At 36.3% G+C, this 127,222-nt stretch overlaps 13 protein-coding genes and 2 long non-coding RNA genes across 24 annotated transcripts; 8 read left to right on the forward strand and 7 right to left on the reverse strand.

Annotated features, from left to right (window-relative positions):
* Positions 1-2,788: 2,788 nt before the first annotated feature.
* Positions 2,789-6,857, reverse strand: LOC113743363 (uncharacterized). Its single transcript, XM_027271350.2, has 10 exons — positions 6,626-6,857; positions 5,674-5,783; positions 5,335-5,466; positions 5,170-5,243; positions 4,980-5,085; positions 4,369-4,437; positions 3,904-3,968; positions 3,706-3,804; positions 3,388-3,487; positions 2,789-3,241 (listed from the first exon to the last, which is right to left on the reverse strand). Exons 1-10 carry the CDS (start codon positions 6,792-6,794, stop codon positions 3,179-3,181), a joined length of 987 nt encoding a protein of 328 aa, XP_027127151.1. The 5' UTR covers positions 6,795-6,857; the 3' UTR covers positions 2,789-3,178.
* A 393-nt stretch (positions 6,858-7,250) lies between these two features.
* LOC113743362 (proton pump-interactor 1) lies at positions 7,251-12,388 on the reverse strand. 2 transcript variants are annotated; one of them, XM_072049176.1, is made up of 8 exons: positions 12,143-12,388; positions 10,662-11,078; positions 10,362-10,544; positions 9,968-10,147; positions 9,678-9,872; positions 8,519-8,617; positions 7,935-8,437; positions 7,251-7,818 (listed from the first exon to the last, which is right to left on the reverse strand). In XM_072049176.1, the coding sequence occupies exons 2-8, from the start codon at positions 11,028-11,030 to the stop codon at positions 7,500-7,502; spliced, it is 1,848 nt and encodes a 615-aa protein (XP_071905277.1). In that variant the 5' UTR covers positions 11,031-11,078; positions 12,143-12,388; the 3' UTR covers positions 7,251-7,499. The 2 variants fall into 2 exon arrangements, with proteins under 2 accessions (XP_071905277.1, XP_071905279.1); XM_072049178.1 differs by having other exon boundaries at positions 10,662-10,975; positions 12,143-12,300.
* An 8,364-nt stretch (positions 12,389-20,752) lies between these two features.
* LOC113688460 (beta-glucuronosyltransferase GlcAT14A-like) lies at positions 20,753-24,667 on the forward strand. Its single transcript, XM_027206280.2, has 5 exons — positions 20,753-21,399; positions 22,205-22,959; positions 23,071-23,146; positions 23,240-23,355; positions 24,045-24,667. The coding sequence occupies exons 2-5, from the start codon at positions 22,386-22,388 to the stop codon at positions 24,542-24,544; spliced, it is 1,266 nt and encodes a 421-aa protein (XP_027062081.1). The 5' UTR covers positions 20,753-21,399; positions 22,205-22,385; the 3' UTR covers positions 24,545-24,667.
* Positions 24,668-26,646: 1,979 nt separating this feature from the next.
* On the reverse strand, positions 26,647-34,610 carry LOC113743188 (protein SPA1-RELATED 4-like). Of its 9 annotated transcripts, none has more exons than XM_072049183.1 (11): positions 34,325-34,608; positions 34,102-34,182; positions 32,979-33,172; positions 31,647-32,680; positions 31,352-31,509; positions 29,753-30,692; positions 29,511-29,657; positions 29,065-29,376; positions 27,756-27,815; positions 27,478-27,575; positions 26,647-27,295 (listed from the first exon to the last, which is right to left on the reverse strand). In XM_072049183.1, exons 4-11 carry the CDS (start codon positions 32,478-32,480, stop codon positions 27,151-27,153), a joined length of 2,694 nt encoding a protein of 897 aa, XP_071905284.1. In that variant the 5' UTR covers positions 32,481-32,680; positions 32,979-33,172; positions 34,102-34,182; positions 34,325-34,608; the 3' UTR covers positions 26,647-27,150. The 9 variants fall into 9 exon arrangements, 8 of the variants coding, with proteins under 8 accessions (XP_071905284.1, XP_071905283.1, XP_071905282.1 ...); XM_072049182.1 differs by having other exon boundaries at positions 32,979-33,601; XM_072049181.1 differs by having other exon boundaries at positions 34,102-34,241.
* A 1,315-nt stretch (positions 34,611-35,925) lies between these two features.
* On the reverse strand, positions 35,926-42,554 carry LOC113743517 (probable serine/threonine-protein kinase At1g54610). Its single transcript, XM_027271563.2, has 8 exons — positions 41,442-42,554; positions 39,426-39,710; positions 38,823-39,140; positions 38,241-38,468; positions 37,430-37,530; positions 37,141-37,255; positions 36,576-37,049; positions 35,926-36,418 (listed from the first exon to the last, which is right to left on the reverse strand). The coding sequence occupies exons 1-8, from the start codon at positions 41,853-41,855 to the stop codon at positions 36,212-36,214; spliced, it is 2,142 nt and encodes a 713-aa protein (XP_027127364.1). The 5' UTR covers positions 41,856-42,554; the 3' UTR covers positions 35,926-36,211.
* An 8,003-nt stretch (positions 42,555-50,557) lies between these two features.
* On the forward strand, positions 50,558-56,526 carry LOC113688523 (probable hexosyltransferase MUCI70). The gene is made up of 10 exons (XM_027206361.2): positions 50,558-50,806; positions 51,074-51,566; positions 52,057-52,329; positions 52,525-52,738; positions 52,876-52,985; positions 53,170-53,369; positions 54,006-54,109; positions 55,269-55,456; positions 55,545-55,744; positions 56,009-56,526. The coding sequence occupies exons 2-10, from the start codon at positions 51,314-51,316 to the stop codon at positions 56,228-56,230; spliced, it is 1,764 nt and encodes a 587-aa protein (XP_027062162.1). The 5' UTR covers positions 50,558-50,806; positions 51,074-51,313; the 3' UTR covers positions 56,231-56,526.
* A 1,680-nt stretch (positions 56,527-58,206) lies between these two features.
* LOC113688045 (uncharacterized) lies at positions 58,207-59,660 on the forward strand. The gene has a single exon (XM_027205644.2). The coding sequence runs from the start codon at positions 58,875-58,877 to the stop codon at positions 59,307-59,309; it is 435 nt and encodes a 144-aa protein (XP_027061445.1). The 5' UTR covers positions 58,207-58,874; the 3' UTR covers positions 59,310-59,660.
* A 5,497-nt stretch (positions 59,661-65,157) lies between these two features.
* On the reverse strand, positions 65,158-65,586 carry LOC140006730 (uncharacterized). The gene is made up of 2 exons (XR_011814522.1): positions 65,546-65,586; positions 65,158-65,202 (listed from the first exon to the last, which is right to left on the reverse strand). It is a non-coding gene; the product is annotated as an uncharacterized lncRNA (long non-coding RNA).
* A 2,516-nt stretch (positions 65,587-68,102) lies between these two features.
* Positions 68,103-77,392, reverse strand: LOC113688025 (vesicle-fusing ATPase-like). Its single transcript, XM_072049187.1, has 21 exons — positions 77,006-77,392; positions 76,426-76,520; positions 76,214-76,295; positions 75,969-76,019; positions 74,857-75,027; positions 74,596-74,750; positions 74,343-74,451; positions 73,548-73,647; positions 73,417-73,472; positions 73,028-73,093; positions 72,851-72,933; positions 72,542-72,675; positions 71,455-71,665; positions 71,041-71,172; positions 70,888-70,948; positions 70,708-70,767; positions 69,620-69,678; positions 69,446-69,533; positions 69,072-69,194; positions 68,660-68,725; positions 68,103-68,491 (listed from the first exon to the last, which is right to left on the reverse strand). The coding sequence occupies exons 1-21, from the start codon at positions 77,180-77,182 to the stop codon at positions 68,324-68,326; spliced, it is 2,247 nt and encodes a 748-aa protein (XP_071905288.1). The 5' UTR covers positions 77,183-77,392; the 3' UTR covers positions 68,103-68,323.
* A 5,069-nt stretch (positions 77,393-82,461) lies between these two features.
* Positions 82,462-87,768, forward strand: LOC113687646 (uncharacterized). Its single transcript, XM_027205207.2, has 8 exons — positions 82,462-82,749; positions 82,859-82,973; positions 83,983-84,078; positions 84,425-85,690; positions 85,776-85,839; positions 86,064-86,203; positions 86,313-86,624; positions 87,111-87,768. The coding sequence occupies exons 1-8, from the start codon at positions 82,694-82,696 to the stop codon at positions 87,414-87,416; spliced, it is 2,355 nt and encodes a 784-aa protein (XP_027061008.2). The 5' UTR covers positions 82,462-82,693; the 3' UTR covers positions 87,417-87,768.
* Positions 87,769-88,703: 935 nt separating this feature from the next.
* Positions 88,704-91,412, forward strand: LOC140007107 (uncharacterized). The gene has a single exon (XM_072049821.1). It carries the CDS (start codon positions 88,704-88,706, stop codon positions 91,410-91,412), a length of 2,709 nt encoding a protein of 902 aa, XP_071905922.1.
* A 5,263-nt stretch (positions 91,413-96,675) lies between these two features.
* Positions 96,676-102,454, forward strand: LOC113688456 (uncharacterized). The gene is made up of 13 exons (XM_027206273.2): positions 96,676-97,154; positions 97,588-97,700; positions 97,801-97,857; positions 98,389-98,484; positions 98,574-98,644; positions 98,978-99,020; positions 99,104-99,184; positions 99,309-99,368; positions 99,945-99,995; positions 100,264-100,361; positions 100,463-100,511; positions 101,149-101,193; positions 101,906-102,454. Exons 1-13 carry the CDS (start codon positions 96,770-96,772, stop codon positions 102,389-102,391), a joined length of 1,635 nt encoding a protein of 544 aa, XP_027062074.2. The 5' UTR covers positions 96,676-96,769; the 3' UTR covers positions 102,392-102,454.
* A 1,407-nt stretch (positions 102,455-103,861) lies between these two features.
* LOC113688477 (3-deoxy-manno-octulosonate cytidylyltransferase, mitochondrial-like) lies at positions 103,862-106,870 on the forward strand. The gene is made up of 8 exons (XM_027206295.2): positions 103,862-104,252; positions 104,548-104,593; positions 104,696-104,782; positions 104,868-104,992; positions 105,552-105,691; positions 105,783-105,834; positions 105,931-106,041; positions 106,481-106,870. Exons 1-8 carry the CDS (start codon positions 104,010-104,012, stop codon positions 106,571-106,573), a joined length of 897 nt encoding a protein of 298 aa, XP_027062096.1. The 5' UTR covers positions 103,862-104,009; the 3' UTR covers positions 106,574-106,870.
* Positions 106,871-111,878: 5,008 nt separating this feature from the next.
* On the reverse strand, positions 111,879-115,480 carry LOC113687755 (uncharacterized). The gene is made up of 3 exons (XR_011814523.1): positions 114,791-115,480; positions 112,385-114,688; positions 111,879-112,312 (listed from the first exon to the last, which is right to left on the reverse strand). It is a non-coding gene; the product is annotated as an uncharacterized lncRNA (long non-coding RNA).
* Positions 115,481-116,890: 1,410 nt separating this feature from the next.
* LOC113688280 (uncharacterized) lies at positions 116,891-119,581 on the forward strand. Its single transcript, XM_027206069.2, has 2 exons — positions 116,891-117,350; positions 119,116-119,581. The coding sequence occupies exons 1-2, from the start codon at positions 117,116-117,118 to the stop codon at positions 119,427-119,429; spliced, it is 549 nt and encodes a 182-aa protein (XP_027061870.1). The 5' UTR covers positions 116,891-117,115; the 3' UTR covers positions 119,430-119,581.
* The last annotated feature ends 7,641 nt before the right edge of the window (positions 119,582-127,222 follow it).

Below are 127,222 nucleotides of genomic sequence, written 5' to 3' on the forward strand. Positions count from 1 at the left end.
TATATATGTTTAAATGAATTCGATTCCAATCACCATCACGAATCATGACATGCTATTAAAATTACAAGTCGTTTATCGAAATATTTATAAAATTATTCATGAATACGAGTAGCCAAAATTATATGATTCCCTCTATAACATTTGCTTATAATCACTACATTGTAAGTCTGATTTTCTATGATTAAAGAAGAAAAAAAAATCTGTTGTGTATTTTCAACTTGTTACGAAGTTAGGATAGACCAATAATAATGTTCTTTTTTAAAATTGCTCTCTTACAAGAAATTTAACGGCAAAAAGGATTATGTAGATTCAAAAATTCAGAGACAATCAGTTCGTTTGGATTGGCCATTTTTTTAAAAACTAAGTTTTTCAAATACAATGTTACAGTAATACACAAATAAAAATAACTCAAAAAATATTTAATCCATACAATATATCTAATATTTCAAAAAAATATTTATAGTAAAAAATTTTCATATATACTAATACAATAAAATTTTTCAAGAATACCCCCAAAAACAGCCATGTTTCAAAAACAAAGCGTGCATATATTACTCAATAATGATATTGTTGGAGATGGAAACTTTTTCAGTTCCAAACTGAAAATGCATTTATTTTTCTTTCCCTGCATCATAGAATTTCATTAGTTTAATTGTAATCAGTTGGTATTCGTGGGTCACATAATTAATTGAATTCCAACTTCAAATATATTCAAACTCTCCTCTAAAGGTCAAAACCAATAAGCTCCTGATTTCTTACTACTAAAACGAGTAAACCAGGCGGGAATCTAGAGCTTCACAGAACCTCGTAGTAATTACTAGGAATTTTTCTTCTAATCACACATGCCATGTAATTAATTCTCTTATAAAGAAATGGATTTCTTTAATCGCAAATGACAAAAAATCCCCGATTTAAATTCCAATGTCTTCTTGCCTTAGTTTGCAAGCTTGTACATGAACATCCCTTGCTTGAGCTGCCAAGAAGATCAATGGCCACCAAGTTACTCAAGCTCCTCACCGTTCTCTCTCTATCCCTCGCCTTATTGCACTCTCAAACGTCGGTTTCTTCCTCCTCAGCCACCATTCTGGAAGATGACGATGATCAGGAAGAGTACATCCTAGACGCACCATTTGCACACACTCATTTGAGAAGCCGGTTCTTGGCCAGCGTCAAGAAAGGCTCAAGTTGCAACTCTCAAAAGAAGAACAAATGCAATGGTGTGTGGGCAAACGGAGGAACAAGTCTTCTCTACTGCTGCAAAAATCATTGCAGGAATGTGCTCGGAGACGCAAACAACTGCGGCCGATGTGGGAGCAAGTGCAAGTTAAACGAGAAGTGCTGTGGTGGAAGATGCATTAATGTCATGTACGACCGTTACAACTGCGGCAAGTGTGGTGGAAGGTGCAAAAAGGGCCTAAAATGTGGCCATGGATACTGTGGCTACGCTTAATCACGCATTCACACCCCAATAATGCATGTGCGTGCATGCACGAAATGATTTGGGGAAGAATTTGGAGTCTTTTCCCTTGGAAGGGGACTTGTTACCTTAAAGGGATCGACCATATTGGACTGGAGAGTAAGACATGGATCTCTTCAGCTTTTCTCTATTGCATTAAGATGGCATGAACGACCAGTTCATGAACGGTCATACAGTCGGTAGATTTTTGCAGATGCTGGAATTTTGATGATTTTTTGTATGTAATACTCTTATACTTGCATACATAGTGGTTGAATAATGGGGGTTTTAATTTTTCTTTTTCTACTTTTGTTTATTCCCGTTGCATTTGTTTGTTTCTTCTACCTCACTTCAGATTTGAGTACATGATGATAACTGAAGGAGAGGATGAAAAGAGCAACGATAATGAGGTTCCATGGTCGGGCATTTCATTTCACTTTTACGATCATTTTCCTCGAGAGACTTCTTTTCTGTTTTATGGATGTATGTTACGGTATTTTGATCATTTGGTTACTCAAAATGTTACTTCTCCAGCTGACTTAACCAGGAGTTATATCCAACTTGATTGCTCAAGCAAATTGGGCATTTCTTTCTTCGGTAACGATATTGGTGCAGCTCTAATGTTTCTTGGACCAAATCAATCCCAAGATCTTAACCACAGATCTTGGCTCAATGGCCACCAAGTGGGACTGAAGTCCCTCTTTAGGCTATAGGTGAGGGTTCAAATCCCACCTACAGCGAAAAAAATCTAATGGTGGTGCCAAAACATTCCTTTAGTCTAGTAAGATTTGTGTACCTCCCCTCCAGTGTAGGATAGAATAAGTTATACAACAGTTATCGTCTCGATAAAAAAAAAAATCCCAAGATCTTGATTTGGCACCCCTTCCTCTTCTTAGTTTATTGACCCACCCACCCCCACCACCTCGAATTATATTCCTTTTCCTTTTCCTCTCCAAGTAATTCATTTTGGCAGAAACATTTTATTCCACACAAGGTATATCAACAAGCTGTACAAGCCCTGAGTCGATATGGGGGGTTTAACAATCTTTTCATTCAACATTTATTGCCATTTGGCTACGCCATATGACTTTCCTCTTTTCCCCAAATCCACAGTATCCAGACATTTCAACTGCACGAATGTGCTCTTTTGGAAAAAAAAAATACTAATAATAAGACCATTTGCATGAAGGAGAGTTATCTAAGGTTTACAACTTGGCAACATGAACGGGTAGATCTAAAACTATAGCTTCTCGACATTTTCTCCACAGGCAAAAATGATTGAAGCACAAAGTGTTGCATTCACATTTTCTGCTAAGAAAAGCAAACAAATCATACAAGAACGGCCATATATGACCTTTTTTTTTTCTCTGTTGTTATGAAATTTGTACACTACACGATGTCCGTCTATGAGAAAAAATACCATAACGCTTGCGAGTCAAAAGTTCATGGAAAAGTACATTGTAAAGCTTTGTCATTTTTATAGCTGAATGAATTGGAGATATAAACTCACCCTCTTCCCCCAATTCTTTCCATTCTACTAACGAATTTTCTAGAATAATTCGCAAATCTAGATCTGCTAATTGTTCTCGGATAGCAACCGCACCAGTGTAATACGGCTTAGAGTTTTTTTATAGCTGGATCTGAAATAAGTTCGACGCTGAAGATAATAATAGAGCAGCATCTAGTGATCAATCCGAATCAAGATACTTTGACTTTTGCTGCTCACATATATCGAATCAGTTCAACCACGAACTTACCTTTTTTTGTTGAGTTTATTTCTCCTATCTGATGATAAAAAGAACATTTGATGGTTAACAGAAGGTGACAGGACAGTACTCAATTCACACTTCACAAATATTTGAGATGATTTTTTAGTATTCTAAGTTTATAAACGACGACCATTCAAAAATAGTTTTGACACACAATCTCACCTTCAATCTTCCTCTTCCGCTGACTGAGATGATGTCTCCGGTCTTAACATTAGTATTGCTTTTCAACACACCGGTCCAATTCACACGAACATCTCCATTACTGTAAATTAAGATTAAGTTTTTTAGTTCGTTGTGCTAGCTAATAGTACAACTGAGTTTTAAGAGACTGTTCTAAAAGTTGAGGCCAACAAAAGCCATAAAAGACATCTTCAATAACCAGATGCTCACCATCATATCTTTGTTGCTACATCTTACAGGGTAACAGAACATGAAAAAAAAAAAATGAAGAAGAACTGTAGTGTTTCTGTTATTCCATACCTGATTAAAGCAGCCATTTTTGTTCGTGAAATTTTGTACCCAGCACTAGAAATGGCATCAAGCCTGAGCGATGATTCTACAGTTTTAAAAGCCTTGGTTCTATAATAAGGAAAAATGGATTTTAGTCTACAGACGGAGCCAAACAAAAACTTTTCATTCAATAATTAAAACAAAAATCACATATGGAACAGCTTGAACCTGGGCAGTTCATATTCAATAGCCAGCAATGGTATCTTTTTACAGGTGACTGAAACATTTCCAACCTGCAAATGATAATAGAAATTATTAAAATGCTGATTATTTACTTCAGTTTCTTAACTCCTCTGGAATTTAGACACTAGATGTTTACCAATTATACCATGCAATGATTAGACAATCATCTTTTTACTCTCAAACATTCAAGACTGTAAAATATATATAGAACAATTTGTGCCTTTTAAACCTTTCAGGTTTTCTATATAAAACTATACCTGCAGCTCAACAAAATTTTTAGGATTTGATGCACTCTAGAATAATTGAAACTATTATATGCCAAGATGATCTAATTTATCAAACCATAAGCAAAGATAAAGTGCAGTGAGTTAATTGACTTTTTTTTTTTTTAATTGAAACACAATTGGCAGAGAATGTATAGCTAGGAAGCAATCTATAGGACAGGCCTACCTTGTCCAAGGATGATGTGAGGTAGTCAGCAAGCTCTGGAACCACAAGAATGTAAGCCCCCTTCTCTCCCTAAATTTCAGAAAGAAAAAAATTTAAAAAAATCAAAATGTAATAATTATGTGATCAAGCTAGGAAGTGATAAAATTATTCAAATCTGAAGTGAACAGTAACTGAATTTGACCATGTACAAATTCTATAGAAATTAGATAGAAAAAAAAAATGCCAAGTATACTGTCTACAAATCAAATTCAGTTAATACATCCTATAACTTGTGTGTTCATCGTCACAAATGACACTGTCAAATATTCAGACTGTTAGACGATATATCACATATTAAACAGATTTAGAAAATTTAAATAAACAGTGAAATTAGATCTAGAGGGATAGAAACATAAGGACTCATTACAGATATATACGAAGTTTACTGCTTCAACTGATGTAAGACTGTATCATAAAGAAATTTCTATTGAGGGGTTTGCTTATATGTAAAGGACAAGAAAGAGAAGAACCCTGCTGCAAAACAGAGATTTCAATGGTGGAAGGTTTTCAAATGAATTTTCCCTATAGTTCAAGAAGCATAATGTGTAACAGCAGTTAAATGAAGAACCTACCTGCAAAATAATATCACCCAGCTTATCTCTCGTAATCCCTGTACCAAGGATTGCACCAAGGAAGTCACCATGAGAGCAAGGCTGGAATCCAAAGTTACCTAAAACACTGGAAACAGGAGCCAGTTCACAATTTACTAACAATTCTAGATCTAACTCAGCCAACAAAATGGAGGACTGGTCACATGAATACCTTAAAGCTGCAACAATATCAGGATCACTTGTCAAAACTTCTGGATGTCCGACTGAGAGTCGGCAGCGTTCAGCCTAGCATAATTGACAGGAATAAAAACATAAAAATCATAAATAATTTGAGAGAAAATACTTGACATATGGCGACAAATCCTTTGTATCAAACCTCTGGATATCCTCCTTGAGCAACTGTTTTAATGTCAACCAAATCTTTCAAAGCTTGGATTGACTCCTTCAGTACAGGTGGTGTAAGAAAGCCAGTATGTAGAATTTCGCACCTAGTTGCTGCTCGTTTTGCCTAATACATCCATGAGGATGATGGATAAATACAAACTGATTCCATAAGTAGAACTCTTACAAAATTATCTAGTCAAATCTAGAAAAGTCTATGTGCTTTGCCAACTACTGGGGAACAAGGTGTTTGGAGATAAATAGAAAGAAACAAAAAAGACACAGCAAGGAAACTGGGTAAATCAACGTTTGCAAACTTTAAATGAGTATGTACCATTTCAAGCACACGCTTGACATCTTCATTTGTGTCCTTGTCTCCCACTCCTTTCAGTAAAAAATCTGTATCACTCTTTATAGCCTGTGATAGCTGGCATAGACCCAAAGCTGCGTTGCAAGAGCATGAAGAACTGTACAAGTCATCAGCCATGATAGTAGCATTTTTAGCATAAAAAATGAATCACCCCATTGAGACAGCAAGTAGAGAAATAGATGTCTCCAAGCAATGAACATTAGGAAGCCACTTAAAGAACTTGGGTCATTCATACAAGATGCATATAGCCCTTTCCATCAAAGGAACAATCTCTTTCCAGCGATCAGATTGCTCAAGACTAAAATTGGCAGAGTGCATTTACTAAAGGGACACACTCTACCAACTAAGAGTTGCTAGATTATGTAACATTTAGTATTTGAGTAACAACCGTGTATGAATTCCAAGTAGCCATACGCACTAGATTCTCAGAACAAGTTTAATCACCCTACTTTCCACAAAACAAGACTCCCAAAGCCAAAAAATTTCTTATTTCTTATTCCACCAGCTATTCTAAACACCCGAACAAATACCATGAAAAGAAAAAGTTCATTTCAAGAAAACATAATAGCAGTGTTTTATCTTAGAAACTCCCGCATATAGCAAGACCGACCCTGAGGATTCAACCTTTCCGGCTACAAAGTTGATAAAAAATAATAATAATAAGGCTCATTTGTTGCATTTACCATTAAAAGGCATAACACTGAAGTTAACCATCACTCCTCAGTCCTCCTTTTAAATAATACTATACAGAGAAGCTAATCAAGTGCTCCACAATTGAAGCTGTTTCGTACGATTCAGCCAATCGGGTCATGAAATTTGAAAAATCGGACAAGATAAACCGTAAAGCAAAAAAAAAAACAAATTTATGCCATCCACAAGGGAAAAGAAAGGTAGGAGAAAGATAAAATTGACGGACCTGACGATGAATGGAGAGGAGTTGCAAAAAGAAGAGGCCTGGAGTAGTAGAACTTGTCTTTGAAGCCAATGGCACGAGGAGGAAGGAATTCAAGTGAGTGAAGAGCTCTTCTCAGAGCAGCTGAAGCCACGCTGGTGGCAGCCATAGCCGGTATGCGTACTGCCCACATCAACGAAACCTCGACAACGGACCCTTTTATTCTCTCAGAAGTTATTTACGCATTGTTTGTTTCGAGAGAGTTGGACGGAAAGGAAACGAAGGATAAAATTTTTTATGTTTGTTTGGACTAATAACTGGGTTGGTTTGTGAGGCTGGAAGGGAAAGGAAAGGATAGGAGGGGTAACATCTAATTATAACTTAAGTGGCGAAAACTAAGAGAAATAATAATACCAAAATTAATAAAAATTTTAAAAGCCTATCATATAAAAATATAATTAACGTGTAATAGTTAGTTACCTTTGGTTCTACAATTCAAACAAGATTGATGGATTCCCATCTTCTCTACTCTCCTTTCTTTTCTTTTTTTTCCACTAGGATGCGGCCATCATCATCTCTAACTCGTTCACTGAGTAAAGAAAAGCTATAAGAGGATCTACCGTTTCTTTTTTGGTGTCAAAATCTGAAATTTAGCCGATAAAATTAAAAGCAACTGTTAAAACTCAAATAAACATTACAAAATGGATGGCTGGCTGGATCTAGCAGCACCATTATCAGTTTTGCGTCCATCAGGATGCCAAAAGGAACGAAAAAACATGAAGAACTAATAATAACAAAAAGGGATAATAATATATGTCTACTTAATACAGACAGACAGGCCTAATCACTCGCAATCAACCGAACAAAATCCTTCCTTCGCTGAAAGACTCGGATAAATTTAGAGAAGATAGTTATATCCAATTCCTATCAGCAGAAGCAGCGCTAGAGCAGCAGCCGGAGCAGCCCACAACCAGTAGTTCGTCGCCTTTTTGCGTCTGAGAAAAGCTTTTGGCAGTGAATCCGCCGCACCCCTGGGGCGAATTCTGTGTCTAACAGCGTTCTCCTTCCGGTCTTTACTTTTCGGCAGAGCCGGAGTTTCAACAGTTTCCTCCCCCTTCTCCACTTCAACTACCTCAGCAGGCGCTTCAGTTTGTTCCTCAGTCTCCTGAGTAGCAGCAACGTTAGCCCCGGCCTTTTTCTTTGCCCTCTTCTCACGCTCCTGCAATACATAAATGCCAATTTTGGATCAGTCCACATTTTATATATATATATATATACACACATCAAATTCAACTCATCATTTTCAACAGAATATCATGAATGAAGAATAATTTCCTTAATTTTCTTCTCAGCTTCCTTTTGTGCTTTGATTGCAGCTTTGGCAGCCGCTTTTTCTGACAACTTTTTCTTCCTTTCCATCGCCTGCTTAGCTTTTGCGATCTCCTCTTCTCTTTTCACTTCCTTCAATTTCAACTCATCAATTTCATTCACCTTTGGAGGAGGATCGTTTTGCTTCTTCTCAGGCATAAAAAATTCCTCTCCATCTCCCGCATCTTTCTGCTGCTTAGTACTCTTCTCCTTCTGAACTTTCTGGACAGGGGTCGCATCAAGTTTTGAAGTACTGGTATCTTCTTTTGGCTGTTTTACATTTGTCTTGGGTACTACATCGGTTACAACTGCAGGTGCTACCTCAACGACTACTAGAGGCTTCTCATCAGGGTTTCTCATCCGCCCATCCCTACTCAATTGACGACCGTCCAGAGACGGTAATATCCTCCTCTCATAATCTTCTCTGAAGCCCTTGCTTCCGCTCCACGAGGAAATAAATTTATCAACCTAACCAAGAAAAAGATGAAAGAATCAGGAAGGTTAAACCACAACAACTCTAGAACATATACAGCACAAGTTCCTACCAACCTCTGTTTCTGAAAGTTCCTTTAGGCCTTCAACATCCTTCTTTTCTGCAAGGCCTCTAGCTTTGTTCAACAGAGAACGATTTTGGTAAAAGGCGGAGTTCTGAAAATTTAAAACTTCAACATCATCACAAAATTCCAAAAGTATGAGAAAATGGAAAATTCAATGTGTATCAGGGATGAAAGGTTATTCACATTTACTAAATTCGTGAGACATTAACAACTAGGTTATGGTATAATCTATTTCTCTTTTGTTGACACATTGGTTCTTACTCCAAAAAAAAATTAAGCTGCAATTTCAGGAACGGGGAAGTAAACCTCCACCAACTTCAGTGGACATCCAACTGGACAAAAATTAGGAAAATTGAGGAAAAGCAATTAAAATTTCTCAAGAATGTTTTCTCTTTTGGTATGACATAAGACCTATCAGAAGACATCAGAAAAAGACTACCACTACCAGGTGTCACAGTGCATATTTTCCTCTGTGTAACCTATTCAACATGCCTTCTGGTGGCTATTTCTATGCCCTGCTTATTGGCAGATCTGATCCTCAGGCTGGATTGGATGTTAAGCCAGATGGCTGGTGCAATACCATTTAGATTCACGAGCTATGATCAGAACACGTGAAACTCATTTTCCATTAATGTGAAGATTAGAATCTAATAATAATTGAAATTTTCCCACATGCTTATGAGAAAGCTCAATTCTCAGCAAGATGCAAAAAGGGGAGCAGTGGTATCTTTGGGCATCATGAATTACAGAATACCTCTAAGTTCTTTCTTGTACAAGTAATCATAAAATTTTGTCATCACTGGAAACCTACAGTAACGATACACTTTCAATCATGTAAATCTATTTGGCATCTTGTCTACATCTTCACTTTAAGCCTGTTAGTACATAATACAAGCACTTTCTGAACAAGAATGCATGTACACCACTGTTTGTTTTAAGACTTTCAAAAACATAATAGGAATTTCAACAGACTATCAAGTAATGTGCAAAATACTTACACCATTGCAGACATTAGCACAAAATCAGAGCCTTGCAAAACCAAAATGTTGTAAAACACAGAGGCAATTAGATGCAAAAGTGTATCATATGCTCTCACTAGCAAATTGCATGATGTGGGAGAAATACAGTATCTAACTTGAAAATGTCAATACCCCTTCTTCACGTTGTTTCCTTAATTCCTGAATATTTTCAAAAGTTTTGTCTCTTTTCTGTGTCACAGCTGTCAATTCCTCCTCCAAGGACTTGATCTCCTTTTCAATAGCCTCCTTCTCTTCTTCAAGTTGTTTACGCTTAGCCAAAACCACTTGCTGGTCCTTTCGCACTCCATCCATATCAACTCTTATAAGCTATAAAAGAGTTGCAGTAATGAGTACAACTAAGTAAAATGCTATATTAGTAAAGAGCTGTATAAAGCAATCTGCAAAATAGAAGTATAAGTTACTTTCATCTGGTCTTCAAGGGCTTCCTTTTCACCCATTGACTCTTGAATTTTTGCCCTCAAAGCAGCATTAGCTATAACCTTCTCCCTTGTCCCTTCAAGCTGTTTAATTTCCCGAAGGATTTGCTTCTCCTCATTAAGGGTGATACTTTCATGTTGAATGTGGTACTGCAAACTTTTGATCTGTGACATAAAAGAAAAACAAAAAGTTAAGGACACGATTTCTTGTTCTTTCACAATTAAAGTTTGAAGATTCAAGTATAAGACATGTTAAGTTTCCGAAAACACCAAAATGTTGAAAAGCAAAGGATTGCAGACAAAGAAGGAAACAAGTTGGTGGATACGGAAAAAGTAGCATATATATTGCACTTGAAAAATATAAAACATCAAAGCTTACGCGATGATTAAGTTCTTCCTCAGACGAACATATACCAGATCCCCTGTCTCTGCCTCCATGTAACTGGCCCAAAGCCTGCTGCAAGGGTTCCCTTTCCTTTTTCTTCTCATCTATCAACTCCCTGTACTGCCTATTCTCTTTATTTAAATCCTTTAAGAAAGCAATCTTTTGTGCTCGATCAGCCTGCAAAAGATGAACAGACTCGATTAGAATCTTATCTTCATTTAAAGATAAGAAGCATGCAAAAGAGATAACAATACCATGACAAATTCATTGATGGATGCAAAAGAAAACACTAACCTTCAGTTTCCTCAGTTTTTCAATGAGCTGGGATCGGGCTTGATTCTTCTTCTGTAGCTCAGTGTCAGCCTGATCCAATTTGGCTTTGAGTTTCTGATCTTCATGTAACCTATACCTTACAAAATAAAAAGAATGTATCTGCTTAGGTGCAGGCCATTCATCAACTGCATCCTTGGGGAAGTTGACTTCAGCAGCTTTATTTTTTTCCCCTTTCACCGGTTCATCCATACCATGGGATCCAAATGTTATTGGTTCGCTAAGCCCCATTACGTTGCTTATTTTCCCGTTTTCCTTCAACAAACTGTTTTCTTCACCTGCAGTTTCCCCAGAAACATGGGGCAACTTAGATTCCACAACTTCCACGCCCATTATTTCAACAGAAGGTAAGCACACAAAAGTGCGTTAAAATCTCGAATCCTGACAAAATGGGAACATAAGTTACCAAAGGAATGTTCACATTTTACAGGTATCAGACAAACAAGGGATTAGAGTCAAATTGTTTAGTGGAGGTATCATGTCAAAATCAATCATCTAAAAGTACCAACATGAATCAAAATCGAAAAAGTTTTAACCCGAGCTTCCTTGCAAAAGATTTTTATCGATACAAAACACCCTTCCATTACAGGCACGGAAGTGCCAAATTCTTTGAACCAGTTGACTCGCAAGTTATTAACCTTAGTGGAAGCTTTAATACAGAAGAGGATTAAAGTGCTATGAATACCAAATTTCTCACTTTACTAATCCCCATCGAATAGATCTTTGAACCAGAGACCCGAAATACAGAAAAGATAAATAAAAATGAGCCATGCAACCTATTTGAAACAGCAAAAACATGTAAGATCAGTCTAAGATATCGATTAAATAACACACAACCAATAGCGGAAGATCGAATTTAGCGACAGAAGAAAGCTTCAAAGGTCATGGAAACTTCTAATTTATGAACGAGAAAAAGCCATCAACGAAAGATCAAAAACATAAAACTGAACGATACAGGCGGGGATGTATCAAATACTGAATTACTCAACCAATAGAGATGCCATGCAAATTACCTACGGATACAATTCATGAAACAAAGACCAAAGATTTCAATTTTTTCTCAAATTCTTACTCTTACTCTTCGTTCGTTAATAAGATCAAATTTTTGAATCAGAAGCACCAAGAATACACGAAAGAGAACCATCCCACTTCATTTTCCCCCAATTCTTTCTATTTCACAAGTCAACAGATCAAATTTTTAAACTAAAAAAATAAGCTATTCACCAAACAGAACCACTACTATATACTTCTACCCAAAAAGACCAAAAATCAATCAAAACAAAACAGGACTACCTTCTAGGACTGAGATCAATACGGATCAAATAATTGATCATGAAACAGAAATGACAAAAAGAAGTAAAGAATCCACACTCGAAAAAATAGACAAAGACAATAGGACGGAGAAAAATGCGGGCTTGTATCGACGAGGTAAGGAGTTTACTTACCAGAGATGGAAGCGAAAATGAAGAAGGAACCGAGAGAGACAGATATTTCCGAGGAGACCCCTTGTTTGACAATAGAGGGCTCTTTCAAGACCAAGAAACTTGAGAGATACAAAGAAGAGAAAAAGAAGTCAGACCCCAGATCTCTCTCCCTCTATATCGTTCCCTCAATATGAAGAGAGAGAAAAAAATAGAGAAATGCTCTATGAGTATTCAGTACTAGCTAGCAGTTACAGATTTTAAGGATTTGTGGGGAAAGATAACGAGGGGTAGATATGGAGAGACCGAATTACAACTGAATATTTTCTTTTCTTTCTTTTTTTTTTAACAGAAAAAAAAATTCCCACGTTTAGTCAAAAATAGGAATAACCAGAGCTATTGACAGTAAAAATATGGGATTGTTTTGGTTAGAAAAGGTTATCACTTAGTTATGGTGTTATGGACTGCTGTAAAAATCGGTTGTCAGAGCAGACGGTGACATATTTATTATTTTTAGTTTTGTCATTTGTGCTGAATAGGAAAAATCAGTTTTCCCCCGTTCCCAATCTGACAACAGAACAAACAAGAACTGCCATATTGTTTGATTAGGAAAACATTTACAGTGGTGGTATGAGTTTCAATAGATTACATGGCAATTAATATTAACCCAATTTGGCGGACCAGTGAGATTTAGAAATGTCAGGTTACATTTGGTGTGTTTGGATTAAGAAAATTTGAAATAAAATAATTTGTTTCACAAATTTCAATCACTTTTTTATCTTTCTAATTATCTTTTTATCTTGAAAAAAAATTATCTTTTTATCTTACATACATCACATTACAAAAAGTATTAAATAATTATCTCAAATAAATCATCCTAACAGTAATTATCTCAAATAAATCATCAAAAGAAACTCACGTCCAAATAAACTCCTATCCAAACAAACTCATTGTCATGTTTGTTATGGATAAGGATGTGCTAAAAGAAGTATTATAAGCTACGTGTTTATCATTTGCATATTCTCGAGAAAAATGATTTAGGAATTACTGGTGTTCAATGAATTTGAACCTGATAATTAGAAAGAAAAAAAAAGGAAAGAGGAGTTTCTTCGTTGTTTGGATTACTATTTTTTTGAATTTTTTAAAAATGTACTATAACGATTTGACGTATATAAAGTAAAAAAATATTTAAAAAATGAATTCACGAAAAATATAAAACTTTTCCAATGTACCTATAGTGGTGTCCCAACGGCACTAATAAATGATGGATTCATTTTATTACACCTAAAATATATTTAACTTACTATGTGAATATATGCATTCATATTTATTATACCCTACATCTAAATACTTTATCAAATTTTTTTCATTTTAAAAAATTAGCACATGAGGATATTTTCTGCAAGACACCCGTTAGCCAAACTTATAGTAAATGATGATAATGATGATTCGTCAAACTATGCAATAAAAACTCGTAATGTGAACATAAAGCTAATTTAGAGTTTAATTAATGCAAATTTTATTTCTCTTACAACCTACCAAGCTGCTCACTAGTTAATGTTGTTTGCCTTGTACATTTGAATTTTTTAACACTTGCATTTTAGACAACGTATACACACTTTTTTCTTTTTTTTTGTATACAATTTATTGATATTCATAGACTAAACTAGCATTTAGTGAGATTTATACCTAATCTATAACTTTCGAAATTCTAACTTTGAATTATTTTGTGACTAGACTAAGACATCGTTGGCACAATATAAAATTTATTTGGGTTACTAAAAGATGTCTATAGTTTTAGTATAGTTTTTTTTTTCTCCGTTTGCATTGTCCTTCTTACTAGTGATATGACTATGGCGTGTCATTGTACTAGTTGTTTAAATATTTCACATTTATTGTTTTATGATTTTTATTATCTGGTAATTTATTTGTATAGAAAATTTATTTTTAATTATTTATATTTCACGTATAACATATCACAAAATATATTACATGATTATATATTACATGAATTATTCCAAAAATATTTTAAAATAATCTCCTATCTAGACCCTTGTGATGCATATGAGTTTGCAATTGGATGCAAAACGACGAAGTTTGCATGCAAAGAAAGAAGTCGTACTTAGAAAAGCGGTGGCGTCTGTTATTGTGCTTTGTTTGTTAGTACAGTGTCTAAAACCACGTGTTGGGCCTGAATCTATTGACTTCTTTGAATCAGGCACGTCCCCGAGAACACCATCCATTCATGAGATGGTAAATAATAAATATGTTTGGATTTAAGATTATTTGAAATAATTTTTTAAATTTTATGCGACGTACGCGAGAAAAAAAAATGATTAAAAATTAAGATGCACCCATTTCTACTCCTAATTATGCACTTAATATTTTATGAATTGTTTCACATTTTTTTATGTTTAATAAGGAGATGAGACTTGTGTGTTTTGGATAAAAGATTACTTATAAAAAATATTTTTATAATACTTTTTTGTAATAAATGTATACTTCCTTTGTCCCATTTTAATATTCATGATTTTTTCCTTACATAATTTAAGAAAAATTAGTTAACTTTATTGGAAGATTAAATTTAGCCTATTATTTTTCTAAAATACCCTTACATTGGTATTAGAACTATGACTAATGATTATATCTTTACATTAATTATAGCAACAATGTAATGAAAAGTTGCACCATTCAATGTATGGATTCGAGCAATTAATAAATGAGGTAATTTATATTTATTGATAACAAAATACATTAAATAAGAGTATTTTACAAAATTTACAAGTTAATTATATTATTTAATTGAAAGGTGAACTATAATTTAGAACATACAAAAAAGAAAACAAAACTATTAAAATGAAACGAAGGGAGTATGAAACATAACAATGATTAAAAATAAAAAAATAATTTAAAAGAATTCTTAATGCAAGTAAATAATTCTTTTACAAATAGTGGCCAAAAATCATTAAATGTGGTTGGATACAAGATCATTTAAAATTATTACTATAGCACGTGGGATGAAAAGATGATCGAAAAAATAAAAAAAAAAAGAGTTTCAAAATATATCCATAGTACAAATTATTTGGCAAAAGCTATCAAAAACTTAGCGAACCGCGTACCTTTGAACCGGTCTCACGATGACGTGTGTCCCAAAGGTTGTCCTGCCCACGTTGTGCAGGCAGGTGGTTCCAAAGTTTTATCTTCCTGCAAGAATACTCATTGGATTTTATACTTTTTTTAGGCACATTTTCTGAACTTATTAGCACTTCCTTCAAAAAAAAAAAAAAAACTTATTAGCACTTGAACAACTCTTGTATTATGTCTTCTCAAAATAAAATAATTTTCTTTTTTTGGAAAGAACAGCATCCTATTATTTTTTCCTTATTCTGGTTTGACAAGAAACCAGCAAATAATAGACTTATTAGGAGATGTAACATTTAGTAGGAAGTTGCCATCTTCGATTGTGTTTGGATTGTAAATTTTTGGAATTTTGTAGAAAATGTACTAATTTGATATATGTAAAGTAAAACAGTGATTGAAAGCGTGTTCATGCAAAACATAGAGATTTTTTAATAAAAAAATCCCTTTCCAAACAAGGCGCAACAGACATTCTTTATGGTAAAGCATAACGGACATTTTGCAATTGAAAACTCTTTGTACAATGTCATTAATTATTATGATATAAACGTACGGTTCACATATCAGTGATATTACAACGTACGAAGTCCACCTCTCTTGTAAAGAGATTTCCACGTGTGTATTAAATCACAATTCACTAGCCAAAAAAAGGTAAGAAATACATGATTTACCTCAATTTTTTTATCACAACATTGTTAAAAAATGGAAGTTGCCTGCGTTTGATTTTTTGGCGAACCATACGACCCGGACCTGGAGCATCTTGGAACAACGAATCCTTGGACATTTGGTGGCCCATGTAGAAAGCTTTAGCTTTGCCAATCGGCTGTGTGATTTTGCCTAGAATTCCTTAGACTAGAGAGGCTGAATCAGAATATGACCCCATTTGTTTCTTAGGCCCATTAGTCCAATTGGACCGGGCAGTCAAGGGATTTCGAATTTTGGGGCATGATAGCAATCCACTCAAATCCCTTTTTGAAAAAAAAAAAAATTTTTGGTTGTGACTTGTTAGAGCAATGGACAATCCCTCTTTGGGACATGTTTCCGCCTTTTTGGGAGGTTTTGTTTTGATAAGCAAATAAATCATGAACTGTGTACACATATTCTGCTTCTTCCTAAACTCATGGAACTGATCACTTAAGGCCCACGTACACCAGGAATGGTATTTAAGGCAACAAAGGAAAGATTGGAAATTACAAATCTTGTGATGCCCACCAGCGTCACTTGTAACCAAACTGCGAAACAACAAACATACAACAAATTTTCACATTTTGGATTGCCTTTGATAGTAGAAATTTCATGTTTTGATAAGCTCCAATTAACAGGTCCGTTTGGATTTCTCATTTTTTAGAAAAACAAGTTTTTCATATATAATATTGCAGTAATACACAAATAAAAATAACTCTAAAAACATTACACCCATATACTATATTAAAAACGACTACAAATATATATAAAAATAAAATCTATATCATTTTTTTCTTGCATCTATCACTACTACCCACCACCGCCACCCTTACGCCCACCGCTATCGTTCCCTCATTTCTCATCTTTCCTTTATCTCTCTCTTCCTCCTCCTCTTCCCTCTCCCTCCCTCATTCTTCCTTCTCCCCTCCTTCCTTCTCCTTCTCTTCCTCTTTCCCGCCGCACCCCACCCTTCCCTTTCCCCCCAAATATGGCCTCAACAGAGGTTGTGATCTAGCCGCAGCCGAATCGAGACCAGAAGGACCGCAATCTAGTCGTGATATCGTGATCAAAGGGTTAGATTGAGGAGAAGGGGGGGGGAAGAGGAGGGGCGAGGCATGACAGGGAAAGGGAGGAGGAGGAGAAGAGAGGAGGGAAGGAAGGAAAGAAAGGGAGGAGGAGTAGGATGGAGCGGATGGTGGTGAATTTTTAAAAATATGGCAAAAATTTTTAAGATTTAAAAATGCTTCAAAATATATGTCAAAAACATCATGAAAAAACATATACAGTAAATATATATATTTTAATAAAATATTTAAAAAATAAATCTAAAAATAGTTAATCCAAATATAGCCAACATTTTCTAGCATGCAGAGATATGATGTATGCTGCCCAAGAAAAAAAAAGAAGAAGATACACACCACTGATATATGGTAGGTACTCCGCTAGACAGGATCCATTACAGTTACTGTGGGAAAAGAGAACGGTGATTGATCCTGATGTCATCATTGGGAATTTTGTTCATCAGATGTTAGTTATGTACTGCACAGGTAAGTAGTTTTAATTTGTGGAGCACTTGATAGTGCTCAAGGAGGCGTGTAAATTTTCTTTGATATTCTTGCAAAATCCATGAGACTCTAAAATTACTCAACTATTTATAGGATTTCTGCGCCATCCAAATTGTGAACCTGTGGCGTGCCCGGTTGAGCTCAAGTTTTAGCAGTCGACATCAAAATTCTATCCAAGATTAATTATTGTCATAGCTCGGAATTAACAAATACAACAATGATTAATTTTTCCTATACTGTCAGTGTATATATACTGACGAGATTGGATGAATACCATGTTATTTGAATTTAATTTAAACATTAAATTTTATATATGTGATATGCATCTAGATTAACTAATGTATACAGTGTCAGCATATAGAAGATTTATCCATACAATAATGGTTAAATTGCTTCACAAAAGTCTGATTGACTTCCAAGTAGCCGTCATTTAAGTCCTAAATCACCAGCCCAAGCGGCCAAGCCTTAAATTTACTTCAATTCTGCGATGCACGGCCGGTCTATAGAGCATAGACTCTTTACCCTTTTCACGTAACAAAAAATTTCGATAATAATAGCGGTCAAAACTTGGATTGATTCGATTTTTGAAAATACAATAACCAAGATTAAAAATAATAAATTTGTGCCACGACACTTAGCGAGATAGTATGATACAATTTGGGCTATTAAATTTTTAAAATTCGAGTTTATTAAAGTATGAGCCGATACTAAATATAAGCAATCAAAAATAATTTGAAAGATTGTACTATAACTCCATCTCTAATCTATCAAGAAACACTCTAAAATGTCGGCTCAAATATACTTACAACAAGAGTTACTGACACCCCATACTCAAAGCAATCCACCCAATTTGCAGTAATTGCAAAAAGTAATTATCGTTTGTACCTAATTTCGGCTCTAATGCACCATCCAGATCGGGATTATTTGATAGAGACGTATTCCAGAAAGGAGGAAACAAATTACCTCGTAAGTGCAGCAAATTTCTGCATTACTCATTGCAATAAACATTCCAAACTCCGTTATTTAGTCAAAAAAAGACGCCAACCTCAATGGTCTTCGTGGGAAAAAAAAAAAGAAAAACAAAGATAAAGACCAAATTACGAGCTGTCGGCGCAAATAGTTGGCAGACGGTAAAATGAATGAAACTGTCCTGTGACAACTGACATCAAGTCCATCATGAATTATGCGCGGTCCCACCTAATTGAATTTCGCCAACTATATTTGGTCTCATGTCCTCGGCATCGCAGCCCTACATGTCACAACGTGGTGAACATCATTCGGGATCAACGGCGATTGATTAAGTTCATGGAGATTTGCGCAATGATTGATGAGCTTGTGATGTTGCCACCTGATACAATCTCTCGGTCTGCGTACCCCCTCAAACAAATGGGTGTGTATGGGATGGATCCAGTGGTTCCAAAAACAAATACAAAAAAAAAAAGCTTATATCATTAGAAAAAAAAAAGGTGGGTTTGAATAGGAGTCATTTGTCAATAAATTATTTACTTATATGCTAAACATATTTTTTAACAAATTTTTTTATTATATATACATCACATCTCAACGAATACTATAATAATTATTTTAAATAATATACTTCTAATAATCTGTTATCCAGACACACTCGTTAATATTAGTCGTGTGAATATAAAAAAAGGACATGGAGTAATTTTTAATCCCTTGTAGTGATAAGAATTAGTAACCTCTTTGATGTGTAAAGATTTGTAATCTAACTACTTAGTATATTTTAACTTCGTCCTTCTACAATTAGCCATTTAAAAAAAAAAAAATTTGCGACAAATGTCAACAGCGTTACATGAAATATATTATGTGTTGTGTGCTACTCAACCTTTTCAGATATTGCGGGTAGACTTCGTACGTTTCTAATACGGAAAGGCGTGTTCCCATTTGGGGTCAAAGTTCAAAGTCGTGGAGCTGTTAAAACATGAAATATATTAATATTATCATTATTCCAGGACTTGGTCACCGCACGGAATGACTTTGGTGGATGGAAAAACCCGTCATGTCATATTTCGGGAAGGAAATCTGATTTATTTATGGTAAAGAAATGAATTTAAAAATGATCACTAGAAGCTATATATGTTAGCTATAATTTGGACACTCCAAATCAGTTTTTTTTTTCCCCTTCTATTATTCCATCCCTTTTCCAATATTTTTTATTTTTCCGTCTAAAATTTTCTTTTGTAGTTTGGTTTGGGGTTGACGTTTTGTTTTCGGAAAAAAGTAGCATGAACAAGTCAGACCCACAGAAGAGAAGTCACGCCTCCATTGTCAATAACCTCCACGTCTTTGGGACACGTATCCGGCTTTATGAACAACTTGATTTTAGGCGTTTGAAGCTGCGGCGCATTTGCAATAAAAGCGCTTTTAAACGCTTAAAGTATTTTTAACGCGTTTGATAATTAATTTTTCGTAACTTAAATAATTTAACTTTTAATAACTTAAAAGTATTTTTGTCCAAAACACGTGTTTTTTTAATAGGATACCATAATTTCAAATACATCTTAAGTCAACAAACTCGAAAAAGAACTCTTTGAACATTGAAAAAAAACAAAAGAAAAAGGATGATACTCAGGATAGAAAGTATTACCAAAGGATTTATATAGGCAAGGATAAGGAGATGTGGATGTTTTTCTGGATATGGAAAAGAAGATACATTTTTACGTAATGGTTTTACATATCAAAATAGAAATTAGGGGAGCTATACAGAGATTCTTGATTGAATTTAATCAAATGGCTTCATAACTATAGAATGTTTGGGAATATTCTCCATCAAACGTCAAATTTATAGAGGCAAGTTTTACCCCACACTCGAGGCTTATATCATTTCCACAGTGATATACAATGTAGTCAATAAAATGTCAGTTTAAATTCTTAAGACACCTATCATCTACATGAAGAAGCATCTTCTGTTAGAACATGCATGTACAAACCGAAAATTAAAAGCCAAAACTGGAAACATCCTCTGTTTTCTCTATATTCTGTACAAACCAAACAATTGAATGCGATGCATGATACACACTAAATAATTACTACTTCATAAAGTACATGCTAGTGTACAAGATTACTTGGAAACATATAAAAAAAAAAAAACCCCAAAATTTACCACGGCAAGCAAAAGAATGAAAACAAGAAAAGAGAGGAAATCGTGCAGGCGCGAGGACGCGAATGCCATGCTAAACATGACAAATAAGGAAACAGTTAAAGAAAGATGGTGGGCTCAGGCTAAAGCTAAGTTGTCAGCCGTCTCAGTTTTGTGAAGCTAATTAAAACCAACAATGCCAAGGAGAAAATGGAGCAGTAAAAATTGTTATTGGCTAATTGCAATAGGGATGGGGAAATGGGACTAGGCTTCTAGGAAAGCAGTGCTACTATTCCCATCTGAATTCAGAATCCGACCTTTCCCTCCGATCAATAAATCTATTTTGTCAAGAATCCCGACTCCTCAATTAGTACCAGCCGTACTATTAGTAATTAGACCTGTAGACTCAGTGGTCACTCCTCGCCACCTTCTTCCCCATCTCTCGCTCCTCCTCCAACCATATTATGCTCTTTTCCCCTCAAATTCTGTAACAGAATCTGATTCCAATCTCAACCCAAAAACCTTTTCCTCTTCCCACCTCCAACCCTTGTCCAAAGATTAAATTTTGATACCAATTATCCAATTTCTGTCTGAGGTATTATAACTTTTACGAGTATTAAACATAAACATTACCCCACAACCTTCTTATTATTTCCTTACTCCTAGAATCACAGACCAAAATTTTGTCTTCTCCAGCTTTCTTTGATCGGAGAGTCTGTGTCTTTATGAAAAGATTGTCTTTTTCTTATCTCTGTCTGTAATCCATTCTACGTGCAAGGAAGACTGGAAAGGTACGACACGTTAAACAATTGCCTAAAGAAAAAGGTTTTCTCTTTCCTTCTCGCCGTTCTCCCCCTTTCACACGCACAAACAGCACGAACGTGTGAACCTCGCAAGTGAACGTGACGGATTCATTCCTTTTAATGCTGTTATTTTTTCTGTTGTTGTCTGCTGTAAATGGGTTTTAGTCTTTTTGCTGGTTGGAATGATTTCTGAAGTTCTGAGGCGGATTTCACTAAGATTTTTTGCTGAGTTTCAGGATCTTGTTTTAGAACTCTTAATGTACTGAATTTAAGATTGGATTTTTGTGAAGTGGGTTTTTCAGAACGTCTTTATACAATTAAACGGTTCATGTATTACAATTTAGTCGTGCTGGGAAATCAAAATTTCTTGTTGCTAATAGTTTGTCCGGTTATTGAGATTTTAATCCTAGTGAGGAACGAATATGAATAGCATTTTGTTTTGACTTTGGGAAAATTCTTTTTTTTTTCCTCCTCTCTGTGATTTATTTAGCATTTCTTTCTTTTACTTTCTTAAATGAAAATTGATGAAAGAAACTACATGTTTATCAGCTCCTGCATGATAAGTTTGTGGCCTTATTGCTGGCTCTGTTGTTTGGTCTGCTAACCATTTTCGATTTTCCTGACGTAATATGGCCGTCTTTTTCTGTCTATTTAATTACTTAACGGTGAATACTCCGACTAAATTATCTCTCTGTTTAGTTGTTTACGGAGGGCTCGAGTTTTTTTAATCATGCTGATTATTTAAATAGGCATAGACTAAGCTTTTGTTTTATTTTGAACCATGATTGATCAGCTATTGTGGAAAGCTACAAATTACCGTACCCACTCCAAAGCGGCATTGATCCTTCTTTGGCCATTTGGTTCAGAAAGTAGAGTCCAATAAAAATCCATTAAGGACCAGTGACAGTAAATTACATTTCGTTGCTGAATTGATGAGAAAGTGAGGCAAACTGAACTCATGATAGACTTCAGCCATGGGGTCCTTGAACATGGAGAAGAGATGGGTTTTTCCTCTTGCAATCAGTTCACTGGTATGCCTTTTCCTTATTGCAACCTCGTTCAATATGGGGATGGTTTCATCATTGCAAAGCATCAACTCAATCTTCTCAATGTTCCCCTCTCGTGCAACTGCTAATCAAACGAGCCAATTATTTGTTGAAGCAAAGGTTAACCAATCTCCACCACCTCCAGCTGCTCCACCAGTTCCGCGTTTTGCGTATCTGGTATCAGGATCAAGAGGTGATCTAGAAAAGCTTTGGAGAACTCTCCATGCATTGTATCATCCACGGAATTATTATGTTGTACATTTGGACCTGGAATCCCCTGCAGAGGAGAGGCTGGAGCTTGCTTCCCGGGTTGAGAAAAATCCCATATTTTCTAAGGTTGGGAATGTATTCATGATTAAAAAGGCTAACATGGTTACTTATAGAGGGCCCACCATGGTCTCTAATACGCTTCACGCTTGTGCCATTCTTCTCAAGAGACACAAGGATTGGGATTGGTTTATTAACCTAAGTGCTTCAGACTACCCATTGGTGACTCAAGATGGTTAGTTTTATTGGAAATTCACCAATTGGTATTGAAGTGTTTGTGCTGGAGATTGCTCTTATTGTTCTTCATTTCATTCAAGTCCTTGATTTCTCTATTTTGCCCTTGCAGATCTTCTGCATACCTTTACTGGTTTAAGGCGGGATTTGAATTTCATCGAGCACACTAGCCGATTGGGCTGGAAAGAGTAAGCTCTCTTGGTGCGTTTTTTGTTCGGCTCATGCATCTATCAAGAAATGAATATCAGCACCTAATACCATTCCATTGGGTTGTGTTTCAGGAATCACAGGGCAATGCCGTTGGTCGTGGATCCCGGGCTCTACCAGGACACAAAGTCTGATATATTCTGGGTCCAACCTAAGAGAACTTTGCCCACTTCATTTAAGCTCTTTACTGGTTAGTTTTTTTCAATATGGCAAATTTTATGTGCCGATGTACCATGTCAAGATAAGTGCCCCTCTGCCAAAGAAGTGGTCCTGAAAGCCGAACCTAGCCTCTTACCATGCCCAAATTGTATTTTCCTATAGACCGTCCAATTCAATCATTGCTTTTCCTCCGCTTGGATAATTGTCTTTCTCCATATTCTGATATCTTCTTTCCTCTGCATAGTTCCTTTCTCAGCCATACAGCATATTGAGTTAGCTTGTATCCCTGATGGGTAGTTCAGTTGCTTATTGCATATGTCTTTCTCTTACTGGGAAATTAGGCTGATATCTTTTCCAACTGTTCTGCAGACCACCCTGCTTTTCTTATTTCCTATCAATGTTATCTCTCTCTTTACAACCTTCTTTCAATTTTATCCTTGCAGTATCTGTCTACAGTGTTTTGTGTATTGAAATTGCTGATTGCAGTAACTCGTAAAAGAGTTCTGAAGGACATGTAGGCAAATACACAAAACAAAACTTATTGCAAATTGTGCTCTGTCGGAACTTTTGTTGTAATAATCTTTTTTCTGAAACATGGAACGGAAACTGTTGGTGAGGTTGAGGTTTCAGGATTGAAACGTTTCTCTCTAGAGATTTTACCTATTTTTATCATTTTCTAAGAGCTGTGGCCTAGCTTTACACATATTCCCTCTTTTACAGGTTCTGCATGGATGATCCTGTCGCGTGCTTTTGTGGAGTACTGCGTCTGGGGTTGGGATAACCTTCCTAGAACTCTACTTATGTACTATACAAATTTTGTGTCCTCTCCTGAGGGCTATTTTCAGACAGTTGTTTGCAATGCCCCAGAATTTGTACCCACTATTGTCAACCATGACATGCACTACATAGCTTGGGATAATCCCCCAAAACAGCATCCGAAAACCCTCCACCTGAATGACACAGCTCCAATGATTGCAAGCGGTGCTCCATTTGCTCGTAAGTTCAGGGCAAATGATCCTGTATTAGATAAACTTGATAACGAGTTCCTCGGTCGCAAAAATGGTAGCTTCACACCCGGTGGCTGGTGCCGCGGTAAACCTCGTTGCTCGAAGGTTGGAAATCCTGCGAAGCTGAAACCAGGCCCTGGTGCTGAACGCCTGCGCGGTCTAGTAGATAATATAGTTTTGTCCCCAAGATTTAGCGAGAATCAGTGTAAGTAGATTATAGTGTATCATTCTTGCTTGCAGATTAAAAAGGGCAAGCTAAATTTACTTCCATAAGCCCCAACGATTCTTTGTTGGAAGCTGGAGTATTATATCAATGACACTGCACAGTTAACATCATTTTTCTTGATCGTAAAAACGCAGCTTTCTCGACTGCAATGGTAATAATACCTGCTTCTGGCATCACCGTACATGTTCCTAGTCCGTTTATGCGAGGATTTGGATCTGTATTCGTGGTCACTTGTTGAAAACAATTACATCCGCGTCATTTTTTGACGATTTCTTGTTGGCAAACAGTTGACGAACGGAGTAAATTGATTAAGATACTAAAAAAACAAGAAGGGCGTTGAAGAAAGGGCCAGTCTACAGATCAGCGACGCAAAACTTTATCAACAACAAAAGTCGCTCGGCCACTCAGCCGACGCAATCTTTATATAGTATTGATGACTAGGGTTCTGAATGAATCTAGACCAATTTTGGCATAATTAAGTAGAACTCATATTAATTTATTAATTAACGGTATCAAGTTTAAACTCGAGAGATTCTTAATGTAAAATTCAAATTCAAATTCAAATTCAAATTCGAGTCCAATAAGTTAGAGTTCGAGCCAAATCAAGCTCAAAAATTTAAAAATAAAAATTGTTGAGAAAAAGAAGGAGCCGAACTTCACACTAGTTACGCTGTTTGTTACCACCAAAGACTAAAGTCTCGGTGGCGTGGGAGATCAAATGTTCAAAATTTGCATTCTATCACTTGTTAATGTATGTGACCTCTCTAAATCTATACGAGTGTGTAGTGCATCCGTCTGATTCGATGGTGATTCAGTTTTCGTTGATTCTCTAATGAGCTCAGCGTAGAAGTAGAATAGATGGTACCGAATGATATTAAAAAAAAAAAAAAACACTTTTAAACTCATTTTCTATTAACTTTTTATACTTTCCAGTTGTCGGTGGGGATTGGATGGACATAATAAGCGGACACGGTACTCGCATCTGCATACTGGTGGCCTCTTTGCCCTTACAATCACCTGAAAAGAAGTCACCCACCAGAAAGAATGTCACGTTTCTAGAAGTTCGAGTCAGTAATATAACCCTACATTCATTCTCATGGAAAGATGCTTTTCTCACATGTGATATACCAGTAACAAGGCAAATTCTAGAATAGGGTATACCACACTGTGATAAACCACATCTTAAAAATAATAAAAACAAAAAACTTATGACACACACAAATGTGATATATGTATATCACATAGTAATAGATGAGACCGATCAAACATTTAATTTGTCCTGGTTTACCCGGATTCCATGGATGTAAGTTACCAATTGCCATCTCTTAGTTGACGACGTGGACACCGCAAATTTTCTGTCTCACCAGAAAATTTTCTAACTAGCGTGAGGACCCCCCCACCCCAAAAAAAAAAAAAAAAAAAAAAAAAAACCTCGCATACTTATCTCTCAAGAGTGTCGCCATCACTATCGTGAATCAATTATTCAGTTCAATTCAAATTTTATTTTCCTTTGGCTGTTCTTCTTCAAGTTCTGGTACATTCGATACATTTTAATTTCTTGTGTCAAAGCACTGGCTTCACTAACTGTAATAACCAACATCTTTTGGGTCGCTAATGCCACGCAACTGTGGCAGATCAAATTTGACCAATCAAAAGTTAGTTTGTCTTTGGCTATGGCCGAAGAGCTGCTAAAAGAGGTTCGGAATTATAAACCCATTTCCATCTTTAGGAACCTCCTTTTACCACTTCCCCTCTTTATTTGACCCAGATAACGGCGTACATCAAGCCACCAATCCTCCCATTCCAAACATACACACCTGAATGATTGAGACAAAAGAAGTTCAGAATTTAAACCAAAATCACCATCCAATGCATCAAATTGTTCCTCTTGGTATAGCAATTATAAGATCAGAACAAATTTCACATAGAATGTCGAGATTCGACAGTCCTTTCTTCTTCACATCTTGGAGGAGGAGGAGGAAGTTGGGAGAGAAATGGGGAGACTCTTTACTTCAGATTGGAAGGGAGATGGGAGCGGGGAGAGGGCTGGAGTACCAAAGCCATGGAGGTAAATAATAATAGTAGGTCATTGCCTGTGTAAAGGTATTTTAGGTTTATAGAGTGAAATTGTTCTGACCACAGGATTATTGCTCTGAGTCGCTACTGCCATCCATTGAGTCAATATCATAATACATATATAGTATATTCTATATCAATGATTGCAATTCTAAAAATTACAAGAATATACATAGAAAAATCAGCGTTTTATCTTCCTTTCGGGCTCCTCTTTCTATTTCTTATCTACAGTACACTTGAACAATGACGAATCTCAGTGCTCCGGTTAACCATCCGCTATTCTACTAAAAGGCAAAAATTTGTTTTGCAGGCTGCTGTTGATGTTCCTAGTGACTTCAACCTTCAGTGAAGCAGGCCTCGATAAAATGCTCCTTGGGTATAAGCTACTCTTTTAATCTGTGTTTCCGCTGATGCTGTATTCCATTTTCTCTCTCTTTTTTTTTTTTTGGAATTAATTCTTAAGACTTAGCTCAAACCATCTCCAACAACTTGATATTTCCCGTGGAGTTAGCAGCAACTAAGGTGGAGGATGACTGACCACGCCAACACACAGAGGAGATAAACTGTGCACTGTCGTCCACTTCATCACCCGAAAGCGGATCCGTGATGTTAAATTTATATGACAACGCAGGCATGGGAAGAGCTTTGTGGTATACAAAAACCTGCAACCAGAAAACCAAAGACAAAACTACATTTACCAATCACTGAACAGGTGATCATTCACTGCTGTACCATATAACATACGAGTAAATTGGCTTAAAAGATTTTGTGAGGGACAGGAGGAATATGACAGAACAAACATGGGATGTAACAAACGACGGTAACTCCACCGCAGTAATTCGACCTTTCGTAATCATCACATAGAGCTGTGAAGGGGGAAGTGCCGGCAACAGATGTGAACTCAAACTGACTTTTCAGGAACAAAGTAAATGTGAACCGACCCTTCCAAGACCAGAAAAGGTAATTATGACTAGACATTCTTGAGGCATTTAGTAGCATACAAAGCAGAGAAACTTTCAGTGCAATGCAGAGTTTAAGGAAGAAAAACCAAGGACAATCATACATAACTACAGCAGAAATCAAAATTAGATCGTGTAAATTGCTGTGCAAAGCATGGGATACCTCATTTGTCTCTGATCCCGTTGCAATGTAACCATCAGATACAGATAGGCCAACAAAGTTCTGCAACAAAGATGTATCCACATTAAGGATGAAAACCATAGATGTTTCTATAAGCAGAATTTGGGTTTTACCTCAACTTAATGATCAAGATGCATATGCAACAAAATGAATCAATGAATATGAAAAACTAGAGGGAGAACAGAAGGAGAGGGGGGGGGGGTGTGTGTTAGGAGGCTAGGAGCAATGCATATGCACATTCTTCCTCTCTTTTCTAACAACCTTATTTTCTTTGCTTATTTTTTAATAATTTCATTCCAAATAACATCAATTGCTGATAAAGACCACTCCCAAAACCTCATCCAGACTTTATTTTCTCAATATAGTTGGAAAAGAAGATACTGAATACAAAAGCTATATGTATTTTGCCTCTCACAATGAACTAATCATCTCAACAGGCCTTGGAAGGTATAATGAAAAAGAACTTGTATGCATTATAGTAATTCCACTGCTTAGATGAGATGAAAATTGAAAGAACTGAAAAGAATGTCCCGTTTGTAACCCTAATGCCCAGTTTGGGAGATGAGATTTGAGCGGAAAAGAAACGAAGGGAAGAGAAAGGTAGCTATTTCCCACGTTTGAGAGTTTTAGCGAAACAGAAAGGAAAAGAACCCAGCTGATTTGGAAGGAAGAAGATCTGCTACAGTTAAAAAAAATTTTCCATCCCAAATCGGCCAGAAAGCAAAGGAAAGCTACGGAAAGGCTACAAAAAAATTTTTAAATTGCCCATTCTATCCTTGAGAAGCTATTGAATGGAATATTTATTGACCAATGCGTCCAAAATCATCTCCTTTCTTTTGTAAACTCCCAAACAACATTAAAATCTCCTCTCTTCTTTTCTTATCGTTTCTTTTCTCTCATAACTTAACCTTTCTCTTCTTTTCTTTTCTATCCTGAACTCCCAAACTAGCTTTAAATAAAGATCAATTATCAATGATAGCAAAACTAAATTTGTTAACACATTTGCCTGACCTTATCATACTTTATACCATACAATTTTAGTTATATATCAATTTCAATGAGAATACCAAATGAATTGAAATGATATAGCAGACACTAAGTCATGATATTTCTGTAGGGCCACTTTACTAAACAAAATGGAAAAACTCAATACAAAGACAGCATAGTGGTATTCAATCATCAGAATTAACCTCTTTAACTGTCCCCAACTTACTCAACGTCCTGACTAAAAGACCAAGCTACAATTTCTAAAATGATACACAATATCAAGCAATAAAACAAAAAGCTCTACCTTCACATTCAAGTGCCCAGTGAATGACTGAAGGGGACAATCAAGAACCCGAGCTGTGCACATTGACAAGTCCCAGAGCTTCAATGTGTTATCTGTAGATGCAGACACAAGTGTTGTCGAATCTATGAACTTAACATAGCTCACAGTCTTGTTGTGTCCAATCAACGTGCAGAGAGGCATCTTAGAATTGCGTAGATCATAATAGTATATCTTATGGTCTGCTGATCCAAATGCAAGGCGACGACTGGATTCAAATGGAAACTGAACACAACAGACATTTGCCTTTGTCTTAATGGTACCGATGCTTACTCCCTGCAGTAGCAACCCATGTAAGAAAAACAACTTATTACACATCAAGAACCCAACCTATACAGCAATAACAATTAGATGACTGTAGTACGTTTAGTTTCAAAGCTGACATCCACCAAGTGCAAAAATAGAATTGCCTGATTGATATTCCAGAGCTTAACAGAACCATCATCACTCCCGCTAGCCAGCAATGTTGGATCAGCTACTGAGTAGTCAACGGACCAGACACGGCTCTCATGCTCGCTCATTTCCATAAAGATTTGACTTCTTGTAACGTCCCATACCTGAAAATATCTCAAGGAGACGAGCCAATTTTTAATTTTTTCTTATTCTTAAAAAAAAAAAAAGAGTGGACAGGAGTTCAAGTCTCTTGATTTACCTGAACCACACCTTCAAAGTTACTGGAAGCAATCTGGCTCTTAATATACCCATTCCAACATATACTGCTTAGCTTTGATCTGCTAGCCATTTCAACAACAGGATAATGGATATCACGGTCTTTGTTTAGAATCGAATTATATTCAAAGACTTTGATCTTCTTATTCACACCAGCAGTTGCAAAAAACTCTCCATCACGATCAAAACTCAGGGAGCATACAAGGTTGGAAGAATTTAAAAGATCTCCCTGCTTCAAGTCTGCCTTCACCTTTAACTTGCTAAATGACAAATACTTGCACAGACCCTCAAGAAATGAATTTATCCATCCACTTTGTCTATCCTCATTATATTGTTCTTTTGATGACAACTTACTGAGAGAACTTCTTTCAGTCACTACAACTGATCCTCTTGCATCGCTACTAATTGGAGAACTTCTGGCATATACTTTTCCAGATGGTTTGAGAGCCCGCCGCCTAGTTAAAAAGTAAGCTGACTCCAATTTTCTAAAGTTTTTCATGAGTCGGGAACTTTTAGAAAGAATAGTTGCTTGGTTTTCTGGAACAGGATCATCAAGTTCCTCCGCATTATGGGTATAAAGCCCAGGCCTGCATCGTTTTCTCGACCCTGAGCTACCAGAATCACCCTCATCTACTGTATTGGATGAAGGGGGCCCTGAAGCTGAATCCTTCGCCAGGTCTATGCTTATGCCTCCTTTTATCCTAAGGGCAGTTTGCAATTTTGTGACTTCTTCTATATCAGAAGTCAAAAAGGACACCATTTCATGCAAGTGATCTGCTGCATCCTGTTTCCTTTGCTTTAATAGTAACAAAAATTCCAGCAACAGCTCTTGTTCATCTATTTTTTCTCGAAGTTCTATTGCTGCCTCACGCTCCTCAATGTTGTCTCTTGGTTCATTTAGAAATTCGCTTTGCAACAACGCCCTGCATCATGTGATTGAGTATGGAAACGAGACAAATAACCAATTATTGAAAGCATAAAATGTTGGGGAGAACCCATCCAAAGGCACAAAGACAACCAAGGGATGTACTTTGCAATAAAAGCCAGGAGAGGTAGCATCTCAAGTCTTGAGGGTAGCCTTAAAATCTTAGTTACTAGCGTAGAAATAGCCTGAGACTAAGTGGTAACAGTAGTGCTCATGCACTTCTGAATTACAAGCTTAAGCATCAGTCAGACCATAAATTTATGCTAGTGGCCTGTCCCTCTCCTTTCTCTAAATCTTTTGGCAATGTCTGAGGACTAATACACATCCAAAGCAGCAAAATGCAACAGAAGGAAAGAACAAACTACTGCAAGACATCACAAAAATTTTAGTGAGAGATTAAAGGTACGTTTCAAGTCCAGAAGCCATAATTGGCTTCACACTCTTCCAGGAAACCCAATATGACATGTACTAGGGTTTCTGAAAAAGCAGATTTTTGTATGACGAGTCCATTAGCACTATAGAACACAACATACTAAGAGTATCCATATATATCCTTTTTAGAAGTTGGCTATTATGGCGGATTACTTCAACCAGCAGAGAACAAAAACATCTTTGGAACAGGTGAAGTTGAAATGGTAAAAGTGCAGTAAATCCCACCCCATTTTTGGCCGACTACTTGGCTCAGGATGCAGCAACCATAGGCAAAATGATGCTTCTTTAGGCCACTTCAAAAGCAACTGAGGAGGGAGAACACGATGTCTCAGACTAGACATAGTTGCGCCTTTCTCTTCCACCGAGCTAAATGTGCAGAACAACTGTTCATCAGCAAAATATTTATCAGAGAGGAAAGAGGTAAAACACAAGCTTATTTATTATTCGATACAACACTGAACTGAGGAGACCATGATTTACAGTAAGTTGTCATTTCAGGATCTCGGTAACTGATACTAACCTCAAAGAGAAGAACCCCCAGTCGATAAATGTCTGAAGCACTGGAACTGGGGCCACCAGAAACTTCTTCTGGACTACTGTACCAATTGGTTTCCATCAACAATATATGTTTCATTGGGAAGGAATGCTTCCTTTCTTCCGTCTGGTCATCATTTGGTGCAACCTCAGCCTGTCCGGCGCTTGACCTAATGCAACTTGTTTCAGATACTATTCGAGATGCATTTAGGGGATTCATCTCAAGTTGCAAGCTTTCAGTAGCTAGCTGACTTCCTCGTTGGGGCAAGTCTGAAGGCAAAGGCGAAGACGCACCTTTAAACTCAGCCGTCTGGCTGTTTGTTCCTTCCTCAAACGAATCTGAACCCGAATCCGAGCAAGAAGCAGATTCAATGAAAGACACACGGTTAAGTGAGGACATGACAAAGCATGAGGGCCGCACATTATGGAGGATTATTCCCTGAGAATGAGCCAGGTTAACTATATCTACAATTTGAGTAAATATGTGTAAGCATTCAAGAGCATCAACAGTTCTTTCTGGGTTGTCCAACCACTGTCTCAGACTGATATCATTACATTCTATGGCACGAACAACTGGGTCCAGAGCTACTCCCTCCTCGAAGCCCCCAGTATAGGTTTTAAACTGGTTAGTTATATGAGGTAGCACAATTCTCTCCCTCACTTTTCTTCCTGGTCTAAACCCAAACTCAGACGACGTATCTCCTGAGGACCTGATAGTGTTGGCACGAACAAGTCGAAGATTCCCCTCCAAAACCGAAGAAGAATTTAAACCCCTAGAGCTATCTGACCTCTGCCAGCCAGATTCAGATGAACCTTCCATTAGTCTCCACCTCTACTAGGGTGAAGCCCAAGAAACACAAACCCAAGCCAAAGAAAAGGAAGAAATCTTAGACCTTCAACACATTCTTTGACTTCCACCACAGCCATTTTCGAATCAAAAACACATCTTAACCACAGAAACCACCAAAACCTTTTATTTGCCCTAAACCTCAGTGATCACTTTACCACACCAAAACCTTCCTGCGAACGTTAAGAGATGTAGAAATGAGCATAAAGCACCAAACTTTGAACTTTCCACATTAAAGAAAGTGAAACTCCATCAACAAACAAAACCCGTAGAAGAAAATCCCATAAACGCTATTCAGAAGAAAAAAAGGCTAGAAAGAAAATTTCATACGGCCCAGAAGTAGTGACCATGCAGTATGATTATGCATTCAAAATCTTGTTTATCAACACAACAACTTAAGTACATACATACACAGACGTATACATAGAGAGAGAGAGAGAGAGAGAGAGAGATGGAGATAAAGCAAGCTACCAGTTTATCACCAAAAGGAAAGTCTGAAAGGTAGAAGCTGCGCGGAGCTTGTTGAGTTTGAGATGAAGCAATAGCAAACGAAAGAACTCGAACCACACACTAGAAACTTTTAACAAAAACAAAACAGGTGTGCTTTTTCCAAAGGAAGCACCACAGCCTCACAAAATACAGAGGTATTTTCCTCTCCAACACTACTGCAAGAGCAAACAAACAAAAACAAAAAGGAAAGAATAAAGAAAAAAGAAGGTGGGAAAAAAAAGGAAACCCACATATGAAATATTTAACACCACCCTCCCGGCAAAAAAAGAGAGAGAGAGAGAGAGAGAGAGAAAATCCTTCCTCACACAAAATTCAGGCCCTGCGGGTTGAGGATGTACTTGACCTATTGCATTGCCATGAAATGTCCGTATTTTCATTAAAATTGTACAGTACTCCCAATATATATATATATATATATATATTGAATACTAATAAGTAGTAATAAGCAAGCATAACTAGATTTGGTTGTCCGTTGGTTTATTCTTTGTTTTGGAAATCCTAGGGACCACTTGTTATCTGCAATGCCACTGACTCCTGATTCAGTTTCATCACGTATACGTGGCTGATTCGCATCCTCAAACTCCCTGAAATGGGAAAGGGGGGTAATAGTGTAAATTCACTGAACACTCTTGTGGAATGTGGACCTAGCGTCGTCTGAAATGGATTCTTATTAAAGTAGGAGTAAAAGAGAATTACTCCTACTCAAGATGTGAGCAGAGAACAGTCCCAGATGTATCTCCAATTTCCAATGACCGATTCTCACTAAGTCCTCCTGTACTAATAAGTTAAACCATTTGACTGATGAACCCATTTTTTTATTATAAACTAATAGCAGGAGTATACCATAATCATATCTTTTCTCGAACTGAATTAAGTAATTTAACAATCCCATTAAAGCTAATCCCCTCCTGTTCATCACCATTAAAGTTCAAACTGAGAACGAAATTAAGCGGAAACGTCACATCTATTCTAACAATATGTGATTATGCAAACACAGGTATAATACTACTAGTAATTAGAGAGCAAATGATTACATTGAATTGGAAAACGTACTATTAAAAGAAAAAGGAGCAGTGCAACAAACCTTTACACCTGTAAGCCCGTCGTCACGAAGGTTCCTTTTTTGCTTCTTTTGCCTTTGTGAAATCTTAAAAAACTTCCAAACCTAAACAACCGAGTTAATTCTCGGTAACTCAAAAAAAGCGCACAATCGCCTTTTCGTAACTGTTCATAGAAATCGAAACTTTAAGTTTTTTTTTTTTTTAAAGGAAAAAAAAAATCTAGGTTTTAGGTTGAAGAAAACTAACCGCAGGTGAAATTATGAGCTCAAAGCACGAACGCTACAGCATTGGAGCTCGTAACCGAGGCTGGAAGTTCAGAGTTCAGACCGTGTAATGCTTCGATTTTTTGTCGTTTAATATTGTATTTACTCTAATATCGTGGAGCTTGTGAAGTTTCTCCTTTGTTTGTTTGTAGCGTGGGATATGTGGTTCGGCGGCGGAGAGAGGCGGAGTAGAGGGCGGCGGAAATGAGCAGCTTTTTTAATATGATTAATATTTGAATGGGGGTTGATTATTATTTATTGTTGGTAGTTGAGAAACGTGATTACATGGAGATTAATACTACTAACTAAGACGTGGTCGCAGGAACTGCACGTAGTCTTCTGAGTAATTAATTAGTTTTTTTTTTGGGTTGGGGTTTTCAAAATGCTGCTTTCGAAGTTTACCAGATAAGGAAACGCAAGGAAAAAAACACGAAGCTCTTCTTGGACCTTTCCTTGCTGGTGAAACGCCCGGGGCTAAGAAAATGGTACTAATAAGTATAGATAAATGAGTTTAAAATAAAGTATTGGCAAGTAGGTTTGAACCTTGAATAATGAAAGCCATTCGGTTTTAGGATCCGAGTTTGTTAGCATTAGTACTTGTGTCCGGGTTAGCAAATTATATGGGAAAAAAAAAAACTCATTAGATTACGTTTTTCAATCTCTTTTTTTTTAAAAAAAAAAAAAAAATTCAATCATATTTTCTATCTCCCATATTCATAAAAAGTGCTTCAATATTGATTTAATAAACTGATCTACATAATATTATAGAAAATATCAACTTGCCAGGAAGTTTAACATAGGATAAGATTGTATACTTCATAGAATCTCAAATGTCATCTTGCTTGCCAGTCAAGATGACGATTGCAATTTTTCTTTTTTTTTTCGGAGACGACAACTATTGTATAACCTATTTATCCTAAATTACAGGAGAGGAGGAGGCTAAAGAGATTTTGTGTTAGGGACTGATAGATACACAGACCTTACTAGATGATTGCAACCTTCCAAGGACCAGAAAAATAAAAAATGGGAAACTTTGGTACTTTTATCAAAGATGTGGGGTGCGACTTGTAAACTATTGCCCAAAATAGGAAAGGGCATGCTAAAAACAGCTAAAGTTGGAATTTGGGTCCGATCTTGGCGGGATTCTATGTATAATTCTTGTGTTGCACTAAGTGGGAGCTTTGCCCTCTGATCAGGTGGTTGATTCTGAACTTGGGATTCAAGCCTGGAACAGTCTAAAGATGCAGTTTTATGGAATACCAGACTGACCGAAAGTTGCAATTATGGAAGCCATTGTAGATGAAGTGAACAACACTTGCAAATTTGGCAAGAAAAGGCTTTCCTTTCGTCTCAGGTAGCAGATTCAACTTGGCATCGTAGCAAGGACTACTACAACCCAAATTATCTATTTCAGTTTGTATTACCAGCAGAACTCAATTCAGATTTTGGACCAGCCAAACGAGCAAATTCACCTTTGTGGAAGCTGCATGTTTGCCCCCAATAAGTCTGCTGTATTAATGCATATGCTTCCTGCAATATTCACATCCGAGCATCTTGGAAAATTCTGGGCTACAAGCCAGAAAGTTCAATTTAAAACTGACAATCAAGCTCTATAAAAATGGCCGATACCATTCGCATGCAGACTTTGTTGAGCTACAATAAAATGCTTATGACAGCTTAAGCAGGAGTGAGGGAACTACAACATTTCCTATTTAATTCTTCTACATCTGGCCGGCCAAACAACGGCCCCCAGCCATATTCGTGGAACTACCCCTATACAGCTCCTCCCACTTAGCCAAAATATCTCAATTGTACAACAGATAGTGGCCTCTTCCCTTCCTTTTTGCAGTATAGTTTGCCTAATAACAACTCATCGGCCAGAAACAAATAGTGAATTAATTGATAACTGGTTTCCATCAGCCTGAGATTTTCGTAATTTTGCCTTGTCCAAGCGTGCTCGTCTTACAGCTTCTTGAACTTGCCGATCATGATCTTTCATCATCTGGTCCATTTTGCCTGATGGTACTATTATCGGTCCTGAATAGTGGATTTTATTGCCCTTTGACCCGTACCCAATCTAAATAGAGAAAGCAAGTAAGTCTTGAGCACATGAATACATCAACATCAAGAACTTTATTTATGAACAGCGCTAACAAATTAGAGGTTCCGCATTTTATGACGATAAAGGATGCGATAGTGGCAATTAAAAACTATCATGTCAGCAGAGTTCTTACCAGAACGGGATCGTTATTGCTGGTTCTTCCATCCTCATTTTGATAAGATCCTGTGACCACTTGATTCTTTTGATCTTGCTTCATTGAGGAATTCGATGTCTCCTTGAAAGATCCGGGAAATCTTGCAATAAGTTTGGGAACTTCCTGCTGAGAAGGACCAGACTTCTCACTGCGTTCCTCAGAGAGCACACTCCTCCTTGCAGCAACTAAACCAGACATTGCAGACAAGTCAGCTCCATTTGAAATCTTTGGAGCATCTTCCATATTCTTTCCAGCTTTTGCCCAGGCAGCCCGGTGTACCAGTGGGCCAGAATGGGAACCCCTCTTATGGAGATTGCCCTGGGGATCATTGCTTGCTTCATCAACAGCCTGGGATGGTCTAGGTGGGTCAATAGGAAAACCAGAAGCAACTTCTTCCTGATGAGAGTTGAACATCTCGCTTCTGCTCTTGGAATTGGACTGACCTTGTCTTTTCTGGGTTCAGAAATTCACCACATAAATTTTGGGCTTGCCCTTACAGAAAATGCAGGAGGTCCTCCTTTAAAAACATTACAACAGTTGTTACCTGCATTGAAAGGACTAATTCAGCATTGGCATCAGGTGCTGGAACAGCACGAGATTCTCTTGTCCCTTTCCGTTCTTGATCATACCTGTGACCCTTGCTTCCTGCTGCCGCATGTCTGTATACAACATAAAACAAAGTTAGCTACTGAGTCACCACTTTCACCATTTAGAAATTTGTTAAAGCATAAACAAGACAGCATGGCACTTTGTGCTAATAAAAACTCAAAATTCAGCATTGATATTAATAACATAAAAATACAATATTAATTGATCTTAATCGTTCAATTTACCTTCTAGCTTCTTCATCCCGAACTTTCGCATCAAACTCTTTACTGGGAGGATACTTTGGCAAGCTCGAAGGATCACAAGGAAGTGGTTTTGTTATGAAGAACTGCAAAACCAAATTAGACAGGTTAAGCAAAAATTTCAACAATTAAAGATTTGGAAATTTCTTTGACAAGTCATTATAAGCTAATGAATTGGTGATGGAATTGTTGATGCAAGTCCATGAAATCTATCATAACTATGACTGATGGAATGGGTACACAGTATAATGAAGTAATATCATGGATTCCATTGGACGCATTCAGTGAATTACATATAAAAATGCATAACATGGTTCATAACAGTAAGTTCTGATACTAAATTTCATCCAATGGATAGGATTGAGAAACGAGAAATAGAATTTATTGGAATAGTAGATAGCCAAGCCTTCAGTGGGCCTTTTTTTTTTTTGGAGAAAATACGTAGATGTGCTGTTTTTTTTAACCAAAACTTGCAAAAACATGAGCAGAGATGGAGATCATATGCAAATAATCAACACACTTTCAAACTATAATATGCAAATAACGCCATGTTGCAGGTCTTGCTGTTACTCAATGGTATTATTATTCTACATTGAGCGCTGGCGAGGAATTCTACAAAGCTCCATAACATTTACAGTTAATTCCTATAATCTCCTATTAACCTCCTTTAAGTTGTTAATTAGAAGTTTCTGGTTTTCCCGAGGTCCTTCATTGATCTTCCATGCTCTCTTCTCTTTCAGTCTTTGCTGGAAAGAGAGGGCAACCTTGCATCAATAGTTTGTAAAAAGCTTCATACCTCACTCTGGAGAGCAGAAGATGCAGATCCACGATCAGCAGGATCTATAGATAGTAGAACCTCCATTAAAGCTAATGCTGGTGCAGGAAAGTCTTTAAATGTATCTGCAACACAACGTTTATAAGGTTGCTGGGGCTTAAAAATAGTTGCATGAGGTAACCTCGACTTTCTCCAGTACTCCTCAGAGGGTGAACCGCAAAGCTTGAAGATTTTGTGTAACTGCTCAACCTACAAGGATTTAAGCAAATATCTGTTCAAATATGCCCAGGAGGGGCCAAGGCAAAAACCATAAGACGAAAACACAAGTTAAAAGGTTAAAAATACAAAATTTCATGACTAACTATTGTCAATTTCACTAACAGATTGGTTCAAGAGAGCAACTTGTCATTTGGTTTTCTCATAAAGCTTCTTTTATATGAGAATATAAACATTCCACCTTTCTTTTTTTCTTGTTTTGCAGTGAGGGAGAGAGAACCAATGCTCACAAAAGAGAACTCTATACCCTATTTCCAAAGGGGCTTGTTTCATATCTGGATATTGGTCCTATATATTAGGCATAAGCAGAATAACAAATTAACATACCTCTGTTCGTCCGGGCATGATAGGCTTGCCAGCATAAAGTTCAGCAAGAATACAACCGGTACTCCACAAATCCACAGCAGAGCCATAATAAGTAGCCCCAAGTAGAAGTTCAGGTGGCCGGTACCAGAGAGTCACAACACGGCTTGTCAAGGGCTGGCTCTGATGAGGATCAAAGAAACTTGCCAGACCAAAGTCAGCTATTTTCAGTATGCCATTATTGTCAATTAAAAGATTGGAACCCTTTATATCTCGATGCAGAACACCATGCCTGTGACAGTGATCGAGCCCACGTAGAAGCTGCTGCATGTAACACTTAACCTAAAAATATATAAACCAGACACTATATTATCCCAAGCATCCAAGTGGAGCAAATAGAATAATGTGCAGTTTTACTCGGGAATTATGATGACCCTTATGTCATTCCCTTGTCTAGTGCTCATATAGCACAGATATGTCTCATTCAGATGTAAAAAGATGCCGTTACTATATCGGAAGATCTGAATAAGAGTAACAATTATTTATCAAAATAGGGGAAAAATAAAATAGCAATGCTACAATATAAGAGAAGATTTTGAGTCACAATTTGAAGCTCAATGTCAATACCTGTGGTTCAGTGAATTTTAGACCTGGGTGTGATGCAAGACCCGCTAGGTCATGCTCCATGTACTCAAAAACAAGGTACAAGCTGCAAGACATCCGGGATGTAACTAGACCTTCCAACTTGATTATATTAGGATGATCAAGCCTGCGAAGAATGTGAATTTCCCTAGCCATGAAACGAACACTCTCAGGCTCCAGATTGTCAAACCTTACCTTCTTCAAAGCCACAATCTTGCCTTGATCAAGATCTCGAGCACGATAAACATTGCTATAAGTTCCCTGGCCAATCTACATAAATAGAAAAACAATCAATATCCAGACTACCAATTAGTATCACTGACTAACACAAAAGAAGAGGGATAGATCCCAATTTTTAAGCTATTCATTTTAGTATATAAAAGGACTGCAGCTTACTCAATTTAGCAAAATTCAGTATCAGTAGATATTTTTCCCTCTTCTATTTCTCTTGTTTCCTTTTGATTGGATAAGTGCAGCAACAGTAGAATCAATAAATGCTTGAACTTAAGGGAAAAATAAAGAGGTAATATCATCTTCACAGAGTAAAGATTATGAGATAATCTGCAGCTTATGTCAGCAAGCATATACACCTAGCAGATGGGCCATTATTTCACTTGTCTTGTACTAAAAGATTAACCAAACTTCCAAAACAATGTTTCCAATAAATTGGCAGACCCTAAGATTTGTGAGCTAAAACTGAAGAAAGACAACTTTTTAATCAAAGGTACAGTCAAAAGGTAAGAATCTTAAAGCTTGCCAATGGCAAATATCAAAAAGGAATGATCTACTACATTTCAGCCTTCTTTTTTACGTTTATCTTTCTGTCATTAGTCAGTCACTTCTTTCCTTCAGTTTCTTAATTTTCTAATGCTGCTCTTTAAGTTCTTACAGCAATTTCACAAAAGACAACTTGATAGAGCACTAACTATAAAGTATGATTTCCATGTCTAAAGTCCAGTAACTATAAATGCCACACACAAGGACCAGGTGAAGTGTTGGAGACAGAACTATGCAAAAAGAAGATAACCTATTTTAATATCGATTGTTCATGCACCTAAGAATGTGTCTTGCCATGGGACACCAAAATAAAATTTAACTCAACAAAATCACAATTCCAGATTCAGTCAAATAAGATATATTAATTCCTAGGGTCAAAATTTGTTAACGAAAAGTAAAAGCTATGTGGCCTAAACTAGACCACAAATATAGTAAAGAACAGAATATAAGAAGAAAGTGAAGTACATATTTGAACAATATCGCATGCTCATTGATGCAGAGAAAGCAATGAATGAATGGGGGTCTTATAGCAAGTAGCCGCCGGAAAAATTAAATGATTCGATGCCAGGGGAGAGCAGATAAATTGTCAGGAACATTATGCACATTCAGCCATTTCAAGAAAATACAAACTATTTGGTCAGCAAAAGCAATTCACAACTGCTATGAGTAGAATTAGCACTTTTTTAAATTGTGAGCATACCAATTTCTCATAGCACCCATCAAAGTCAAATTTTTTATTGCCTGGTAAGTACAAACCTTGGTTTAGGCTAATCACTTCAAAATTTGGAGAATTTTTTGCGAGCTACACCTGTCTAGGAAGCATGAGCATTTTTAAGAGGGCAACGTAGTATAGACACACATCAGACTACTTTGTTCCTTAGTATAAAGGAACAAGGCATGGAAAATGATAAGCTTGTTACCAAGGAGGTCTATTACTCTGTCAGGGTTAAAGCTGGAGATGGGCCATCTGATTCTGAATTTTAAGCGGCTGGATCAATAACCATCTTATTATCTGTTCATATGACGGTGTAAATTACTCTGTTATCAAACTAATAAGTACTCAATCTGATATAGCCAAATTGGATTTTAACTTCCATCAACACTGACTTATAGCAAGCGAAATAACAAATAAAAGACATGCAAAGATTAAATGCAACTGATTTACTCATTTCTCAAACCATATTACTGGATAATCCCAAAACTTGGTGCAACAAAGAAGCGTACTTTATCCAACTTCTCAAAAGAATCAGCACGCCTAGGCACCCATCCTCTGATAGCTTCACCAGCCACAGCAGCTAACCAGGGTGGCCAACCAGCAGCAACCTGCTCCCCTTCTGTAGCTCTTGGCATTCTGCCCACTCCAGGATGGCCAGAGGCTGTAACAATATACTCAGTCTTCTCCCTTTTCCTCTCAATATTCTCACCATGCAACCTGGCTGAACCATTAATTTGCTTGTCAATCAAAACTACCCTCCCTTCATTATTCTCCAGCCGATCTTTCACTCTATACCCATCTTCTCTTCTGGAAGAAACTGCCCTCGGGACTCTCAAATCTGAAGATGTCTTACTGGATAGCCTCTCCCTTGGACTCTCCCTACTATCCTCAATGGCAGAGGGCTTACAGCAGACACACCCCATTTCACTCCCTAAAAATACACAAACCCACAAAAAGAACCTACCTCCCAAATCACATCTTTGCACCAAATACACCAATACCTACCCACATTAACTCCTCTTCTTCCATTGTCTCCTTCAAAATCAAGAATCACCCCAAGAAACCAACTTTGTCGGAAATTTCAACTCAAACTAAGTCTGTCACACGCATCACCGATATTTCTCATAAAACCCAAGTCAGAAACTAACCAAAAAACATGCCATTCGGCTTATATAACATAACAACCATAAAAATCAGTCAATTTTGCAAGAAAACTGAAATGGGCTCAGCTCAAAGTACCTTCAAATTGATATCTGGCGAGTGTAGCTGAAATTAAGTGAAATTGCAATACAGAAAAGGAGTATGGAGAGTTTGGTAAGGGGAAAAGTAAGGGTGGATCTAGGGCAATTGTATTGTGCAGTAGTAACTGGAATGTACAGAGTGAAGGGGGGAGAGAAAACAGATTAGTAGAGTAGTACTGTAGTAATTTGTGAGGGAGTTAAAAAAATTTGTGGTACAAATGTGTGTCTGTTACTGTTATAATAGTGAGAATTTATATATTTCTGACGGCCGAGGCAGCTTTTTATTAAACCTTTCAGGGAAAGGAGAAAGATGAGAGAGAGAGAGAGAGAGAGAGAGAGACGGAGAGAAAGCTAGCAGTAGTCGTGATGGGTTCCATTGGCGACATTCTTCTTCCCAGGTCTCACTACAACCACGCGCAGCGTTGTGTGTGATTGGTTGTGTTTTATGGCGTGCAGTAATCCATGATTGTACCATAATGCTGGCAGTTATGGTGCTCCTTTTACAATACACTTCCCTTTTTTTTCCCCCAATAATTTCATATGGGAAGGGAAGAAACATCAAGAAAGTTACGCGAAGATAAATTGCAAGTAAAGCTATTAAACGGAACAAGCAACTTGAAAGTTCGATTGAGCTCGATTCGATAAGGCTCGAGTTTGGCTCTTTAATTGTGATAAACGAGTCGAACTCGAAATATATTCGTTTAATTAACAAGTCGAGTAAGTTCGACTCGTCTGTTATCAGAATAGCTCGATTAGACTCGATAATAAAGAGTATATATGTCATTTCATAATTCAAAAGCATAAAAATTGAAAATTGTAGATTCGTGCAAGTTCGACTCGTTTGTGATAAACAAGTTGAGTTCGAACTCGAACTCGAGTCACATGTCGTATTTGGCGAGTCGAGTCCAAACATTTTTCAAAACTCATCCGCCTAATCAAGCGAGCTCGAGTTTGGCTCGAGTTAAACTTGAGTCGAACCAAGCTTGGTAGGCAAATACTCGGCTCGACTCGACTCGATTAAGAGCACTAATTGCGAGAAAGTAATGTATAGGAAATGAAAGTTACCTTAAAAAGAAAGTGATAATTTATATATATTTTTTTAGCCCTAGCATCTGTCTCCACATCTTTTTCACTCGTAAGCACAAAAATTTAAGAGTTATTGAAAATTAGTGATAATTATATCAAAAGTTAGTAATGACTATTTTGAATGAAAAATTCTATACTAAAAACAAACTACCTCCTTCATTTTGAAAATTTTTACATGTATATTTATCGTTTTAAAAATGTCTGATTTAAAATCAAAGTCGTTCTTTATGAGTGGAGTCGTTCTGAATAATGTGTCAAAAATATTTTCTTGCAAAATCAAAAACATGAGGGGTATTGCAGGACTCGTATTGGAAAGTGTAGAAAATGTGATAAATTTTTCTAAATTCCAAAACATGCAAAAAAGAAAAGTAAGCAGACATTAGGAAATCCAGCCATAGGAAAGACGTCAGCTTTGGTTAACGGAGATGTCAAAGTGAGAGTCATCATCACCACCAGTTGTACTTGTATCAAAACAGGAAGGAGAATGGAGAGATAGCAGGAAGAAAGATCTCTCATCGTATGGTCACTTGTTTAGAAGAATGCTCGCTGTTTTGTATACTTAACTGCTGTAAACTCTCTTAGATAGAGACATTTGGCATTTCATAAACTTATGAGCAAATTGGCGGTTTGAAAGGAGAATCACCGGCGGAGTTAATTCTTATGCATGTTTTCTGTATAATTATTAATACTGAAAAAAGAAAAAAGAACGCAGTGGAAAATCACTAGTGAGGTGAATCTCGGAATAAACAATTTCTTCGAGTAATTTAATTAAAAATTAATGGAATGGAATGAAGAAGATTTATTATTAATGGTTTCAACTAAAAATGCCCCGTCTATTCCCTGGCCAGGCGTGTGGTTGAACACTGCCGGCAAAATTCACGTCCCCGGGGCCGGACCACTCCACTGGTCGAAGACCAATCAATTGGAATTGATTAGCCAATTTATTATTTGTTGGGCTCCACGTTCTGCGCCGCTGCTCCAGGGCTACCCCAGTTTGGTTGACTTGAGCTCTCTCATCTAGATTTACGACTCAACAAAAAAAAAATTTACACCATTTATGCTGTTTTATCTTGCATCAAATAAAATTCTTTGTTCGGGCGCCGCGGGGGTGGGGGTGGGGGGGGGGGGGGGAAAGCTTGTGAGATAGTTACTCTGGGTTTAAGGTGCTCAGCCGCACTTCCAGTTATCAATTGACTGGACGGTATTGATTTGTGGACTCCACCTTAGATTGTATTTTGCATTAGGATTTCGATTACCTCTGAGTTTTAATCTAACTTTGTCGTGTTTGTTCCAGTAATTCTGATTGTTAAAAAATAAATAAAATTCTTCACTCCAGTGATTTTTAGCAGTGACAACCAGTCAAAAGATATTCATTTGGAAAGGGTTATTATTTGAAAAATATATATTATTCACAAAACGCATTTTTTCAATCTTTTTTTCTCATATATATATATATATCACATTATTAGTGATTTGATTTTTTATGTGAGAGTTTTTTTAAATTATGGGAATTGTTTTACGAAACCGAGAGAGAGAGAGAGAGAGAGAGAGAGAGAGAGAGAGAAAGAACTACGTACAAGGTAGGCAAATGCATGCTGTAGGCGCGTGCATTGAACATTAGTTCGGTCATTGTTTCTGCATGAAGAAGAAAGTAGTCCTACTTTGCTAGTAATAATAGCAGAATAGAAAGGTTGATGCTGTATTTTTATTCTTAGCTTTATTGATATGGACTCATCCCTAAATAGGGTTAATTACATTTACCTCCCTAGAGATTTGTCCAAACGACGAATCAATCCTTAAAGTTTGATAAAATTACAAAATGGTCCACCAAACTCAAAGATCCATAACAAGTAGAGCCTTCCAGTTAGTCAATTAACGTTTGACCACTCATCACCAGGCAAGCCAGAATAAAAATGCAACTGAATTCTTAATTTTGCCCATCAATGTTATATTGTTCCCCTTTTTCTTCCTCTTTCCTTTTTGTTTTTATATTGAAAATCTATCATCACCCCAAAAAGCGTTGGAGACATTGCAAATTTACAATTGCTTCAAACCGGCATTGATACTATCTTTCACCGATAACTCAAAACTGCCAACAAACACCATTTTTTCTTTAGTTTTCAATCAAAATTGGAACAAGAGCGCCCAAAAGATACTACAACTTGCATGGAACAGTTTGTCATATCCATCAATTTGAAAATATACTCCATGAATTGCAATGATTGAACAATTCCAATAGACTAAAGCGAAGGTTCAAGGAAAAATACAAAATAAAAAATAAACATCAACCACAAACATGAACAAAGAAAGTAAACCGCCAATAGAAATCTCGACAAAGTAAAATTAACCAAAAACATGTATAGATCTATCAATTTTGACACCCAAGAGTAAATTGCCAACAGAGGTTGATACATTAAGTCATGGGATATCAAGTTTTGAGCAAATCTAGTTTGGTGTACTATTTATGCAGCTTTAATTTCATGTGAAGACAATAGAGAAATAGTGAGGAAAGAGGAAGAAAGAGATGGTGGCTTGCTTGGTTATGGTGAACTTGATGAAGTCTATAAAAAGGATAGTACTCATGGAAAATGAAGAGACTTATGATGGACAATATCTATTTTTCTTTTTTCTTTTTTTTTTGAAAATTTTCCCTATCAATTCAAACTATTAACAAAGAGATTTTCTTCTTCCTTTCCTTTACCCTCAAATCTTGAACTTACGCCAAAGGGGAAGCATCTACATTTTTCACTTGTTTGGGATTTCTAATCCTTGGGGAAAAAAACTTTGTGCATTTTTTCACTTATTTGCAATTGAAATTGTGTTCTTTGATTTCCAAACATTCACGAGAAAGATTAATAGTAGTTGATACCTTCATTTTTTTTCTTTTGCATAAACTTTACAGAATAATGGATCTAAGATTTTTTTTTTTTTTTTTTTTTTTGCCTTCGATGCATTTAGATTAAGGGAAATATTGTCATTTTATAATTTCTGTCAATAGGATATTAACGGAGTTAGTGACAAGGGAGGTAGATGTGATTTGGTGAAACCTTGAGGATTGATTCGTAATTTGGATAAACCTTAGGGGAGGTAAATATAGTTAGACCCTCATAAATATCATCGTTAGGTCAACGAATTAGTAGCCCGGGCAACAATGGAATGCTTTTACCTTTTTAAGCGGAGCAGAGCCCTCTCTCTCTCTCTCTCTTTTTTTTTTTTCCGTTTTGGATTTTTTTGTTTGGTGTTTGATCACATTTTCTGCAAGATCAATCATATAGAAATCGACTATCTGATGGTAATTAATGTCATAAAACTAGAGAGAAACAAATGATATATATATATATACATACGTTTTTTTGTTTACATGACTGATATTGGAAAGTAATTTCGAACCTCTTTCTTATTCTATATATTTTGGAAAAAGGAACATACAAATAATTTCATTGAGGACTGATTATTCTCCAAATAAAAGGCGAACAATTAATGACCATGCAAAATTTGCCCAGATGATAAAATAATGGAAAACAAATAGGACCTTCATCTGCTGTTTGATGGCGATCGGACTCGATAATCTAGTCAGCCTGCTGTTGTATCGGATAAGGAATTAGAATTGCGGTTGAGGCCTGGAAATGCTTTGATCCCGTGATAGAAGCATTAATTTTTGCCATTCGTTTAGCTTCAAATGCAATGCTGGACTTTTATTTCTAATATTCTTATGTGATTTTGAGGTGCCATGACTCGGAGGGCACCTGTAAAAACACATATCATTGTACAATATAAGAATGAGTTGTGGTTAAAGGGATATTTGAATTTCAACCTCATGGATAGAGGGTTTTTGGGAATATGAAATGTTGCGTAGTTTTTTAAAAACTTTTGGTACAACTGAGGATATCATATGTTTAGGTATATTTACCGAAATGTCCTCATTTTTATACATTTAAAGTTTTGATTTATAAAGACATTTGGATATTTCTGAAATATGGAATTATTTTGTAACTGTTTTTGCATGGAGTACAACTTTTATAAACTTATGTGTTGGTATAATTACTGAAACGATGTTATAGACACATTTAATTGAAATATGCTTTTGTTGTGCAATTAACACAAAGAAACATTAACACGTTGTGCAATTAACACGTTGCTATAACTAGCCATCGAAGGGTATTCTTTTGTCTGAAAAAACTTATGTCTTTTTTTGGGTGATTTTCAGTTGATATCTGTAGGGATCTTTTAGAAATGGTAAAATTATAAAAGCATTGATAAAATAAAATGGACAAGTGTGTGCTGCGATTAGAATGTACTATTATTAACATTTGATGACAATTTTTTTTTCAAGAATATACTATTATTTGTTTAATAAAAAAATTTCTTTAATTACAAGTATCAAATACCCGTGCGATGCGCGGCACTCCCCTCTAGCATTATGTTTAGATTCACAACCTGATTTATCCCAACGAAAGGACAATTATCGAAACTAAAGTCCAATGCGGGAAAAAAGGTACATGAGCATTCTCGACGTGGTGTTGGAAAACTATTGAATGCTAGTAGTACTGCATGCACGTGCTTGAAGTTGAACTATTACTAGTATTAGTTTTCGAGAACACCAGTACTTTCTTTTTTTTTTTTTTTTTGTTCGAGTACTAGCTAGTAGTATTTTCTAGTTTTCCAATTGTGTCTTAGCCATATTACATTCTACTGGCAAAATGTTTGCCAAGAATATATATGTATATATATATATATATATATCGAAGATAAGATACACATTCTACTGGACCATTTTTGTGTCCTTGACTGACTTTGGGAGGTTACAATAAAGCTTCGAGAATATAACAAGAGTGAAAACATAGACCACGCTTTCTAAAAATACAGAAGCAGAATAAGGGTAGGGGGAGACGATGGTGGACATGGATGAAAGGACCTTGGAAGAGAGAGTGAAAAATCCCAACCAATTGTGTCCATATCCATTAAATTATTTGACAGTTATCCACATAATGAAGCACGCATGAGATTTAAAGCCCTGCCCTCGTTTTCGGGGACACTGGAACGAGGGAGCATCCAGGACCATCGACTTCCAATTTAGGATTTGGTTCTGCCTTTTATTAGGTTGGCCCTACGCTTTTGGCCAATGCGTTTATATGGCTTTATCCATGCACGTCTAGGGATGGCAACGGGGCGGGGTTGGGGCGGGGGATCCCCCGTCCCCCGCCCCGTTGCCTATTAGTTCCCCCCGTCCCCCGCCCCGCCCCGCCCCCGCCCCGCTTTTCCTGCGGGGGCACCCGCGGGGTTAATAAAATTTTATTATAATTAAATTTTAATAAATAATCAAATACTAAAATATCAACACATCACCAAATTATTGTTCATTGTAATTTTACAATTGAAACTCATAAAAACAATCAAACAGAAGTTATTTGAATACAATCCAATATGATGAAATAAATATAACTAAAATAGTCAAATTTTCACTTTTAGTACAAATGCAATCACTAATTCATCATTGTGTTTGTGCTTTTTTTTGAGAAAAAAGTGTTATTCTATTAAGTGTAATTAGAAATTTAGTATAAATGTATTAGTAAATTTAGTATAACTAATTAATAAATTCTATTAGTAGACATGTATAATTATTCATATAATTGATAATATCAATTATATTACATAAACTAATATACATTATATAATACATCTAACTAATAATATAATTATCATAAGTTTATAACTAATTAACTTACATATAATATATAGTCATTTATATATATATATATATATATATTTTTTTTTTTGCTGGTGGCGGGGCGGGGGATGGGGCAGGGGAGTATACCCCCGCCCCCCGCCCCGTTTCTAAGCGGGGGGAAAAAATTCCCCCCCGCCCCCGCCCCAACCCTCGCCCCGTGAGCCCCCCGCGGGGCGGGCACCCGCGGGCACCCGCCCCCATTGCCATCCCTATGCACGTCCCCTCATCTATACGACTACGTACGTATTAGGTGAGCATCCAATACTGTGTTTATACCGTAGTTGTATGTTCTAATTGCTTCTCCTTTTTTATTTTTTGTGGTTCTAATTGCTTTTCGTATCATAATCTAATCTAATGGTGTGTGTGATATAATTGAAATCTAAATCTATTAAATTATTGAATTGTTAAATTCTAAATCTGATACATTTTGAGTGTTTATTATTTTAAATGACAAGTGAATAACTTATTACTTATTTTTAAGAGCAAATTTTACCTATGAAATTCAATACTACTCAATTAATTCAGACATTTAATTTTTCATTTTCAAACGCATTTCAATATATTAAGATCTGAATCCATTAAGTTTAAGTGTTGAATTGAGTTATTAAATAAGACCTAAATCATCTTGCTCAATTATGTGTGACTTAGAAGTTGTACCTTTTTTTTTTTTTAGCTCATTATGCCAAAATACTCCACGTGTAAATTTTTTTAGCTATATTTTTATTAGATGAACAAGAAGAGAAGAGAAAAGGGCCCAAAACTACTTTCTTTCTTTAGCATGCTCGTGGCAATAAATTATAATAGATATTGGGGGGTATATCTTCATCCTTTTACCCTAAAAGAGTGGGGGCGCGAAAGTAGCTTTGTCAAACTAGTGAAGGGTGAGCACAGATAGCACCAAATACATCTCACGGTTCAAAAATGAAACCATAAAGTTCCTTTATATCGTAGTATTACATGACAATCCCACTAATCAAATAGAGATTACATCCTCTATTTCATCATGCATTAACTCTCTATCCCACATTTTGCTTTATCCTCTATTTTGTTGCACCATAATTAAGCTAAAATACCCTGTTTTGTTTCATCATATGCCATGCTTTATTGTTAGAAATAGGGAGAACCATATCGCATGGATCTCAGTGTCACTTTTTCGATGGGATTCAGTATCATTTCTATATTTATGCCAAGTATCCTATTTATTTAAGTTGTCACGTGCTGTTTATTTAAATTTCTTTTACCATCACGGTAAATGTGTGTTGATTGACATGTACGTAGGATTATAAAGGATTTATTAAGTTTTTTTTTTTTTTTGGAACATCAATTCTTAAAACCAAAGTTACACACGCACAAAACGAAAAAGATTTCCAACGAAGGCAGGGATGGAAATTGAACTTGCAATAGAATCAAAAAGAGAGATTGAACTAGCAATTTTCACCACGATGGTAGATGACTTTCTAGCCACCTAATTTTGCAGAAAGAAATAGCAACAAATACTTTCGGATTTTATTGTTTGTATAATACGGTGGTGCTTTCAAAAGTGGTGGCAAACGGCCGTGTGTATTTTAACCTAATATAATAAACAGAGTAATGTTTTTTTTTTTAAAAAAAATACGCTTTTTGTTTCGTCTACCAGTTTGGTGAAAATTTCAAAAGAAAACTGTAGCTTTCAGAAACAAGGCCAAAAAAAAAAAAAAAAACACTCTCAAATTCTCTACTAGTAAGATAAAAATACTGCATTTACCGCGATAGATAGCTCCAAATCAGAGCCCTCAAATTTGTTTTCAGCAATCCCAGAATATAGAATCTGGTTTTGAAGGTGAGACCGTTGTAACCTTTGTCTTATCTGATTAAAATTAATTTGGCTTTATTTATCTTATTGATTTGATTTAATCTGAGTTCGTAATTTTGAATTGATCCATCTGGGTTCGAATTCAATTTTTCTGGGAACTTTTATTTATGTCGTTAGTCCGAACTTTATGGAGTTTGATTAGGAAAAACTCAATTTGCGTTTTTGCTGTCCTAATTATAGTGCTGCGTTTTATGGGTTATGAATTTTGGGTTTCTTTGTTTTGTTCAATGGCAGGAATTTTAATCGAAGCATAGGAAGCAGCATTTAGCTGTTGTTCATTCTGCTAGCGGGATTTTCTTGTTACTGTGTGATTGTAACGAGTTGGTTGAAATTTTGGGATTCTGTGGTGGTCAGTTTGATACATTGCTGATTAATTAGGAGGTGGTTTGGGTGTTCTTTTGGTCATAATTTAAGTGAATGGGAATTGCGAGGGAAGAAAGAGATGAAGGCTAACATCAAGTGGTCAGAGGTAAAATGAACGAAGTGTCATCGGGTCTTCGAAGTTTGAGTTTTGGATCACTGCAGCTGCATTCACAGAATGGTGGGTTGCAGTCTCAGAATTCATCTACACTTCGCAAGACTTCAAGGACCTTGTCTGGTTCGAGGGAGAAGGAGAGGTATCTGCCTTTCATATTCAAGTACTTAGGTCGAAGGAAGGTTATAATGCTGATTTTGGTCATTATTGCAATATTGGCTCTTACCACAGGGTTTCTTACAGCCAGCAAAGGTTTGTTATGCTTCCACTGCCTTTTCATGTCATTGTTTTTCTGTACTGTGGCATGTAGATTATGTGGTAGATACTTTGTCATAAAAGAGTAGTTTTTCATTGTTCGGATACAATTGTGGCTTAAATAAGTAGTGTCAAAATATTGGAATTTTCAGTAAGCCTGCCTTGTGAGTTTGAAGATGGCAAATGATTACTCACAAGCATTAGAGATTCAGTTAGCTGCTTTTAGTGATAATTAAATCACTAGGATGTCAACTCATCCTATTAGTGTTTCTCCTTCCAGAATATATAGAAATTTTCCATATATCTTCAAGGATGCCAAGTGATGATTGCTGTTTTCTTAATAGGAACAATGAATTTCAATCTGTGACTAGTAATAGATTACCCTTAGAAGAAGAGGTCTGGCACTTTATTTACAACTTATGCCTTTTCTGTATTTTGTCTGTTTTCATTTGCATCGAGTGACTTACAAACTATTTGCATTTTTCAGAGGCTGCATCAGAGAGCTCTATGTTGGGCTTTGATGGGTGGTTCGAAAACAGGACATATCCTGTGTCCAGAGAAGTTGAAGGGACTTCTGAGAATGGTTCAAATGTTAACATCCATGGTGTGTGCAGTACAAATAATGGCTCTTATCTACCTACGGCTTATAATTCTACCGCAACAATTGCTATGCCAGCTCCTGTTATGCTGAGCCATCCATGTAAAAATTTTGCATTTCCGCCTCCCCCTCCTGGTGATGCTAGACGGATTGGACCACGCCGTAAGTTTGACATGTTTTGGATGCTTCTTTATGCATTAGTTGTTTCTCTACATGGATGAACTACCGGTGTAGTTAAAATCTTCATGGACGAGGCATCTTGTAACTTCAACTTTTTTGCCATATTTTGTCTGGATAATGACAATTAAATGCTTATTGAGAACTTATTGTAGTGTTTTCCTGCCTTTTTTTTACCAGCTTGTCCAGTATGTTATATTCCTGTGGAGCAGGCTATAGCTGCTTTGCCTAGATCTGCATCAGCATCTCCTGTCCTTCATCATTTAACTTATTTTTATGAGGAAAACCCAATGAAAACCGAACCTCATGGAGGCTCTGACTTTGGTGGATATCCTTCTCTGAAGCAAAGAAACGACTATTTTAATGTAAACAAGTCAATGACAGTGCATTGTGGGTAAGTTTTACTCCTACACGTTATGTTTCTCTGCGGTAAGTCATTTTCCAGACGTAACATAATTATCATATGGTTTCTAGCTACTATTTTAGTCATATGTTTGTTTTAATTACTCTTTTTGTATTCATATTTATCAGATTTATCAAAGGATGTAGAGCTGGTGACAACACTGGATTTGATATTGATCTGGATGATCTTAAGGAGATGGATGAGTTCCATGAAATTATTGTTGCATCAGCTATATTTGGTACTGCAGAGCATGAACTAAATTTATGGTTTTGGCCTTGTTTTGTTTATACGTTTGCATACTTTGAACCTTAAGGGTTGCTACCCTCCCTAAATATTTTCACAGCTCTCTATGTTTGTCTTCTCCAAGCTGCTATTGATTTTAGAAGCATTTTTCTTTTCCCTTAAGCTATTGATGTTTACAGGAAATTATGATATCATTCAACAGCCAACGGACATCAGTGAAATTGCAAAGAAAAATATACCCTTCTATATGTTTGTTGATGAAGAAACAGAGGCATACATGAAGAATTCTAGCCTCCTGGACAACAGCAAGAGGGTTGGCCTATGGAGAATTATCGTTGTCCACAATGTGCCTTATACTGACCCCAGGCGTAATGGCAAGGTTAGGAAATACTGATTGGTCCTTTTGCTTACAACTGTTTCCCTTTCTGTGGAATAGAAATGTTCTATCACATTGTGGATTCATACATTGTTTGAGTACATGGTCAAATTCTTCTTAAAACGCCATCTGCAGGGCTGAACATTCTCTCTCCTGTTTCCACTTCCAGCTGGAAGAGCTTAATTCACCAGGTTATTAAGTGCCAGTGAATCATTAGAAGAGAAGTGCATACTAGGAATAGAAAATAGAACAGAGAATTCATGGAGTCTAAGACTCGTTGAGGAAGCCCGTCCTATTTGTTGCATCAGCTTCACTGGGGAGTTTGAAAGTAGTCAATCTTGCTTTGAACAAATAGAACAACATGTCAAGAAAGAAGCAATTAGATATAGTTTCTAATTCTTTAGGCATTTGTTAATATTTTTCACATGCAACTGTCTAGAGAGATGCTTGTCTTAGTAAAGCAGTAAGCACATCATTTAAAATCCTGGGGTCTTCGTTATGGAGATATGTTACATTGTGTTTTCATTTTCTCTAGCTTCTGTGGAAGCCACTACGTCGTATATGCTTTCTCTGTTGAGAAAATAATAGTTTATGAAACTTGGAACGGTAAAATATGATAGGGGTATGTGCTTTTGACAGGTGCCAAAGCTTTTGTTGCATAGGCTCTTTCCCAACGTCCGCTATTCTATTTGGATTGATGGAAAACTTCAGCTTGTTGTGGATCCATATCAAATTCTTGAAAGGTATTCTGGATCTCTCTGTCATCTGCCTAGTTAGGCTCTAGTTGATGGAGAATCATGTTTTATGCTCATAGGGGAGAGATTAAAAATTTTATATGTTCAACATATCTTAACTCACTGTAAGCATTTGTCATGTGGTATATGGGCAGTTACAACTTTTTGTATGGTTATATCGTCCAATTGGGATTTTACCTTGTGATCTTTCAGTCTTCTACTAGCCATTCATAACTGTTAAGATATCTATGGTGATAGTTGTCTGAAAGGTTTTTTTTGGTAAGGTTTAGTTTTGTTAGCCCTTCCATTAAGCCTGGATTTTATTTTGCACGCTTTTTTGTCATCTTACACTATAAGCTTCTCATGGAATTGGGCATGTTCAATGAAAAATAAAATGTTTTTCCAACATTTAATCATGGAGATAAAAATCAACATCAGCTATCGTATATATACCTAGCAGTTGTGCTAACTTCACATTTCTAGGCTTTAAAGATGCCATGCATATGAAAATTAAGCAAAAGAAATGTACCATCTTCGGTTTGGGGGATAGAAAAGTCACAGGCTAGTGCTCTGTTAAGTGACATATGTGCTTTTGGGAGCCTTACATATTTAGAAGCTGTGCTTTTGTAGACATTTGCAAAAGGGTGGATTTAGATAAATAAAACATGGAACATCTTTTTGCTTATGTGTGGTGCTTGAGTAAAATTGGATATCTGAGCTTTTGCCAGTGTATATGCTTCAAACAAAATTTCAAGTGCAACCTCAGGTTTGCTTTACTAAAGTACTTGAAATCATCTACATATTTCATGTAATTAATCAGGGAACTTCTCATTTTCCTTGGGTTGACGAATTTGTGAAAATGAGATTTTCCAAGTTGTGTTCAATTATTTGGATCAAGCTGATAAACTGGCACTTCCTTTTCCTTGCCTCTGGAATTGATTTTTTTCCCTTGTATTATTTTGTGGAATAGGATGGAAAAGAAAATGAAAATTCGATTACTTAGATTGTGCTTTTTACATGTATATGAGATCATTTTCATCTGTTATATGTAAAGTATCTCTTTTCCCCCTCCCTCTCCTGAATGGCTGGTAAGAGAACAATTCATCATGGCAAAGAAAACTAGCTTTGGTAGCAGTAGATAATAGATGATAACCACTTAATTCCTCAGGTTTTTGTGGCGCCAAAATGCCACTTTTGCAATCTCAAGACATTACGCACGATTTGATGTCATCGTAGAAGCTGAGGCCAATAAAGCTGCAGGGAAGTATGACAATGTCTCTATTGACAACCAGATTGACTTTTATAGAAAGGAGGGTTTAACACCATACTCGAAGGCTAAGCTTCCAATAACTAGTGGTAAGCCCCTGTAACATCTGTTTGCTTGCTTTTGATCTCCTTTTCCAAATAAAGTTTTAGTTTTGTGTTGCCCATTGCATATCTGCAGATGTTCCTGAAGGATGCGTAATTATACGGGAACACATTCCTATTACCAATCTCTTCACCTGTCTGTGGTTCAATGAAGTTGATCGTTTTACTTCCAGGGATCAGTTGAGCTTTTCAACTGTGAGGGACAAAATCATGGCTAAAGCTAATTGGACCATCAACATGTTTTTGGATTGTGAGCGCAGAAATTTTGTGATACAGGTATTCTTTCTCCTTCCTTTTCTTATCATTTTAGTTTCTGCAAGAAATTTGCACCTCTGTTGTCTTCCAAGAAAAGTATTGCATTTCTTTTCTTCATATTTTGTCCAGGGATCCCTCTTCCATCTTTATGAAAGGAGTTGATAATTGTTCTATCAGTATTTTGTTCCCCTTTTGAAGACATTAAAAATAATGCTTTCTGCACTTATTATTATTATTTTTTATCTTTTTACTGGAATAGTAGTTTGAGAATCCAAAGTTTTATAGGCATATCACAGAGATTTATTGGAGAGATGGCCACCACCTTTGCCACGAGCTAGAGTTTATTCTCCCCCAAGTTCTGTTCGTTATAACACACCCACTGAAACATCAAGGAAGAAAAGCCCCGTTAAACGGGTAAGAGGAGGTAAGAAGCCGGGATCTAGACGGCATCGGAAAGTTGTTGCTGGAAATAGGGATAATCCTTTACTTCGATTACTTTCTCCGTAGGTTTTTATGCAAAGAAAAGATACTTCTATTCTTTGTCTCAATTCTTTGAAAGGGATAGGATGATTTTGGTAGATATTGGTAGCATATTCAACAAAGATGAGTTTTTTTTGAAAGTGTCAGATATTTGATCACTTTCAATGTATATTTCTTGACACGAACTCTAGGGTCAGTCGTTTTTCTCTTGATCGTCGAGCTCTCCTGTAATTATCTGCTTCAAGCAGTCTGAGGAAATGCCTTATTCAAGGATGAACTACTTTTATTCGTTTATGATCAGCATTGATGAATTCTTTTACCCATCTGGATCTGGATGGTTGTCTTCTAGCAGGTGATGACAGAATTTTCATACCACCAGACCCAGTGAAACAGAAAATGCACGTCCATATTTGATTTCGTTTGAGTATCCGCCTATTTTGGTCGTTACTTGCGAGCTTGAGCTTGGTTATTCTTTATTTGGTTAGACTGAGAACAGGGTAGTTTTAAATTTGGACATGGCTTGAATATAAAGTGGAGGAGTTTTTGTATGATAAACAATGCTAATGTGATCTCTAAGGAACTGGCCTTGTAAGCACTGCAGCTGTAGACCTGTATTTTACATCTAATTCAAGAGTCATTCAAAATGAGCTGGTTCTGAGTTTCTGATTCGAAAGCGTGATTCTTATTTTCAGTACTGCTACTTGATCCAGTCCTCTAGAGAACCTGCCGAAGCATGCAGGTTTATGAAAAGATAAACCAAATAATGGAAATGAAAACTCATATATACGGACAAAACCTCAGTACTTCGTACCTGTCCTGAAATTATTTGATTTTATCTTTGTGTAAGCAACTAGCCGGCAGCCATATTTAAAGCTGTGGGAGTGCATTATTGAACAGCTAACGCAAAGCCATGACCTCATGTTGATGGCCCTCACCAATCATTCAATACGGGCGCGTATTACAACGCAAAGTCGCAGACATGAATTTTCGTTTGCTTCAGTCAAATTTACGTATGCAGCTAAAAGGTTTACGACTGAATTGTTTTTTATTCATTCAGAGTTTGATGAGACTGTTGCAATTTTGGTAATGAAAACAAGAAAGTAGAGATAAATACAAAGAACGGACGGGGAAGCTCTTACATATGCATGCGTTTGCTTGATGCATAAAGGGATTTCCCAGACGGTATGAAGAGCGGGTTCACATTTGCTACAAACACTTTCTGCTGTACTTACAATCTCGTCAGCTAACATCAAATGTAGAAATGAACATCCTGCTAATTATTGCAATATCAACACATCATCATTATGCAAATCATCTTTCCAATCCACAAATCTCCACTTGGACGCCAGCCAATTAACAATCCAAGTACAAGTCTTTTTAAACTCTCTCTTTTTCTTAGAGTAGGAGTAGGTTAGATAATTGCCGTTACAGATAAAAAAAAAAAAAAAGATACTCGTACTTAATTTTGATGCGTGACCATCTCATTAAAGATAAAAAGCAGAAGTCCATAAACTTGCTTAATTTCACTTCACGCTCTAAATTCATAACGTCAATTGATTTATTGTGGAAAATGAATAAACGACACGATAGATAAAAATGTGTTCAAGGAAAATATAGAGATTTAATGGTGGAAAATCCCTTTCCAAACAGGCAAAAATGCAGGGATTCTTGATATTTTCCATAGAATACAGACAAACAAAAAATGTCAATCTCAAAAGGATTTGTCACACATATGGTACCTAAAACTATTTACCAACTAACATGCTCTAGTATATTTTGCTGAGTTGTTGAAGAAATCTTCTAGGGGTATCTTGTCCTTTTGACAACTAAGTTAAAAGTGATTAGAAAGTGATAATGACGGATTCTGAATATTTTATTATTCAACAAGAAGAAAGGCTTTCCTTGAGTTAAGCGGATGATGACTGATCAGCTACCGGCTACATGTTTTTATCCTTTTCTTGCCCTTTATCTTTATCTTTATTTCACTCTTTTTGTCACTTTTTATTTATTTATTTTTAAGATCTACCTGAAAATTTAGCTGTAAAAACCAGACACCTAAAAATGATAAAAGACATCCACACTTTTTTTGCTCCTTAAAAATGCTCTGCTGTTAACCCTTCTATAAACCCTTTTCCTAACGTTCCCTCAATTCCACTCCTCTTCTAGATGTCATTCCGTCTGGGTTTTGGATCCAACGCTTTTCTTGGATCTTTCTCCATCCAGTCCCTATTCACTGATCTCGATTTCCCATGATAACCAGCCTAGATAGTCACCTGTTTGTTGCTGTGAGAAGGGGACGAAAACGCACCTATGGTCCAAAACTCTAAATCTGAAGGATTGTTTTCGGGTACTTTATTGCTTATTTGCATCCAAAGTCTTGAACTTTAGGTGAAAAATCTTTCTGGGTTTTGATCAGTTGAGAATTGTACCATGCCATCTAGATTCCTGGGCTTCTGTTACATGTGCTTTAAAAGTTAAAATCCGCAGTGAATTCAGTTTTTAGTATTACATTTAAGGCTAAAAATATAAGTTTTGGTTATGTTTGATTGAAGGAAGTCTGTTCTTTTTTGTGAATTAATTTGAAAAGGGCTGTTCTTGCCTTCTGGGAATTGGAGGTTTCTGGAAAGGGGAAAAGGGGAAATAGATTATCTTTGTTGTTTGGGAATGATTGATGGGTTCGGGTGGGTTCTTCATGATATGTATTCTGCATTCTTTGGTGGCCTTGAGCTGTGGAGGCGTGATGATGTTCCATAGTTACGAGTTCCTTGAATTCAGCCATGGGAGAGACCGTGCCAGTAAGCTCGCAGGATCAACCCCTCATGATCAGCTGTTAATCCGAACTTCGGATTCATTTTCAGGGTTGTTACTGTTTGCAATTGGTTTTCTCTTGCTCATGGTAGCTTTTGTAAAGGACAGGGACTTTCAGAGCTTTTTTGCTAGGGGGTGTGTGCTTCTCCATGTTGCAATGGCAATTTGGAGAATATACTTCGAGAGGAAGCTTGAAGTCCTTGGCCGCGATTGGCTTCGCCTGGTTGTTGGTGATATAGTATTGGGGCTTTCTTGGGTTTTTTTCCTTGTATATTCGTGGAGGGAGAAGTATGATTGATTTGAGTGGGAAGCTTACTTTGCCTGATCAGACACTGAAGATCATCATCAGAGAGGCGAGGCTGAATGGAATTTGCTTCCCAGCAGTGCAATCTTCTTGTTTCTGTCTCCTGTCTAGTGGATCTCGTGGATTTCTTTCACTATGTCTAGTCTAGTGCATCAGCACAAATTTGTCGATTTTGCTTTGTTTGTTGGTACAGTTTTCTTTTTTCCGATAAGAAATGGTAAATGTAATTTCCTTCTCTGAGATTGAGATTGTAATCTGTGTCTTTCCAGAACTCTGTTTGGTTTGCAATTCGCACTAGTCTCTTATTATGGTGTATATATGATGATATGAGTGCTTGGTTTGTGAGTTAGGACTCTCCCTTTGATTACTTTTCTTCAGTCCCCCATTCAGTTTCTGAATCAGTAATCAAAGTACAGCAGCTGCTCACTGGCAATTTTCAATGGCACGGCTACTGTAAACGATGAATTTTGCAAGTTGCTTTATTATAGCGGACTAATTGATCTGCTAGCAATCCTATGCTTACCGATCCCCGCAAAAACGGCTCAAGGTTGATTAGCTAATCGCTGATAGTGATAAGGCTGGCTGCCGCCTGGCAATATCATTAAGAACATATACGCGCACCTCTGACCTTTAGTTGAGTGTATGTTAAACGCATTTTTAATGAAGTGTGTGTTTGTATAGTGGTTTATTTGTCAAATTTAATTTGATTATATTATATTACAAACAAGTTTTTCAATAACTTTTGTTATCATCTTAATCATTTTCTTATTTCACGTGCGTTATATTTATCACATAAAAAAAAATCTCACATCCCTTGTATCCATCATATTAAAAAAAAAAGTGCTACGGTAATTTAAAAACGTTCTTGGTAACGAAGTTCTAGAGTGTTATTGGGAGATACCCAATAAAATAAAAAATTGTGAACTTTGTTTCTTTTTACCATCTCGATCTTTCATGAAGAGAAGGCACATTTTTCAGAAGTTAGAGTGCCAAATTAAACTAAAATAGTACTAGTACTTAATACTTTTGCAAGGACTTAATTGAGATATTCTAAACTTTTGGAGGGCTAGATTAATATTAGCCACGAGATTAATATTCTAAACTTGACTGCAAAGGCGAGCAGTCCTCTCCTTCCAGTATCAGAGCCCTCTTTTCAACACTTAAACAGAAGTCTTGTAGCCTTTACGCTCTTTCAACGCTAAAACAGAAGGAGAGGGAATCAAAAAATTGGAAGCAAGACCAGAGGTATGTCCTTTTAGTTACTTACTTACTTTTGGTCTATTTCACGTATTTGATGATAGATCAAGATTGCTTCTTTTTTGTATGCAAAGGTAAATCTTAATAGCGTAATAACTTTCGTGCACATGCTTTTGTGGGGTTTTTCCGTTCCTCATAATCGACTGAGTAAATTGCAGAGACGGGATATTTGCCTTACTTGTGTAGGATTAACACAATTATTCACGAAAAGGCGAAAACTTGATTGTATTTAATAAAAAATTGTCCTTTTTTTGTGCCCCTTTTGGCGGTGGGGAGGCGGGGGAGGAACTCTGTAGATTTCGCATCTTCTTTTCTGTCCATTAATCAATTATGATGTATGTGTACGTCTCTTTCATACTGATTTTGGCGGATATAGAACTCTGGTAATCATAGGAAATGCAAAAATGCTTGCTTTGCATTTTAAATTGTTTTGCGTTTTGGATTGTGGGAGTTAATTGTGTTAAGGATTGGTGTATGCTAAATTTGTAGAGAAACCTGACAACTCGAAAATTGGTATGGTGAGCTGACTCTTTTTTTTTTTTTGCGTATCCTTATCTGCCAAAATGGTTTGATGCTTTTATCTCCCCCACTCTCCTCTCAATACCTAATTGCTGACTTAGCATTGAATCCAAGAGGAGTGAGGACCAATAGCGTGCTAGAGTCCTTTGATTCTTTAGCTGTTTTGTGTTTCATCAAGGAGAAACTAAATAAGTAATCTTTCTGCTAGCGTGATCTTATGCAATTGTGTAAGTGAGAATCTCATGTCTAAAGTGACTTATAACTATTTATATCATTGCTGTGCAGCGATACTATAATTTGGATGGGTTCTTGTTGGAGCTCGTTCACATGAATGTGTCAAATCCTTTCAACTCATTCACTTGACCTGAAAGTTCTCCTCTGACAGTTTTGTTGATAATTGACTTGCATAGCAACCTTTTGTTTGAAGATCCCTTATTGTTTTGAAAACAATTAATTTCAAATTAGAATAGAAGAAAGTTGGCATTGGCAGTAGAATAAAATTTCCTTATAAGGTATCTCTTTTTATAAAACTGAACGAGAATCGTGATGATTCAAGTTGCTTAAGGTTTCAAGAAATGTTCATATGTTTAGGCTTCCTTTTCAAGTTGCCAACTTTTGCTTTTATTGATTTCTTTTTTCTTATCTCTGATATGTATTTCATTCAAGTTGTGCTTCTTGTGCATATTGTTGTTCTTAAATATTATTGAAGAGGGTAACTATTATATACTAATTTGCATTCAGTGTGGAGTTGATTTGTAATGGTTCAAACTGAGATGACCTTGGTTTTCTGTTCTAGAAGAGAGTTTTAAGTTCAATTCATGGAAGTCTTGATACTCATGTTCTTTTGGAGAAGGAATTAAGGTGAATCTGGATTCTATATCTTTTGGGTTGCCGAACATGGAAAATTGCAAAATCTAAGGATTGACTAGAATTGTCCTTTTGATTTTTGGGAGGTTGACTGGCTCCCCCAGCTCACTTGTGAACTTGTGAGTTGTGACGTTATATATCAAATTTAAGGAACATTAACCATATGGTGTAAGCTAAATCCCGTCACTTTACTCCCATAATTTAGGTATTTAAGTGACAACAAAATCTACGAGGTTGTAAAACAAATCCACCTAATGATAGGTAAAATGAAACTAGGACCTAGAGGTGTTTGCAATATGATCAATTGAGCATAAAGCTTCAGTTGATAGAGAAACTACAACAGATTTGCTTTAGATTTAAATTCTAGGTGGCAAAGAGTCAAAGACATTCACATCTGGAGTACAAATTAAAATTGAAGAATATAGTTCGGTGCCAGACATTCACGGGCTGAGCTACTCTTTTCTTGGGCCAACCTAAAAGTATATACTACTCATATACCTGGTAAAGCTAACAATAGGGATTCTTTCAAGAAAATATGAAAACATAACTTTGAAGGAGACTTGTAGTACATAGGTAAATTCAATTTTTTTGCTTGAAGTCTCTGATTATTTCCAGTCATATATGCGTTGTTTTCTTTTTTATTCTTCAATTTTGATGAAGATTCTTTTACGAGGAATATACTGCCTGCCAGAATAGTGTATTAAACTTTATGTTGATTTTGTGCAGTTATATGGATGCATTTAGCTTTCTGTTTGTAATTAGACTGTACATTGAGTCTGCATCATAGCATGTTTCTCTGATAGCTGTGCATATGATTGTCGTTATTGCATGTTTATTCTTTGTTTATTCCAACTTGGAGCTTTGAATCTTATAGTTTTGAACCCTTTTTTTTTTACAGGGAGTTCATATAATGGGTGGATTGCCTGCACAGAACTCTTCATCTGTTATCTCCTTGAATGTACACAAAGATCAAAGTCCAGGTTCCGTAGGACCAGGGCCGGATTCAAAGCCGCGGAAGAAGATATGCTGTGCTTGCCCCGAGACAAAGAAACTAAGAGATGAATGTGTTGTGGAGCATGGCGAAGCTGCTTGTGGAAAATGGATCGAGGCTCATCGTAAATGCCTCCGCGCGGAAGGCTTCAATGTTTAAAAAGTATTACCGTGGTCGATTGGATACACGAATTGCATTATGCTGTGGAAATTGATAGAATTTTTGTTTCTATTGTTTTAGGCTGCACCAGGTGCTCATACACTGGATTTTTGTCTGGTATAGTAATGTTACAGATTAACTGAGAGATAACTGAAATGCAGCATGTGCTCATTCCCACATAAAGGGTTCCTGATGAAAGACAGGGTACATACTCGGTCCTGGTAGAAAGTGTACGGGAGGAATGCTAAAGCATATCTATCAGGGAATAAAAGTTTCAGAATTCTAATTGTGCCCCCTTTTTTGTTTCTTGGTTATCCTCCTGCAAGTGCATTTGTTATTGTTTTGTACAGGTCGTGCATTTACTGATGCTAGTCCTGGCCTCTGATTTCTTTGAAGGGCTATCCGTCCTCATGTTATTGTTGTGATTGCCTCTCTTGTGAATGCAAAGTAGCCTCCAAGTTGAAGCTTTCTGAAATTAGATGCTGCTAGATTAGCTTTACTAGTTGTTGTCTTATAATAGACAAAATTTTTATAAAAAAAAATATATATATATATTTAAATTGGTGACTGTACTGGCTTTAAAGTGTGAAGATCCGCCAGTTTATTTTTATTTCTTGCCCTGGGAGTCAGAGGGATTCTGGTCTGGACGGTTGTTTGGGCCCAACTAATGAATTTGGGTAACAACTGAGAATGTCTCAGGCAAGGGATCCCAAAATGAAGGAGAGGTCTATAAGAGACTGGGGGAGGGTCTACTCGACATTGCAGTGGGCTAGTAGTCATAGTGGCTAGTGCTTGAGCTGGGCCTTCTTTGTGGATGGGCTGAGGGGCCTGGCTTTAGAAAGTTGCAATAAATACTCCTATTTGTTTCAAAATAAGGAAATTAAAAAAATTGAGTCCTAAATAAAGTTGAAAACCTGAAATGGATGGTAGATGATGAATGTACTCTAATTCACAGATTTAACCTCCAATTGATACCTTTTTTTTTTCTTTTGGACGTTTAATTAATTAATTTATTTATTTTTTTCGTTTGGAAGAATATGGAGGAAGGTCTAGCATTATTAGTAAAGTTCCAAGTCCTATTAATTGGGTTAAGTGGCAATTTGTGTGATTTATACTTTTTTGCTTCAATTTGCGAATGTCCTTGACATAATATATATATATATATATATATATATATATATATATATATATATATATATATATGCATTCCAGAAAGTGATTTAGCTGAACGAACTTTGCAGACCATATAATAGGATGAATGTGATTTTCTTGTATTGATTAGTCACGTCTTTGCGTGGCAAAAGATAAAGGCGTGGACGCAAAAGGCTTCTCATCTCATCTCGATCCGCGGTTGATGCCGAGTACAGAAGATTCAACACTAGTCCTATTATTATTATCATGGAGTGACAAATTCAAGAGTACTAAAACATTTTATTATTATTGTTATTATAATCACTTCATTACACGATGAGGAAGGAAACACACAAACATAAACAGTGATTTGACAGTGTCTGTCAAATCACTCGACCATCAAAACAAAAGACAAACCTCACAACACAAATTATTGACCATCATCACATACTAATTTAGAGAACCTCACAACATATCATAGTTTTGTATGAATCAGGCACTCATATCATACTTATATGTGGGTGAGAGCCGCGTCAATTGTCACAGGTGCAGTTGACACAGGCGCAGCTTGGACCGCACTTGCACTTGCCATTTTGCGCACCTCCTTCCATCATCACGAAGGTCTCCACAAAGCTGCAAAAGTAAACATGAAATAAAATAATAAAAAAAAAAAAAAAGGTCCGGCCATGAATTTTTAAGTGAATAAAAAAGACAAAATACTCGAATTCTTCGTTTCTTTTGGTATAAGTGGGAGGCTGTTGGAGTTCTCCTAAGATTAGGTTTACCTGTCAGTCTTTTCGTTTCTCGAAAGAAGGAGGGAGGGTTCCTCCGTCCTTCCCTCCTCCGAACCATTCAACCTATCTATCCCCAAATACTCAACTTTATTAACTAGAAAGAAGTAAGTAAGACACGTACGTGTTCTCGGTCTCAACAATGTCAGCAGCATAGCTGCTTCCTTTCTTCCTGCAATTCAGTAACCATATTTGCTTAGCTTGATATGTACGCATGCACAAAACAAAGGATGCTCGCGGAACTGGGGAAAAAGAAAGTACTCGCATGACATTTTGAGTTCATCCTGTATGCACACACTAAAATTGGTTTACTATAGTTTCGACACAGTAAAGATTACACTTGCTCGTGTAAAGAAATTCTTAAATTCACAGTTCATGTGAGATAAATCCATGTCTAGACATATTCATGGAGATTAATCGTACGTATCATGGGATCATGGTGTGAAAAATCATGCGGCTATGAGTATGGAGGCATATAAACTTTAAAAAGATATATAAGAGGGAGAAACACTTACACGCACTGGCTCTTGTCAGCGCAGTCGCAGTTTCCGCACTTGTCCGACATGGTGAGAAAGAAGTTAATACAAGTGATAATAAAAGCAAAGAAGTTATGTAAGTAGATGAGGGTTTGTTGCAGCTGTGGTAAATTGCTGTGTATCCAAGCTCAATGCTTGGGGCAGTATTTATAGATGGTGAGATGCCATGGAGCAATGGAGAGGAAATGGGCATCGTCCTATCAAAGGGTGGGGACAGCGCGGCCCAATGAAACGCGAGAGGAGCACACGCCTCTGAGTAAAAGTCGAAAGGAATCTTGATCATGGAGGCTCGCCCTCCTATCCTCCTCTCGTGTCAACTTCACGTCCCTGTTACCAAGAAAGACTCGATGGATGGCGGTGTTTTCTGCGCTTCATATTGCCCCTTTTGTTTTTAAAGGTTAATAATATATATTCCAATCCGATTGTACGCATTCAATCTTTGCCACTCCATTTATCTTTAGCAAAACTCAAAAGATATATGGCTATATATTATACCAAGAAGTCACTCGCACGGCAGGAGATCCCTGCTTGGGATAGATGCTCATGCATGTTGGACGTCCATAACATTTGAACTTTTAAACACGGCCAGTACATTTTTCATCTCTTGAGTCATCTCAAAATACCATAAACAAAACGAAAAAGAAAAAAAAAAAGAATTTTTCAGATTTAGCAACATAAATTGGACAGTCTAGTTTGGTCCATGAACATCGAAAGAAGCTCAGGGAGGTTTCTTTGAACATCGACGCGTGGAAGATTCTAAAATATTCTTTTCTTCCCTTGGATTATAATTTTTTAGATAAGGGAGATGATCACAGGCTTCTTTCACGGGTTGTGGGGCAATTGCTTCTCATTATAGCCAACCCTTTTTCGAGTCGTTTTGTCAAACAAATCATGGCCTTATAAATATATCCTCCATCTTTTTATCTGAAGGAAGGCGACTCGAGTCATGGCTGTCATCTTCATGAGCTTGCCTTCATGTCACCTCCAGCCTCCGCTCCCTCCTTCAGACGGGTCCATATCATTGCCTGGTTTGATTGACAAAAAAAAAAAAAATCTGAATAACCATAAATTTTTAACATGGCTCGGAAAAAGGGCACTTCAACAGAAAAACGAAGCGTCGAGGAGATTTTCAAGAGCCAAATGCTTTGATCTAACACAGGAGTTGTATGAATATTTCTGGTTAGCAATTGTAAAGCCACGGCAGTAAATTTTAAGAGAATCAAGAAACGGGCCTGGTGAAGGTGAGCGGTTCAGTTTATTTGGACAACTTTTTTAAAATTGATAGGTACAACTCGTGGAATGGAAGTCAGTGTCTTATCAACACTAGACTTCACAAGTGGAAGACTTTTGATGAGAGATTGTGGGCAGATCGAAAGAGTCATGCAGCATAATTAATTAAACATACGGAACAAAACATACACTTGACTGATAGGGAGAACCTTCTTCTTTCGAGAAACGAAATTTGACTAACTAAACCTAATCCCAAAAGTCAACCCAAAAGCCGACAACTCTTGGATTGCTCTCAGGGACTTAACTATCCAAATCCCAACCCCCCCCAAAGCCGACGTGGGATAGAAACCCCGACAGGGGCCAAGCCCACAAGACCCGCTGCTACTAAGCGGTGAAGACCCCTCACAAGCCCAGAGAATGACGACCCAAGCAGAGTTTCTTTCGAGCTGACGCAGGCAGAAGACTACCATTGTTTTTTTCTTCTTTCGAGAAATGAAATTTGACTAACTAAACATAATCCCGCTGATAGGGAGAACCACCAATTGCCTTTGCTGTTCACGAATCGAGCCACTCGCGATCGGTCAATATCGAACTCGAATCGAATTCGAGCTAATCAAGTCGATCTCGAACTCGAGCTTGAGGTAAAAAACATTAGGCTCGTTGGCTGTTCACGAATCGAGCCACTCGCGATCGGTCAATATCGAACTCGAATCGAGTTCGAGCTAATCAAGTCGATCTCGAACTCGAGCTTGAGGTCAAAAACATTAGACTCGTTGGCTAGCGAGCTCAATTATATATATATATATATTTTGATAGTAAAAATATATATATATTCTTAATATTTTATTATTTGTTAAAAAATTATTATTTTATTTATATTTTAAAATAAAATAATTATTTTTTATTTTTTTATTTTTTAAGTTCGAGCTTGACATTTTGAGCTCGTCAAGCTCGATGAAATTAACTGGATGCTCGGCTCGATAAGGACAAAACTCAACTCGACTCAGTTCATTTACACCTCTACTTTCTTCGACATTAGCTAACGGACCTTAAGAGTGGAAAATTGAGGAACTTTTTTTTTTAATAATTTCTTTGCAAATCTACGGGATGAAAGCCACATTTCTTGTCATTCTTTGACTCTTAAAATAGTCGACTACATGTTAATTTCCATTTCATGTCCGTTCAAAAGATTAATTTCCGATTACGGGAAAAGTTCAGTAGTTAAACTTCCAGACCTCATTATCTCTCCCAGTAAAGATTTGTCAAGAAAGAAAGCTACGCGATGGCAAATTAGACATTTAAACCATTTTGAGAATCAAAAGCAAAGCCTATATAGCCATATAAAATAACATATAACAAAGCATACTTCTACAATCGGTAATAAGAATTTGTGTTTAATAACCCAGCCACAACCCTATTGTCTAACAAAAGCCTCGTCAAAATCCCATTCCCCGTAAATGAAATGGTATTAACTCAATATAATCATACAAAAATCAGGTTTCATGTAAACTGGAGCAAACATCATGTCTAATATACTACCAAGTCTTTATCCTGATATTGAACTACATCTTGTAGACAATTCAAGAAATGATTAATCTTGATCTTCTGCCGGCCAGAGTAAATAGCTTCCGCTTCTCCTCCTTGCTCGCCTTGAGCCGCCATCTCAACTACCATGTAGAGCATCTTGATCGGCATCTGTAGAGTCGCAGAATAATGAAAAGTTATATACATGTCCATTAAAGAGTTATATACACACACACACACATGTATATAAGGTGTTTTCTTATTATTTATTGTTTTGGGGTACTGATCTTTTGGCTGGGGAGTGTGGGTGGGTGGTGTTTGGCAGGGGTGGGGGCTTACGTCATTCAATGCCTCAGCAGCTGAATCAACATCATCATCTGAGAAAACCTTAAGCTGTTGCAGCACCTGCCAAGAAGAGCATAATGATCAGCATTGAAAAGTAAAGCAGGCCGAAGCTAAAACATTGATTCATACACCAATTAACACAAAACGAATATCAAATCAGGGAAGGGTAAACGCAGAAGGCAGAGCAGGAAAAATACAAGCAGCATAGATTCCCAAAGAAAAGTGCTCTACCCTACCAGCAAATAAGGCTCTTCTAGCGTAAACATAGGGTTAAAGTATAATCTTCGCGTCCAGTATGCGAGGAACCACGTAGCAAAACATATGCCAGAGGCAAATGAAACAGAAAGCAAATTCCAGGAAACAATAGCGACTGCTATGCTATAAAGATTTGAGGATGATGATTCACCTTTCTGGCATCTTCTGTGCCAAGTGTTGGAATATGGTAGGTGACGGAGAAAGCATCGCGAATACCAACCATCTTCAAGAAATTAACCTCACTGGTTGTCCCAATCACAAGAACATTTTTCCCCTGTATTCAAAAGAGTATTAAATTGACAAATCATTAACATAAAAGATGCAATAACTATTACACACAGTGGCATTATTTAATGCGATATAACTACAATTCAATGTATAATAAATCACATAAAACATGTAATTCAACCAACAAGCCTGACAATTATTTGCAAAAGTTGTCCCTTACAACTTAAGAACTTCGACACATCTCAAACAACAAATGCCATAATAACTTGGATTAAAGAATAGCACAATATAACATACTTTTGGAGGTAACCGCTTGAGAAGTACCAACAACGTCTGAGAAATTAAGTTTGAAAATCGTGGGCCAATTGCAACATATTCTATTAGCCTGCAACAGCCGCAAACAGGATAATCTCAGTGAATTGATAAGCAAATAAACCATCAAAGATTGGTTGCCCGAATGATCAAAGGTACCTTTCAATATCATCAAGGATGATAATGCTTAGAGGGGACTTATAAGCATCCTCAAATACCTGTAAACATAAAAATTATGGGCCAACTATACACGTACTTCATACATCAAGCGTTCTATCTGTACATGCATATGAAATATAGATGCAAAAAAATCTTTTTGCTCACCCCATGCACCAAACCTCATTATTCTGAAGAAGAAAAAGTTATTTCAAGAAAGGAAAAGTGGAACTGTAAGAAATTATAAAAATAGTCAGAAGACCCACAACAGAGTTGAGGACATTGCTCTCCAATGCTAAAGACCCCAGACATTTCTGGAGCAAAGTCTGACTTTTAACACCCTCGTCATCGTCACTCAGCTTTTCCTCCATAATCAAGTCCATATAATGTCAAAGTACCCACTCCCAATAAAACTTCCTCTCCTCTAACTACACGCTTGTAGGAATAGACTTGGTTGTAAGTTTTGACTGTAAAGACGACAGTAGACTGAGAGCAAAGGCTCAGTTTCATCATACTGATTCTCATAACTCAGAAAAATTATCAATGTATCCCACACAATTTGCTGTTATAACCCATGTGGTAGCTGTACCGAAGGTAGAATTCAATGACGACCAGAAAAATGCAAATATTGAGATTCCTATATTCCCTCTCAGGCCCAGGTATGAAAAAGTCAAGGGAAAGCCAGTTTTAGTGGTCAATGCTTGCCTCTGCTGAGATGGCACCACGCAAGTAGATATCCTAGTACAGTTAGCAGGCAGTCAGCAGTAAGCAAGTCCCTTTTTCTTTCATTTTCTTTTCACTTTATTGCTTCTCCATTAAAATCAATCAGCAGCATTGGGCACATCATAGGTCTAAAAAAGCTGTCCTCATTGCCACAAATTATGTCATGTCAAGGCTCTCCCTATGTATGTGTGTGCAAATATGTGTTCGACATTGAATGCAAGATAACCAGCAAGCTATGCATTCCTCAATCATAAAAAGGTAGCAACAAGTCAATCAAGCAAACAAATAATGAATAACAAACAGGAACATAGAATGTTCTCCAAACTAGGAAGTTATATAGTCCAAGAAATTATATCAATGTTCAAAACCTTCACAATCTGGGCACATTTACTGCCTTCACTGAGTCCAATCATTGATTCAGCAGAAATCTACCAATTGGAAAGAAAAAACAGAAGCAAAATGTCAGGGAGCGAAAGAATGTTCAAGAAATACTTGACAGATATACAAGAAAAAAATCAAATTGAGCAGAAGTACAAAAAGTAGCTTACAATCTTGACATAGGGAAAATCACTTTCAATACCAATAGTTGCTGCCATTGCTGTCTTTCCACTGTTTCAAACGTATAATATTAGACAAATGGCCTTTAACTCTAACCGGAAAAAAAATAAGTGCAGAAACAGAATATTAAAAAAAAAATTTACCTCCCACTTGGTCCTTCCAGAAGACAAGTAATAAGCGGGCTACCTTTGCTAACTTTTACTTGTTCTGCCAAAAGCATAGTTCTTCTATATATGTGGGAATGTCGTTCACCACAATCGACAATTCCATTGATTCTGCAACTCATAACAATTTAATAAATGACCTTCTTCAATTTCAAATCAGGACCTCATCTTCTTTCAGTTAAGAAACTCTCAAATAGTTATAATTTTTCTAGTGAGCAGAAATGGCAAGATTAAACCTTTCAATTGCAATGCATATTGGTGAATCAAGGATAATAGTCTTAGCAAGAATATGTTAAAGGAAGATGGCAACTTTTATCAATGATGCAGAAAATAATCAACCACAGCTTCATATATGACCACCTAATCTATGATCAAATTGCTTGAAAATCCTACCTGCAGCGCTCAAGATCATCAGTGGAAGCTCCAAATGCAGGAGTGACTTCTTGAAGGGCAACAAGAAAATCATCCATTGTAACTTTTATACTTTCCTCATCAACTGGTTTTGTAAGATCGTCCAGACTTAATTGCCGGTTCAAAGCAAAAGAAACTGCACTTTTTACAACTCCCTCAAGCTCTGCCCCACTGTAGTTTTTTGTCCTAGCAGCTGCAACCAAAGTAATTTCCATAAATTCTATACATGACCTACTTAGATGTCAACCAAATAATTCAGAGTCAATGTAAATTGTCATGCATTGAAAGAATGTGAGTAGTAATATAGGAAAAGTTTACGTTAAGCAAGTTAAATATACATCTGTGCATGCATCTGCATCAGCTAGGTGCCAAAACTCACAACATACCAAAATGCACGCAAGCATCTAAAAAAGATTACCATAATATGGCAACATTCCAGTCCACCACATGTCAAAGTAAGATATAAAATCCTTTGTTATGCAAATTATTTTGGTGGGGACATAAAGGAATTCTTGCAAAAATAACGAACGAGCACTATTCATAAAGAGAACCATTCAAATCTGTAGATATAGTATTTAGAAGCTCTGCTAACCTTGAAATTGATTCAATTCTCAAAAACTTGTAAAGAATTGGAATTTTACTAAAACTAAGTCAATACCTGTCCTCAAATGCCAGACTTCACAATCCATTTTAGTGCTAATCCATACCGGATTCAAACTTACAGTGAAACAGGGGGTGCAATGACAAGAAACTATATAATTCATCGCTTAACCCGTAAATACATAGTCACAATCAATTTTAGGCTCCATGATGCCAATTAAAAATGGGCTGATTATCAGTCACACAGAGTACCCACCTCAAATCTTGTGACAAGTAATACTTCGAGTGAAAATGCATAGGCGTGCAGGGTATCACATTGAAAAGGTCAATACTTCAGATTGAAAGATAAAAAAGTAGTTAGTGCAGAAACGGCCAATCAACAGAGTTTGTAGACACCCCAACCATTCCTAGACCAAGAAAGAGAAAGGAAAAAAAAGAATCTGAACATTTCAACAGAGATGAGTCATACCAAGCTCTTGCAGATTAACATCTGGAGCAAGAAATGAATTCTCTTTCATCTTGTTTGTATGAATCTGGAGAATCTGTAAACGGCCATTTTCATCTGGAAGACTTATCTCCACTTGCACTTCCAGACGTCCAGGTCTAAAAGCCAAAAGTTTACAATGACATATAGGTTAAAACACGGAAACATCTTTATTCTCAGCTATACAAGTAAACGCAATCAATAAACTTGGCATCTCCATTTTCTATTGGCACCAGCATATATGTTGTGTGTTTGTGTGTGTGAAAATTCGTATAACATGACAAAGCCAGTCACCTTAAAAGTGCTTCATCAATCAAATCTTTCCTGTTGGTCATCCCAATGAGCAAAACATTGTTCAGAGACTCCACACCATCTATCTGAAAGCCATAGAAATCCAACCAGTTAACTGTGTGCCTCAATAAATTTTCCAATTAAGTTCAACAGCTTCATAACTTTTATCAATTACCCAACCTTAGTGAGCAGCTGGTTGACAATGCTATCATGTACTCCAGTTCCATCCCGAGTTGAACCTCTCGACTATGTCCAAACCAAAAGCATTTATTAGTTTCATGATAAAATAACTGATGAGATTCCAAAGGCCAACAGGCAAAAAGGGCAAGACATGATAGTACATCCATCAAATGACAAAATTTAAAACAATAATACTCCTGATATGACAAACGTTGCATACAAACACCTTAATAACCTTTTTTCTTAACATTCAACTTGCTTTTCAGCAAGGATTCCATGTCATAGATAATAGGACTAAAAAGAGATCAATTTGTTACATTGATAGGGAAAGCATACAAGAAGATTATTGATCGGAGAGGGACATCTAATATAGCAGTCTATAATCTTACCTTGCAAATTGCATCAATTTCATCAAAGATGATAACATGCAAATCACTTTGGTCACCTACAAAGGCAGAAAGGAGACATTAGTTTCTAGAGAAATGATAAGGACCAAGTAATGCCATCATGGTCCCAGTACCTTTGGTTCTTTGATCCTGTTCAGCATCAGCAAATAAATCTCTGACATTCTTCTCAGTTTCACCAACAAACTTACTCAACACTTCAGGTCCATTGACAATCTACAGTTAACAAAGACATAGAAAAGGACAATTCCAGGATAAATTTAGTTAACGCAAACCAAACACTTCATTTATAGATAAATAAGACTAAGAAACAAGCAATGAAAGGAAAGGTTTTCCAATAGCATTCTCGGACATTATTGTCTATGGCACCATTGATGACCACCTCGGGAACCATCGTGGAATATTTGCATAGGCGAAGAAAGGAACAAAAAACTGGGAACAAAAATTGGGAGGCTAAATAATGTCATCCAAGTGTTGATTGGCAATAAATCTTAACCCATGGCAAGCAGGAGAAAGGTTTTAAGACTGCATTGACTGAGAGATGAGCAAGCTGACTTAGAAGATAAACTTTCATTGCTGATCCAATTGCAGAATAAATTGCCGGAGTGATTTTATATATGATCACACGTGCATTTTAAATGCCCCAAAGTGGAAACATGAGAAGACACAGTGGAACATTATACGTGGTAGTTTCAAATATCAAAATGAAACTAATACAAGGTGAAGAGTGCAGGTGTTTATTTGTTCGAAAGGGAAACAACAATTCATAAGCAATTTGCTGTGTGTCAGCTTGTTGCTGATCGATCAACACTACCATACCACTTTTTCAATAAATTGAGTGAGCACCAAAGCAGTTTTGTCAATTTATCTTTCAAACAATTAGATTACTAAAAGATGGTTGTGGCATATACCTTTGGTTCTTTCCCATTTAACATCTTCCCAATTTGACGAGCCATTAGCGTCTTCCCAGTGCCAGGAGGTCCATAGAGTAGCATTCCTTTAACATGCTTGATGCCTAATCTGGAAAATCAAAGCTTCTTAAAATTTGAAAACCATATGAATAAAATAATCAACCATTAGAACTGGCACGTTACTCATATCCATATCTATTACAAGCTTCTGAAAATCAATAGTATCAAGTGCATTCAGGAAACAGAACAGTACTTAGTGGTCACATGCGGTGGGAAAACCCTTGAGGCAAAAGCCCTTCGAAATATATCAGCAAACTCTGCACTTAAACCGCCAATACCCAGCGATTGAAGATTAAAGTCTCTCTGTTTAAAGATGCTGCTACTGGCCGATTCGCGCTGGTTGACTATCTGCACAACAAGAAAGATGACAAGATAACAACATTTGCATGATGTAACCAGAGAAGCAAGCAGTATATATTGCCCATACCCCAAAATTTCAAAGCAATAGACTAACCTTTATACCGCTGGAGCCTGAAGCCTCGAAGATGATATATGTATCAGCTGAAATTATCCCCCGCTCAATACCTTTGGATCTTTCTTGTCCTTCTACAGCAGCTTGGTTAACTGTGAAAGTGTAACGATTTCCATGATATTCAAATATTACTTTTTGCCCGTTTGTCATAATCTGCACATAAAGTAGGAGGCTATCAAAAAATGATTATTCTGCAGAGCTAATCTTATGCTTATTAACTTCAACTGCCCCAACTGAGCTAGTCTACTATATGCCCCAATGCATGTCCCCAATTTTGACTAGACTTATCCAGTAAAGCTCCAATGTCGGGGTCAACCGTTTATGCTGTATGACAACAAACGGTCATTAAACGATATAAACAATGTACACCAGAGAAATTTTAAATACCTAATCCTTCGGACAGTAATATAATCCAAAGATTCAAAACCCAGACCAAGTGAGTTCAAATGATCTTGACCACTATTATGCTTCTTTTTATGACTATGCACTCATTACCTTCAGGTTCCATAAACATTAGCTATTCATTTCGTGCACTTAATTAATATATACAGCCTTCTCTCAGATCATCTTCATGCACTGTAACATGTACGAAATTTGTGCAAAAACCGCATCAATTTCTCTTTTTCCCTAAGAATGACTGATGAGACCAACATTTTAATGCTCTCTACCATTATCATGATGATATCTTTAAACTCTACTTTCAACCAACACAACGTTACTGTGCATACTGCGTGCAGTTGAATTACTGCAATCTACTAAATATCCAATTAAGGAAATTTCTCGGTTCTGGCAATGTTCCTTAAAACAAGTCAATGACTGACAAATAATGGACAAAGTTTCTTAATGTATCTGACAGTTTGTAAAGCCAACTAGACTTGAACTTGAAATTTGAAATGCTAACTGCTAAATTCTATGAAGCTTACAAACTAAAAATTTAATTCCCTGCAGAGACAAAGAATAACCAGACTTCCTCATACACAATACGATCAGTACCAAATGATAGATGGCAGCATCACTGCTGACACAAACACCCATCTCTCACCACGCCAAAAATATATTCCCAAGAAGAAAGAATAAGAAATTGGAGCTCATACCTGCTTATTAAATCTTTTCTTAATCTGCTGGGACAGAAGTGCAGCATCTACCTACAAAGTTCAGTTTACTCAGGCAAGTTAAAGCAAATAAGAGTAAGGAAGATCAAGTCTCGATGCCTAAATCACTGAAAACAGACATACGAACGGAAAGTAAAAAGTTTACTCGACACCTTTGAATAGGATCATCAGAAATAACTAACATGAAGAAGTCAGAACGAAAAGTGCTGAAAAAGAGAAATTCATACATGCTCTTCTCTAGTACCCTTCTTCACAAATTCCAACTCAACTGTTAGCAAAGCGAGGTCAAAATTTTCAGGTGGTATAAATCTGCATTGGAAAAAAAAAAAAAAAGGAGACGATAATAAAAACATCAATATAATTGCCGGGAAAGGATTTTTTTTTTTTTAAAGAAAAGGTTACTGGTTAAGAATATGTAAGGAGAATTACAAAATCAAACCTGCTCACGGATATCGAATCTGCAGTAGAAACTCTAGCTTGTCGCCGTTGACCAGAATTGAGCGCAACGTGGCCATTAGGAATCGCATCATGGCTTGTAAGTTCTAGTTAAGGTATCATAAGCATCCATTTAATTGGGACAGACTACCGTGCATTACCTAACTAAATTCACCAATACTACTTTCAAGCCTCAATTAAGACAACAAGATGGATCAGTCTGCTTATAGTGAGCTCGACTTTGTCCACTACATAACAAAGATCAGATAACAACCAACCACAACTCCGCTAGCTTCCCAAGCAAGAAAACTATAACACAGTATCCTTGTGGCCAGTATATATCTTTCAAATTCATAAGTTCAGCTCTCCTATCACAGAAGAAGTTGAAATTGATAATTAATAAATCCAAACATACCATAATCGTCAAATCTCCCAAACATAAGAATTAAGCAAATATCAGCTAATTCAGAAAAGACATTGCATAAAATAATCTAAAACAAAATTAAACCAAATTCGTATGAGTGCATCGAAACATGCAATTCACATTTCCCGAAAAAAGGGAAACGGTAAAGATAGAAAGGATATTCGACGGAGAGAACACACGTGTCCCCGACGAGAGCATAAGCGAGTCTGGATCCAGGTACGACGAAGTTCCGGAGATCGGAGGGAGAGCAATAAGCTAAATTGGTGAGGGCGAGATCTGCAGCAGGCGTGTTGGTGACGATCATGGTCGATGACCCGTACTGTGACCTCCCTGCCATTTTTTGGCTATAATTATAGAATTTGTTAAGAGAGAGATCAATTTATACAAGATCAGGAGTGGAAATTTTAGAATTTCTGTTTTTGGCTGATTCTTGGGGGAATTTTGTTTGCTTTTGGATTAAGAAAACCGGATGGGCGGTCTAAGAAGTGAGAAGAACTCTCTTTTCTGCAACTTTGATTCAAAACGCAGTTCGACGGTTGACAGAGTGGACAAGACGACGCCGTTAGAGCGAGCTGAATTCAGGAGTGGTTTTATGCGGGTAAGCGTGCTTTACCTCTCAACGCCTTCTCTCACACTATATAACAAAGAGCAAACGGCACAAATGGAAAATGAGAGTTGAGATTTGACTTTAGGTGCGTTTAATAAAATGACTTTAGGTGCGTTTAATAAAATTAAAATCTGAAAGTTGAGATTTGAAATATGAAATATGAAATTTGAATTCATTAAATTATTAAAATCCAGTTTGATTCACAGACTGGATGAAATGGGATGACTCATCCTCAGATTATTAATTCTTAATTGAGTCATCACCGGATAAATAATCCAAGTTATCTAGTATTTGGTTGGTTCTCAATTGGATAGGATATGTTGGAAAATTATCCTATCCTATGTTTGGTTGGAAATTGGATGAGAAATGATTACTATTTTAATAAATTATTTAATATTATTTAATAAATGATCTAATAAATAATTTAATATTTATAAATTTTATTAAAATAGAGTAGTTTAAAATTTTATAATTATAAAGTAAATCAAGGGTTTTGATATATAAAAATTCGCATTCATTCAAACTGACCATTCGTGCCCTTAAAAATAGATTTTGACCGAGTTTTTGAACCTATATTTGAAATTCAATTAAATAATGAGCCAAGTTTTAACTAAATTAAGGTTAAATCGATTAAAACCTAACTCATTTAAGAGTTTTCAATGAGCTGAACTCAGGAAAATATAGAAGATTTTTCTTTGAATCGAGTTTGAACTTATTGAAGTCCTCATTCACAATGTCCAATTAATAAGATTATATATTTATATAAATTTCATTTAGAATATAAGCTTAGTAAGGGTAATCTAGTCCAAGGGCAATATAGTCCTTCTATTATGATGTTTGTATGGCAAAATAGTCAAAAAATTAAATCAATTAATAGGGGTAAGTCAAAATTTTTAAAATAATGAATAGGGGCAAATTAGTAAAAAAAAATCAATAGAATTAGTAGGGGCTAATTAGTCTATTTATTATGATATTATTATGTAAGAGTATGGTTATATAATAGCTAATTTGAATTTGAATCATTTATAAGGATAAATTAGTCCAAATATTGTTATATTAGTAGCAAGGGCAAATTAGTCAAAAACTTTAAAATTAAATAATATGGGCAAATTAGTCCATTCATATTATATTATCATGTGAGAGTTGTATTATATAATTATAAGAGTATAAATTTGTATTTTTTGTAAGGATAATTTAGTCTAAAACTTTATCATCATATCTGTTAGTCATCCCAGGATGACTAATCCCATATCTCCCGTGGAATTATTTTATTCCATGAATAAGGGATTAATACGTTTAGGTATAATGTGTCATCCCATGTATAAAATGCAACCAAGCATCATGTGTCATCCCATGAACCAAACGGACCCTAAGTGTTAAATCTAATATATTTGGGTATATATCACATTCAGTGATAAGTGAATAACTTATCACTTAATTTTGGAGGCAAGTTTTGTCTAGAAAATTCAGTGACTAATTAATTCAGATGTTCTATTTTTTGTTATCAAACACGTCTGAACATATTAAGATCTAAATATATTAAATTTAAGTGTTGATTAGGGCTTTTAAATGGGACCTTTATTTGGATAGTATGATTTGGGAAAAGTCTTTGCAAAAAGATATTTTGCAAAATATTAGGGTTATCAAGTTTTGCTTACAATGCAAACACATCTTCAAAATATTTTCATTTCACATACATTAAATTATAAGAATTATCACAATGTTGTTCCAAATCATATTTCTAAATAATCTCCTATATGAACACTCTTTTAATCTGGATAAACCTTTTGGATTAAGTATTGGATTATTGAAACTTCTATGAATAATGAAAACTACTGACCTTAGTAAACGTGGTACTTCATTCTATTAATTTGTTAGGAAAGTATGGATTAAAATTTATTTTCCATCAATTTTCACTAAATTTGATAATTTGTAGAAATCATCCTAAAGTGTTTTACATGTTTTATGGAAGAAGTTTTTTTTTTTTTTTGAGTGGAAGGAGAATGTTGATAGTAATATAACATGTTAGACACTTATGGTGCATTTAATAAAACTGAAATTTGAAATCTGAATCCATTAATTTATTGAATTGTTAAGTATTAAATCAAATATGTTTAAGTATATATTATATTTATTGATAAATGAATAGTTTATCACTTATTTTTTAGAGCAGGTTTTACCTAAGAAATTCAGTGCCACTTAATTAATTCAAATGTTCAATTTCTGGTTATCAAATGCGTCTGAATATATTAAAATCTGAACCTATTAAATTTAAGTGTTGAATTGGATTATCAAACAAACCTTAAAATGTTTCTTGATTTCACTATTTCCTATTAAAAAAATTTGTGTGTGTCTAGATATTCCCACAATACACATCCTCCAACACTAGTTATCTTTCCCCTTCATGTACAATTTCACGCTAAAAGCTATTCTATACTAATTCGCACTAAAATGCTTGCACCATTTGGGACTCCTTGGCCACAAAAAGCAACTATTGTAATGGTAGACAGAGGCAGGCTTTTTGGTACGTAGAGCAATTCAATACTAATTTTCATCTCACTTACTAGATTTTTACTAGAAGGATGCATATAGATGCAGCGTTTTTTGTTTTTTTTATTAACTGTTTTTGAAAAATTATACTGTATAAGAGTTTTTGTAGTATATTTTAAAATGTTTTTAAAAAATATTTTAAAATATTTAAGATTAGAAGAGTTTTTAGATTATATTTTAAAATATTTTTTAAATATTTAAAAAAATTTAGACTACTTTTTAGAGTATCTTTTAAATATTTTTAAAAATTTTAATAATATTTAAAAAATTAATTTTTGAAAAACTTAGCAATCCAAAGAGCAGGTGTTGACCACAATTTCGATCATCAATAGTTAGTTATATCATTTCAGTCAAAGCTTTCACACGCTATTCAGTCTATAGTTTTTAATATTTCACCTTTCGTGCTCCCATCCTTGCTGCCCAAGCAAAATCAATCCTACTTTTTTGTTTCCTTTTTCTTTTTGGCGGAAAAAAGAATGCTTAATCCGTTTCCTCCTACGTGTCATGCAGGCAAATGTGGGTCCCACACACCAACAATGCAAAAGGCTGTCACCACGGGGATACAACCAATGCCCTCCGATCTCATCATTTACTCGCACCATGACGTCATTCCCCAGCAACTCGTGTCAGAAACGTCAATCGGACGGTCCAAACAGCGCTAGTAACGGCACAACTGCAACATATTTGAAGCCAAGTGGTTGCCTCAGTTGACTAATGTGTCGTGGCTTCGTTGCAGCCTAAGATGATTTATGCACACTTAAATCTGTTACTTAACTAGGCGCGCAATGCCCCACTTATCATTAACATCAAGGCAACGGGTTAACTATCCCATGGCCCTTTTGGAAGCCAAAATTCTGATTTAACCCTGTAGTAACAAAATTTTAGGCGAGTATGCTGCAATTTGGCCAATGCTCCCAACTTTTGTGTGATGTTTCTGTTTCACGGCTAGATCACTATCTATGCTTCACATAATCATAGTGTAAACGAGTATAAACAATCCAAACATCCTAATATTTAAATTTGTTTGATTATTTTTAATAAATTTAAATTTTTATTCAAACTTGATTTGTTTACTTCTCGAGCCAAAATGAAACGAATTTTTATTGAGCTCAATTTAAGTCGAACTCAAGCGGCTTGATTTTTGCATGTAAAATTTGCTTATTATGCTAATTGAACCGAGTTCATGCAAAACTTGAAAGTTTATCAACCATAAATTGCTGCTCAAAATTAATTTGATTAACTACAGAACCAAATTTGAATGGGTTCTTATTGAACCAAACTACTTGGTTCTATCTCTTAGCCCTAATCATATGGGGGGGTCATTGGTGAAGTGAAATTTGTATATCAATATCATTTATCTCATATTGTAAATCCTAGTTAAGATTGCATGATTAGAAAAGAATCAAACAAAAATCTTTAAGTCGAAAATTACCCTAAAATGATTGAATCAATTTCCCAAAAATTAACCCCCAAAAGGATATAGCAACTCCGAGCTAAGTGTTGCTTTGTGATTCATGGCTACATAATTAAATAACTAAAATGATCGAATAACTTTGTGCTTATGTAGTTACTCAAGCTTAGTTTTTCAAAATTAAACCAGTCTTTTGGACATTTTCGTTCTAAATATACTTCTACACATTTTAACATTATTAAAACGAAATTACTATGAAGATAAAAATTAAGTTGTATGATCCCATATTCGATTATTTTAGCCTTTCATATTCATTTATTAAATAGAATGCAAATTTTGTAATATCTTAATAATGGTAAGAAAGTGAACTAAAGAAAAGTCAAAATGACTTTGTTTACCATATTATACTAAGTTAAGGTGATAACCAAACACTTGCCTCCCGAGTCAATTCAAATTAAAATTAATTTGATAATCCAATTTAGCACTTAAATTTAATGGATTTAAATTTTAATATGTTCAAACACGTTTGATAACCAGAAATTGAATATTTGAATTAATTAAATGATACTGAATTTTTTAGGCAAAACATGCTCTAAAAAATAAGTGATAAGGTATTCACTTTATCACTAAATATGATATATACTTAAATGTATTTGATTTAATACTTAACAATTCAATAATTTAATGATTTAGACTTCAGATTTCAATTTTCAGATTTCAATTTTATAAAATGCACTCTAAGACAAGCCAGTACCCAAGTTTCAATGATTACAACAGTCTTTATATTATCCGCCTTCAAAAACACTATTGATTCAAACTCACATTTGTGAATATTGAAAAAAGTAGGAAGGTTTTGTAGGTAATGTGAAAATAGTAAACGGATGCAAAATTGAGAGGTCACATTTAGAAGGCCAGAGTGAAATAGCTTTACTTTTGAGAGGCCAACTGAAATTTCTGGTTACTTTGAAAGGGCCAAGATGAAATTACTCTCAAGTCTCCAGGAAAAGTGTATCATCTATCCACTACCACTATTATCTAGTGTCTCCCTGCATTACTTTATATAAACTTTGGAGTTTGTTTCTTGCATAGAGTCCGGGATGCAGACGGAATTTGTTGTCTTTCTTCTGATTATTTATTGTAACGATCAGTTAAAATAATTTGAGATGACCAGGTTTTAATCGATTGTCAATTCAAGACTCAGAAGCAATAAAAAGCCCTAATCTTATTATCTTTCTCTGTTTTTTTGTCTTCTTTATTCACTTTTTCCCTCTCGCCGTATAATGGAATCTCCACCACCGCCGTTGCCGCCCCCCTGTTATATCTCCCAGGGTTCCAAGTAAGTACTATTTTTCTCCCTTCTTGCTTTTACTTTTTTATTTTCTAATTCCTTTTAAGTTTGTACATTTACCGAAGTTTTGATTCTGTTAATTATTTTCTGTGGGCAGGAAAAGGGTTTTTCCGGGGGGTAGTTCGACGTGTATGGAGGCAGATGTGGTGGAAATCCCGCCTCCAGTAAATAGCAGCTCGAAGCTGAAGTCCCTTAAGCTCAAGGAAAAAGAGGTGGGATTCATTTGTCTGTTCATTTTAGACTTTGGATTGATCGCAAATTCTAGCATGATTGGTATTCCGCCTTTTTCTTTTCTGTGTAAGAGTTTTAATTAATTTGTCGAATGTGATTTGCATGTTTTTGGTTTTCAATTGGTGAAAATGAAAGCGGAAAGAGTAAAGATGCGCTTTTTTGTTTCGAATTTAAGCTGCATTTCTGCTGCTTGGTACTCGGGAATAATTGTTTTAGGAATTTAGGAAAATGGAAACTTTTGCAGAACTTTGAATAATCATAATCCTATTTCAATTTTTGAAGCCTCGTATGGTGCCTCAAAGGTATGATCACAGACTCATGGCAATGTTGGAGGGTATAGTGATTGCGAGTTTTGAACTCTAATTTATTCGTGATTCTGGGAACTTTCATAATTTTGATTTCCATTAGGAGTTCATGAAAGGTTTGGTTGGTGCAAGATCATCTTCTGCATTCTTTAGGTTATTTTGCTTTTTGGTAGTATCGAATTTATGGGGTTCAACAGCTGAAGTTTAACAATTGATAAACTTCAGGTTTTCCTTTTTCTTTTGCAGTTCAACAGTTAATCAGTTATTAGACACTGAAGTTCTTAGTTCACCACTAAGGGTTTTTTCTATGTTTGCTACAAAGAAATTATTTTATCTCAAGTCATGTTGCAGCGGAAATAGAATTATTTGCTTTGACATTTTTCATTGATCAAACATTTTCTGCATCAAAGTGGTTTGGTAGCTCCTTTTAAGCCTCTTTTCTGGTCAGGAAAGAAAATTTATTAAGGGAAGGGTGGTACTCCATCTTTTCATTGCATATTAACTGGATTTCTGTTCGGTGACTGTTGCTCTTCATTTCATCTGGTCTTTGGTAGTAATTTTTAGCACCTTTTCTTGCTTTTTTGGCTTTCTAATGCAAATTTTAATTTTTACGACCATTTTTGCCATTCATTTTATTTAAATATTGTTGTAAATGTCTTAATAGTGGTGAATGGATTCTTTGTAGGTAATTTTTCCTGAAGTAATAGATGTTGACATGGATGACGACTATGAGGATATTATGCTTTTGGATAGAGAAGTGGACACAAAGAGGAAGGGCAAGGTAACTATAAACTTTTGTTCGCAAAATGTTGCTTGGTACAATCTTAATTGGATTTGTGAGTCAGCTGACTCCAATATGGTACTTCTTGTTTGTAGACATGACTCTAATATGGTAATTTTGAGAGTTTGATGGCGGTTTTTCCATGTGGACTTACTTTTTAAATTTGAATTCATTATATGGTTTGTATTCTTGTTAGAACTTGGTTGTATTTTATATATCTGCAGATGTCATAGCGAGGGGGGGGTTGTTTTGGCCAATAATGGGCCAAGAATTAGTTCATGGTAAATTGGTGAAGGTATTCCTAATGTTGTTGTACTTATCAGCCCATACTTTTTCTTCCTTGTAGGATGTTTTCAGCAAGCTTCCCTCAGGATCTAGTTCTGGAATTAATGATGGGTCTGGGAATGGTGTGCAATCTCCAGAGAAAAATTATGTTTCAGGATCACATTATTTAATTAATGGAGAAGATTTTGATGCTGACTTTTTTTATGGAGAAAATGAGTATGTGGATATGTCTCAGGATGATCCCCTATATGATGATCAGTATGCTATCATACAAGCTCATTTGGATAGTTTGGATATACCTCCTGGGGTTGAGGTTAGTGTACCTTGGTTTGCAGGCCATGAAGAAAATAAATTAAAGCCGGCTGTTGCAAGTACTTCAAATCATTCTAGCTCGCCAATTGACGTGGATGGTGTGGTTTTTCCCCCAAATTCCAATTCATCCTCCTCAATATGGCCCATGGAATTTGAACAATCAAGTGACAAATCAATTATAGGAGAGAATTTAATTTCAGGAGACAAAGTGAAAGGAAGTGGTCAACCTAAGAAATGGGAGCCATCTTCATCATGGTTGCTTAAAGATCCTGCTCATGTCTCGAAGAGGTCAACTGCAGCCAGGAGTTCATTTAGTTTGCCATCAAAATTCGCAAAGGATTATTTGACCTCCTCATCAAGCATGGATATGCATGATTCTCGTCATCATTTGGCTGAATCTTGGCGTCATCATTTGGCTGAATCTTGGCGTAGTAAAACTAAGAGGAATCGTCAAATAGGTTACAATATGCTGGAGGGTGGTTCACACAACCAGTTCAGTCATCATGTTTCTAGCTTTACAAAGCATCCGGTTAGTGGTCCCTTGACTGGTCTAGCTTCACGTAGTCGAACAAAGCGAAATGATGTTCAACCTGGAGCAGTGAGCCATAAGCATCTGGGCAGTGGTGCCTCAACTAATCCAGCTTCTCATATTCAAAAATTGCTAAATGATGTTCAACCTGAGGTAGGAAGCCATAAATATGCGTGGAAGAGCATGCCGAACAATACTGTAGGACATTCTTTTGTGAATGCTTCATATCCATCAGGATTTGTTGATCAGTCTGGGCCGCTAGCTGTCTTCCCTGATGACATGGCCTTTGGCCCCTGGGACATGGATCCTATTGTGGGCCAAAAGAGTGCAACTGCTTCTGGAAACTCATCTGGGTCGTTATCTGGCAAGGCAAAATATGGGGATCCTGGTGAATTTTTGAAGAACTTTGATCTTTTTAAGAAATTTGATACCGTTCAAGATTTTACAGATCACTATTATTCTAAAAATGGTTTTTCAATGAGGCAGGTAAGCTTCGGTTTTAGACATACTCGTAACTGCTTTTTTTTCCCCCTCTGAATATGGTTCCCTTACTGGACATTTTCTGCCACAGCCGTCAAAGAATTGGGCAAAGAAGATACAGGAGGAATGGAGGATTCTTGAAAATGATCTACCTGGTAATAGGATTGGCTTGTCTTTTTATTGAATCTGTTATCTTTGATTATTTCTTTACTCCTTTGAAAGCTGTACATATGGAGTGGCATAAAAAATATGTTACTCTGGATCTTACTTTGTGTATAAACTGTCTGCATTTTCATGCATTATTCATATATTTTTGTCTCCTTTTATGCATACTAGACTTTGTAGTGATGCACTTAGTTGTTATGTAATCATCCCACAGATACAATATTTGTCAGAGTCTATGAATCGAGGATGGACATTTTGAGGGCCGTAATAATTGGAGCTGAAGGGACTCCATACCATGATGGCCTATTTTTCTTTGATGTGTTCTTCCCAAGCAATTATCCTAATGTGCCACCAGTATGTAGCTGAAATTCATGTTTGCATATTAAGCTTCTGTTTAAATTTAGATCTTCTACATACAAACCAGGTCTATTTTCCATTAAAATTAGCAAATTACTTTTTCCAGCATGTTCACTACCATTCTGGCGGCCTTCGTATTAATCCGAATTTGTACAATTGTGGGAAAGTATGCCTCAGCCTTCTTAACACTTGGAGTGGTAGTCATAAGGAAAAGTGGATTCCTGGTGTATCAACCATACTTCAAGTTTTGGTCTCTATTCAAGGGCTGATTCTGAATGCCAAGCCATATTTCAATGAACCTGGATATGCAAGCATGAGCGGTACACCTGGGGGTGAAAGTAACTCACTGCAATACAATGAGAGCACTTTCATCTTGTCTCTGAAAACAATGGTATACAACATCAGGAGGCCACCAAAGGTAAAGTGATTGTGGCACTTTTCGCTTTATCTCATGGCTGGTTTGACTGCTTATTTTGCCTATCTACTTATGGTATTCTTGTTGAGATTAAATTGAATGAGCAAATTTTTTTTGTTCAAGCAAGAGATCTTCTAATTGATCTCGTGCTGGTGCTACTTTTCCTTGTTTGCGTGTTGTTGTCTATTGCTTTTATGATGCCATCTAACCGGTGCAGTAAGAGGACCCTCTCTAGCAGGTTTGTTGTCTTGCCCTGGTGGTGCTTTTGGGGTATCTTTTCGTTTTGTTTTGTGCTTTGTTATCCTATAATTTTTGGGTTCTTGGAAGAAGTATTTATTCATTTATTTTTTGTTTGTTGGGGTTCAGAGGAGGAAGGGGGGTGGTCTTGGTTGCAAGTATATATGATACTTGCATTAAAATCGACTGCAATTTGTTTTTGGCTGCCTTCTGATTTGGACTGATTAATGACTATTTTCGGCTTGGCTGCAGTATTTTGAAGATCTTATTGCAGGGCATTTTTACAAGCACGCACGTGATATTCTTGTGGCTTGTAAGGCATATATGGATGGAGCTCAGGTGGGATGCCTTGTCAAGGGGGGTGTTCAAGATGTTGATGAAGGTGACAAGAGCTGCTCCCAGCATTTTAAGAACTCTTTGGCAGGATATATCAAAACGCTTGTGGATGCATTCGCAGAAATTGGTGTCAAAGATTGTGATGAATTTCTTGCTTTAGCACAAAAGACGAACAGGATGGTGCCTTCTCAGCCAGTGGCTCAAAATTTTTACTACTACTGACTTGATGAGCAGGCAATTTTGAAGTTTAACCATTTGCTCGCCCATAAGATGTGCGGTTTAGGAATTCTATCTTAACAGACTAGATCGCACTGAAATTATGCAGTATGCTAGAATTATGGCATTTGGGACATAAAAAGTACAATATTATTGACAATAAATGTATATATAGCAGTTAGCTGTCCATATAAATATTTCCCCCCCTTTTTTTCTGGAATGAGTAGTGGATTTAAGTTTGACAATGTAGTCTGTTGGTTTGTCGATCCTGGAATTATCTCTTTGAGTGTGGCATTTAGGGCTTACCTCAAAGATGTGATCAGTCATCTAAATAAAACTTATCACAGGTTGGCAGAAAGTGAAGTGTAGTGTGTCATGGAGTCGCAAAAGTCGCACTCATTGAGTTGCTGTTTTCGTCATGCATGCTTTTTCATGGCAAGTCCTTTTAGTGGCGCTGGGTGGCGAGTAAATTTTTTGTCTAGGGGCATCATTCTTGATATAGCAGATCTGAGCATTGGTTCCCTATCTGTAATGTCAACTGTGAACGGTAAATATGCCAAGGGCTATTTTTATTCGTTTCTTTAAAGTTTAAGCCTGGGGATGACGACCGCCGGTAAAGCATCACTTAATGCCAACGCACTGATTTTGTAAAAATGGAAAATTTGCAGTACCTCTTCATTGCAACAGATATTTCCAATGGCGTTTCTTCCGGTTTGGAAGGAGACTTGTAAGGTCTTTGTTAAAGTCAACATTTTTGCTTTAATTAGTCAAGAAATTATTAAACCATTTTGGTATCACCCGTGCCACCGAGGAAGGGATGAAAGCTACCGGAAGTTGCTTAGATTCCTATTTTCCACAAAAACCACCTCACAAGGAAGCAGTCAACTGGAATATAGTAGAGTACTTGGATGATAGTAGAGTATAGTTTAAGCCAAGACTAAATGGGTTGCTGCCCTTGTGGGTTCCATGATTTATTTCCCTTGACAGGAGGGGCAGACGACCTCCGCAATAATCGACAAAGACTTTGACAATTTTGCATATAATAGACCAGACCTTATTAGTCACAAAAATGCAGAAAAAGGAGAGTACAAGCGGAAGAGATTGACTGGTAAATCCACTAAGTACAACTCTGGGACTGCAGTTGTTAACAAACTCGACTCATAAGCTCATCTTTACAGAAACCAGTTTTCCGAGCGTAGGAATATGAAACCTTCTCATTCCCCTAGTTTCTGTCAACTAACATGGTTCTGTGCTTTGTTGCTGTTGTTCCTCTTCAGCTTCTTCTGTACAACCATGGCTTCTGCTTCAGAAATTTCTTACAGCGATCATTGTGCTTCCATTGTCCCTGAATCCAGTCCAACTGGTCGTTTTAGTACCCAGTCTCCAATTCTCCATTTAGCCACAAGTTACTTCAAGGGTGGGGAGCAAATTCTTGGAAAGAAGTCAACGGATCAGTTGTTTAATAGTTCAGATGTTTATCTTTCACTTTATATCACTGAAAATATCTATGTAACCAAGACCAGCGGGGTCTACAAGGTTCAGGCTCGCTTGAGGTTCCGATTGCCCCATCAGTACCGTAATTATTCAGGTTATGGTCAGTGGTACCACCCCAGGGATGTCTACCGCAGAAGATCATTGAGATTCCTCTTAAATGGATTCTTTTCAGAGCAATCTAGGAAGCTTTGCATGGTAGGAAAGGCCTCTTGGCAATCTGCAGAAGGTAAGCTTCGCAATCTTGAAGCTGTTTTTCAATTTAATCATGCAAAGAAGAACTCAACCCTCTTAACTAGTTTAGCTAAGGGGACCTTGAAGAGCTTGAGTTCATCCAATAGCCCCAATTATTTCGAGCCCATTGAAATAGTTTCGCTCCCTGTGCTTTCTGATTACAATTATACATTGGCCTCAAAGGGGCTTGGCGGAGGGTGCCTGGGAGGAAATGATATTCCACCCAACCGGTCCCTTAGCTTGCTGCCAGGAAGCATTTGCTCGAGGTTCCTTTGGAGAACTTATGATTTTGAAGTGGAGTATGCAGCAGGGTGTAAAAGCACGAGTGATTGTGGTCCTTTTAAGAAGAAACATGCACACTTGTCCTTGTCCGCGTTTCAGTGTTCAGAGGATGAAGAAAAGCTACGATATATATTGGCTTTTCACAACGAATACTATTGGCATTACCAATCTTTTGACCCCAAGACAACATTGATTGGGGAAGGATCCTGGAATAGTGAGAAAAATCAATTGTGCATTGTTGCCTGCAGAATGCTCAACTCAGACAAGTCTTTAGAAGATGTTCGTGTGGGTGACTGCTCAGTGAGGTTGAGCATACAATTTCCGCTTGTCTGGAATATCACAGATACTAGCAGCATAGTTGGACTAGTTTGGACCAACAAGACGGCTACTGATCCAGGGCACTTCAAGGTTACCAGCTCCAACAACAATGGGGAGAGTTTGCCAGGCCTGAAATATGAATATACTCAAGTTGGCAAGGCAAGAGAATTATGTCCCAGAAAAGAAGTTGTTAAGGAAAATGGGGACAACTTCCCCAAAGGCAATTCTTATGATATGAGGTTTGACATGTCTGTTAAACACTCTAAAGAGGAGATTGCTTGGGGTAATGGACTCCCTATCTTTGTCAACAGTGAACATTATGGAGAAAATTTCGTAATAACTGAGGATTCGGGCCTTGGAGAAGTAGAGGAGAGCACCAATATTTATAGTAGCCAGATGAATATCAGCTATAAAATAACCTTCTCTTACATCAATTTGAAAGAACAGATTGCTTCGTTGAACTCATCACTCAATCAATGGGGTCAACTGTTAAACTCTGCCGAAGGTGTCTATGATACTGAAACAGGACATCTCTGCATGGTAGGTTGTCGAGAGATCCATCCCCTTCACAGTAGTGAAAAGTCATTTGATTGTGAGATGATCATAGATGTTGAGTTTCCTCCCTTAAGTTCAATGGTTGGAAGTTCCATCAATGGAGTCATCCAAAGCAGGCGGGCAAAAACTGATTCTCTTTACTTTGAGCAGTTGAATATATCTTCATCCTCTTATTACACTGTTCAAGCACAGGAATCCATTTGGCGGATGGATTTGGAGATCATTATGGTCTTGATCTCCAACACTCTGGCATGTTTATTCGTGGCATCTCAGCTATTCTATGTGAAGAAGCATCCAGAAGTTCTCCCCTTTATTTCAGTTGTCATGCTCAGTATCATCACTTTGGGTCACATGATCCCTCTGGTGCTCAATCTTGAGGCCCTTTTCATTAAGAATCACGATCAGCAAAACGTGATTCTTAGAGGCGATGGATGGCTTGAACTGAATGAAGTGAGTGTAAGATTGGTCAGTTTAGTAGTCTTTCTCCTGCTGTTGCGCCTCCTCCAATTGGCATGGACTGCAAGAACGGAGGATGGAGACGGAAACCATTTATGCGCTGCGGAGAAGAAAACCGCTTTCGTGTCTTTACTTCTGTATGCTGTAGGTGGACTAATTGCCTTCTTGGTGGAGTTAGAGAAGAATGGCAATGGGAATGGGATGCCACGTTCTCTATATCCTGCTTACAACACCACCATTCCTGATCCATCTCTTGTTATGTCTGAACAATCCTATACATTGAGGTACCTGAAATCATACGCTGGTTTGGTCCTTGATGGATTTCTCCTTCCTCAGATCCTCTTCAACATATTCCAGAATTCAAGGGAAAAGGCACTGTCTTATTTGTTCTATATCGGAACAACATTAGTCCGCTTGGTACCCCATGCATATGATCTCTACAGGGTGCACAATTACATGCGTCAAGATTTTTATGGATCATACATTTACGCAAATCATAGTGCAGATTTTTACTCCATTGCTTGGGATGTCATCATCCCTTGTGGTTGTATAGCGTTTGCAGTGATCATTTGGCTGCAGCAGCGATTTGGTGGAAGCTGTGTTCTTCCACAAAAAATTCGTGAACTTGGCCTGTATGAGAAGGTGCCTGTGGTTAGCAGTGAGTAGCTTTTGGGGCAAATGTTGACTGTAGAACTTATGTTTTGCTTGTGTGGAACTGCTGTTGCAAAATCTTCAAGCTAAAATAAGAAGACTGCTTGAAGTTAACTTTTTGGCTTTGTTTTTCTTTTGAGCAATCAGCATTTTCTGCTGGGGCTTCCTTCTCAGTTTTGAACACTTGATGTAATATGGCTGTGAATTAGTAGTGTCAAGTCAGGTTTAATGCCGGCTTTATGTTTTACTTTGCATATTATTTTTTTTCTTTCATTTTGAACTTGTTGATTCCATTCTTAAAAGCCAAGAATAATTAATAGTATCCTAATATAGCCCCCCCAAAAAAAAAGAGAGAAGAAAGGAAAAAACTGTTGATGTGAACGTTGTATGTATTTGAACGGATAGAGAATGATCTCAAGTTTCATACAAATGAAAAAAGAATTAATCAAAGAATAATTTGAAAGTCGCCATGTTTGGATAGCAACAAAAAATTGCTGCAGTTTACGTGAATACATTTTTTAATCACTTTTTTATCTTACATATATCAAATCACTATAGTAATTTTTTTAATAAAAAATCTAAAAAAATGAAATCCATAAACAATAGGTTGGTTTGGTCAAGGAGGGTCAAGAATTAAAAGGATCTCGATAGTTGGTTTTTTTTGAAAACTACACAAATATGAGAAGTAATTAAAATGCAAGGAATGCCAATAATAAATAGATTTAAATGGTCATCTGTGTACATAAATTGGGCACCAATCAAGAAAACCATTGATAAATTTTGATTTTCATGAAAATTGTGCTAATTGAAATATAAACTCCAACTGAGTACTCATATTTATTTGTTGTATTTACTCCCAAAATTCCAGCTAGTCCAACTTCATCCATATACTCCGTGACTCTAGAATCCTCCTCCAGCTAAAACCCTAAACCCCCCGGATTACACTACAATATAAACAAACAGAAATCTATTTCAGTTCTCCGTCGCCTCCAAACCAACTTCACCATTTCCTCGGATCATAACAATTCTAGAGCGAGACAGATACAGAGAAAATGGCAAGTTCAACCGCTTCAAGGCTGCTCAGCTTCACCAAACACAACTCAGCTCTCCAAAGCCTCATTCGCAGCCACCTCCTCCGCCCTACCGCCGCCACAACCCCCTCAATCACTCATCCACCCAGCCGCACTGCAGAGCGGCAAACTCCAGACCTAAAGCCAACGCAGAAGTCCACAAATATAACAGAGATATCGGAGAAGATGATGAAGAACCCCGTTGCAGCTATTAGGGGTTTTTATCCGTCTGGGATGGTGGGTTTCCCTGGGGTTGATCAATCTGGGATTATGCAAGCCCGCAAGGATAGTGATGGGTCCTTCGGTTTTGTTTCTGAGACTGAACTTGAAGATAGTGATGGAGATTTTGGGTTTGACTTGGACCATTACGATGATGCAGACGAGGGCGACGACGATCTCTTCCAGGATACCCACGACGCGGATGGCTCTGACTCCGAGTAGCAAGCATACTTTTTGTTTTCATCACTCGTTATCTTTCATATTTTGCTATTCCATTAATCACAGAAGATTATTAACCAGCTATGGTATTATTATTATTATTATTATTAGCTACAAAAATTGTCTGTGGAAGTTGGCAATTGTAGGATGATGACAAGTCGAATTAGGCTTTTCCCTTTTAATCTATGAAATGTTACTCCTCTGTGCATTTCTCTTGAATATATATATGTGCGTGTGTTCTACTTTGCGTTTAATTGAACATTTCAAGTAAAAATGGACTAAAATGAATGATTCAGTGTATATTTTGGGACAATAGAAAAATGAGGGACAAATTAACATCTTGTTCTGCCTCGAGAATGACTCGAGAAACTTGGACCATTGCTTTCAAGCTTCAGAATCGTTTATCTGTCGCTAAAGAACAATTCTGTGTCTTGCAACCTTTTTTTTTTTCTTCTTTGTATTTGAGCTGCTGAGGGTACGCTATTGTTAAGCGCCTGCACGTGGGAGGACATTAACACCCTATTGGGGTACAATGGCGAAGATCATCAGTAGCTGTATATAAATGTCCTATTCCTGTACCTGGTATTGGTTGGGCATTCAAATTTTACTTTGTAATGAAAAAGCGGTCTAATCAAATCAGTTTGGTTGAATCGGTATGATTTCTGAATTTTTCGCTGTTCATTCTTGGCTTTAAAATTTTCAATCCAAATCTATGCAATAGTGCTCTTTCGTAGAAATAAATAATATGAATATGCAGAGAAGTTTCTATCTTTTCAAGATTGCAACAGATTCTCATCTTCTCTGATGCTGCCCTACCTTCAACGAATAAACCATACCATGATACAGAGACGACTCTTTTATTGTGCTAGGGTCTTATCTTATTTTTGAACAAAAAAATAATTGCCACAAGTCTCATATTTTTCTTTTTGAATTGAAAGGAAAACTATCGAATTGGGTAACGGAGAAGGGAAGTTGATTGTGTTAATTGGGATGCTTCTCCACAGGACATATAATCAAAACAGCCCGTCCAAATTTGCATGTTTTTGGTTGGTTTAAATTTCATCGACTTTGATTTATTCTCATTTTCTAGTAATTCAAAATGTCATTCTGGAAAAGTTTTGTTTGGATAGAGTATTATTTGAAATATTATTTATTTGGAATAATTACTGTAGAACTTTTTGTGATGTGAGATAAAAAAGTGATTGGAAATATAAAAAGGTGGATTGGGAAATGTGTTTATGATGTAAGCGAAATATTATTTGAGATATTTTTGTTATCCAAAACTTTCAAACTCGGGGAAAAATCTGTAGATGAACAGCCTTGATTGTGAATTATGTAAATTTTCAAAGCAATTCTCATATTTACTTCTCATCTTTTATGTAATATGATTATTCAGTCTTGGTGTTGCAACCACAATAAGCTTTTAATATCGTCTCATTTGTTTCAATCACTAGTAATATGAAGAAACTAGATGAAAATAACGTAGAAAATTCAAATTTTCAAAAGAAAAAAAATTTGTTGAAGAGATTCTTTGCATGATCAGTTAGTTCAAGAGTCTGTATGTCAGTTAGAGGTGTCAAAATGGGTGACTTTGGCGGGTTTGGGTTGGGTAAAATGGATAATGGGTATAAGTGAGTCAACCCATTTATACCAATTTAATTAGATGGGTATAAATGGGTAAGTCAAAAAATGAATTGGGTAACCCAATTACCCATTTATAACCCATTTATTTTAACTTGTTGTAAACTCATTTAAATTCATTTTTGCAAACTAAGTTATCAATTTATACCGCTCTTTGTACCCATCATTAGTTTTAAATATTTACTTATAATGTTCAATAAGCCTAATTACCAATTTTTTTTTCATTTATACTCTATGTCACAAAATTACCTATTATTTAATAATTGAATAATAAGAATATAAAAATTTGAACTAAGTACTATAAAAATTAATATAAAAACTTAATCCAAAAATTTTGAACCCCTAACATTTTTTTCATATATAAATTTAAATTTTCATTTTAGAAAGATAAGAAAATGGGCTAAAATTTATCATAAATTGGTAATGCTGAAAAATGAGCAAGTTAACAAACTAAGAGAAAATAAAATAATAAGATAAAATCAACAAATAATAATAATAATAATAATAATGAAACAAAAGTAGTTAACACCATGACAAAATGAAAAATTTGAAAAAAAAAATGGGTGGGGGAAAAGAAGAGACTTGGGGGGAAGAGAATTCTAAATGGGTTAATTGGGTTTGATGGGTTACCCAATAATACCTATTTTTATTAAATGGGTATTATTGGGTAACCCATTTATACCCATATACAAAAATTTAAGATACCCATACCCATCTATTCATGGGCGAATATGGGTAAATTTAATTAAGTGGGTTGATTTGACACCTCTAATGTCAGTACAGAGATACTCAGCTCCAATATATATATAACCCTTTTAGTACAATTTACATAAATATCCTCAATATTTTTATTATTTATTAAGATAAATTTTATCTAATTTAAAGAATAGAATTTTTTTTTTATTTTTTAAACTCCATTAGGGCCATTAAGCTCAAATTTGAGGTTGAGTTTCAAAGTTCATCGAGTTCGAATTTGATAAAATTGAGTCGAGTTTGATTGATTAGATCAAATTTCAATTCGATTTTGTTCATTTATAGTCTCAAGTCCCATCAAAACACTATGCGAAATTATACAAGGGAACACACACACATATATACACACTCATTTTCTTTAATAAGAAAATCCTTGAGGATTGAGTTTTTGGTCATGGGATGGGATAGTACAAATTATTTTGAAAATTGTTAGCACTTCAAGAATTGTCATTCCACGTTTTGGATATTATACTGGATAGAGATCGCTCAATGACGGGGTTGTTGTTATATCTTTTTTTTCCCTGTTTTTATATACTTTTAGAGTTAGAAATTTGTTTTCATATAAGCAAAAAGGCTCATGTTTCAACTCTTTTTTTTTCCTTTTTTCCTTTGAGAAATATTATTTGCACTTCCATTTTTATTAATCATACTTTCACTATCATTTTAATCATATAGTTTTCATTTGTTAGACTATATAATAAAATAAACGATGGGAGTACAAATAACAAAAAATAGAATGCAAAGAATATTTTCCTTTTTCTTTTTGGCTTCTATCAACATGAATTGCAACAATGATCTAACAAGCAAATGATTGTACAAACGAGTTATCTAAGAAGAATCTCTATTTTTCTATTCTAGAAGATTAATTAATTAGTCATTAGATGCTTTTGTTTAGTATATTTAGAGTAGAGAACTTTTTTAAAAAAGGTAAATTGTTGTTTTAATGTTTCATTATCACATTGACTTTTGATTTAATGTTAAAAACATTTTGTTCAGGACTTTTGTTTGTCCCCATTATAATTTTTAATTTTAGCATATATTTTCTACTGTCTCAAATTATTTTCAAATAATTACACTTTTATAAGAGATTATAAATTTTATCTACTAAATGAACATCTTTGTTTTCAAGATTCAATGACAGGTTTGAAAAAAGAACTGGTGCAAGTGCACAGGATAAGAAATATATTTGGTTAGGCTAATGTATTAACAACTATTACAAAAAAAAAAAATCAAACAAGTCTATATTAGTGATTAGACTAACTGTGACCCAAACCCGCACCGCTCACAGCCCCCGACCCAAAATTGAGTAACCGGAATGGACCACATTGGAATTCAACCAACCCGTCTTCTGACCCTACAAAGACCCGACCCAAAGCATCATAAGACTTGCGCCATTGGCTCGACTCCTGAACTCCTTCCGGCTAGTTGGGACATTGAGCTTGAAGTCTTGAACTACCACCGGCAGCAGCAATGGAAACGGCGGAAACGCCGGAAACTTTTTTATACGAAACCCTAAGTCCTCTGAGCCTCACTACCAACACCGACGAACCGCCGCCAACTTCGTCGCCGCCATGTTCGTCTTCAAACCCAGATGAAGCCGAACCCTATGTTGTCTTCCGCAACGAAATTTCTCTTTCATCTATTCAGTCCTCGACAACTGAAACCGCTGCTCCTGAATATTTCTCCCTCGACGTTATTGATGTCGTAGAGAATGTTATAGATACTCCAATTCCGACTCCCGAGGCGTCTCCAGCTGCGGCACCAGTAAAAGAGCCCGAGCGGGAGAGAAGACTGGAGGGGAATTGGTTTCGAGCTAACTGTCGCTTCAAAAGTCCCATGCTTCAGCTCCATAAAGGTATGTTTTTGTCAGCATTTAGAGTTTGATATTATCTCTTTAACTGCACTTTTCCTCCTCATTTATGGAAATTATACTGCTAGTGCTTACGTAATTGGAAGAAGCCAGTTGCTTTGAAGTTTATCTGGAGCATCAGTGGTGAACTTGAATTCTTCATGCTTCAGATTTTCGATCCCCAGTCGTTGGAAAGATTCTACTAGACACAAAAGAAATAATTTAGATTAAAAAAAAATTAATGGTGTTGGATTTGGACACAGTTTTAGGTTTTTTCATTCCAAGTTTTGGTTTAGGGTATTGAGTATTGCCACCTACACAATGTGGGGATTTTCTGTTTTGTGTATTGATGAGCTGCTATGAAGAGAGATGAGAGAGGCAGAGCAGTTTGTCCGGGGATGTGAGTTTGTGATTTAGTCTACTGATTTTGATGTTGCAGAGATACTAGATTTTTGTGACTTTCTATCTCCAACTCCAGAAGAGCAGGCATCTCGGAATGAAGCTATAGATGCTGTTTTTGATGTTGTTAGATATATCTGGCCCAACTGCAAGGTTCACCTCTATCCCGAGCCATCATCCCTTTCATGCAAGTATGTAATTCGACTTATAATTTCTGCAACTGCATTTTAATGTGTCTCTGTTGATCTTGCAGGCAGAAGTTTTTGGCTCATTCAAGACGGGGCTCTATCTTCCTACAAGCGACATTGATGTAATTTCACTACTCCCATGTGCTTTTCTGTACCTTTACCTTCAATTTGCCAAGTCCACATTTCCCCCAAGAATAAAATTGATAATGCAAAAAGGAAAGTTAAAGTGAGGAGCTTAGGTTTATTGTTTTGTGTGTTTAACTAGCTTTTGTAGTCCTACATGCTAAGGACTCATTTTGATGTGCCTTGTTTGTTTTGATTCCACCTGCCTACATATTCTTTCATTGTTATAAATCTGACTTTACTAGTCATATGTTTATGAATATGTGGGCTGTCATTCCTTTTCTACTTGCTTGAGATGTGATTGAAGTTCCTCAAGTGCTTGATTATATTAGTTTTACATACATAATTTGATCACGAAGCTTTGCTTCTTGTTGACAAACTGACAGGGAAGTGGATACTCATTTTGTTCTAGTTTGTGTTTCAGATTCTGGAAAGCGATTCTTAGGATATTGTTTACATTATTTGAAAAGTGATTAGTTGTAGATGAAATATCAAAGTTGAACTTATTTAACACCAGTGGTGCATGACAGGTTGTGATATTGGATTCCAAAATTTCTCGTCCTCAGATTGGTTTGCAAGCTCTTTCTAGAGCCTTATCACAAAGAGGAATTGCAAAGAAGATTCAGGTCAGATAAATGTAGCATTTGAATGTATTCTTTGGTGAAAACTTTCTCATTTGACCACCTTTGGCGTGACTGCTTTTTTATTCTCTCAGGTGATTGCAAAGGCTCGTGTGCCAATTATCAAATTTGTGGAGAAAAGAAGTGGTGTCGCATTTGATATAAGGTCTATTCTCCAAAAATGTCCTGGCTAATATTGCTGATCTTACTCCAATTCAGCAGAAAGCAAGAACTCTGATTGTCTAGATTCGCATGCATATTAACTGTTGTTTTGATTGAATAATTAATGAAGGGGTTGCTGTGCCAGTTCCAATTTCATCACTATTCATCTGATTGAGCATAGTTGAAAGTAGCTCTTCCGCTGAAGCATCTATCTGATGTTTAGCCTTGATGTATTTGTGGTCTTGGATATAAGAAAGAATAAGGAACTTTCTTGTAGGCACTCATAAGTTCGCTATTATGTTCTTAAAATGTGATATTCTTTTTCCCTTTTTTGCAGTTTTGATGTACAAAATGGACCAAAAGCTGCTGACTTTATAAAGGTTTCTGGATATCTTTTGGACCAATATAGTATCTGCATGGATAATCTAGTGCCTTTACTAATCACTGGTCTTTTGTCTTTTAGGATGCTGTAGCTAAATGGCCTCCTCTGCGACCATTATGTTTAATTTTGAAAATATTTCTACAACAGAGAGAGTTGAATGAGGTGGAGTTCTACTTTTTAGTCTCCAATTGATTTACCTGCTATTACTTGGTTGTTCTTGTTCTTATATTCGTTGCTTCTGGGGTTTAAGGTAATTGTTTTTTTTTTTTCTGGTTTTATCCTGTAGGTGTATACTGGTGGGATTGGTTCCTACGCGCTGCTGACCATGCTGATAGCTATGCTGCAGGTAATTTAGTCAAGTTTGGAAGAAATGTACATCAATAAGGCGTTCTAGTAAATTCACATTGTGGTTGTCAATATTTTCTGTAAAGCCAGTCTCAATGCTCAGATGTCATGCTAAAGGATTATCTTCTTCTTTTCGTCATTCAAATTTCGGCCATTACAATTTGCCTTACTTTTTCTTATTCAAAGTATAGCCCTATGTAATTAACATCTGGTTGCTGCTTGACATTTTGAAGATCGTTAATTGTGAAATGCCTTTTTTGTGAAGGAAAATCAAGGTTTGTGGCGATACAAAGTAATAATGGAATGGGATACTGACATTAGTTAGTTATTGGTGGAGTAAAAAGAGGAGAGTAACTGGACTAAAAGTTAATTCATTTTCTTTTTCTGATATATTATATTATGAGAAGTTGGCAATAGCACCTCCATGGTGCTTGTCTGATGCAAACTCCTAACTGCACCGAAAGTTAGTTGATTTTATTAGTATGAGTAGTTGATTGCTGATTACTTTGGTTCCCTTCTTCCCTTGTCTTATAATGCTTGATTGTTTTTCATTGTCTCATGGTATTTAATTATGCAGAATCATAATTATCGCCAAGCTTCTCCGGAACACAATCTGGGAGTTCTTCTGGTGTGTTTCCCTTAACATATACTACTAATGCTTATGCTTGTCATGTTAGCCGTTTTGTTATAGTGCAGCTGCAGTTTAGCATTTAATTGCATGCGCCAAAAGTTGAATTTATTCATACTACAGTTACACTTTAGTATCTAATGCATGAGCCAAAAGTCAAATATTTGTATTTGTGGCTAGTCTTTGGTTTTAAGTTAATGCTTTTGAAAATAGTACAGGGAAATAAGAACTTTTAAGTAGTTGATATTTTGTTTCCTTTGAACGATAGGTGAACTTTTTCGATATGTATGGCCGCAAACTGAATACAGCCGATGTTGGTGTATCTTGCAATGGAGAAGGCACCTTCTTCTTGAAGAGCAGGAAAGGGTGAGAAACTTATCCTATGTACTTGTTTATTTGTTGCCGTTATTTCATTTTGGCTTAAGCTTGTAATTTGAACTTTATATCCGTCTCTTTTAATGTTTCAGGTTTTCTATCAAGGGAAAACCTTTTGTTATCTCCATTCAGGATCCGCAGGTTATTTGAAGTTTTTAATGTGTCTTCATTCATGATACTTTTCTATCTTGTTACTTTCAGAGTTGCAGATGGACTGGTTTTAAATTTCTAAACAGCTGGATAACAATTTTTCTATTTCTTGATTGGTTATTGAGCTTGGACTGCTCGAGTCTGAATTTCTTGCTGTCCCAAGAGTGTGTCCATCAGGACAGTGCAGAGGGCTTTACAATTAGTTTGGGGCAGATTTGAGCTGCTGAAGGAATTTATTCAGTTCCTGAGTGAATTGAAGACATGCATTATCTTCAATTCAAAACCTCATAGGATGCATGCTCTTTCAATTTAATGCTGTTGAAAGTTTAAGTAGATTCAGCTGGTAAAGGATATATCAGATTTTGTTTGTTGATTCTCTGCATAAAGAATGTGAAGTGGCAACATAGCTTTTGTTTTGATTCTCTGCATAAAGAATGCAAATTAGTCCAAGACTACATGATCTATCTTCTTCTTCTTTCCTTTTTTTTTTTTGTTTGTGTTGTGGGGGGGGGGGGGGTGGCGGGGGGCGGGGAGGTGGTTGGTTTGTTCAAAAAGAACTATGTTATCGTGTAGGTATGTTTTTTGTGATCGACATTATCTTATGAATCTGATGCCTTTACTGTTGTAGGCCCCAGAGAATGACATAGGAAAAAACTCCTTCAACTATTTCCAGGTATCCCCTTGTTCATTTATAATTCTCTATTTTGAGTTTCTTTTCATGTGCCAGATGTTGGCTGCTAAAACAAGTCAATTTGCCAACGGAACAGAAACTGAGAGTTCCTTTGGGTTCCATTTCTACTTGGTTTAGCATCACGTAGTTAGGAAAGTCAAAAAGTAATGCTATTTGAGCTACTTTGTACCCTATCCACTGATTTATAGCTGCCTGTACATTATGGCTAGGAAACAAGAAATTGCCTGCAAAACTATCTGCATCACGTAGTTAGGAAAGTCAAAAAGTAATGCTATTTGAGCTACTTTGTACCCTATCCACTGATTTATAGCTGCCTGTACATTATGGCTAGGAAACAAGAAATTGCCTGCAAAACTATCTGCTCTATTTGCTGATTCTCATGTCATCCTGTTGATTTTAGAAGTAATCATCATTGATTTTACATCTATTTATGTCTGGAGGAAAGAAATGGTCCTCAACTGTATTCGAGCACAGCAAGTCATCGTCCACCATATCATAAAAATGTTTGTCTTACCTCTGATCTTTGTCAAGTTTCCCGAAACTGAAGTTCTTATAATTCCTATGATGTAGACCCATGTGATTTCGTGCATTACGTTTCTGACATCTTCATGCACCTAGGAGTTGGTGTTGGTATTAATCAGTTTTAATCATGATTGATTCTCAGACCGACCCTGAGTTATGTTGGCTTTTGCAGGTTAGATCTGCTTTTGCAATGGCTTTCAGTTCTCTGACAAATGCAAGAGCTATTCTGGGCAATTGTCCCAACAGGAGCATTCTTGGTACCATTATAAGGCCAGATGCAGCGCTGCTAGAACGGAAAGGAGGATCTAATGGGGAGGTGACATTTAAGAAGTTGCTTCCAGGTGCGGGAGAACCACTGCCTGAACAAAATGGTGATCACAGGGAGATATATTGTAACTGGCAGTTGGGTGATGAGGATGACGAACCACTTCCCCGGGGAAATCCAATTTCTGGAGATGACAGTGAACATTCCTCAGGAAAGAAGAGGAAGAAATCACTTCAGAGGAAGGCTGTTAAGAAGGTGAAGCAGAATGGGGATGATAAAACTGTCAGACATGGAAAAATTAGCTCAGGGAAGAAGTCTATGAAGGATTGGAGACGTCATCAAGATGGTGGTGATAGCAATGGATACAGAAGCTATGATAGGTTTCATCACTGAGGAGGCCTGCTTGATCAAGCAATTTCCGAGCATCCATCTCTCATAGTCGTAGAGCAGCAGCAATTAGGAATCACAGAGACGATCCATGCTCACATCCATGATGCGAATGCTTCTTCCTCGAGTTTCTAGTAATTGTGCAATTACAATTATGGCGATAATATTGCTTCTCAAAAAATAGATCAGGGAAACTTACCAGTTAGACCTTTAGCCAGGAACCTTGATGCTCTGCCCCGGATCTTTCCTTGGTGGGACTGGCGGGGTGGAATTGGTGCTTCAAGCTCTTATTGCTAAGTGCATGATTGATCATCAGTCTGCCTTGGAATCCTCTGAACCATGGCCGAGTAGCAGTGTCAAAATGCTCATCGCTTATGGTGTTGAAGCTATCGAGGATTTGCAACCATAATTTGAGGAAAGAGTAGTGAATTTAATGCTGCTGTAACTCGGTAAGTTCTGTTGGAAAAACCTTAGGTCATACTTGGACTGTATTTGTCCTACATTTATACATCCAGCATCAGTTCAGGTGCTAAAATTTTGTTTTTGTTACATTTTTAGAGCCTACGTGTTAATATAGCAGCTTCAACATGTATACAAGTAAGAACCTTTTTTTTTTTTTTTTCAACATTTGTTTGGATGCCAAGTAATGACATTTTACCGTTTAACGTGTCTGGGGTAATCTACAAGTCATTAGTCACAACACGGTGCATAGTAGCTATAGCTGGGGGGACAAGAAACATTATTGAATATTCTTGTTCCATTACATTATTGAATATTCATTGTATCACATTCATGACGACACTTGTATATCATCTTGGTAAAAAAAAAACCTCGTTTATATATCTGATCTACATCTGGGTCGGGCCGCCAGGGAGTTATTAATTTAAGTCAAGAAAAATGATACGTAGTTAAAAGGGAAAGAATAGAAGACTATCAACTGTATATCTCTTAATGTATGAGTACATTAATCTAACTGCCTTCAACTTCCGACTTAATTGCAAGCGCATGACATTGACATCCAACTGCGAAACAGATCAACATGCAATTATTATTGTTGTTGTTCAAGCTGCTGCTCTTCTTCTTCCATTTTTTTTTTTTTTTTGGGGCTAAAATATCATTTTCATCCCTATTGTTTGCTTTGCAGAGTGGGCCACTTTTATCGCTGTTGATTTATCATAAACACATTTCGTCCCTTTTGTTTTAATTTTTAGAATAATAATATTAATATTTAATCAGTCAATTATGACTAAATGAAGCGCATGAGGGGCATGGCATGTGAGTCAAAAGACTCTCAGCATAATTTGGGCTAGAGGTGTCCCAGTATAATTATTGTTGTTCAATTAGAAAGCTTAGCGAACGTACACGAAAAGGCAAAAAAGGAGAATTGTGTAAATTCGCAGTAGTCAACGTACGATAAGACAGAAGGGAAGAAATGGCCAAAAAAAAAAAAAAAAAAGAGAGAGAAACAAACAAATGTCGAAATAAGCTTATGGGTTTAGACATCGGGTTTTGTCGATCACTGTCCCAGACTCCAAGTTACCTTGCGATAGTTCCTTTCTCTCCCCGAATTATTGTACTGAATCAGTAGGCTCCTTGATTCGAGTACCATACTTGATACTAGAAAATGAATCCAATGTCAATCTGTACGTCGTCGTCGTCATCTTCAAGCTCAACTAAAGCCTGGATATTTCACGGCATTGCTGTTGGGGCAGCTGTGGCCGTGGCTATCGGAGCTCACGCTTACCTTTATCTCCGCCGTCCTGGGAAGTTTCGGACGCGGGTCGTTGGAATTATACCCGCCCGTTTTGCTTCCTCTCGCTTCCCGGGCAAGCCACTTGTTCAGATCCTCGGCAAACCCATGATCCAGGTCCTACTCACGACCCTCTTTACTTACCCGCCCCTCAATTTTCTATATTTTTGTGATTAAATTTTCATTTCTGGAGATTGCTGCAAAAGGTTGACGATTCATGATTTATTAGTTCCCAACTTTCCTGGCGTTGTTTTATGTTGATTGTTCATTTGAATATCATCATCACGCTATCCAGATGGTGAAAAAATAAACATCGAAAAAAGATGAATAGAAAGAAAGTGTGATAAACCTTGGGAGGCTATATATTTTTTGCATGAACTGCTACTGAGACTTTCTTATACTGATTTATCAGAGAACATGGGAAAGGGCTAAAATGGCTTCCTCATTGGACCATGTTGGTAGGGCTTCATCTTGTATAATCTGTTGTGCATTTATATGGTGTATTCTATATTTTAGGCATAATTTTTCTCGTGATTAATTGGATTTTTTTTGTGGTATAGTGGTGGCAACGGATGATGAGAAAATTGCTGATTGTTGTAGAGGATTTGGTGCTGATGTGATAATAACATCAGAGTCTTGCCGAAATGGTATCAGTCTGTTTCCTTTGTTGTGCTTGCCTCTCTAGTTTTGAACGTGCTGACAGTGTAGCTGTATATACTTGCTGATATGCAGGCACGGAGCGGTGTAACGAAGCTCTTCAAAAGCTGGAAAAGAAGTACGATATTGTTGTTAACATTCAAGGAGATGAACCTCTGATTGAACCTGAAATTATAGATGGCATTGTCAAAGCCCTGCAGGTGAAGTTGGTCATTTTGATTTCTTTTCTTCTACTGGATTAGAACATTAAAACAACAAATAGGCTATTGAATCTCTTACTTATGGATGCCAACAAATACTTAATGTCGTAGAATGTATCTGCAGTAGAAGGGTTATATTTGGCTCATTGGGAAGCATCTGATGTTTAAATCTGACTTTCCAACAAATATTAAGAAGTTAGAAATAAGCTTTTCTCACTCTATGACTTTGTGCGAGTCCAACAGGCCTAACGCTCAGTGACGTGAATTCTCTTATTAAGAAGTAATTCAATTTTTCTTCTTTTGAACCATGCTGAGAAGAAAGGAAGTTATTCCCATAGCATTTACTAGCTATACACTGGAAAAAAAAATACTAGCTATACCCCCTGCTGAGGCATAACCTTTTAAACTTTATTTTCCTGTCAGTTTGTGACCACCAAGAAGGAACCCTCTAAATTAGCTTAGAGATACATATCTATCAGAGCTTGTTTTTTTAAATTACACTGCTTGAGTTTTGTTTTATATTGTAACCAATGTTAACTACCATTGAATGGTTGATTAGGCTGCCCCGGATGCTGTTTTTAGTACTGCAGTGACTTCCCTGAAGCCTGAAGATGCATTCGATCCGAATCGTGTGAAATGTGTGGTTGATAACCATGGTTATGCCATCTATTTTTCACGGGGGCTCATTCCATTCAACAAGTTTGTGCTCTAAATCCTACTATTCGGCTACAATTACGCTTCTAATGCTATAGACACTAAATCTGGAATCATTTCTGTCTTATGGATACAGGTCAGCAAATGTTAATCCTCAGTTTCCATATTTGCTTCATCTTGGGATTCAGGTACCGGCATGATATCATTTTGTTTGCATGTGCCACCGTAAGAGCCTAGATTAACCATGTAATTACAAGTTTTGACTCTGTCTTTTTAATGGCCAGAGCTATGACTCAAAGTTTCTAAAGATTTATCCCGAATTGACACCAACACCACTTCAAATGGAAGAGGATCTCGAACAACTGAAAGTCCTCGAGAATGGCTATAAGATGAAGGTGCAATGGAGATTCTCCTTGTTTCTTGTCCTTTTGAATCTTTTCTGTGCTTTATTTTAAGTTTTCTTTCAAATTCTTCTCCCATTGAAATAAGGAATAAAATGAAAAATGGATAAAGTTCATTGCAGCCTTCGTCCCTCATGCTTCCTTTTACTACTTTTTGGTGTCATAAATTTTCCCCAGAGGCACAGGATGAGGCAGTTAAATTCCTTGTATAGTAAAATGGACTCGATCCCCACTTCTGTATAACCTACTGCAGTTATTGCACATTCATGCAGACAAAAAGAAGCATAGATTTGAGTTCATAATAACAGCAGGTTTCATTAATAGAAAGAAAAGCGAAGTTGTCCCACATGAGTTCCGAATTAAGAATAGATTTGATGGGTACATTCTTTATCCTCATATAGTACCCTTTTTATTGTTCTTTTTCCCTCTGTAGGTGATAAAAGTAGACCACGAGGCCCATGGAGTAGATGCCCCTGAAGACGTGGAGAAGATAGAACATTTCATGCGCGAGAGAAACTTGTCGTAATTGTTGATGATTGGAAAAATCATCAAGGGTTTTAAGTTCACAGTTCACTTATTACTTTTAGTTAGAGACAGAAAATGGTTTAAGAACCATGTGGGCGGTAAAGATACATAGTTTCAAATGGTAAAGGAACTGATGTAAATTTGATTTAGTAGTCTGTTTTGTGTTTGATGCTTTGGTCCTAGTGGGGACTCATGACTGTTTTGGAGCTTCTCTAAAAGGGTTCAGAAGTGTAATTTGTTGACTTATTTGCTATATTTGTTTGAGCGAATAAAGCTGCATCATATTCCGTCTGATCGAGATTGGGAGTTCTTGGTATGTATCAGAACAGGAAACTGATTTTTGAATTACACCAGTATATTTTGTCATTCTAGTGTTTTGGAATTTCTAATTTAAGACTATTTACTCTGTACAAATTATTAATTCGATGTTGGGATAATATGCAAGAGAAACATTTTACCAAGGTAGTGTTGAGTGTAAGACTGCAAAGGAGTCGAGTTGAGTTTTGAACTTATTGAGTCGAGTTGGACTTGTTAATGTGCGAGTTCGAGTTCAAGCTCAAGCTCGAGCTAAAAAAATGAAACTCGAACTTGACTCGGGTTAGGAAAAGGTAAGTTCGAGCTCAACTCGTTTCTGACTTCCGAGCAGTTTGAGTTTCACTCGATATTTTGGTTCGCGAGGAGCTTGAAGTGAGCTCGATTTTAATTGAGCAAATTATCCCAGTGGCCACTAAACTTTTATCATCGTCGAGTTTTGGTCACTCAACTATTAAAAGGCTGGTTTTGACCATCAAACTGTATAAAAGGTAGACTCGAGCCCATTTTGTTAGATTTAGTCGTTAACTTTGCAGAGGTGTCTGTCCGCGCGATTTTCAATACAAAAGGTAGGGTCAATTTAGGAAGTCGAAAATATCACTTGCACCTCTTCTTCCTCTCCCATGCATCTGTTCTTTTTCTTCCTTGCCTAAACCCAAACATCAAACAATTGACAATTAAAGAAAAACGCAACAACGAAGAATTTTGGGGGATTGAGCGACAGCAGAACGGGTTGACAAACAAGATCTTCATTTCGTGGAACGATGGAGTGGCCCAAGTGGGTGATTAGACCAAGGGGCCAGCATTTTGATCCATCTGATGCATACGGTAAAGTTTTAAAATCCCTAAGTTTGTTTAGTTATCCACATCCCAGAATAGATTGTGTGTTTCATGTATGTATGGGCTACATTTTATCGTTGTTTTGGCTTTTTGCAATAAAGCATAGAGATTTCATAGTACACTGATTAAAGTATTCTTAATGCTGGAAAAAGGGGTTAATAAATAATTCATTCATTGAATTTGGGTTTACTAGTTTTGACTAAAATTTTAATTTTTTTAACTAATCGCATGTCATGCAGTGCCAGGTTCTTCTCTGTTCACCATACGAATGTATCATGGGGGTAAATTCAATTGGCAAAATTACAGATACATTGATGGGCATGTAGATTATGTTGATTTATGTGATGCGGAAACAATGTCTGTGCATGAAATAAACTACATGGTGGATAAATTAGGGCATTATGGATGTATGGTGTATTACTATGTTGAGCCTGGGAAAGATTTTCGAAATGGGTTGAAGGAATTATCTACTGATAAAGCCATTATCAGTTTTTGCAATTGGGCTTATAAGCATAAAATCATGGAGGTGTACTGTGACCACCAGTCAAAGAATGAAATCAAGATGATGGCCACAAAGTCCCTTCCTTCTGATCTACAGCTGAGTAAAAAAGCCGCAGTCACCATCGAGGAACTTGACGAAAATGGAAATGTTATTAGGGAACCTGGATTTGAACTAGTGCCATTTACAAGATCAATTGGCAAGATAGATGTTGGGAACTCTTCTAAAGAGAATGCCTTGAATAATGGGGATGCAAATGATAGAGGAAATATAGATGGCCAAGTGGAGACTGATACTGATTCGGATGGAGACTGTGATCGCTTTAGTGCTGATAGGGATTTCTGTAGGGATGAAGAAATGTTAGAAGAATTGATTGTTGAGGGGCTAAAATCTGGTGTGGATTCTTCAAATACAGAGCAACCTAGATCTTCACAGCATCCCAATTCTAATGATGATTGTAATAATGCTGCACAACAGCAAGAATCAGTTGTAGATGAGCTAGGCAGACAACAACAAACAGTTGGGATGGATCCATGGTCACAACAATCAGGACTTGAAACTGAATTTGAACATCAGCAGCAGCCTGAGACAAATGAAGAACAACCCACGGATGTGGGAACTGAAAACCAACAGTCGCGGAGGAAGAAGCAAGTTAGAAGGAGAAGAAACAACAATAGAGCATCAGGAGAAGAGGCAGCTCCTCATTTAGATGATGTCCATGCATTAGATAAAGACACAGTGGTGACTGAGTTGCATAGTGATGCTGGCTCCTCAGATGAAGAGAATGATGATGACTGGAGGAATAGGTATGTTGATTTCAATCCGGAGAGAGATCTAAAAGACCCTAATTTTGAGTTTCACATAGGAATAAAGTTTGAGTCAGCTGAACAGCTAAGATTAGCTGTTAGAACATATTTCATCATGAAAGGAAAACCAGTAAAGCCATACACAAATGAAAAAAAAAGGTTTAGAGCAAAATGCAAACCTCCTTGCCAATGGTTTGTTTATGCTTCAGTTGAGAGGGAACTTGGAATAGCTGATTTGGTTGTCAAGAGCATGAATAATGAGCACACAAACTGCAGTCATGTATGGAAGAACAAGAATATTTCTGCTAAGTGGCTTGCAAACAAGTACATGGAGAGATTTAGATGTAATGTTGAAATGCCTCCAAGATTATTAAGACAAATAGTTGATGAGGACTTCAAAGCTGAAATTTCAAAATGGATGGCATACAATGCAAGGGCAATTGCTAAAAAGGAGATTCAAGGGAATGCAGAGCAGCAATATAAGGACATATGGAGATATTGTGCAGAAATTAAGAGGACACACCCAAATACCACAATGGAAGTTATGTTTACTCCCTTCAGACAACCTGGATGCAACCCAAAATTCATGAGACTTTATTGCTGTTTGGGATCATTAAAACAAGGCTTTCTTGACGGTTGTAGGCCCATTATTGGGGTTGATGGATGCCACATAAAGGCTGAATATCGGGGACAGCTGTTGACTGCTATTGGAGTAGATCCCAACAATGGATGGTGGCCCATTGCTTGGGCAGTGGTTGAGAGGGAAGCAACTGAACAGTGGAAATGGTTTTTTGAGCTGCTGAAGAATGACTTGCAGATTGAAAATGGGTACAGCTACACCTTTGTTTCTGACCAGCAGAAGGTATTAACTCCTTCCCTTTGTATATGCACAGTACACAAATCTGTTTCAATTTACTAATGCCTTTTGTTTGTAATAATTTATAGGGTCTTGACCGAGCATTATCTGAGGTACTACCAAACAGTGAGCACAGATACTGTGTGCAGCACCTGTATAACAACTTCAAGAAGAAACATCGTGGACTTGCCCTGAAGACAAAACTGTGGAACATTGCAGCAAGTACTACTGAGGGACTATTCAAGAAAGCATCAGCAGATCTGAAAAATTTTGACAAGGAAGCATATGAATGGGTGAAGAAAGCACCACATCCCAGTCATTGGTGTAAGACTTTTTTTTCAGAACATACTCGATGCGATATGTTGGTTAATAATTTGTGTGAAAGTTTTAATGGTCATATACTTGAAGCTAGGCAGCAGCCAATTATCACAATGTTAGAGTCCATTAGGATATTTCCGATGGAGAGGATACAGAGAAGGACAACTGCAATGGAGAAGTTTGAATTGTCCATTGGCCCACTAATTAAAAAAATAATTGATGATAGGGTGATAGAATCAAGACAATGGAGGACCATTTGGAATGCTGTGGATGGATACCAGGTTAGGGGACCAAGGGGGGCCCAGTTTGCTGTTTATTTAAAGAAAAAATCCTGCACATGCAAACTGTGGGATCTAATTCCTTGCTGTCATGCTATTGCAGCAATTCACAGAAATAATGCCGACCCCTATAAAGAGGTGTATGACTGCTACAACAGAGATCTGTTTCTAAAAATTTACAAAAGTGTTTTGTATCCTATCAATGGACAAGTAATGTGGCCTGAAGCTGATGGGGTGGATCTTGATCCACCAGAAAGGATAGTGCAACCTGGCAGACCTAAGAAGGCCAGGAGAAGAGATCCTACTGAAACTCAAAAGACTGGAAACAGGTTACGGAGAAGAATAGTCATCCATTGCAGAAAATGTGGTGTTGCCGGCCATAATGCAGCTGGTTGCAAGGTGCAGCAACAAGACAATCAACAACAGCAGAATCAGGATAGCGAGGAGCAGCAGCAGAACCAACAGCAGCAACGTGGTTCTAAGAACATGCAGTAGTAACAACAGAACCAACACCAGCACCAGAGTCAGCATGAATAGACCCAACACCAGCACCAAAGTCAGCATGAACAGACCCAACACCAGCACCAGAGGCAACATCAGACCTAACACCAGCACCAGAGGCAGCAGCAGACCCAACAGCAGCACCAGCACCAGCAACACCAGCACCAGGATCAATATCAGCAGCAGCAAAATCAGCAACACCAGCAACAGAATCAACATCAGCAGCAGCAACAGCAGCAGGATCAGCAACAACAGCAGAATCAACAGCAGCAGCAGGATCAAGAGTATCAGCAGAACCAACAAGAACAGCAATCACAATCTGCTGTTGAGGAAAGTGAACATGCACAGCATCGACAGCAGGAAGAAGTTGTACAAAACCAACAACAGTCTCAGAGCCAAGGGGCTCATCAACAAAGGAAAGCAGGAAAACGAAAGTTAACAGATTCAGAAAAGAGGCAGATCAATGCCAATTATGCATATTTAGGTAAAGAACCTCCTTTCACTGTTGGAAATTGGAGAGGAAAATGGAGTAGAGCTGGTACTAGAAGAGGAGGAACTTCAGCAACAACTACCAGAGGACAACCAAGAGTCAAAAGAGGATCAAATTGAAGAGGAAGTAAAGCTATAGCTAGATTGGGACATAATGCAACTACATTTTGTCTTTTTGTATGAAGTTTGTTTTGGATTTGATATGCTGACCTATTACGAACATGGTCCATATGTACAAACAATTTATTTTGTCCAATCTACACAGATTGTTCTATGTTAATGCAGCACTTTTGTTTAGTTCTTATGTCTCTGTCATTTATTGATGAAATTAGTAGAACTGAAATGTGTTGTTTCAAACCTTTTTTGACACCAAATAATAACTATTTATTCATGTGAACAATACAACTTTTATATATCAAAATGTTTATACAGAGGGGTACAAAAGGGGCTTTATAAAGCCATTTGCCCTTTCCCTTTCAATATGCTACCATTACAACATAGTAGCTATTCTTCAAGGATTTTCAACGATGCCACAAATTTGTAGCATGCCACCAGAATTATCTATTCTCATAACTAACATTGCTAAGACAACTATTAGCCAAGGCAACACTGCGCATCGAATGAGTCGCTTATTGGCTGATTTGTACTTGGCAATTTCAGTTTGAAGTGGCTTCATTTTACCCTCCAATTTCACAGCTTTTGCTTCCCACTTTCTTGCAGCTTTTTCAAATTCAACCATTTTTTCCTCCATTCCATTGATCTTTCTGAGTAGACCCGGTATAATCATTGTAGATCGAGCGCACATTTCATCATCTATCCAACCCCAATAGCCACAGCCATCCTTAAAAAAAAAACAAATTCATTATATTTCTTACACAATAATAAATTAAGTATCTAAAAAAATGTTACAAACCTCCCCCAATGCGCATTTGGCAAATCTTCTTCCCGGATTTTGTGCAGTCCATGAAGTTATCATTACTGTCTTCATCCCACAAACACAAGTAGGCAAAATGGGTGTCAACGATGTAGGTGGCATGGATCTTGCTGGCCCGACTCTTGGTGGCGTTGATCTTGGTCCTGCTTCCTCTAATCCAAGTTGGGCTTCTTCCATTTCCTTCTCTTGTAGTTTCTCTCGGATAAGTAATCTTTATTAGTTTTATACAAGAAGAACAAGAAGATCTATTTTCGACTTCCTAAATTGACCCTACCTTTTGTATTGGAAATCGCGCAAACGGACACCTCTGCAAAGTTAACGACTAAATCTAACAGAATGGGCTGGAGTCTACCTTTTATACAGTTTGATGGTCAAAATCAGCCTTTTAATAGTTGAGTGACCAAAACTCGACGATGACAAAAGTTTAGTGGCCACTGGGATAATTTGCCCATTTTAATTGATATAGAGGTATTTTTATAGTTTCACTTCAATTCAAGCTTTTCAAGCGATTCGTTGAGTAATCGAACCTAACAAATGGTTGCTTGAGCTCGATTCGTATATATTAATGCTCGGCTCGAACTTAGTGTTGATCGAGCTCAAATCGAGCTACTCGTGAGCCGGTCAATTTCAGCCGTGGTTGTTTGGAAGGGAAACTTCTTTGTCTTGTCCTCCAAAAGCCAGAAGGGAGATAACGTCCCGGAAATGGAGCCACAGCAGGGATAAGACTATAGTGCAAGAGTTGAAGCGCGAAAATAAGAGCGGCGTCCTCATGTCATCATCCATATTTGAAATCGTAGCCTTTGCATTTACTCTGGATCTAAATTAATACTTATTAGTCCTATCGAATCCTTCGAGTGGGGCCTTTGCATTTACTCTGGGTCTAAATTAATACTTAGTCCTATTGAATCCTTCGAGTGAATGTCCCCAAAAAAAAAAAACTTTTTGAGTGAATAAAACTCAAAATAAAGGAGCTGCTAAACTAGTATTTTGGGCCACTACGCCGACTTCTATTTGAAGGTTTAACCACAGGAATGTAATGCATAGCGGTCGAACAAAGCCGCATGATTCTAATTGTAAGAATTTTTCAGGCTTTAATATTGTGATACTATCTAACATTCAATTCAACTTGTTGAAAAGAATACTACTGTATATAGAATGCAACATTTCAGATACATGTAAATTAGTACTACACAACCTTTTTTTTTTTTTTTTTTTGCAAAAATTAGTACCACACAACTCAATGATCATATTGAAAGAAAATTGCCTTGCAGGAGAGATCCAGAAAAAGCAGAGGTTAGGGAGAGGGGACACGCGAGGACCACGGCTCTATATTTAACATCTTTTGGGGTACAGAATGAAGTAAGCTATCCTGGGAAACTGGACACTCTTTTAAAATTCATTGCTCCATCAAATCCCAAAAATGATACGGTACAGTAATAATGATTCAAAGCGTGTTGTGTTCAATTCATATAGCCTTTGCGGATACTCATGTTGTATGTTACTGTAGTGAAATTCATAACCAGAAGCAGAAGAAGCCAGCAGGCCACAGGCGGGATCCAGAGAGAGCAGGGGGTTAGGCAGCTGGATGATGAACAGGTATGTATATCTCTTGTCAATCAACAAGCAGATAAGACATGTCAAATTGTCCAGTTGCTCCCCTTGTACCAAATCCCTGGATTTCGTTCCCTTTTATTAGTCAAGTGCCCATCTGAACTAATGCACTACTGTCCAGTGGAAGGCCAAATAATTGCAGAAACAAAAAGAGAGAATAAAAAAAATGGGAAGAAGAAGCAAATTTCATACTCTCATTTGTCATTTCCTTCTTGGATTGGGTGATGATTGGATCACATTTTAGACAAGATCAAAACTTTAGAGCTTCTTCTTGCAGAAAATAAGGACAGAAATTAACTATGTACTACTAAAAATGCAATTGAAGATAAAAAGCATCGCATTTGCATTCGTTACGCTGAAACTCTGTGACAAAGTCTAAGAAGCCCTAATACTAAATTACTAATCCTAAAAGCAAAGGTTGTCAACAGTGCTCAATTTTTGGTTACTTGGGGGTGGGGGTTGGGGGGCGGGGGTTGCTGGGGTGTTGGGGCTGGGAGGTGTGAAATATCGTTCAGTTCAATTGATAACCAGCTGAACTTCAGTCTTGAATAGAAGAAAAGACAGCGAATCCAAAGAGAAATACACAAACCCGCCTGGTGAATGTGTGACAAACGACCCGAAACTCTTCCCCACTACACAGTGCCATGCCGGCCCATACAACCCATCAAACTCCTGTGCGATTTTAATAAATCAAATCAACAACCGACAACTATTCATTAAGGAGTTAGAAAATTCATTTATAATTGATGGGTAGTTGTTAGTAATATTCAGTACCTTTTTGAGAGAACGAGCGAGGAGGGCGGGGCTAAGTCGATGAGTTTGAGGAGGAGTGGCACCGGAGGTACCGGCAGTGACGAGTGATCGGGTGTAGCGGAGTGCATGCTCTTGCATGGACACGGGCATGTCTGAGGTTCTTAATCGCACGTTTAGGCTGATTGCTATGGCTGCTAGCTTCAGTTCTTGTTCTGATAGAGAGTTGTTCTTCTTCTCCTTGCTGTTGTTGTTGCTTTGATCAGAAACAACAGGAAGCTGCTGCTGCTGCAATATTTGTAATGGTTTCTGAGGTCTTGACTTAGAGGAAGCTGCTGCTGCTGATGATAATTGCATGACTTTGGGTTGGGACTGCTGATGGGATTGAGGGGGCTTATTTTTGGACTTGCTTTGAGTTGTTTCTTTCATGATTGTTAGAGGCGTATGAAAAGAATTGTTAGAGGTGGATAAAGACACGAGAACTAGAGAAGAAGAGTTGAACTTTTTGACCGGGGAAATATGTGGAGTCGTTGGGGTTGGAGGATTGGAAATTGGAATATAAAGAAAGATTTGAACTTTGACTGACAATACATGGTGATAGAGACAGCAGCAGGCCAAAGAAAAAAAAACAGATGATAATCCAAATAGAGAAAAATGCAAGACATGCAAGAATTAATAATTAGACTTGGTTTGTGTTTATTGCAAGTTTCATTTTTTTTTTTTTCAATTTCCTACGAGGCTTTCGGTGTCTATTTGGATTTTGAGGATTAGAGTGAAGAGAAGGAAAAATACGAGTACACTGGACACTGCTTGGGGGATGGTACACAAGAAAAGTGTGGGATCATCAAACCACATAAATGGTGTGGGGCGCAGGAGTTGCTGCAGCTGCTGACCAGTCTAATTTTGTAGTACCAGCCAGTTAGGTTGGTGCTTTCCCTTTCCCATTACTGAGGATTTCTCATGACTTACCAGCAAGAGTGACAGTTAAATCAATCAACCCTCTTATGGTTGTTTTCAAATTTCCACTGAGTTAGAGTAGATGATGAGTTTAACTTCCCCCTCAGAGTTCTCAATAATGCACTCCAATTAAGTAAGCTTATGCATATGATTTTGTGTACTAGCTTCCTCTTTTCTTTTTCAAAGGACTGCGGTGAAAACCGTTTGAATTAGCTATTTTTTTGGATATTTTTAAAAAATTTTACTGTAATTAAAATATTTGATATATTGTATGAGTGAAATATTTTTTGAATTATTATGTATCACTGTAACATTTTATTTAAAAAACTTAATTAGGAAAAAATATCCAATCCAAACGGAGGGAGTTTTGGTCTGTTGGCATCGTCCATTTTTAGTGACAAGATATTAGTCCAACGTCAAAGGAATCAGAGCACAGTGATGTGTTCTGCTTCTTCATGCTAAGGTCCTTGTTTCAATGATTGCTTTTTCATTAAATTTTTTTTTTGAAATGCTCTTTGGACACATTTTTAATTTTTTTTTCCTCACGTGCATCATCACATAGTTACAATAAATTTATCTATAAAAATTCCACCAAACTATTGCCTTGACATATTTTGAGATGTTATATATGTAAAATGCCCCCACGTGAATGGGCTGGTGGTTGGCGCCTCTTCCTCGGGACCGTCAGGTCCTGGGATCGAACCTCCGCAGCAACATTGGCTTCTCCGTGCAATTAACGTGCTAGGTCTGATTGGGACGCTGGGCCGGGCCGGAGTGGGATTAGTCGGGCCGCCTTTACGGACTTGACCCGGACACCCACTCCGTCGACAAAAAAAAAAAAATATATATATATATATATATATGTAAAATAATTTTTTTAAGGATCGAACCTCCGCAGCAACATTGGCTTCTCCGTGCAATTAACGTGCTAGGTCTGATTGGGACGCTGGGCCGGGCCGGAGTGGGATTAGTCGGGCCGCCTTTACGGACTTGACCCGGACACCCACTCCGTCGACAAAAAAAAAAAATATATATATATATATATATATGTAAAATAATTTTTTTAAAAAAAATTGTAACCATCTAAAAAAAATGTTCAATGGATTTTTCAAGAATGTAAAAACAAAACCAGGAGAAAAAACAAAATAAGTCCAAACAACGAACGAGTGACACGTGGCCCAATATTCCCCACACTCCTCATCCATCTAATCTCATATCCCCAACACTCCAACAGACTCAACTCCGCCACACACATTCACACACACACCACTCTTTCCTCCTCCACTCCATTTTTCCTTTGTAAATATCCGAATCAAAAATAAAACCAAAAAGAATCGAAAAATCAAAGAATCGGAACCAGAAACTTATCAACAAAACCTCTGTTCTCCCGGGATGGCTGGCGTTCTCGAAACCCTAACCGTACCACGCTCCGCGTCTCTGCCCTCAGCTTCCTTGGCTCCCATCGCCGGCTCTCCATTCTCTACCATCCGCGTCAGATTTTCCGAGTTTAGAGGACTTAAGATCCAGTCGACTAGGCCGTCGTCCTCCGCCTCGCTCAGTTCAAATGCCAGACTCGCCCGCCGTGGAAGTCGAATTGTTTGCGAGGCTCAGGATACCGCTCTAGTAGGTTAGATTATTTCGAACTCTTTGCTTTTGCTTTTTAGAAACGGTTCTTTGTTTTTTAGCTTCTGTGTATACTCGTGATATCTGAAATCGAAGTTTATATTGAATTCGATTGTTTGTAGCTTCTTTGTTTAGGTTGATTTTAAAATATGTGCTGGAATTTGCGTGAATCTGCTTGGCGAATTTTATGCAAGAGTTGAGGTGGAAATTTCTGTTCGACTGTCGAACTTAAATTTGATTGAAGTGCGAAATTCGCTTGTAGCTTAATCCAAAGTCACTGGTAATATTCGCTTTTGAAAATGTGACTGGAGAATTGTGTATCTACTGTCGTGCAACTCAAAAGTTAATCATAGCGAGAATCTTTTCCCTCAGCATCATTCAGAGCAAGCTAGAATTCTAGTCAGGAAAAGCAACTTGCAATTGAGAATTATAGTAGCAGATAATTTGACTCGTTACACGCATATGGTCCGAGTCTTTCTCTAATCTTAGTTAGGACGGTTACTAATAAATTGTATTTGTATTCAGTCTATCTGGTTCCTGTCGTGAGGAGTTATTCCTCCTTTTGAGAACTAATTTTATGGAATTATTAGTTTTAAGGGACTGTGTACATTTCTGACCGTCTTATATAAGATCTCTAGGACGTTATTGGTTAAGTTAGGGCTTATACAACTATAAGCTAACTTCAATTTGATGTTTTCTTTTCCTGTTCTTTTGTTTGCTTTACGTTTTCATTTGTATGTTGTTTCCACAAACTTAGCTTACATAGTATAGTCCTTTCCCTGAATAGTTGGATTTTAAGGAGTTATTGTGCTCAAAGTGCAAACTTCATCTTAGAACTTTGCTGGAAACATGTTATATAGAAATGCATTCTTATGGTGGAAGAATAGTTTCTTTAAGAATATCAGGCTCTGAAATCATTATTGAATTTGCAGACCCTGGGCGACAATCTTTGTGAATGACATAAACAGCCAATTTTGTTTTTCTTGTGAGCTTCTTGTTTTGTATGTCTATTTATGCTGTCTGAGAATGCGTAAATACTGAAGAGTAGTGCAGGAACCAAATATGCTCTCATTAGACATGTAGAAAAGATTTATCTGACAATGGTAGGGCTTCCTATTCTAGAGAAGAACTTTTTGGTAGTTTTTTCTTACCGGTCTTTGTAAGCATATCCCTTATGTGCATGTGTTGTCTTCTTCTGTATCCACACTTATGGTGTATGTTGAATCTGTATTCTTCTTCATAATTGATGAATCAAAATGGCAAACTAGTATAGCTTAGAGCGCTGATAAAAGTAAGATTCTCGTCTTTTGAATAGTGATTTCTTGCAATTCCAATTGTGGCTACAGAGAGAAGTATATGGAAACAAAAATGATGGCTGGTGATCTGCTCGTATTCTCTATGTTGGCTTTTGAAAATGGATCTGTTGTTGGTTATTATCTTATCCTGTTTTGCAATATATTTTTCCAAAGTCCAAGAGTTTATGTGATATTGGCTTAATGCTCATATAAGTTTTAAAACAGATACATTATAATTTGATGCTTTCTCCTTCTTTATCCAACCACCAAATGAGATGTTACTTTGAGAGGCAGGCGCTGGTGCTCTTTTAAGTTTCCGTTTGCACGACCATGGATTTAGAATCTGGTTGCAGAATTTCCGATACAGATAACCCTGTTCCAAATTCATGATCTGCTACTCAATTTCTAGGATTTTTGTGGGAAACTGGTAAATAGAAATTTAAAATTGTTCTTTGGTTCTTGAATAAATTGCAGTCCCACCTGTCAAGGATGATACGTGGCAGTCGCTGGTACTAGATTGTGATTCACCTGTTCTGGTTGAGTTTTGGGCTCCATGGTGTGGGCCATGCCGCATTATTCACCCCGTAATTGACGAGCTGGCTAAGGAGTATGCTGGTAAACTTAAATGCTACAAGGTTAATACAGATGATTCCCCTGGAATTGCAACTAAATATGGGATCCGAAGCATCCCAACTGTAATGATTTTCAAGAATGGAGAAAAGAAAGACACTGTCATTGGTGCAGTTCCAAAACAAGTATTGACTACTAGCATAGAAAAATTCTTGTAAAGTGGCGGGTATCCAGTCCATGATGTTTCACGAACAGATTCAATAATCCTAAGATGGTTCTGTATAGATGGATGCTACTGCATTCCCTATTTGTATTGAGATAATCTTGGTTACTAAAGTTTTTACAGTTTGACGTTGTCTTTTAGAATTAATTCTGTATGCCTTTTTTTTTTTTTGAAGAGGACATCTCTCTCTGTGAAATTGGTTTTCCTCACTTTAAAGCTGCTTCTGCTATTATCTCCAAAATACCTGCTGCATATGGACAAATGCAGGGATATGGGACTGTTGTGGGTAGCATTATAGAGGCATGCTTGCTAAACTACAGAAATCTTTGAAGACTGGAGCAAGCCTTGCTACTCATGTTCAGTGAAATCCTGGTCCCTGTTTCCTTTTCACTTTTTTGTTGTCGAATCTTACATTTACAAATTGGAGCAAACTTGACGATACTTCGAAGTTCGAATGAATTTAGTACTTCAAAGTGAGGTGACCTTTTAGTAAAGTTTTAGGCTGGCCTCGCCCTCTGGGCTTTGTGACCATGGATGTGGGCTGGGTCTAGCTTTGTCATATGTAAAGGAAAAACTACAGGAGCAGTTTTCGCCGCTACATTTGTTTATTTCACTAACGTGACACTGAGGCCCGAGAGAGTCCAGTAACTATTTCGGAACAACTTTTCAGTTTTCATCCCTTTGAAAAATTATGATCAATAGTTCAATTATCAGGATAGTCCTTTTTTTTGTGGATGTGGAAGAGACCTACTTATTGTACCCAACATTGCTTATTTATGGAAATATAATTATGAAGGATTAGCATAGGACAATTTTTATTCAAATACCAATATTACCCTCAATTATTCAACGTCATGTATTCCTATTGATTTTGTTGGGTCCATCGTTGACTAGATACCATTTTCTTCCTCGTTTTCAATAACATAGCATCAAGTTTTTTTTTTTTTTTTGGCTCTCTCTCACTTTCCCTTTCATTCCTGCCTTTTCATATCTTTTCATCTTTTCTATTTTACAATTTCTTTTGATTTTTTTGAAAACCTTTGCAGATGTGGTTTAAGACCTTTTGCATAAAATTTTCTTCGCTTCACTCTTATTATTTCTCTATTGCTATTGGTAATTTTTTTCCTGCTTTTTTTCTTTTCTTTTTGCTTTTATTCCATTATATTTTCTATCAAATAATCTATGATTACAGTTTTTGGAGTGATCATAAATTATGATTAAATTTGGGATGCAATTTTGCTGCAATTATAGTAAATTTCAAGTTCTCAATTTTTTGAGTAATATTTGTTATAGCAATATTGTTGGATTTTTCGTTTTCTTTTCTTTTTTCTATTTTTTAAGTTGATAGTTCTTGACTTCATCACCTATCCTTATTTTCTAATATCTAGATCAAAGTAATTTTAATCTACATTTTTTGAAGGGAAAAGTGTGTGTCTACGTCGTGACTTCAACACGTGAATATTGAAGGAAATGTGTACCTACACTTTTTGGATTATTTTCATTTAGACTGTTTGAGTTAAATCCATAGAAAATTATTAGGTCCGTTTGGATTAGCTGTTTTTGGGGTTGTTTTTCAAAAACAGAACTGTAGCATTTCGTTTTTCAAATACAAGTCCGTTTGGATTAGTTGTTTTTGGGGTTGTTTTTCAAAAATTATATAAAAAGCTTTTACTGTAGATGTTTTATGGATTATTTTTAGATGTATTTTTAAAACATATTTTCGAGTATTTTTATAATGTATAATCTTTAAATTTTTATAACAATATACAATTATACATTTATAAATATTTATAAATAAATATATTTATATATATATAAATGTATTATATTATATATAATACATAATATAAATATATTTATAAATATATAAATGTATAAATTATAAATGAATATTATATAAATGTATAAATTATAAATTATAATTTTTATATTTTTATATTTATATACATTTATGCATTTATAATACATTTATAAATATTTATAAATAAATATATTTATACTTTTATAAATAAATATATTTATACTTTTATAAATAAATATATTCATATATTTATATATAAATGTTTAAATGTATATTACTATAAATATATAAATTATAAATGAATATTATATAAATGTATATTATAATTTATAATTTTTATGTTTTTATATTTATATACGTTTATGCATTTATAATACAATTATAAACATTTATAAATAAATATATTTAGATATTTATGAATAAATATATTTATATATTATTATAAATAAGTAAGTGTATTATATATATAAATAAATTTATATATTATATATAAATAAATAAGTGTATTATATTTATTTATTTATTATATATTATATTTATAAATAAATATATAAATGTATTATAAGTGTATTATATTATATATAATACATAACATAAATATATTTATAAATGTATAAATGTATATTATTATAAATGTGTATAAATTATAAATGAATATTATATAAATGTATATTATAATTTATAATTTATAATTTTTATGTTTTTATATTTATATACATTTATGCATTTATAATACAATTAGAAATATTTATAAATAAATATATTTATATATTATGTATAAATAAATAAGTGTATTGTATTTATAAATAAATTTATATATTATATATAAATAAATAAGTGTATTATATTTATTTATCATATATTATATTTATAAATAAATATATAAATGTATTATAAGTGTATTATATTATATATAATACATAATATAAATATATTTATAAATGTATAAATGTATATTCTTATAAATGTGTATAAATTATAAATGAATATTATATAAATGTATAAATTAATATATTATAAATATATATTAATACTATGCATAAATGTATTAATGTAATAAATATAAATGTATAAATTTATTAATATTACGTATAAATTTATAATTAATATTATGTATATTAATATAAATGTATAAATGTATTATATTATATATAATACATAATATAAGTGTATATTATAAATATACATAAATATATATATATTATGTTTAAATGTACATTTTTATAAATGTTCAATAAATATAATATATATTATGTATATATTAAATATATATTATATATAACATTTATATAAATGTATAATAACACATTTATAATATATATAATATATATAATATATAATATTTATATAAATATATAAAAATATATTTTATATGAAATAAAATATTTATAATATGTATAAAAAATAAATTTAAATTAATATAATATATATATCCTATACATAATTGAAATATATAAATTGAAATAAACATATTAAATATGTATTTGGAGTTGTTTTTGATATATTGTTTAGATATGGTGTTTTTGGAGTTGTTTTTGAAATACACATTTACTGTAGCATTTGGATTGTGAAAAACAGTTTTTCAAAAACAAGCCCAAAAACAAGAATCCAAACGGATCCATTGATTGTTCTGACAGTGTATCACCAACCAAAACTTGCCGACAAAGCTGGCTCAGGCAAAAATGATTGAAAGATCTAAAAAATAAGGGTTAATCACAATTAATCCCCTTAAGGTATACCTCATTTCTCACTTTACCCCATAACCTTTAATTTTGTTCACTTAACCCCGTATAGGACAAAATTACCCTTCCATTATTTTGACTTTTCATTTATCTTTTTTCCTCTCTTTTATTTCTTTTTCTCTTTCTTCTTTCTTCTCTCTTTCATCCTTCCCAATAGAAAACTCCATCTCAACGGAAATTTTTATCTTGAATTTGTAATTGCATTTCTGGGTGAAGGTTTAAAAGGTATCAAAAACCAATTTTGATTTTTTGTATGATGCCACGTGTCACAATTTTCAATTGATGATTATTAATCAGGTCACAATTTCATCTTATGATATTTTCTTGAGAATAAAATGAGAAGCTAGAAAGAAAAGAGGAAAAACCAAAATTAAAAGAATTGAAAGGCTAAAAAAATTGTATTTTAGGAAAGTGATTTGAATATTTTGTAATCATTTAAGGAGAAAATAGATCTTTGCAATTCCTATTTTTTAATTTCAATCATTAAGATGAAGATTTTTTGTGGGAAAGAGGAAGAATTAAAGAAAGAAGAAAGAGGCAAAGAAAATCAAGGAGCACAAAAGGGGAAAGGAAAAAAAATAAAAGAAAAAAATAAGAGTTTAGAATAATAGAGGGATAATTTTGTCCAATGGGGGATAAAGTGAGACAAAAAAATTGTTAGGGGCTTAAGTGAGAAATGAGGTATGCTTTAAGGGAATTAATTGTGATTAACCCAAAAAATAAGGATAAAGTTGGTTGGTATCTTATCTCCATCATCAACAAAGAGAGAAGCAGTAGGCTAACACTACACTACCAGCACTCAACGCCAAAAACAGCTGGGCTGTAGCCGAGTTGGCAATGAGCATGTTCAGACGTTGAAATCTTATGATTCTTATCCATGGGAGCGCTCATTCGCCTTTACTATGCTATACTACGTCACATCAAGTTGTCATTTTAAATTGCAGCCGTTTACCCTGCTGGAACCATTATTATTCTTTGCTTCTTGTTAACCGATAAGACGAGGGGGGGTCGAGTTTGGGACAAACGGATCCGGGGCTAGAACAGTTGTCAGAACAATCGTTTCGAAAGATGTGACATCATTTACACACGGTGTAATATTTTTTGTATAAGGTGTAACAATAGAATAATAGTAATATTTTTTGTATAAGGTGTAACAATAGAACAATAGTAAGTAACATTAGAATAATATTTTTGTAGGTCCCATACGATGTGAAAATCGAGTTACCAGGAGTGATCTGAGTCCCATAATTTTTTTTGACCTAATCATAACCGTGAACCTTCCGGTAACGGTTGTCTCTGACAGCCCCTCCTCCAGGACAAAAATGATTGTCAGCGATCCTCAATACAATCATGCCTGAACACTCTGTATACTGATGCAGTCATAAATCGTTCTAGTCATAATAAATTACCAAATTGAAATCGTTCTCTGTACTAGTGAATAATTTACGTGTTACTGATGCAGCTTCATAACTCAAGCAAATAAGCTGTAGCAGTTCATGTGATCCCGACATGAATTACACGGTCTACGTCGAGGAAAGAGGCTTCACGTTGGATGGTTCTTAGGAAGATGCTCCGAACGCCTCATTCCAGTCCATTTCTTAGCGTCCTCCGTCAAGAACAATCAGATTGGATGCTCGTTTGACTAGAAACTGGTTTAGCCGCGTATAATAAATCAATTCCATTTTCTCGACAGATGGTTGTATGCTTTGATCTCAGAGTTTCTTATATGATGTTCCCATCCTACCTACGTAATCCAATTGCAGCCATGTAAATGATTCTCCTCTTCTTGACGGTCAATTCTTGGCTTTGAAACTTTTTCTGTTTCAACGGGACATGAATGTCACATGGGAAAAAAAATCGAAGGTTGTGTTTGTGTTGCAATTTCTTTTAGAAAAATTACTATAGCGATTTGATATCTGTGAAATAAAAAAGTGATTGAGAAATGTGTTTATAGAAAACGTAACAATTTCTTTTAAAAAATATGGCTGTCCAAACAAGATCAAAATTTTTCTGTGAAGTTTGAACCCATTACATAAATATTAGGGTTAATTCCACTTTGTCCCCCCAAACTTTGGACGATTATCCACTTAAGTCCCTAAACTTCAAAATGGGACACTTAAGTCCCTAAACTTATAAATACCTCCCACTTAAGTCCCAGAACTTATAAAATGGGACACTTAAAACCCTAAACCCTTATAAAATGGGACACTTTGACCACCCACGGCATTCAGGATTTGTTAACAATTTTCCTTAAGTGGGAGGTACTTATAAGTTTAGGGACTTAAGTGTCCCATTTTGAAGTTTAGGGACTTAAGTGGATAATCGTCCAAAGTTTGGGGGGACAAAGTGGAATTAATCCTAAATATTTAGACCATAGAAATTCAGGTTATAAAAAGGCCAATCCTGTTCATACAGGCTGCTTATAACCTTTTTGTTCAAATAATCTTCTATTCAAACAGAACCTCTGACTGGAAGACGAGAAAACTTTCGGTTTTTGTCGGGGCATCCAATCGTACGTTCTCGCCGACACGAAACAAATGAAAAGACAAGAGCGGTCTCATCCACATTGAGCAGTAAAAGATTCGTTTCTGCGTTGTGTTAGACGGCAGTCTCATCTGATCTCAATTAGTGTGGCCCTACTCTTATGCCCTATGGACATTATCCAGCCTCTGGTCTTAAGATGCGTTTAACCTCTCAAGTTTGGTTCTTCTCGCATGATCAGTCAAACGATCGGCCTGTTTTGATTGTCATTTTCTGTGATCACATTTTTATATTACATTTTTCTCTCACATACATCAAATCGTTACAGTAATTTTTTCATGAAAAATCATAGAAAATGCAATCTAAGCGAGGTTAGTTTGGATTTTTTTTTCAAATTTTTTTAAAAAAATTACTATAGTAATTTAATATATATATAATAAAAAGGTGATTGAAAAATATGTTAACGAAATAGCATAGTAATTTTTCAAAAACAAGACCATTTTTTTTCAAGGATTCAGATCCTCGTTGTTGAAATGATATTTTGAGGAATGTGCAAAAAAGTATTAAGAAAAGTAATGCATGAATCCCCTAAAAGCAAAAATTTTAGAAAACAATATATTAATTTGAATGTGGATTAAGTTGAGTAACAAGGTCTCTACAGTGGACATTCGTACTGAAAAAATCTGAGAAAGGCCGCAAAGTGAATAAATGTGGGGGGCCTAAATTCTTGTTTGTATTGCTCAGAAAAGATTTTGGTTATTTTGAAAATATTTTTTCACGCCGTTATATCACATCACAAAAACGTAATATTACATTATTATTTTAGAAAACTACCAAATACAATCCAAACGGGGTCTTAATTATTCCTTGCCAATGTAAACACATCCTGAGATCATGCTGTGCCATGTGATCGTTGATTAGGAAGACAATATGCTAATACCTTTCCTCATTCTTATTCTTTATGCTTCAGCACATTTTCAATGATGAGTGACGCGGTAAACTCGATAACCATATACATTTATGCATAGCCCCGTGTTGGTCCCTTCATTTAGGAAAAAGCTAGTTTAGATAGCCATTTTTCATAAAAAAATTTTACGTAAACATATTTTTCAATTATCCGTTTATATCATGCATTTCAAATTACTACGATACATTTTCTAAAAAACTGTCGCAAATCATTTTGTGATGTGATTAATATCACCATAGCACACTTGTCATTTCTGATTGTGTTCATCTTAGGAGTTTACATGGAAATTGCCCTAAGGAAAAATAATAAAATACGTTAAAAATTGGCTCAATTTGGATTAACTGTTTTTTAGGGTGTTTTTGAAAAATTTTATTGTAACAGAGTTTTTAGAATATATTTTGAGATATTTTTAGAATATGTTTTAAAATATTTAAGAGTAGTAAAGTTTTTAAAATATTTTTTAAGATATTTTTTAAATATTAAAAAAATTTAAATTACATTTTAGAGTAAATTTTTAGGGTCTTTTTTAAAAATTTTCGAAAAACTAGCGGATTCAAGCCTAGCACCGGAAGTCAACAAGGTGACATAATGCTGACTTCACGGGTGACAGACGTCGTAAGATCAAAAATGATCCGACGGTGCACAAAGATTGGTGGAGTCCTGCCCATCCTTCCTTTTTCTTTTCTTTTTTTCATTTAAGTTAAGATTTTTTTTTTTGTTGCTTCCACCAAAGTGGTCCCCATCCCGACCCCACCTATATATTCAATTTCTAATTTCCCAACCTGCTCATCACCAGA

This window comes from Coffea arabica, chromosome 5e, assembly GCF_036785885.1.
Source record: "Coffea arabica cultivar ET-39 chromosome 5e, Coffea Arabica ET-39 HiFi, whole genome shotgun sequence".
NCBI classification, from domain to species: domain Eukaryota; kingdom Viridiplantae; phylum Streptophyta; class Magnoliopsida; order Gentianales; family Rubiaceae; genus Coffea; species Coffea arabica.

Bases quoted from the DNA above. Each gene is read 5' to 3' on its own strand.
- LOC113743363 (XM_027271350.2), bottom strand. From the start codon at position 6,794: ATGTGGGCAGTACGCATACCGGCTATGGCTGCCACCAGCGTGGCTTCA. The intron at 5,467-5,673 runs GTACATACTCAT...TGGATGTATTAG, and splicing joins TCAAGCGTGTGCTTGAAATG to GCAAAACGAGCAGCAACTAG. The intron at 3,969-4,368 runs GTAGGCCTGTCC...TATCATTTGCAG, and splicing joins TCACATCATCCTTGGACAAG to GTTGGAAATGTTTCAGTCAC.
- LOC113743362 (XM_072049176.1), bottom strand. From the start codon at position 11,030: ATGGGCGTGGAAGTTGTGGAATCTAAGTTGCCCCATGTTTCTGGGGAA. The intron at 10,148-10,361 runs GTAAGCTTTGAT...TTTATGTCACAG, and splicing joins AGGAAGAACTTAATCATCGC to ATCAAAAGTTTGCAGTACCA. The intron at 8,438-8,518 runs GTTGGTAGGAAC...TTTCTTGGTTAG, and splicing joins AGGAACTTTCAGAAACAGAG to GTTGATAAATTTATTTCCTC.
- LOC113688460 (XM_027206280.2), top strand. From the start codon at position 22,386: ATGGGGTCCTTGAACATGGAGAAGAGATGGGTTTTTCCTCTTGCAATC. The intron at 22,960-23,070 runs GTTAGTTTTATT...TTGCCCTTGCAG, and splicing joins CCCATTGGTGACTCAAGATG to ATCTTCTGCATACCTTTACT. The intron at 23,147-23,239 runs GTAAGCTCTCTT...GTTGTGTTTCAG, and splicing joins AGCCGATTGGGCTGGAAAGA to GAATCACAGGGCAATGCCGT.
- LOC113743188 (XM_072049184.1), bottom strand. From the start codon at position 32,480: ATGGAAGGTTCATCTGAATCTGGCTGGCAGAGGTCAGATAGCTCTAGG. The intron at 31,510-31,646 runs GTTAGTATCAGT...GCTGATGAACAG, and splicing joins TGGGGGTTCTTCTCTTTGAG to TTGTTCTGCACATTTAGCTC. The intron at 27,576-27,755 runs GTATCCCATGCT...TGGTCTTGGAAG, and splicing joins CGGGATCAGAGACAAATGAG to GGTCGGTTCACATTTACTTT.
- LOC113743517 (XM_027271563.2), bottom strand. From the start codon at position 41,855: ATGGGGTGTGTCTGCTGTAAGCCCTCTGCCATTGAGGATAGTAGGGAG. The intron at 39,141-39,425 runs GTATTGACATTG...ATATATTTTTAG, and splicing joins TAAAATTCACTGAACCACAG to GTTAAGTGTTACATGCAGCA. The intron at 37,050-37,140 runs GTAACAACTGTT...TTCTGAACCCAG, and splicing joins AATTAGTCCTTTCAATGCAG to AAAAGACAAGGTCAGTCCAA.
- LOC113688523 (XM_027206361.2), top strand. From the start codon at position 51,314: ATGAACGAAGTGTCATCGGGTCTTCGAAGTTTGAGTTTTGGATCACTG. The intron at 51,567-52,056 runs GTTTGTTATGCT...TGCATTTTTCAG, and splicing joins GTTTCTTACAGCCAGCAAAG to AGGCTGCATCAGAGAGCTCT. The intron at 52,739-52,875 runs GTAAGTTTTACT...CATATTTATCAG, and splicing joins TCAATGACAGTGCATTGTGG to ATTTATCAAAGGATGTAGAG.
- LOC113688045 (XM_027205644.2), top strand. From the start codon at position 58,875: ATGGGTTCGGGTGGGTTCTTCATGATATGTATTCTGCATTCTTTGGTG.
- LOC113688025 (XM_072049187.1), bottom strand. From the start codon at position 77,182: ATGGCAGGGAGGTCACAGTACGGGTCATCGACCATGATCGTCACCAAC. The intron at 76,296-76,425 runs GTTTGATTTTGT...TTTCCAATGCAG, and splicing joins GATTCGATATCCGTGAGCAG to ATTTATACCACCTGAAAATT. The intron at 73,648-74,342 runs GTATATGCCACA...TGTTAACTGTAG, and splicing joins TAAATGGGAAAGAACCAAAG to ATTGTCAATGGACCTGAAGT.
- LOC113687646 (XM_027205207.2), top strand. From the start codon at position 82,694: ATGGAATCTCCACCACCGCCGTTGCCGCCCCCCTGTTATATCTCCCAG. The intron at 82,750-82,858 runs GTAAGTACTATT...TTCTGTGGGCAG, and splicing joins TATATCTCCCAGGGTTCCAA to GAAAAGGGTTTTTCCGGGGG. The intron at 86,625-87,110 runs GTAAAGTGATTG...GCTTGGCTGCAG, and splicing joins ACATCAGGAGGCCACCAAAG to TATTTTGAAGATCTTATTGC.
- LOC140007107 (XM_072049821.1), top strand. From the start codon at position 88,704: ATGGCTTCTGCTTCAGAAATTTCTTACAGCGATCATTGTGCTTCCATT.
- LOC113688456 (XM_027206273.2), top strand. From the start codon at position 96,770: ATGGAAACGGCGGAAACGCCGGAAACTTTTTTATACGAAACCCTAAGT. The intron at 99,185-99,308 runs GTGGAGTTCTAC...TTTATCCTGTAG, and splicing joins AACAGAGAGAGTTGAATGAG to GTGTATACTGGTGGGATTGG. The intron at 100,362-100,462 runs GTGAGAAACTTA...TTAATGTTTCAG, and splicing joins TTCTTGAAGAGCAGGAAAGG to GTTTTCTATCAAGGGAAAAC.
- LOC113688477 (XM_027206295.2), top strand. From the start codon at position 104,010: ATGAATCCAATGTCAATCTGTACGTCGTCGTCGTCATCTTCAAGCTCA. The intron at 104,993-105,551 runs GTGAAGTTGGTC...ATGGTTGATTAG, and splicing joins GCATTGTCAAAGCCCTGCAG to GCTGCCCCGGATGCTGTTTT. The intron at 105,692-105,782 runs GTTTGTGCTCTA...TTATGGATACAG, and splicing joins GGGCTCATTCCATTCAACAA to GTCAGCAAATGTTAATCCTC.
- LOC113688280 (XM_027206069.2), top strand. From the start codon at position 117,116: ATGGCTGGCGTTCTCGAAACCCTAACCGTACCACGCTCCGCGTCTCTG. The intron at 117,351-119,115 runs GTTAGATTATTT...AATAAATTGCAG, and splicing joins TCAGGATACCGCTCTAGTAG to TCCCACCTGTCAAGGATGAT.